This window comes from Amblyraja radiata, chromosome 14 (assembly GCF_010909765.2).
Source record: "Amblyraja radiata isolate CabotCenter1 chromosome 14, sAmbRad1.1.pri, whole genome shotgun sequence".
NCBI classification, from domain to species: Eukaryota; Metazoa; Chordata; class Chondrichthyes; order Rajiformes; family Rajidae; genus Amblyraja; species Amblyraja radiata.
This window is the reverse complement of record NC_045969.1, coordinates 8,571,676-8,706,813: the sequence shown is the minus strand read 5'-3', so window position 1 is coordinate 8,706,813 and position 135,138 is coordinate 8,571,676. Positions and strand designations below refer to the sequence as shown.

The following is a 135,138-nucleotide window of genomic DNA, read 5'->3' as shown; positions in this document are numbered from 1 at the left end:
AATTTTTTGTTTATTTCAACAAATTCTGATTTTTAAAAAAACACGTGGAAGCAAGTTCCCATCTTTTTAAAGAGAAATGGCACCTTTGCACTATTATCTATATCAAAATGCGTTTACATGAAATGATGACTAATTTTATCAGTCATTTGGGTTACCTTCTGTTAAGCTAAAAATGTTCACTTTCAGTCATGACTCGTGGAGAAAGGGCTTTGGAAGCGAAATCACCTCAAGCATGCAAAGGAGTTGAATTAATATTAGTAGTTACAGAGGAGTGAATTAATATTTGTAGTTACAGAGGAGTTAAATTAATATTTGGAGTTACAGCTGTTAACCTCAAGTCCTTCAGCAACTTGGTATCTCAGCGATTCATTTTACAGATTTCTCTGTGGTTACTCTGCAATGAAACGTTGCAACATTATTAAGAAGAAATTGCATCAGAAAAATATAAAATCATATTAAAGAATTAGAGTTTCTTTGATTACTTATAGGTGTATTTGGTTTAAGTTACACTGGAATTGCTTGAAAATAAGTTAAATGCTAAAGAGGTGCATTTTGTGAAAGGGCACTCAATCCCTTCAATGTCCCAGCTGCACTGTCACTGTAGTGTAACAGCACAGATAAAATCATTCAACTTTTAATTGCTGTTTGAAGTCTATAAATTGCTCATATAATCTAACTTTGACTGTGCAAAAATAGCAGCATAGAAACATAGAAAAATAGGTGCAGGAGTAGGTCATACGGCACTTCGAGCCAGCACCCCCATTCAATTTGATCATGGGTGATCATCTAAAATCAGTACCCCATTCATGCTTTTCCCCCATATCCCTTGATTCCTTTAGTCCTAAGAGCTAAACATAACTCCCTCTTGAAAACATCCAGTGAATTGGCCTCCAGTGGCTTTTGTGGCAGAGAATTCCACAGATTCATAACTCTTGGTGAAAATGTTTGTCATCATCTTAGTCCTAAATGTCCTACCCCTTATTCTTAAACTGTGACCCCTGGTTCTGGACTCCCACAACATCGGGAACATTTTTCCTGCATCTAGACTGTCCAATTCTTTAAGAATTTTATATGTTTCTGTAAGATCTCCTCTCATACTTCTAAAATCCAGTGAATACAAGTCCAGTCGATCTATTCTTTCATCATATGTCAGTCCCGCCATCATGGGAAATAACCTGTTGAAGCGTTCCCCCTCAATAACAATAATGTCCTTCCTCAAATTAGGAGACCAAAATTGCACACAATACTCCAGGTGCGGCCTCACCAGAGCCCTGTACAACTGCAGTAGGACTTTACTCCCAAACTCAAATCCTTTCACAATGAAGATCAACATGCCATTAGCTTTCTTCACTGCCTGCTGTACCTGCATGCTTATGCAATAATTTTTATTTTGAAATTAATACATTAGTATTTTCATTTTAATATAATTTGGAAATTGCTTCTTTCTTGAAAAGCTGTTCCGAAAGATAATTCATCATAAATATTTATGATGAGAAAAATATATTATGAAAATAAAATTGCTACAGGACATGGCATTTCGAAACGTACAAATCCATAGATTTATTAATAGAATTCTTCTTTGGAACACTGCTTATTTTTTAATCATTTCATGCCTTATCATTTATCTCTGCACTGTGGACAGCTTGATTGTAATCTTGTACAGCCATTTATTTGACTGGATAGCGTGCAGCCGAAAGCTTTCACTGTACCTCGGTACCTCGGTACACTAAACTAAACTTTGTACATTCGTAAAGGAAAAGGCTCGAGTTATTTTGTTTGTGTTTATTGGTTAACTTTCAGCACTGCAGGAAAAAGCCGATAATCTGATTTGAGCAAAGAAATATCTAGAAAACAGTCACGCCATTACACAGAGCTATTTCCCCAATTTTATCCTGGAACTTATTTCCTCTTGGAATTCCCAGTCAATAGGAATTCACTTGTTGTGATGCCAAACCTGTGTGTATCCACAGGCATCATCTTACAACACAAGCTGAGGCAGACCATAATTTCCTGTTCATGTCAATGATTTGAGTCAGAGAAAATTAAGTGAAAACACATATACATATATTAGAGTACTAACCTGTCTTCTCCAAATTTAAGTGTTCCTTTGGAACCAGATATCCCAAGCCACAGGAATCATCACCATCGTCACCGGTAGATTTATGAACAGCTAAAAATTATGTAAGTTTGGTGGCGTCATCGTTTTTTGTCCCAAAAAACTATTCTTTTGCATTTGTTTCTTTCCCTTGCATATGGGCATGTTGTGGGTAAATGAGAGGGCATAGAGAAGAGTATCCCAGTCACTGCATCCTCTCATGGCCTTTAAATATATGCTGTATAAAGTTACACATTGTGGTATTGATTGAGGTCAATCTTTTATGACACATTTTGTAAAACTGGCACAGGAATCTGAAATGCTGTGAAAATATTGGTTATTCAAAATTTATTTTTATTAAACGAGTTAACATATTACCCGTAAAAAAATATCGTTCAAGAGGATAAATTAAGAAGGTACAAGGCCTACGTCAGTTCATCCTTCAACACTTTAATGCTGAAGAAACTCATCCCTAAACCTCTGGACTTTGGTCTTGAGGCCATTTATGAGATTTTGTGATTATGAGATTATGTCTGATTTATGTTTATGTGTGTTACCTGAATCTAGTGCTTTCAATGCTGCTGCAAGCAAGATTTTGGCCCTTCATTCCTATTTCACCATTCAATTAGTTCCCTTGTCAAAGGAAAAACTCAATTTTATTCCATCGCAACTGGTTCTGGACCTTCTGACCAACCTCATTTGGTGGTTATGACACTTCCTCCCTGACCCTCAACACCATTGTCCAAGGGTCCTGACCTGAAACGTCACGTATCCATGTTCTCCAGAGATGCTGTCTGACCCGCTGAGTTGGTTCAGCACTTTGTGCCTTTGGTACAACCCTTCAGGGTTGTTTGAGCAATCAACTGCTCAACTGCTGTGTACACCAGCAGTAAAGCACATCAGCGCCACTACTTCCTGAGAAGATTACGGAGAGTCGGTTTTTCAAGGAGGACTCTCTCTAACTTCTACAGGTGCACAGTAGAGATCATGCTGACCGGTTGCATTGTGGCTTGGTTCAGCAACTTGAGCGCCCTGGAGAGGAAAAGACTACAAAAAGTAGTAAACACTGCCCAGTCCATCATCGGCTCTGACCTTCCTTCTATCGAGGGGATCTATCGCAGTCGCTGCCTCAAAAAGGCTGGCAGTATCATCAAGACCCACACCATCCTGGCTACACACTCATCTCCCTGCTACCTTCAGGTAGAAGGTACAGGAGCCTGAAGACTGCAACGACCAGGTTCAGGAATAGCTACTTCCCCACAGCCATCAGGCTATTAAACTTGGCTCGGACAAAACTCTGAACATTAATAGCCCATTATTTGTTATTCGCACTTTATCAGTTTATTTATTCATGTGTGTATATATTTATATAATGGTATATGGACACACTGATCTGTTTTGTAGTCAATGCCTACTATGTTCTGTTGTGCTGAAGCAAAGCAAGAATTTAATTGTCCTATCAGGAACACATGACAATAAACTCACTTGAACTTGAACACCCTTGACCATGTGGCCAAGTGCAAAGCCAACTCAATCTTGACGTTCACCATTGAGACCACTGCTATTGGCCAGATCAACAACAAGATGAGACGATGTACAGGAAGGTTTGAGAGCCTTGTGTCATGGTGTCAGGATAACAACCTACCCCTTAACGTTAGCAAGACAAAAGAATGGGTTGTTGACCGCAGGAAGCAAAGGGAAGAACAAGATCCTGTCCATCACAACAGAGCTGCTGTGGAGATAGTCAACCGCTTCAAGTTCCTGGGCATTCATATCACCAGCAACCTAACCTGGTCCTTTCACTCTGCTGCAGGAATCAAGAAAGCGCATTGGAGTATTTACTTTTATAGGTGTCGAACAAGATTCGGCATGCCGACGAAGATTCTCCTGAACTTCTACAGAAGCGTGGGATGCATAGCATTCTGGAATGGCAACTGCTCTGCTGATCGCCTAAACCCGCAGAAAACTTGGACTTCCATGGGAATGGATGGATTAGAGTGGGGGGATATATTGGCCTTTACACAACATCACCTCAGAATTACAAACAAAGATGTATTACAAACTGTTGAACAGAAACTGCATATTCATTCCAAGCATCTGTCAGCTGATAAATACTTCCATTTCTCACACATCTCAATAAGTGATTGGCCTTCCCCAGCATTTTCCATTTGAACAACTTGCTTCAATGAAAAATAAAGCAGTTTGCATCGCAAAAACCTTACCACAGATTGTTTAACCTTTGTATGGCAAATGGAAGATCATTTTCCTGTATGGTTCATGTTCTCTGTTCTTCTGGCTGTACTCAGTATCTAGCACAGTTGGAATGGCCATCTCAGACTAGACAGCAGAGTCTGTCTTACACCTGCCCTGCCACACAATCCCTGGCTATCACATCCACCACAACTATTCCTCACCCTGGTGATGTAACATGATTCCTGTTTTCCTGTTTCTTGGGGCAGTTGGCAGGACTGCTGGCACCTTTGTGAAACCTGTGTTTAATTTTAAAATGTAATCGATTTAGAAATTGCATATTCTATTTAAAGTGGCCATATTTTTGTGGGCCCCGTAAAAAAAAAAAATTTGTGTTCATTTTATGATAATTCACATTGTCTGTAATAGATTGTTTGAAAGATACAGCATGGAAACAGGCTCTTTGGCCAAATAACATCGACCAAATAAATCCCCATTCATAACAGTGCTAAGTTATTCCAACCACACCTTACAGAGGGGCCAATTTGCAGAGGCCAATTAACCTATAAACCCACACGTCTTTGGAGTGTGGGAGGAAACCGGAGCACCCGGAGGAAACCCACGCGGTCACAGGGAGAAAGTGCAAACTGCACACTGACAGCACTCTAGGTCAGAATTGAACCAGGATCTCTGGCTCTATGAGGCAGCAGCTCTACTAGATGTGTCATTTCTTATTCATGCAATGGCAGGATTGCAACTTAAAGAACAGACTAATTTGAATTGTGTGCAATAATTCACATTAAAGCCTTATGCTAGTCTATTTCATTCTGTCCATCACAGTCACTGTTTAGGAGTGTGACTTTGAAAAGCGATTGAAGTGCTTACTTTTATTACAATGTGCCGGATATTGTCAGATGGTTAGAAAATTAACGGAGGGTTCATTTGGAACCGTGTGTTGGGATTCCAGACTGATATGTAGCTGTTGTCTGAATTTTATTTGTCTCTGGAGAAATTTGCAGCCAACGATATTACTGACTCAACAGTCAAAAGTCTCTGTTCACCCAAATGTCAGAGAACAGCTGGGCATCTGAACAGAACAGGCAATAGTGGAACTTGACAAGTGCTAAGCAGCAACCTCACAGCATTACTTTAACAGGGTCTTAGTTGAGAATAGTGAAAATTCAATGCAGCTTTAGCTAAAGGGTTGGAAGTGTTAAATGGGGTTTCAAAGTTTTGACACTGCACGTATGTTAACAAGACAAAAATAATTGATAATCGCACAGAAGAAGTCATTGAATGTTAATTAAAAACGGAAGTTCCCTGTTGTGCTTCATATAAACAAACAAATAGTGTCTTTATTGTGGAAACAAAGATCTGCTGATGCTGGTTTATACCAAAGATAGACACAAAGTTCTGGAGTAACCCAACGAGTCAGGCTACATCTCTGGAGACAAAGGATGGGTGACGTTTCGTGTCGGGACCCTTCTTCAGACCCGAAACGTCACCCATTCTTTTTGTACGGAGATGCTGCCGGACCCTCTGAGTAACTCGAGTACTTCTTGTCTATCTATTGTCTCTATCGTTGTTGGTCTTTGATCATCTTATGAATAGGCAACGATTAAATGAGGATAATTTCTAGATTAGGGGTAATGACAAGTGAAGGAAGTGTTTTAGGTCAGGATATGGAAGCATCTGTGACTATCTTTGAAAGATATAGGAATATTGGAGACCATTCACTGATCCATCATCTTCAAGTGAAAGTGACAGTTTACAGTGTGACAAACTGAAGAATCGTAGGAAATCAGGCAAAAGGTATATTTTGTGAATGGTGCTTAAAATAACTAACTGGCGGAAGACAATGCTCCATTCAACTCCTCAAGCTTATTCTCTCCAGTTAGCTTGGTCGTGGTTGATTTGCAGCTCAAATTTATTCACCAGCATTTTTCTGTTGAAGAATTCCAGACAGAATCCCAGACTCTGTCTACTTGCCCTGTCTTTAATATTACTGCTAATCTCAGCTCTTGTGGATTGGAAGCTAATTCAGCAAGTTTCCTGTTCCAACAGCAGGATGCTCAGTAAGTTGCCTTTCTCACGTAGAGTTCTGAGAGTTCTGATCGCTACTTCGAGGCGGTTAGGGTATTTTTCATTCAATTGCACCTGCTCTGAAGATCAATTTCTTTCCTTTTCTTTTTCTATTCATTCGTGAAATGTGGGTTTCAGTTTCAGTTTAGTTTATTGCCACGTGTACTGAGGTACAGTGAAAAGCTTTTTGTTGCATGCTATCCAGTCAGCAGAAAGACAATACATGGTTTCAATCGAGCCGTTTACAGTGTGTATAGATACATGATAAGGGAATAACGTTTAGTGCAAGGTAAAGCCAGCAAAGTCTGATCAAGAATAGTCCGAGGGTCACCAAAGAGGTAGACAGAGGTTCAGTACTGTTCTCTGGTTGCGGTAGCGTGATGGCTTCATTGAGGAGACCACTAGATATTAACTATCCCTATTTACCCAAAACTGAGGCGAGAAAAAACGTTTTCACCCAGAGAGTTGTGAATTTATGGAATTCTCTGCCACAGAGGGCAGTGGAGGCCAAGTCACTGGATGGATTTAAGAGAGAGTTAGATAGAGCTCTAGGGGCTAGTGGAGTCAAGGGATATGGGGAGAAGGCAGGCACGGGTTTTTGATAGGGGATGATCAGCCAAGATCACAAGGGCCGAATGGCCTCCTTCTGCACCTATTTTCTATGTTTCTATGTTTCTATGTGTGGCTTCTTTGGTCTTTTTTTGATTGATTGAAAGATATACAGAATGGAAACAGGCTCTTCGGCCTACCGAGTCCCTGCCGACCATCAATCACCCGTTCATATTAGTTCTATGTTATCCCACTCCCTATAGACCAGGGGCCTTTATAGAGGCCAATTAACCTCCAAGTCCACACGTCTTTGCAATGTGGGAGGAAACCGGAGCACCCAGAGGGAACCCACACAGTGAAATTGTAGCCTGTTGCAATTTGGATTTACTTTTGGAAAAAATGTGGATTTCCTCAATATAAGATGGAAACATTTATGTTATTCTTGAGAGGTATTTGTATGACGTTGTAACCTTTATATTCCTTGGGAAATAACCTCCATGCCAGATCTTTGCCCTCACGGTGCACTCCACGTTCATGGCCTTTAAGTTGCTCTGCCCTTCCACGTTTCCTTGACTTGTGAACATGTTCGAGCCCTCCCCTCCCTTTCTGCTTCGAAACAATCATACGGTCTTGATCAAACCCCATCTGGAATATTGGGAACAGCTTTGGCCTCTTTCATCAGGAACGATATGTTATCCTTGGAATGGGTACAGTGCAGATTCACCAGCATGAGGCCAGAGCTAAATGGGTTAAATATGATCTCCTTGCACGAGGGGATTACACTTAAGTGTTTTCTTCTAAGTAGTAAAGAAATTTAAACCCTAGGTTCCCTAGTTAAAAACTGATCATTCAAAGCTTGGACCACACAGCCAAAAATCTATCGCATAAATCAGTACTATATTTAAAAAGTCTCTTCTCCCCATAGCCATAATCTCATTAATTATTTTTCATAGCAAGAAAGCACATGACCCTCAGAGAAGGGGAAACAACATATTTATTTATCATTAATTTGTTGACAATGGTTGCTATCACTTTGAGTTTCAGTATCGTTGTTGTGAGCTTAATTCACTGAATGTGTGAAGCAAGCATATTCTTATAATTGCACTTTTAAAAAAAATTGGACTTAATTCATCAATCTGCTCTTTCTCCCCCAAATTCTACAATGTCTGAAATGTCTGAAATACTCCTGGATGATCGCCAAATAATACTATTATCTTGGGAGGTTTTTAACAACGCTTTGTTTAAAGCTTTTAAAAGCAGACTCTATTTCTGCTGATGGACTTGAATGGAAATGGATAACATTTGACTAATATTCTGGTCTAAGGATATCAGGCTCAGTAATGGGGCAGAACTGTATTGTCACAGGATGTACCTGGACCATTAAAAAATCTTAAAGTGCCTTATTAAAGGACAGTGCCCAAAAATTCAAACACATGATAATGGGGTAATGTATTGGCCTGGAGAGAAAATTGGTTTGGCAGACAAACAGAGATAGGAATAAACAGACCAAGAGTTCAAGAGAGTTCAAGTTCAAGAGACATTTATTGTCACATGCACCAATTGATGCAGTGAGATTTGAATTACCATATAGCCATACGAATAAAAAGATCACAATATACGATAGAATTTAACATGAACATCCCCCACAGCGGAATCAACGTTTCCCACTGTGAGGGAAGGCAATAAAGTTCAGTCCTCTTCCTCTTGTTCACCCATGGTTGGGGCCTTTAAGACCTCCGCATTTGCCGCAACGGTGGCCCGATGTTTCAGGCCCTCTCGCCGGGACGATCGGAGCTCAAGCGTCAGAACGGAGAACACTCTCAGCAGCTTGGAGTTTCCGAAATTCGGCCATTTCCTACCGGAGACCGCGGCTCCCGATGTCCACGGGCGGAGGTTCAACGCTGGCGTCCCCGGCAAGGATCCCAGGCTCTGCGATGTTAAAGTCAACGCTGCCCGTGGCTGGAAGAGCCGCAAACCACAGCTCCACGATGTAATCAGCTGGCCCAACACTCTGGAGCTCCACATGGCGATCCCCGATAAGGCATCGCCCACTCCGCGATGGAATTCCGTGCTGCGCCACCGCTGTAGCTCGGGTCGCTCTCCGGCAGGAAAGGCCGTGCCAATCCAGATGGTAGGGGGGGGGGGCGAAGATGCGGCTTGGAGAAAGATGCATCCTCGACCAGGCAGTGACTGAGAAAAGTGGTATCCCCCTTCCACCCCCAGCCCCCACATAAAAAAGATTGAAAGACCTTTCCCGGATCTCAATGGTCATTAGAGAGGATGTGCTATTCCGAACATATAAAACAATGACTTGGATGAAGGAACAACATATAATATTTAAAAATATCCTGACGATAATACATTGAATGAAATTGTGAATTGTGAGGAGAATACAAAGAGGCAAAGAGGTAATGTGCATTGAGTGAGAAAGCCAATTGTGGTGGATGCAGTGTAATGTGGATTAAGTACAGTTATCCATTAGTGGGATAATAAGCCCCTTTATCTTCCTCCCACTCCTGGATGTTGCTATTCTTTTCCATTTCAATTTCTTGTTTTGCAAATAATGGTTATCTTGACAACATAGGTCTGCACCTTATCACAGACGTTCTCTGTTCTTGTCATCCTATAGTTTAGTTGAGTTGAATTGTGTTGAGTTTAGTTTAGTTTCCAGATACAGTATGGGCCACTGTGTCTACTTTTCTTTCCGCTGACTGGTTAGCGCACGGCAAAAGCTTTTCACTGTACCTCAGTACATGTGACAATAAACTAAATTAAACTAATCACCTACCTGTTCACACTAGTTATCTTACTACACACTAGGGACAATTTACAGAGGCCAATTTACAGGCATACAAACCCGCACGTCTTTGGTATGTGGGAGGAAACCAGAGCACCTGGAGGAAACCCATGGGGTGACAGAGAAAATGTGCAAACTCCATACAAACAGCACCTAAGGTCAGGATCGAACTGGGTCTCTGGTACTACCAGTGCGCCACTTCCCTGCTGCTTAAAGCACTCTTGTTACCCCACTTTTCCAGTTCTGATTATGGGTCCTTGAACTGAAACATCAAAACTGGCTCCCTCTCTCTACTGATGAGAGTATTTCTGATATCTGTTTATTGTTATGGATTTCTAGCATCCATAGCTTGTTAATCCCTGTGGAGTCTGGTTAGTAAATGATCATGGTATGTGGCATTCCATTCCATTCTCTCCGTTTCTCCACCATTATTATATCAGGTTTGATGTTGAGACTTTACACTCCAGTGCTCACAACAGGTCTTCATTTCTCCTTTGCTGTGACTCCCCTCTGCCATTGTTGACAGGGCTCTCATCTATGTCTCCTCCCACCCCTCCTCCTAATAAGAATAAACATAGGCACCCCTCACCTCTCTACAGATATCATAGAACCACTTCTTGGTTTCAATTTTTTTTTCTCTGTGCTGTTTTTAAGTGCTTGTTTTAGAGGTTTTAGAGGCCTTGTCTTCATATGTCGACTGCCGAACTTCGCAAAAGCCACTTTCATACCTTTTGGTGACTTGATGGAAGTCACTATCCCCACCCATTTTAACCTGGTTTGACTTTCCAAAACCTAACACCTCACACTTATTTGAATTAAACTCCATAAGCCGTTCCTTGGCCCATTTCCCTAGCTGATGAAGATCTGGCTGTATTTGTTGATAACCATCTTAATTCTCTGCAATACCACCTATTTTACCACCTATTTTACCACATATTTTAATAGACACAAAAAGAAATGGTCTCGACCCGAAACTGGACCTATTTCTTTTCTCCAGAAACGCTGCCTGACCTGCTGAGTTACTCCAGATTTTTATGTCTATCCAAGATGTAATGTTAAAGATGTGTTTCTGAATTAGCTGTGCTTCTAGTCAAGCTGTTCCTCAAAAGTACAACACCATTCCGACTATGGGTGCTGCCTGTACGGAGTTTGTACGTTCTCCCCTTGACCTGCGTGAATTTTCTCCGAGATCTTCGGTTTTCTCCCGCACTCCAAAGACGTACAGATTTGTAGGTTAATTGGAATGGGTTTGTGTACTTGGTATATGTGTAAATTGTCCCTGGTGTGTGTAGGCTTGCGTTAATGTGCAGGGATCGCTGGTCAATGTAGACTTGGTCGGCCGAAGGGCCTGTTTCCGCGTGGTATCTCTAAACTGATTACTTAAGAGGAGTTTTGAATGTATTATTTTGCAAGCACGTTAAGTGGAAAGTGAAAATCACTGGATTTTAACTAAACTAATTTAAGGGCGGCCCAGCAGTAGAGATGCTGCCTTACAGCGCCAGAGACCCGGGTTCAATCCTGACTATGGGTGCTGTCTGTATGGAGTTTGTACTACTGTGACCTGAATGGTGACCAGATGGGAGTTGAACCCGCAATCCCTGGCTTAGGAGACCAGCGCTTTGTCCATCAGGCCACTGGGGCTTCTTGGGATACTTTAGCTAGTCTACCATGTTCACAATAAAGAAAAATTCAATTTAGTCCGTTACTGGTCCAAAAGTCTAGCCATCAGCCAAGTGATGAAAGGTGTCAAAATGCATTTACTCACCTGCCCAACAGTCTTACTTCAATGCTAGAGGGAGAGTGATATTCCAAAGCTGTGTAATGAGTGATGGCCATTGACACAAATGCAACTATTGAGTGAGCAAACAGGAGCACAGCTAAAATTGAAGCCAATGGGAACATTCCATTGTAGACGGCAATCCACAATCCCATTGTTTCTATAGAGCTGCACAGTGCATGGCGGTGGAGTTGCTGCCTTACAGCACCAGAGACCCGGTTTTGATCCTGACTAATGAGCCTGTCCCACTTACGCGACTTTTTCGGCGACTGCCGGCACCATAAGGGTGCTGCCTGTACCTTCTCCTTGTGTTTGTACATTCGCCTTGTGACCGCGTGGGTTTCCTCCGGGTGCTCCGGTTTCCTCTCACGCTCCAAAAACGTATCGGTTTGTAGGTTAATTGGCTTTGGTGAATAATTGTAAAATTGCCCCTAGTCCCCTAGTGCGTAGGATTGTGTTAGTGAACACGGTCATTGCTGGTCGGCGTGGACTCATTAGACCGATGTTTCGCGCTGTATCTCTAAAGAGTAAAGGTATAGAAGCAAGGGCCTGCCAATGCTGGTTGCAAGGTGTGAGATAAGGATAGAAGAGGGGCGAATTGTGAAGCCAGAGAAAGGAATGTAGATGAAGGGGGAGGGGAAAAATAATTGCAATTCCACGGAAGAGAGGGGGAAAAACACAGGGGTGGGGGTGAGGGGGAGGAGGATTTGATTAGCTACCCAAAATTGGAGAATCCAACGTTCATCTGCTGATTGTAATCTATCCAAGTGGAATATGAGGTGCAGTTCCTTCAATTTGCATGTGTTGCCTTCCTCTGGTAATGGAGGAGGTGGAGGACAGAAAGGTCAGCATGGGAATGGGAAGAAGCAGACTGGAGATCCAATAGGCCTTTCTAAGAAAAATGACCAAAATTGAAAACAATACTGAACACAGATAGAGCATACAAACTTCATACAGACAACATCCATGATCAGGTTTGAACCTGGACCTCTGGTGCTGTAAGGCAGCAACTCTACCGGCTTGTACTCTACTCGGCTTGTACTCGCTAGAATTTAGAAGATTGAGGGGGGATCTTATAGAAACTTACAAAATTCTTAAGGGGTTGGACAGGCTAGATGCTGGAAGATTGTTCCCAATGTTGGGGAAGTCCAGAACAAGGGGTCACAGTTTAAGGATAAGGGGGAAGTCTTTTAGGACCGAAATGAGAAGAACATCTTTCACACAGAGAATGGTGAATCTCTGGAATTCTCTGCCACAGAAGGTAGTTGAGGCCAGTTCATTAGCTATATTTAAGAGGGAGTTAGATGTGGCCCTTGTGGCTAAGGGGATCAGGGGGTATGGAGAGAAGGCAGGTACGGGATACTGAGTTGGATGATCAGCCATGATCATATTGAATGGCGGTGCAGGCTCGAAGGGCCGAATGGCCTACTCCTGCACCTATTTTCTATGTTTCTATGCTGCTTTTAATCTGATTCATTCAGAAGTTGCACAGTTGTTTTCCCTCTTTGTGACTTGCCGCCTTCCCGAAGAGGACAAAGTGTTGTGGGAATGATTGGGCTGAGTTGCGAAAGTCCACAAAAAATTAAACCCGAAGTGATGTAATGTAGAATGACCACTGCCAGTGAGATGAAAATCCAGATCAAATCCAGATGTGGAAAATAATAATCTGATTCTCAAGAATGAACACCTCCACATAATTGTTTTGGTCTTTCTACTCCACAATCAGGAACATGTATTTAATATTTATGTACTGGATAAAAAATGTTGTAAAATCATTAGCTAAATTCCTGAGCTGAACAGCCTGTGTGCGTTGACATTAGTTAGGCTGAAGGTTGACAACTGCATTTAATTACGAGTCAGCTGTGACTCTATGGGCATTAGTCTCACCTCGGTGTCAAAAGGATATGGGTTCAAGTATCTCTCCAGAGCTTTCATACAAAAATCCAGACTAACACTCTGGGACAGCACCGAGAATGTTCCACATCATCAGAGGTGCTGTCTCGCAGGAGAGATGCCAGACTGGGATTCCACCTGATCTCTAAAGTGGTCCTAGAAGATTGGTTGGCAATATTAAGAAGAGGATCAGAGAGGTTAGGCCCACTGCCGGGCAAATATTCACCCCTTGGTAAATGTTACCAGAGCTGACTGTGTAGCCATTTCCATGTTGTGTTTTGTGGCATCTTGCTGTGTGTGTGCGTGTTGATTGCCATGTCTGTTGCACTATAGGAGTGACCACACTCATGTAATAGTGGCTCTTGACCCATTACAATAGCATTTCATTGGCTTTAAAGCACTGGGGACATTCCGAAATGCAAGCTTTTATTTAAACCTAGTCTCTCTCACAAGTAACCGCTCATTATATAATTTTTTAATAGTGCAAGAACCTACCTTCTTTTGCTGTCACTGACATTTAATTGGTGGAATTCTCTTGACAATTGTGAGGGCTTTTTATTGTTCGATTCACAGGCTGAAGCAACTCTTGTCGTTGATATTTGAGGGAGAATTGTGACAAGTACATCTGGTGGCACATGGCTAATCATTTTTTCGGATTTGGTCAATTGGAAACATAAGTGGGGAATTGTTCTGGTAAGAGGTTAGTTAGCAAGGGAATGATCTGAATTTACGTACTGATCAAACATATTTTCTGCAAGTGCTTACCATATATGGCTCCATTTATGACTGAATCTGATTCATTGTTCAAACAATTGTCTTGGCAAAGGCTTCATGGCTTTCCCTTAGGCTTGCAGAAGCAGTGATGTGTTCTTTAAACGTTCCCAACTGTGACACTGACTGACACGCTAACCATGTATAAACTCCAAAGCAATAAATGACCTTGTTTTCGGTAATTGCAATCATTTAATACATAGTATTATTCCTTCAGAATCTGTAATAAAACCTTACGATGCAGACATTTTCTGTTTGGCATTGTTAGTGTTTTTTTTATATACGTCAATAAGATAATATCTATTAGTGAGGGAAAGCTTATCTTCAATAATGCAAGAAAGAATGCAAAACTCCGAACTGTCCCATTTGTCCACATTTGAAATATTGCACAAGTGATAATGTTTTGTGTGTTTGTCTTCTTACAATGCATTAATTTAGGGGTTAACTCTTAGAGACAAAGAAACACATTAGCATTGAGGCATCAAAGAAGCTTTGGAATATGGTTTGCCAGTACCACTGCAAACCAGGACTCACTGTTGTACCTGCAGATGTAACGGTAGTTGTTGTTTAGTTACTTTGTAACAAATTCATCTTCCACATGTCACATAGATTCCTTGTCACCTCCCATTAGTTATTATAACAGATGTCCCTATGTAATGTGGAAGGACAGGCTCCTGGTGCATGTCTGGTGAAGAGTTCAAAGCAGGACTTGGGTTCTGGTAACCAGGAGAATTCTTGCCATCAGCAACGTACCCTCGATTATCCATGATGTAGCCTGTAAGTGCGCAGGGTGACCTTTGAAAGGTGTGTTTAGCAAAGAATTGTCCATAGCTTAAGGTTTCAAGCTGGGTTTGCCCTGATGTCCCCACACCCAACGACTCTAGCTGCTGTGGCCTCCCTTCATTCACTTTTCTATTGTATCGTCCACTGTTAATGTCACCCAGGTTGTGTTTCTGGTGGTTGAAATGATCATACGGCACCTCTTTCACACAAATCCTCCTGCCTTGTTCGTACACTGTTGGGCTCGGTAAAAGTTGTTGGCTTATCCTTGTCATTGGCTTGGCCGCATCACAGTCTGACTTAGCTAACAACGAATTGCTTAAAGAGGGTGAAAAACACTTTACGTCATTGCATAATTTCTCCTGAGAATTGTGTCTGAACAGTACTTTACACTCCTCCTTGATAACGTGCTGTGGGGGCTGCAGCGATTCCATTTTGGTTTGTTTCACAGGGTTGCTGTAAGGTTTGTCCTTGTACTTAGTATTCGGTCTTGATGTCGCACAACTTGGAAAGGTGGCATAGCTGACCGCTTCACAATGTCTACTGTTGGGCAATACACCTGAGAGAAAGAGAAGGCATTAAGACAGGGTTAGACAGGATAAACAGGGAGCACAACAGCTGCCAAATAAGCACCAAGTTTCCAACTGGTGTTTCTAATTATCCCAATTTAATTTAGTTTAGTTATTAGTTTAGAGATACAGCGCAGAGACAGGCCCTTCGGCCCACCGAGCCCATGACAACCAACGATCCCCCGTACACTTAAGGGCCTGTCCCACGAGCATGCGACTCCATGCGGCAAGCTCGACCTAACGTGGTCGCTTGAGCCGTACGGCCTCGCGGGGCCTGTCCCACTTCGATCGCCGGAGCCGTATGGAGTTATGCGGAGCTAGTCCTGACATCGCGCGGGGCTCCGAAAAACTGACCGTGTTCAAAAATTCCGCGCGGCAACGGCTTGCTGGCCCGCAGCCGCCTCGACGCCGTACGCACCGTCTCGACGGGCGTGCGCAGCGTCTCGACGCAGTACACAGCATCTTGACGCCGTACGTCACGCGCGAACTTCCCGCGGAATTCACTCGAACTTCACGTCACTCACTCGACCTCCGCGCGGCCCCTGCTTCCGGTTTGGTCGTGCTTGCCGCATGCAGGTCGCATGCTCGTGGGACAGGCCCTTAACACTTTCCTACTCACACACTGGGGACAATTTACAATTATTAACAAAACCAATTTGTAAAAATCTGGATCTTTGGAGTGTGGGAGGAAACCGGAGCACCCGGAGAAAACCCATTCAGGTCACAGGAGTACAAACTCCATATAGACAGCTCCCATAGTCAGGATCGAATCCGGATATCTGACGCTGTAAAGCCCCTGTCCCACTTAGGAAACCTGAATGGAAACCTCTGGAGATTTTGCGCCCCACCCAAGGTTTCCGTGCGGTTCCCAGAGGTTCCCGGAGGTTTTTGTAAGTCTCCCGACCTGCTTCCACTACTTGCAACCTCCGGCAACCACCTGCAACCTCCGGGAACCGCACGGAAACCTTGGGTGGGGCGCAAAGTCCCCAGAGGTTTCCATTCAGGTTTCCTAAGTGGGACAGGGGCATAAAGCAGCATCTCCACTGCTGAGCCACCCTTAAATTAGTTTTGTTAAAATCCAGTGACTTTCACTATCTACTTAAAGTGCATTCAAAATAATACATTTAAAACTCATCTTAAGTAATCAGTTTAGAGATTACAGCGCGGAAACAGGCCCTTCGGCCGACCTAGTCTGCATTGACTAGCGATCCCCGCACATTAACACAAACCTACACACACCAGGGACAATTTCCACTTATACCAAGTACACAAACCCAAGCCAATTAACCTACAAACCTGTACGTCTTTGGAGTGGAGGAGAAAACCGAAGATCTCGGAGAAAACTCACGCAGGTCAAAGGGAGAATGTACAAACTCCGTACAGGCAGCACCCATTGTCGGGATCGAACCCGGGTCCCTAGCGCTGGAAGCACTGTAAGGCAGCAACTCTTCTGCTGCGCAACTGTGCTGCCCCAAATATAATAATTGATATATTTTATTTTAAAATAGCACCCAAAGCCTATTTAATGTTAAAATAGGATCAGTTACTTATGCTGTCTCGGGCATTTTGGAAGTATGTGACTGGAATCTCTGTGTAAATCAGCACATGAAACCAGCCATTAAATTCAAGTCATAGAGTCATGCAGTACGGAAACAGGCTCTTTGGCTCAACTCATCGATCTTCTTGGTTACTTGTTCAAAAGTAAAATCTAATTCATTGGACATGATCGCCCACACATAAAATGACTCTAATGGGCCTGCCTCACTTAAGCGACTTATTAGGCGACTACAGGAGACTATGCGGTCGCCACATGGTCACCGGGTGTCGCCTGTATTGTCGTGGGTAGTCTCCTCAGTTGCCCAAAGAGTCGTAGTATCTTTCTGGTCGCCGAAAATCTTTCAACATGTTGAAAATGTTTCAACAACAGTGGCGACCTTGGGTTTGAAGCCAAATGAGCGTAGCTTGACGTAGGTGCTGTCATAGGTTGTCGTCAGGTTAATGTAGGCAGTCGCCTGGATGTCGTCGGTTGTCAACAGGTGATGTAGGTTGTCGCCGGTGCTGACTTCAGTGAATTTCAATGTCGTATTCGCCAGCAGTCGCGTAAAAAATCGCTTACGTGGGACAGGCCCATTAGTCCAGTCGCCGGTTTTTCGGCGACCTGCTACGACTATGACAGTTGACGTCAATCGCTGAAAAAATCGCCTAAGTGGGACAGGCCCTTATCTATCCTAGTCAACCCCTGTTTTTCCAAAAGCGTGTATACCTTATCCCTCAAAATCCTCTCCAGTAACTTTTCTATCACAAATTTTAGACTTACTGGTCTATAGCTTCCAGGTTTTCTCTTTGCAGTCCTTCTTAAATAGAGGCACAACATTAGTTACCGTCCAGTCTTCCAGCATCTCACCCATGTCTATCAATGATTCATATATCTCAGCCAGAGCTCCTGCAATTCCTCCTCTAGTCCCAAATTGTCCAGTGGGGAGATTTATATACCTTCATACATCTTATTATATTCAACGCCTTCTCGACTGTATTATACGGATTGTGTTGAGGAACAATTAAATTTTCCATGTTACCCAGTCTTCATGTCTTTCACAGCGGTAAAAACAGGAGAAATATTCATTGAGAATTTTGCCTATCTCCAGTGGTTCCACACATGGATGACTACTTTGAAACATAGAAACATAAAAAATAGGTGCAGGAGTAGGTCATTCGGCCCTTCGAGCCTGCACCGCCATTCAGTATCCTGTACCTGCCTTCTCTCCATACCCCTGATCCCTTTAGCCACAAGGGCCACATCTAACTCCCTCTTAAATATAGCCAATGAACTGGCCTCAACTACATTCTGTGGCAGAGAATTCCAGAGATTCTCCACTCTCTGTGTAAAAAATATTTTTCTCATCTCAGTCCGAAAAGATTTCTCCTTTATCCTTAAACTGTGACCCCTTGTTCTGGACTTTCCCAACATCGGAAACAATCTTCCTGCATCTAGCCTGTCTAACCCCTTATGAATTTTGCAAGTTTCTATAAGATACCCCCTCAATCTTCTAAATTCTAGCGAGTTTCTGAGGAGCCATTTTCTCACCCTAGTTACTCCTTTTCCCCGAATATATGTATAAAATCTCTTTGGATTATCCTTAATCTCATTTTGTGCCCTCCTGATATTCTTCTTAAAGGGCCTGTCCCACTTGGCCGCCATTTGCGCGCCATTTACCCGAGCTCGTCGTCGCGTTGAGACGCACGGGTAGCGTGTGGGCTGCGTGGAACGGTCGCGTGGAAAAGCGCGGAGGGGTATGGAGTTGCGCGCGGTATCGTGCAGTGCTCCAGGATTTTGTAGGGCACAAAATCTTGCCACGCTTCTGGCGTGACGTATCGAGTGCGCATGCGGGCGTATTGCGGTCGCACGCAGGCGTCCTGACCTCGTACGTGTAGCACGTGGTGACGCATGATTACATCACCGTGCGTAACCTATGGCCGCCGCGCGCCGCCCATACGCAGTCGGCCACAATGAGAAAATAATTACGCCGTAAGTATCAATGCTTTCAGAGTAATGCCTTCAGTGAAACATCTTAATAAGTATTTTTGAAACATCCTTAGTTAAGGATGTCTCAAAAGTTAACGGTATAGTAGATTATTTAATGTTTTTGAGCATTTTGGGTAAGAGGTTATAAGAGGTTATAATGAGGATCTCTGAAACATTGCATGTGGCATTAAAGGTACTGAAGGAAATACTCCTGATAGCTTGAAAAATATTTCCCTTTCAACCAATACCACTAACAATGGATCATAAATATATCGACATATGGAGATAGATAGAGGTATAGGTCATAGACATAATTCTCTGTTTGTGCTATCATAATTGGCATTATATAGTTGTTGCATTTGCTCACGTCACAGAGAGAACCTTTTCGATAACCAATTATGATGGCACAAACAGAGAATTATATCTATAATCCATTTTTAGTGCTATTAGATGAAAGAGAAATATTTTTCAAGCTATCAGGAATATTTCTTTCAGCACTTTGAATGCCACATGCAATTTTTCAGAGGTCCTTAATTTAACCTCTAACCTAAAATGCTCAAAAACATGAGACAACCTACTATGCCGCGAACATAAAAATGTTTATTTTATTTTACTATTATGAAATTACCTTCAAATTGATTATGTTTGGTTCATAACAATTCATGTCACCTCATTATAAAACGAGGATTTAATTTTATATCATAACTAAGTAGAAAGGATATCAAGACTATCTTTTAATCGTATGGACTTTCGCGAGTCGAGTGAACAACAATGTGTATAACACCACAACTTACACTGATAATTCTGTGCAGAGCAATACTGGGAGTCGCTGACATGGTGGTCCTGCGGACTTTTTGAGGCATTCAGATTCTGAGATGACGTTGAGCCCGTCAAATGCCAGCAGTGGTCGTTAGTTGCTTGAAACGCACCAACGTAGAATCTCGTGGTTTCACACGACGACCCTTGACTCTGAACAGTCTTGCTGGGCGCCATCTGTTTTTTGCTGCCAAGAGCCTGCGGTTCCAGTGGAAAGTTTCCATAGGTGTAGGGGAAAGGGGGGCCGTAGGAAGAGGCATAAAGGAGTTCACTGTTCAGCGTGTGGGAGGGGTCTTCCTGGGCCGATTCAACATTGAGCGAGGGACTGCCGCCCCAGCTATCAGCACGGTCACAGTTGGCTTTCTCCACTTGGAATGAATTATATTGCTGAAAATACAGGAATAAAACGGAATAAAAGGTCACATGTAACAGAGGGAGTGCATTCTAAGAAAGAACTTGATTTCATTGTGCAACTAGTCATACGGCATGGAAACAGGCCCCTCGGCCCAACTTGCCCACGCCAAAAGCGTTTCACTGCACCTTTCACTTGTGACAATAAACTAAACTTACTGTAACTCAACTCAGCCAAACAAGATGCCCCATCTACTCTAGTCCCACCTACCTGTGTTTGGTTCATATCCTTCTAAACATAGAAACATAGAAAATAGGTGCAGGAGGAGCTAACACCGCCATTCATTGTGATCATGGCTGATCGTCCCCTATCAATAACCCATGCCTGCCTTCTCCCCATATCCCTTGACTCCACTAGCCCCTAGAGCTCTATCTAATTCTCTCTTAAATCCATCCAGTGACTTGGCCTCCACTGCCCTCTGTGGCAGGGAATTCCATAAATCCACAACTCTCTGGGTGAAAAAGTTTTTTCTCACCTCAGTCTTAAATGACCTCCCCTTTATTCTAAGACTGTGGCCCCTGGTTCTGGACTCGCCCAACATTAGGAACATTTTTCCTGCATCTAGCTTGTCCAGTCCTTTTAACATTTTATATGTTTCTAACATATGTTTCTAAACATATGTTTCTAAACCTTTCCTATCCATGTACCAGTCCAAATGTCTTTTAAATGTTGCGATAATACCTGGCTCAAATACCTCCGCTGACAACATATACCCACCACCCTTTGTGTAAAAAAAAATTGCCTCTCAGGTTCGTATTAAATCTTTCAACTCTCACCCTGAACCTATGTCCTCTGATTCTTGACTCCCCAACTCTGGGCATTTACCCTATCTACTCCCATCATAATCTTATACAGCTCTATAAGATCACCCATCACCCTCCTGCGCTCTAAGGAATAAAGTCCTAGCCTGCTCAACCTCTCCATATAGCACAGGCTTTTGGGTCCTTGCAAAATCATCATCAATCTTCTCTGCACCCTTTCCAGCTGAACACATCTTTCCTTTAACAGGGAGACGAATCTTTCTCGAACGATTTCATAATCATCTACAAAAATATATCTTTGATTTTTTCAGACATGCATTGAGTTTAGTTTATTGTCACGTGTACAGGGATACAGTGAAAATCTTTTGCTGCATTGGCATTGACATTGATTACATTTTCTAAGGAAAGGAGGTAATTGAGGCAGATATTTTCGCAATGTTTAAGAACCATTTTGACAGGTACATGGATAGGACAGGTTTAGAGGGATATGGGCCAAATGCAGGCAGTTGGGACTAGTGTAGATGGGGCATGTTAGTTGGGGTGGGCACGTTGGGCTGAAGGGCCTGTTTCCACGCCGTACAACTCTGTAACTCTATGGCACTGCTCCTTCAGGCAGGCAGTGCACTCCTGATCACTATTATTTCTTTTTTTTAAATCTAGGGAGGTCCCAGGTTCGATTCTTGGTTCAGGTACCATGGTGAAATGAGTAGTTCTGCTAGTGGTCTCCTGTACCGGGGAGAAAGCAAGACCTACTTAGGTGTATATTGCATATTAATCAAATTAACAATACTATCTGAGTCCCTTGGAAGAGAAGGAGTTTTGGCTCGAATGTAATCTTCCATAGAAGGAAAAGCCTACCAACTCGTCCAGGGTTGACTGTAGCTGGGACAATATATCCTGCACTTTGTTCTCGTTGTCCTATTACACTTATAGAGGTGTACAAAATCATGAGAGAAATATTTCAGAGAGATGCACAGAGTTTCTTGCCCAGAGGAGGGGAATCGAGAACCAGAGGACATACATTAGGTTTAAGGTAAGGGGGGAAAGATGTAATGGGAATCTGAGGGGCACCTTTTTCACGCAAAGGGTGTTGGGTGTATGGAACGAGCTGCCAGAGGAGGTAGTTGAGGCAGGTACTATCACAACTTTTTAGAAACATTTGGACAGGTACATGGATAGGACAGATTTAGATGGGTATGGGCTAAACGCAAGCAGGTTGGACTAATGTAGATGGGACATGTTGGTCAGTGTGGGCAAGTTAGGCCGAAGGTCCTGTTTCCATGCTGTATCACTATCTGACGTTATGTCTCTATGACAACATGTATGGTATAATTAGACCGGGTAACACGCTAAACAAAGTTCTTCACTGTATCTCAATACACGTGACAATTTAAACCAATACCAAGAGGATAATATAACGGACATAAAGTGCTGGAGTAACCCAGCAGGTCAGGCAGCATCTCTGGAGAACATGGGTACGTGACGTTTCGGGTCGGGTCCCTTCTTCAAGAAGATTTTAGGCACTGGAATGAGGCAGAGCAGAACACTTTTTGTCGGAGATGGCAAATATAAGTCGGAATGGGATACTTTTAAAACTAGTGGTAAACAGTTGAAACATTAAAGTCATCAGTCTTGAAAGAGCAATTCAAAAAAAGCCAGGTCAACTCCTTAAAACTTGCTTCTCAAACCATTAAATTGTTTTAAATTACACTAAGTGGCAGTCCAAACTATGGCTGTGAACTGCAAACAGTCTTGTATTAAGGGATGAATATACAGTGGCTCCCTTATATAAATCCCTGAAATTATTACTGTGCTGAAAAGCAATGAGAGTTTAAAAATAAACACACTGTCAAAAGCTGGCAGATGTCATTTCCATCTCCAGCTTCATGTAAACGTTTGAAGCGATAATAAAGAATTCAGTATTTTCTGATGTAAATGCTTAACGACATTGGAAGGCAGGACTTTGCACTCTGCTAGGGTAAACCAGTCCTTTTGCTGTACTATGTCTGAAGAAGGTTCGAGCTTCCTATTTTATACTGCTCTAGCTCTTGCCCTTTACTACAGTCTGAGTGAGAAGCAGACATTGCAGGCCAAGTGCTTCCCCGTAAAGAGTGAACAAAAATCACACGAGCCATCCTGGATGTCACTTCTTTAGTTTAGTTTAGTTTAGTTTATTGTCACGTGTATCGTGGTGCAGTGAAAAGCTTGTGTTGCCTGTTAACCAGTTAGCAGAAATACAACACATGATTACAATCGAGCCCTTCCACAGTGTACAGATACATGATAAAGGGGATAATGTGAATAATATTTAGTGCAAGATAATTCCAGTAAAGTCTGAATAATGATAGTCCGAGGGTCTCCAATGAGGACCCATTCCTATTGCTTTAATCGAGGACCTTGGTTAGGTGGCACGGTGGCGCAGCAGTAGAGTTGCTGCCTTACAGCGCCAGAGACCCGGGTTCGATCCCGACTACGCATGCTTGTCTGAACGGAGTTTGTACGTTCTTCTCGTGACCCGCGTGGATTTTCTCTGGTTTCCTCCCACGCTCCAAGGACGCGTAGGTTTGTCGGTTAATTGGCTTGGTAAAATTGTAAATGGTCCCTAATGTGTGTAGGATAGTGTTAATGTGCAGGGGTCGCTGGTCGGAGGGGAATCGGTGGGCCGAAGGGCCTGTTTCTGCGCTGTATCTCTAAGCTAAACTAAACTAAACTAAACTAAACTAGTGACTGGTTAGCATGCAACAAAAAGCTTTTCACAGCACCTCGTTAATTGTGACAATAAAGTAAACTACAACTAAACTAAACCAAACTTGTTTTCAAGAGAGAGTTAGATATAGCTCTTTGGAATCAAGGGATATGGGGAGAAAGCAGGAATGGAGTACTGATTTTGGATGATCAGCCATGATCATATTGAATGGCAGTGCTGGCTCGAAGGGCCGAATGGCCTACTCCTGCACCTATTTTCTATCTTTCTATGCGGAGGAGCCAACAAATGGCTTATCTGCTTTATTTCCATTCCTTTCTTCCCTTGCACCATATATATAGCATTCCATTGAGGCAATGTGGAAGGAAGTGAACGCAATGCTTCCTGTATAGAGAAAAGAGCAGCTGTCCTCTGCTTTACATTTGCTAGCAACATAAGGAGCAAACCTTAGCCCCAGTCCACACACACTGTGCTACCTAGACAAGGCCATGGGGATGATCAAGTGAGGATGTTATTCCATAGTGGGTACCTGTGGATAAGGAGATGTCTTTAGCTTCGACTTCAACTTGCAGATTTTGGGTCTGAGTTGTTTTTGGCTTTCATGTGAGGTAGACAGTAGCATCTTATAGGGAAAGGAGGACTTGACGGCGGTGGTTTGATCCAGTGATAATTGCAGTTCCTTGTATTCAACGTCCCTGCAAGACAAGATTCAAATGACATTGCAATGTGAGTTCAACGCGAGATTGTTTGAAAAGAGCTAAGAGCGGCCATGATGGGAGACTGACAGGGGATTAATGCAAATTTATTAACCAGCTCTCTGAAAATAGCTCACAGAGGAAATTAAATTTGCAAGTGTACAAACAGTCGTATTTACAGTAATTAACTGATGCCGGCTTCATATCCGTTCAATATTCCAATCTGTCTCTGTGTCAGGCACCAGTTGATGATCTTGTCCTGGCCATTTCCTTTTGGCCAGGGCTGCCTGTCATCCATCTGGAATGTGCCTGGAGTTTGCTGTCGATTTCAACAGCCCCTGACAAAGCCTGGTTTCTTATATTTATAAAAAAAAATTAAGCTGAAAATGTATTAAGCACTGACATGCGGCAGGACTTGGCTGCTGAGGAAGTGGCTTGCAATTTTCATCTCGGAGTCGGCCATATATGCCTTGTGGACTGTGCAACCATATAGCATTTGTAATCAGCCAACCATGCACATTTTTGGACTTATTTTGGTCAAAATGTAGTTTAATATCCATCTATTATCCCCGTTATTCGCGGCCTGTTGACATGACGAGGTTGTATTGTTTTGAATCTTGCAGTTTCGTTGAAAGCAAGTTCATTTACGGCAATCGGGAATAACAGCTAATCACAAGCTTAATTTGTGTTTATTGTTTTATTTTGATATTTATTATTACATGTATGACTGCAAAAATTTCGTTCAGACCGAAAGGTCTGAATGACAATAAAGGATAATTCAATTCAATTCAATTCAATTCAATTCAATTCAATTGCAAGAGTAAATTTGAAGTAAAGTATTTGAAGTGAAGTAAAGTATTTTAATATTCCAATATCAATCTTTTACCGGTGTAACTAACAAAAGGCTGAGCTATCCAGTCTTGAGTTCTACTATATATCGACGTGAGTTGATTGAATGGCTGAGACTTTTCCTGGAGAAATAACGGAACCTTTATCCTTGGAAGTCAAGAAATAAAAGGTGGGTGAGAGAGCGCGGGGATTTGGGAATACAGATACATAAATCACAAAGGAATGGAGACCATTTCCAGCGGAGTGGCACCAAAACAGGGAGGTCATGTTAAATTTATCTTGCTTAAATCAAATTGGGAATACAGTGCATCATTCTAGTCTTCAAGTGATATTGAAATACTGGAGAAAGTGCACCAGATATTTATGATGATGTTTAAAGTATTGAGCTATCAGGAAAGATTGAGTTGATTAGCACCGTTTTCCCCAGGAGGTTTTTAAATAATAAACTCTTTCAGCTGGAGGATGACCCTATAAGAGGCATTAAAGAAAGTAGAGCATACATTGTAGGCAGGAATGAGCAGGAAACTTGATACATCTAAGGAAATGTGAATAGTGGGATATGTGAGACTAAATGGCAGCTCGCTGACAGTTACTGCCCTGCTAGTATCACAATACCTCTAGTATACCTCTAGTATTTGGGGCAGCATGGTGGCCTAGCGGTAGAGTTGCTGCCTTGCAGCGCCAGGGACACGGATTCGATCCTGACTATGGTTGTTTGTCTGTACGGAGTATGTACGTTCTCCCCGTGACTTTTCTCCAGGTGCTCCGGTTTCCTCCCACACTCCAAAGATGTACAGGTTTGCAGGCTAAATTGTAAATTGTCCCTAGTGTGTGTAGGATAGTGTTAGTGTGTGGGGATCGCCGGTCGGTGTGGACTCGATGGGCTGAAGGGCCTGTATCTCGAAACTAAACTAAACTACACCCACCACTGAACATAAAAGGCACCAATTCTAAGATTGTAATTGTGAGGTGGAAACATACTTCTATACTGAGCCTCCCACACAGTACAGCTGCTTTCCAACATCCAGAAGCAGGGCTGCCTGAATCTGTTCTTATCTCATTGAACTGCTCTGCTCCTGTCTTCCTCCTCATGCCAAGTGTCTTGTCATCTCTACCAGGACCCTGCTAATACACTCTTCCGTTTCTGCAGGAAGGAACTGCAGATGCTGGTTTGTACTGAAGATAGACGCAAAGTACTGGGGTAACTCAGCGGGTCAGGCAGCATCCCTGGAGAAAAACGACGGGTGACATTTCGGGTCAGAACCGAGTCTGAAGAAGGGTTCATCCTTTTTCTCCCGGAGATGCTGCCTGATCTGCTGAGTTACACCAGCACTAGTGTCTATCTTTGACACTCTGTTTCCCCCTAACCATCTCTTTTTCATCATTCCCCTACACTAGAAAGCCCTCCAGCCCTCTCTTCAACTGAACCCCATTCAGTCCCTACCTGTCAAATCTTTTGACTGATTGTAACTATTTCGCATTGAGCAATTTCTCCTGTAACTCCACTTATATCTTCCAAGGAGAATCAAACTGATCTTGGATGTGACTGGCTTTTTGACAGAGATGTGGTATATTCTTTCTTCTGTTCCAATGTCAATGTAATGTCACTGACAATTATTATTTATTGTATCATTTGTTGTGTAGTTGTGCTAATGTGCCTGTATAGCTGCAGCAAGTAAGAATTTCATTATCTGACACGTCATCTATCAATTTTCTCCAGAGATGCTGCCTGACACGTTGAGTTACTTCAGAGTTTTGTGTCTATTTTGGGAATGTTAGTGTTCCATTTCCAGGGAAATATGGCAATGAAACACTCTTAACTCTTGATGTTTACTCCAATTACTCTTTACCAGGTCCCACATAAGACTTTCTCCTTCGCTTCCTTGATTTCTCCATTTCTAAAGATAGGTAGTGACTGTACCCATGATAAGTCACCAAGGGTCAACTTGATATCAATGCCCCTCTCTAATTCATGTAAAGATTTCTCCATTGCAAGTCCCAAGTTTACCATCCAGCCACTTCTGTATAAATAATACTTTTCTTTATCCCCGACAGAGATGGCCCTTCCACAGTGGTTGACTGGGTTGTATCTATCCATTTCAGATCCAAGTCATAACCTTAAAGTATTTTGGGATGTCCTGAAGTCATAGAATCATAAAGCATGGAAAACTCACGAAAAGTGCAATAAATGTATAATTCTTTGCATCCTTTCATAACATTTCTGACAATGGAGTGAATGCAAATTAAATTAGGAGAAGGATGGATAGGGAACATATATGAAGGAAATCTCAGAGGGCCAAAATTTGGGTGTTGGTTATAAATTGCCGAGCGCCACTGCTAAAAATGCAGAAAGAAGTCACAGACATCCTGAGGTAACGTTAAATAAATGTTTCACCATCAATAAAGAGTGTTTTATTGTTACGTGTCCCAAAACAGAACAATGAAATTTTTACTTGCAGCAGCACAACAGATATGTAAACATAGTGGTCGGAATGCGTAGGAAGGAACTGCAGATACTGGTTTAAACCGAAGGTAGACACCAAAAGCTGGAGTAACTCAACGGGACAGGCAGCAGCTCAGGCGATAAGGACTGGGTGAAGTTTCAGGACATAGTACCCTGTAAATCCCATCATAAATAAATAAAGTTCAGCGTATATATAGATAGATAGGCAAAACAAATAGACAAATAAAAGAGGAAAAATTATTGTATCTGCTTCAAAAATTGCTTATCGCAGAGAACTATACATCTTGTTTCCTTGGTATAAAAGATGTTACTTTCCAATCTTCCTGCCCATTCATTATTTCTGTGCCTTCATGTTAATGGAGGAATCTCGCCAATCAAATGAAACAATTTGCCCCCATTTATTGCCGAATAATCCATAATTATGAATAACTTTATTAGCATATTTAAATATCCAGGACTCGTTTTAATCTTCCATCACTTATTGATGCAATGTCCCAGAGAATACTGCCTTCTTTAATATTCTTTCATGAAAGCTTTGATTAAAATAGCATATTATATTCAGCAATGGTCCATATGTACAGGTGAAGGAATGATGGAAAATTTTGAAGCCAGATTGGGAGAAAGAAGATATGAAAATATAACAAACACAAACACAAACAGTGAATATAATACAGCAACACGCAGGCTGATGGATAAGTGTCCTATCCAAATGTAGACACAAAATGCTGGAGTAATTCAACGTGACAGGCAGCATCTCTGGATAGAAGGAATAGGCGATGTTGCGGGTCGAGACCCTTCTTCAGACTGAGAGTCAGGGGAAAGAGAGACACAGAGATAATGAAGGGTAAAGAGTGAAAACGAGTGATCAAAGGGGACGATGCTCCAGGTGTTTTCACACCTTACCCTTCCATATCTCTGTGTCTCCCAATCACCTCAACTCTCAGTCTGAAGAAAGGTCTTGACCCGAAACATCACCCATTCCTTCTATCCAGAGATGCTTCCTGTCCCGCTGAGTTACTCCAGCATTTTGCGTCTATCTTCGGTGTAAACCAACATCTGCAGAGTCTGAAGAAGGGTTTCGGCCCGAAACGTCTAATATTTCCTTCGCTCCATAGATGCTGCTGCACCCGCTGAGTTTCCCCAGCAATTTTGTGTATCTGCAGTTCCTTCCCACACAAGTGTCCTATCCAGTCCGAGACAGATTAGAAAGATAGCGTGAACTGTACAAAAAAACATTACAATGGTGAACAATAAGTGCTTCATTGTTTATTAAGTGTTTTGGGATATCCTGAGGTTATCTAAATGCAAATCTCAGTTTTGGTAACATTAGCAGCACTTCCGACACCTTACTGCTTGATGTTAACAGCCTGCCTCTCATTTCATGGTCATTGGGTTGAAACCGTGTCCTGACAATCTACACTTCTCCTTCATCTACATCGGATAAACTCTCATTGATCTTAGCTCTTCAGTTTAACACAAAGTATTAAAGGGACAGACCATGTTAACTGCAGCTTCACCGCAGCAGCAGAGCAGTACATCGTGCATAAAGTTCCTTTTGTTATAAAACGGAGTATCCTCTGACTTAACTGGGAAAGGCCACAGGAGATCCACTGGTATTTTACATCACTGAACACTTTCACTGCTGGATAAGGTTTACTTTGTCAGCTTCTGTCTGATGCATGAATCTTACTTATATCCCTGCTGCCCAGCTTAAATGCAACAATATTGCTATTCATGATTAAGTTTTGAATTTAATTTTTTTTTCCTGTGCATTCATAAAAGTTGAACATTAGAAATATATATTCCCATCTGTAACTCTTGACAGCTGCACGAACCTTCCTATGGGTTTATGATGACTAAACGGGCCAGTCTTTGTGTCATGAGCCCATTCTATGGGCTGGGAAGCAATTAAATGGGAGTGCAGGCCAGCGCGGAAACAAAGCTCTATTACTGTGTACTTGGCGGCACTGTGGCGCAACGGTAGAGTTGCTGCCTTGCAGTGCTTGCAGTGCCGGAGACCCGGTTTCAATCCTGACTACAGGTGCTGTCTTTACGGAGTTTGCACGTTCTCCCCATGACTGCCTGGGTTTTCTCCGAGATCTTCGGTTTCCTCCTACACTCCATCGACGTACAGGTTTGTAGTTAATTGGCTTGGGTTTGTTTACTTGGTATATGTGTCAATTGTCCCTAGTGTGTGTAGGCTTGTGTTAATGTGTGGGGATCGCTGGTCAGTACAGACTCGATGGGCTGAAGGGTCTGTTTCCACGCAGTATCTCTAAACTAAAACTAAAAGACACACGAGAATTACACATGGAGTGTCACATCGGTTCGGGAGGGTAAGGAACACTTGTGCCCTTTGCTTCTGAGTGTGCAACAGTCACACTCACTGCACACTACTATGCTACACTCTGGATTCCACCATGAACTCGTGACTGTTGCAGTTGCCACATCAGCTCAGTGATACTTTCCATGTTTGCTAAAATATCTCTGTTCTATTTTTATTCCATATGGTCCCAGAATTTTTTATTGGCATTTCCAGAGATTGTAATTCCTTTGCTTTCGATCATTTATATCGGAAATTTATCACCGTAATACCTCCATTTCCCGTGTGGTACAGATGTAACTTGGCTGAGATCGCTGATTGAGCTTTGAGCCTCCACTCGAATTTGCTGCACTTGGGAGTCACTGCCAATCAGTGTGAGTCAAACCAGGATCCTTGACTATGAAAGGCCAGTGTTCCAATGCATTATTTTGTTCAATTCGATCACTTATCCTGCATTTCATCATCAACAACTTATGAAGAATTACCACTTATGTGAAACCTGCCTCTCAAAATAGAAAGACACAAACCTTAGTGTTTCTTCAATTTCATTTCGAGGAAACTAGCTGCAAAGACCGAAGGACACAAAGTGCTGGAGTAACTCAGCGGATCTGGCAGCACCTCTGGAGAACATGGATAGGTGACTTTTCAAGTCGAAACCCCACACCTTATGTCCTTCAGTGTATTAACCAACATTTGCAAATCTTTGTTCCGACTAGTTGCATTGATTTGTTAAATACATAAAGTGCTATTTTGATTACTTTCTATCCAAGGACAATATCACCTTTCTTACATTAACCTTTCATTTTGTCCACTGCGCCTTTCAATTTTTAGCAGTGAGGAGGAAAGACTGCAAGTTTCAGGGGACAGTTATTGTCCTATTGGAAGTGTCATTGGCTGGGTACATCGGAGTAATTCAAATTTCTCCTTCAAAAATGATACTTTTTTTGCCAATAGACCATTAAAACAACAGGGGAGCAGTTGACCTGAACATTGACCTGTCCACGTAAACATCTCTCATTTTTTTCCCCCCATTAATATGCTTACACCATATGTTAGATTATAGCTCTTAGGGCTAACGGAATCAAGGGATATGGGGAGAACGCAGGAATGGGGTACTGATTTTGGATGATCAGTCATGATCATATTGAATGGCGGTGCTGGCTCAAAGGGTCGAATGGCCGACTCCTGCACCTATTGTCTATGTTTCTATGTTTCTATCACTGTCACACCTTAATTCCTTAAAATGCCTTGCTAACGATCATTGCTACGATCTCCTTCTCCAAGTTGGCTTTAGTTACCCTCTTGTTTAATATTTGTTTACGTCTACCTTTCCCCAATTTGCCACCAATTCCATTCTTTCCCTTAACGAGGGATGTTGGTGAGATATCATTAGCAGAATGACCGTCCATAGAAACATAGACACATAGAAAATAGGTGCAGGAGGAGGCCATTCGGCCCTTCGAGCCAGCACCATCATTCATTGTGATCATGGCTGATCGTCCCCTATCAATAATCCGTGCCTGCCTTCTCCCCATATCCCTTGACTCCACTAGCCCCTAGAGCTCTATCTATCTCTCTCTTAAATCCATCCAGTTACTTGGCCTCCACTGCCCTCTGTGGCAGAGAATTCCATAAATTCACAACTGTCTGGGTGAAAAAGTTTTTTCTCACCTCAGTTTTGGGTAAATAGGGATAGTTAATATCTAGTGGTCTCCTCAATGAAGCCATCACGCTACCGCAACCAGAGAACAGTACTGAACCTGTCTACCTCTTTGGTGACCCAAAGTTTTTTCTCATCTCAGTCTTAAATGACCTCCCCTTTATTCTAAGACTGTGGCCCCTGGTTCTGGACTCGCCCAACATTGGGAACATTTTTCCTGCATCTAGCTTGTCCAGTTCTTTTATAATTTAATATGTTTCTATAAGATACCCCCTCATCCTTCTAAACTCCAGTGAATACAAGCTTAGTCTTTTCAATCTTTCCTCATACGACAGTCCCGCCATCCCAGGGATCAATTTCGTGAACCTACGCTGCACTGCCTCAATCACAAGAATAGAATAGCCTTTTATTGTCATCCAGACCGAAGTCTGAACGAAATTTAAGCAGTCATACATACAATACAATACAATAAAAAACAACAATAAACACATATTAACATCCACCACAGTGAGTCCACCCAACATCTCCTCACTGTGATGGAGGCAAAAGTCTTAGGGCTGCAGTCTCTTCCCTCCTCTTCTCCTTCTGCGCTGAGGCGATACCCCCCGGGCGATGTTAAAACCTGTCCTGCGGCTCAAACACCGCGGCCCGGGGTAGTCGAAGCTGCCGCTCACCAGACCTGCTGACGCAGCCGCTGGCCCGCGGCCGAACCCCCGGTCTCAGGCCACCGCCACCAGAACTGCCGTCCCAGCCCCCGGAGCATCGTTCCAGCCCCGAGCCGGATCGCCCTCACGTGAGTACTGCCACCGTCTCAGCCTCGCGCCAGGCCGCCGCTCCTCCCTCGCGCCAGGCCGCCCCGACTGGGCGCCGCTCCTCCCTCGGGCTGGGCGCCCGACCGGGCCGCTCTCCTGGCTGGGCCGCCCCGACCGGGCACCGCTCTCCCTCGGGCTGGGCCGCCCCGACCGGGCACCGCTCCTCCCTCGGGCTGGGAACGCCGTACCTCCCCGAGCTCGGCTACTCCGACGGGAGCACCGTTCCTTCCTCGGGCCGGCCGTCACAGCCCCTCACGAAAGCCCTGTTCCAGCCCCGAGCCGGGCCGTCCTCACGGGAGCGAGCTCAGTGCGAGTCCTGGCGGGCTCTGCCTCCTGAGCCTCGAGGTCGCCAGCTCCGCCATTAGGCCTCAGCGCAGACGGAGGCAGAGAAGGGGAATACGACAAAAAAGTCGCATTCCCCCGCAGGGAGAGACAGCAAGCCCCGTTTCAACCCCCCCCCCCCCCAAAAACACAAACTAAAAACCAAAACTAGACTAACCAAAACGAAAATAAACAACCCAAAAAACACAAAACAAACAGGACTGCCGGAGAGCCGCTGCAGCCAGAGCCGCGCCGCCACTCAAAATGTCCTTCCTCAAATTAGGAGACCAAAACTGTACACAATACTCTGGTCTCACCAGAGCCCTATACAACTGCAGAAGAAGTCCAAAAGAACACATTAGATGGGCCAATTAGCCTTTTACACCTCTAGGTTTGCTTGCATTCTTACACATTCTTGGATGTTAATTCTTTCAAACGTTGTTGTAGGTCTGTGGCCAGGAGCACACAGTACGTGATTACTTACGTGAGAACATAATTGACGCTCACAATGCAGTGGGGTCTGGAGGAGCGGCTGTTGTGCACAATGGTGGCGTAGCTCTGAACCCACACCCAGCCTCCATGTTTGGACAACAGGCGGTAGTACTTTGTCGTCACTTGTCCTTTGACCAGCACTTACAGAATAAATCAAAAAGAAAATGTTTTTTTTTTAAATCACCAGATTTATCACATCAGATGACGATTAAAACACATTGCAAACTTCAGTGAGAATTTCGTGCACTTTAAAAATGTAACTGGGGAAGATGATTTCGGACTATTTTGGTGACATAGCGTGGAAACAGGCCCTTCGGCCCGTTGAGTCCATGCCGACCATCAATCACCCGTACACTGGTTCTATGTTACCCACTTTCGCATCCTACACACTAGCGTCAATCTACAGAAGCAAATTAATCTACAAGCCTTCGTATCTTTGGAATGTGGGAGGAAACTGGAGCACCTGGAGAAATCCCACGTGGTCACAGGGAGAACATGCAAACACCGCACGAACAGCACCCACAGGCAGAATTGAACTTGGGTCTCTGGTGTTGTGAGGCAGCAACTCTACCACTGTGCCACTGTGCTGCCCTGGAAGGTGGGAGCTGCCTTTAGTAGTTTTGGAGATGTGATCATAGTGATCTCTCTCTATTTGGAGCCATTGGATCACACCACGTGAAATGGACATTTTGGCCCACCAAGTCCAGCACTGGATCCCTATCAACACCAGATCCAATTTCCAGCACTTGGCAAGGTGTTCACCCTTATAAAGGTGGTTGGCCACACTGAACACTTGCATGTGTTTAGGCAGTTGGTTGTTCCTGACCCAGAATGATCACTTGAAAGTATTGACCTACTTGCCATCAACTTAGAAATATGATGGGAAGCTTTGACTTTTATCACTGTATAATAATTGATTTGCGCAAATTGTTCTGGAGTGAGTATTATTTCAAGAGTTAAGGGCCTGTCCCACTGTATGAGGTAATTCAAGAGTTCTCCCGAGTTTTCCCCTGATTCGAACTCGGAGAATGTCCGTAGCGGGTCCGTAGGAGTTCGTGGATGTCTAGTAGCGGCTCGTACGAGTAAAAAGTAACATTTTTTGTCATCACGAGTATTTTTTTACTCGTGGACATTTTTCACAGTGTTGAAAAAACGTCACGAGTTTACCGGATTTCCCGAGTACCTACCGTTACTCGTACGAGCCGCTACGGGACATTCACAAACTCCTACGGATCCGCAACGGACATTCTCCGAGTTTGAATCAGGGGAAACCTCGGGAGAACTCTTGATTTACCTCGTGCAGTGGGACAGGCCCTTGAGGCTTACTACTTACAGAGATGATGGGCATATCTTAAATGGAAAACGTCACATCCATGCACGTGATGGTACAAAGTCTTCTCTATCAGGTCCTGGGGCTCGAATCCAGTTAATTCTGCAACTCTGCAATGTAAAAACAATAAGATCATTTAAACAGCGCAAATGACAATGCAGTTCAGATAAAGCTAAGGACATGGGACCCTGGCCTCATACATATGAAAGTACAGTAAAGGGAAGAAAGGTAATATTAGCAAAAGTATTGGTTTGCAGTAGTTAGAATATTGTATTCAGCTTCAGCTGTTCCGAATGTATAGGAAGGAACTGCAGATGCTGCTAGTCGTAGACAGGCACAAATAGCTGGAGTAACTCAGCCGGTCATGCGGCATCTCTGGAAAAAAGGAATAGTTGAATTTTCGGGTCGTGACCCTTCTTCAAACTGAGAGCCGGGGAAAAGGGATACGAGATAGAGAAGGTGCATAGGACAAATGAATGAAAGATATGAAAAAAGCAACAATGATCAAGGAATGGTGGAGCCCACAATGGTCCATTGTTGGCTGTAGGGTAAGTGATAACGAGTTATACAGACAATAAAACCTGACAGGGCTGACAGTGAAACTAGTATGGTGACTAGGGTGGGGGAGGGACGGAGAAAGAGGGAATCCCCTTGGGTCTATCTTCCAGCTGTTCAGAAGGTGGTCTTAACCATGGAGAAGTTGTAAAAAGCATTGTCAAGACCAGTGGGGAAGAGAGGCTGAGATAATGGTGAGGGACTCCAGAATAGCTTTGTTAGGTTGCATTGATCAGTGCAGATGGTCACAAGGTAAATAGTGACAAATTGTTTCCATCGGTCAGTGGGTAACTGAAAGATTTAAATTTTAGATCATCATTAATAGAATGAAAGAGAAGTTAGGATGTATTTGCATAGAGGGTTGGTAGAACATATAGTGAGACAAATATTGATGCTATAATTTTGGGGAGGTGGATAAATAAACTGATTTATGGAAAAAAACAGACACTGGACTGATGGCATTTCTGACAAATTGATGCAGACCTTCCTTTCAATGCTGCATTGGATAAGAAATACTCAAAATGCTGCAGGTACTGCTCTACTCAACAGCCAAAAATCTGTAGCCTCCCTTTGATCTGGTATTTTGTTGGTTCACATGCTTGATCAATGGTGTTTTATCATTAATGTTTTATTATTATTAATGTTTAGTGTTTTCTGAGTCATTCGTAACTGTCACTGTATGTCATGTTGTTACTTGTGGGCGGAGCAACAAGGCAAATTCCTTGTATGTGAATACTTGGCCAATAAACTTACTTACTTACTTACTTACTTACTGTCAGTAAACATAGTACGCTACTTGTGGGTATACAAACATTGTGATAAAGCCATTCTTATTAGCAGGAAAGGCCTCATTTACTGGGATTAGTTAAAGCTGAGGTTTCAAGAGTCAAGAGTGTTTAGACAGGTACATTGATAGGACAGGTTTAGAGGGATATGGACAAAACGCAGGCAGGTGGGACTAGTGTAGATGGGACATGTTGGCCGGTGTGGGCAAGTTGGACCGAAGGGCCTGTTTCCACGCTGTAACACTCTATGACTCTATGTTTAATTGGCATATGTACCGGAAATGGAACAATGAAACTCTTACTTGCAGCAGCATAACAGATCTGTAAACCCGGTACTCATAGACAACATAATAAACAAAGAATGTTCGATCAATTAAAAAAAAGCAATCTTAATACAAAAAAAGCTCAAAGTCCCTAATGCAACCAAAACAGTTGGCAGTTCATAGTTTAGCTGGTGTCGGTAGTGTAAATAATAATAGTTGATTTTGCAGATCAGTGACATTGCCGAACATTTCACTGCAGTTATATATCGTGTGTTGCACTGCTGTTGATGCCACTGGGTGAGTTTAACTCCAGAAATATAGTCTTGGGTGAACAACACATCTGCAAAATAATGGGGAGATGAGATTCTTAACAAGTGCTAAGTCACTCTGAAATGTGTGCACAGTGGGTTTGGCAGTGGCAAACCACATGGTGCCATTTCTTTGGAACTATCTGAGTGAATTTCTCCCCCATCAAGTTCATCAAGTGAGAGTTTCATGTAAGTGCCAACTTTCCCTATGCTCTGAAGCTGGGTAAAAAGGTATCATTCAGCAAAAGAAGACAAAGTGCTGGAGTAAGTCAGCGGGTCTGTCATCATCCCTGGAGAACGTGGATGGGGAGGGGGTGATGTTTCGGGTCGAGACCCTTCTTCAGATTCAATAGTCCAACCAGAGTCTACCACACCTCAGGCTCCCAGCAACAAATGGGTTGATCAAGAAAATTACCTGGTTATGATGCTTGGAAGTGTTTTATAACCCTTCTATTCAACTTGGATACCCCCTTATATTAAATCTTATATACTGAAGGTATAGGAATCTTCGGTAATTAGTAATCCATGAGTCAGACCTCAACAACTGAGTAAGCTGGTGATAACTGATCCTTGATATCGCCCCACAAAATGTATCCTTCTAAGTGAAAGGAATGAGATGGTGAAACAGTTAAGTGTGATTGGCATGCTAACATATCACCCTTAGAATATTAAACAATGAAGATTTGAAAAAATGTTTACCGCCCACTTGCCTTTATCAGTTTGAAACTCTTACCTTGAGTCCAGGAATATGAGTTTGAGATCCAGACTGGCTCTGAACATGAACATGTTGCTATGAAGTTTGATTTCAGTAATAGCGCTGGGTGGCAATGAGTGACCCACTGCCACCAGTCCCACAATCTGGTAACATCCATCATAGAGAGACACATCAAATACATACTGGCGGATTTTCAAATATCCACTGCAGTGGATGACCTACAGAGAAGGGGGATTTGATGTTGAACTATGCATGATGAGATTATCTATATTAATCTAATTTAAAAACGGATGCATTTCTTTTAAAAGTCTCAAATTGTGAACACTGTTAAATAGCTCTAAACAGTACACGTTTGTTAATATTTAAGAAAGAACTGCAGATGCTGTTAAATCGAAGGTAGGCACAAAATGCTGGAGTAATTCAGCGGATGAGGCAGCATCTATGGAGAGAATGAATTGGCGATGTTTCGGATCGAGATCGTTCTTCAGACTGATGTCAGAGGAAGGGGCGGGACAAGGAAAGAATGTATTAAGACTGATGTTCCAGGTGTCAATTTCTCTATATTGGCGAGACCAAGCGCAGGCTTGGCGATCGTTTCACTGAACACCTCTGCTCAGTCCGTCTTAACCAAGCTGATCTCCCAGTGGCCCAGCACTTCAACTCCCCCTCCCAATTCCCAATCTGACCTTTCTGTCCTGGGCCTCCTCCATTATCAGAGTAAGGCCCAGCGCAAATTGGAGGAACAGCAGGTAATATTTCACTTGGGTACTTGGCACCCCAATGGGATGAACATTGACTTCTCTAACTTCAGGTAGCCCTTGCTTTCTCTCTCCATCCCCTCCCTCTTCCCAGTTCTCCCACTAATCTTACTGTCTCCGCCTACATTCTTTCCTTGTCCCGCCACCTCCCCTGACATCAGTCTGAAGAAGGGTCTCAACCCGAAACGTTGTCAATTTCTTCTCTCTGTAGATGCTGCCTCACCCGCTGAGTTACTCCAGCATTTTGTGTCTACCTTGCACTTTTGTTAATATTAGATTAGTTTAGTTTAGCGATACAGCAGGGAATCAGACCATTCGGCCCGTCGAGTCCACGCCAACCAGCAATCCCCATACATTAACACTATCCTACACAATAGGGACAATTTCCAATCTTTACTGAAGCCAATTAACCTGCAAACCTGTAACTCTTTGGAGTGTGGGAGGAAACCGGAGCACCCGGAAAAAATCCATACAATCACAGGGAGAATGTGCAAGCTCCTTACAGACAGCACCCGTAATCAGGATTGGGGATCATGACAGAAGCCTCCTCGTGGCGATCCCCGGAAACAGCGACACGATGCACTCTGTGACGTGTCGGGCGACCAATTCTGTCAACATGTTAGACGAGGACAGAAGTCAATAGCGAGCTATACGTCGCCTGACACACGAGCAAACAAACAATCAGGATTGAACCCTGGTCTCTAGCGCTGTAAGGCAGTAACTCTACTGCTGCGACACCATGCCACCCTACATAATGCCCCACAAATATTTTAGTTGAATTCGACAAAGGAAGGCAGGTCAGCTGGGAAAACCCATTCATATGACTCCGCAGTGCAAAATGGAAGAAAGACAATGTGGTGTGTCTGCTATTCATGTCCCACTGATCTATAATGGAGATGGAAGACACCAAGAACACAAGTACCTCTGTATCGCAGTCTTTCTGCTGTTATTAGTGGAAGCACGTTGAGCCATGTCACCCATAAAACATCAAACCATTCATATGGATCAGAATAAAAATTAATGTAAAATTTTTAAAGGGCAAAAATGCATGTAAAAATAATTTAATACATTTTTGTTCTTTTTACTAACCAAGTCAAGACATTGAATCAGAGCTCGGGTATACCTATGAATTAGAATGTGGTTAAAGTCTGTTTGGATAACGGCAGACAGATGATTGAAGGTTGATTGATGAATCCTGAGGTGCTGGCATCAGGGAAACATCAGTGCGAGGACAGGAGTCCATCAAAGATCAATAATGTAACAAGCGGGTGATACATAGACACTTTGGAACTTTCCCATGAGAACAGAACAAAATTCCAACATGTCATCTTGGAAGGCAGGATTGGTTCCATATTTATATAGCGTCTGGGGCCATCTCTCGAAAACCTCTCAAAGTGCATTTGACTTTGAAGGAATTACATGACATGGTTATTAATTGTTATTTGCATGGAACAGTTTCTAGAATCCTGGGAAGGAATAGACTTGTAAGCTGATTGGTTCCCATTCTGTTACTTCTTGTGTCATATTTCAGCTAAGTGTGTTGCAATAATTTCAACCAAATATTTTACCAAGCGATCTTCGCAGAATATTCTGACTTTGTGGACAAATGAAACCCTGTCACTGATTTGCCACTGTCCTACTTCATGCAACCTAAGTCACCACTATCTCCTGTCTCACTCCTCCCCTACTTTCTCCGCACAGCTCTGGGACTATACTTCCACAATAATTTTTCTCATTCATATTTATGTTCTTAAGCTATAGGAGCAGACATTGGCCCTTCCGCCCACCAAGTCTACTCCATCATTCAATCATGGCTGATCTATCTTTCCCTCTCAAATCCCATTCCCCTGCCTTCTCCCCATAACCTTTGATACCCGTACTAATCAAGAATCTATCAATCTCCACCTTGAAAATACCCAATGGCGGCCTCCACAGCTGTCTGTGGCAATGAATTCCACAGATTCACCACCCTCTGACTAAATAAACTCTCCCTTCTCCTTTATCTTCTTTGTGGGGCATTATTTTAGACCATTGAAAACTTGTTATCTCCCAGATTTCCCTTTTCTCTTCGGCTCGTGATGGTTCTGTGACCAGGCCTGCACTAGCTCCGGAATTGCATGCCCTGCTGAAAACTCTTGCTGACTGACTTCTTTTCCCAGATTCCAGTTTCCCGCTATGGTTGGAATGCAGACATTGACAAATTCAATTTCAGAAAAACCTGAAACAAAGCTGGTAAATGAGAATAATCGAAGAATACAAAAACCTCATTGTAATGGGATGTCTCGGCGTATAACACATCCTGTAATATGAAAGTAATTCGAGTTGACAGAGAGTCTCTATTTAGCCATCATTATCCAACTGTACATGTTTCAACTGCCACGTAATCTTACTTATAAGGGAGGCTTTCCAAGCTCCATGTTGATTAATGCACTTCCTCATTCAGAACTGAGTCATGGAGGTGGATAAAGGGAGCAGATGTCTGCTGAGTTAACTGACCCAAGATGTTATTAAGCTACAATTGATATCTGGAGTCCTTACCTAAAAATATTTGGCTGAGTAGGGAACAAACTAGCTAAGCTATCAATTATAAGACCATAAGACATAGGGGCAGAATTCGGCCATTCGGCCCATCGAGCCTGCTCCACCATTCGATTATGGCTGATCTATTTTTTCCCCTCAACCCCATTATCCTGCCTTCTCCCCGTAACTTTAGATGCCCCTACTAATCAGGAATTATTGGATAGTATTGGGAGGCAATCCATCAGTGTTAATGTCATGATTCCAGTGAGTAGCTCGCTCCTCAGATTCAGGCAGGATCAGTATTTGGAAAGGATAGCACAAGGTCTAATGGGCATGCCACCAATAATCCAGCCAGCACACAGAATTCAATAAGGTCTTCAGTCACCTTATATTACACACATTAAACATATTTTGTAGTATTCACTGATGCATCTTACAATATTCCTGTGTATGGTCATAAAGTTGTTGCACTTAGAGTTGTCGTTTTAGAATATTGGGAAACATACAAATCATGGCACCCAACAGTACAATTTTGTTCTGCCTTTGTACTTTCAATACTACAGTAATGCCCCTGTCCCACTTAGGAAACCTGAACGGAAACCTCTGGAGACTTTGCGCCCCACCCAAGGTTTCCGTGAGGTTCCCGGAGGTTTTTGTCAGTCTCCCTACCTGCTTCCACTACCTGCAACCTCCGGCAACCATCTGCAACCTCCGGAAACCGCACGGAAACCTTGGGTGGGGCGCAAAGTCTCCAGAGGTTTCCGTTCAGGCTTCCTAAGTGGGACAGGGGCATTACTGAGCTCTACCAGTGAAAGTTACATGCACAAGCCATCAGCATGGGAATCAGCAGCTGCAGACGAGAACGCCCCACCACCCAGATGATCACTTTTGTGAAGGCCGGAGTGCAGCTGCCAAGAACCACAGCAGTCAGGAATCCGTCAGGAATCCTGGCGACTGCGCAGGACTGGCAGCTTTCTGTAGACCTGGCGAAACAGCTGAAGTTCCCACAGCACTTCGTCACGACCACCCTGAGGCCAGATATCCTCCTGGTCTCAGAGGCGACCAAAAACATCGTCTTGTTGGAACTGACAGTGCCGTGGGAGGACCGTCTGGAGGAGGCCCACGAGAGGAAGATGACCAACTACGAAGAGCTGGTCATAGACTGCCGTAAGCAGGGCTGGAAGGCAAGGTTACTAACCCTAACCCTACTAACCCTAACCCTAACCCTAACCCTAACCCTAACCCTAACCCTAACCCTAACCCTAACCCTAACCCATCGAGGTTGGCTGCAGAGGTTTTGCCGGGCTATCGCTCTCGAGATGGCTCTGGATCAGGAGAGGAGGTCCATGGGGAGGAGCGAATGCCACCTGAACACAAGTCGTGGTATGATCAACCACGGCTGGGTCACCTGGATCAGGGTGTCTGATGTTGAAAGACCCGAAACATCCAATGACCCCAGGTTACATCACTGATGAGGTGTTCAGGAGCATCAAGAGATGTATTTTATCAAATCAATATTCAAGACTACACGCTGTCTATTATGATTTCCAAACCAGTGACAAACAAGAGAGGTGATTATAATTTTTGGTATCAGGTCAAATGTTTGGTATCTCTCCAGTGCCCTCCACTGTTTTCCTCAACAATGAAATTCATGTCAAAGTGTGGAAAAAATATATATAAACTGCAAAAGTTAAACCCAAACAGGATACTCACGTAACTGATGATGGACAGTCTTGTATTTCTGAACACTGCTATCTAATTTTTCTACTGATATATAAATCATAGCAGTGGCCATCAGGAGATGCCTCTGATTTAACCAGGTAATTTAATGATGTGAATTTTTTAAACTACTGGCTCAAATTAATGGCTCATTCAGAAATGATAAAACCATGAGTTATTGTTGATTTTAAGAAATGGAAAAATACTTTCCTGATGGTCACCCGTTTTACAGAAGAAGCATATTCTTGCCAGAAGCTGCCTCGCCAACAGTCTGTCTGTCCTTTCCTTCTTTGTGTTTAAATAGTGTGTGTTAAATGTATGTTTTTAGTGTTCTTTAGCTTGTGGGGGGCGGGGGGTGGGGGGGTTGGGGGAAACTTTTTCAAATCTCTTAACTCGACAGAGATGCGATTTTTTTCCGAATCGTATATCTCCATCCGCACTGCGGCCTAATATCGAGGAGTTGGTGGCCTTTGCTGGAGACCGACTTTTGAGAGCTCCACCGCGGGTGCCTACGGGACTTTAACATCGCGGAGCCCGCGATCCCTTTGCCAGGGATCGACCTTGGATCTCCAACCATGGGTGCTTGCAGACATTAATATCATGGAGCCCGTGGGCTCTAGCCAAAGACCGACATCGGGAACTCCAAGCCGCGGGAGTTTCGATTGCCCCAACGTGGGAGTTTCGATCCCCCCGATGCGGGAGCTGCGGGAAAAATAAAGAGGAAGACGAATGGCCTTTTTTGCCTTCCATCACAGTGAGGAATGTGGGGAATCCACTGTGGTGGATGTTTATGTTATCTTTTATGTATTTGTGTGTCCTGTTGCTTTTGTTTTCGTATGGCTGTATGGTAATCCGCATATCACCGTACCTTATGGTGCATATGACAATAAAAGATCTTTGAAACCTTGGTTGGATATAGCCCATGAGCTACCATCAATCCTGCATCACCACTGTAGTTAGCAGTTTTTTGACTGGAGGGATTTCTCAGACAAGCACAGACTTGTCCACCAGCGTCTTTACTCTTGAGTAGGTTGGTAGCAAAGATTAGCTTAGATAATACCAAGATTCTCTGCTATCCTGAAGAACAAGATATCAAACCTGGGATAGACACAAAATGCTGGAGTAACTCAGCAGGGCGGGCAGCATCTCTGGAGAGAAGGAATGGGTGACGTTTCGGGTCTAGACCCTTCTTCAGACTAAAACCCGGGCGTTTCTGTTTTACATAACTCAGAACCACACCAAGAAATGGGGCGGCACAGTGGCGCAGTGGTAGAGTTGAGCAAATTACAGCGCCAGAGACCCGGGCTCGATCCTGACTACCGGTGATGTCTGTGCGGAGTTTGTACGTTCTTCCTGTGACCAGGTGGGGATTTTTCCGGGTGCTCTAGTTTCCTCCCACATTGCAAAGACATGTTGGCTAATTGGCTTCTGTTAATTGCCCCTTCGATGCGAAGGATGCGAAACATAGAACTAGTGTATGGTCGATCATTGGTCAGTGTGGACTCAGTGGGCCGAAGGGCCTATTTCCACGCTGTATCTCTAAACTAAACTAAACAAAATGCATTTGAACACAGAGAAGAAAATGAGGATATTCATCAGGTTATGTTTCCAGCAGTAAAAAATGATTTGAATAATGAATTAATTGTAATTAATATTGTTATTGATTTGTATTGGGTGACCAAGCATTTAAATGAACTAAGTCCCTAGCTTAGCAATTCTTCCCCAAACTCATAGTCATACACAAATTAAACAGGCCCTTCGGCCCAATGTCCATGCCAATCATCATACCCCATCTAAGATGGATCATTTGCCTGTGTTTGCCCATATTCCCCAAAACCATTCCTTGCCATGTACCTGTCCAAGTGTCGTTTAAATACTGTTATAGTTGCCATAGAGGGAGTACAGAGAAGGTTCACCAGACTGATTCCTGGGATGTCAGGACTTTCATATGAAGAAAGACTGGATAGACTCGGTTTGTACTCGCTAGAATTTAGAAGATTGAGGGCAGATCTTATAGAAACGTACAAAATTCTTAAGGGGTTGGACAGGCTAGATGCAGGAAGATTGTTCCCGATGTTGGGGAAGTCCAGAACAAGGGGTCACAGTTTAAGGATAAGGGGGAAATCTTTTAGGACCGAGATGAGGAAAACATTTTTCACACAGAGAGTGGTGAATCTCTGGAATTCTCTGCCACAGAAGGTAGTTGAGGCCAGTTCATTGGCTATATTTAAGAGGGAGTTAGATGTGGCCCTTGAGGCTAAAGGGATCAGGGGGTATGGAGAGAAGGCAGGTACAGGATACTGAGTTGGATGATCAGCCATGATCATATTGAATGGCGGTGCAGGCTCGAAGGGCCGAATGGCCTACTCCTGCACCTATTTTCTATGTTTCTACCTGCCTCAACTACCTACTCTGGCGACTGGTTCCATATATCCACCACCCTCTGAGTGAAAATGTTACCCCACAGGTTTGTATTAAATCTCCCTGTGCCTCTTTACTCTGCTAAGGCTTCCCTAAAATCCAGCCATGACCAAGAATAACTTAATATGTGACTCAATGTTAAACGTTCTCTGTCAATGAAGCACTCTGTGATACTTCATTAAATGAAAAGATTATAAATTACAAAGTCAACATATTTGTTGTAGCTTAAAAATATTACACGGGTAACGTGGAGTTAATTAAAAGAAAATATATAATTTCTTGTTTTCTTACTGGTGTCCTCGAATAAGAGAGCTATGTTGTTGTCTTAGTCAAGTAAGCAATGGGGGTATCTCCCAAAGGAAGAAGCAAATGATTATGGACTTGACCACAGTAATGTTATATATTACTCATGTGTACCCTTTTCAACTTAGTCTTTACATTTCCTTACCTTGTAACCACCACAAGTCAAACCTGCATTTCTTTTGGCCAGAACACATTTCATGCGCAGAAAGAAGGAACGATCGATTTCGTATTCTGGAAAGAAAGAGCAAACAATATTATCCAAGGAGTTTCTGAAGCTATTAAGTCAAGGCTAGTTATTGTACAAGAGCCACTGGGCTATTGCAACCATAAAGAGTCTATTGTGGTATTTATTATCATTCGTTCTCCAGATGTGGTTAGATTTATGGTGCAGGTTACCCTCAGAAACTGCGGTGGACCATTTTATTCATTAAATATAAAAAATAAAAATATTTTTCATGCACGATATGGAACTATATATGTCAAAGATTACACTTTAGTCTTTAATGCCCCTCTCCCACTTAGGAAACCTGAACGGAAACGTCTGGAGACTTTGCGCCCCACCCAAGGTTTCCGTGCAGTTCCCGGAGGTTGCAGGTGGTTGCCGGAGGTTGCAGGTAGTGGAAGCAGGTAGGGAGACTGACAAAAACCTCCGGGAACCTCCGGGAACCGCACGGAAACCTTGGGTGGGGCCTAAAGTCTCCAGAGGTTTCCGTTCAGGTTTCCAAAGTGGGATAGGGGCATAACATTCAAAACAATCACGCATGTACGTATTTCTTGAACAGGAAAAGAGTCTTTTCGGGGGTTTAGAACGAGAACATGGAAACAGGCCTTTTGGCACACCGAGCCCATGCCGACCATCGATCACCAATTCACACTAGTTCAAAATCATCCCATTTGCCCACTCACTCCCAACATATTGGGGGCACCTTTTTTTTCAGAGGTCAATTAACCTACAACCCGCCACGTCTTTGGGATACAGGAGGAAACCCACATGGTCATAAGGAAAACACGCAACCTCCACACAGACAGCACCCGAGATAAGGATTGAACCCAGGTCGCAGGTATAGTGAGGTAGCAGCTCTACCAACTGTGCCACTGTGCTGTGCAGTATGAAAACAATAAATTATGTACTTATAATTATTCATTATAATTGTTATTTTTTAAATTATATATTTTCTGTTTTTTTAACTCCACATTAGCCACACATTTGGGAATCTAGTTGGCCTGGGTTTCCATTAATGCATGCATATTTAAAAAATTAAAATATAATAACTCAATTGAATAGTATAGGATTGAGGATAGCAGCAATCCTTGTGGGTGTTTAGAGTATAAGTGTGGTGAAGGGTAGGTGAAAGGTGCATGCTGAAGAATTGTATGGGAAGGAACTGAGGCAGAAGGGAATTCTTTACCTTTAGGCCATAATAGTAAACCACAAAAGGAGTTAACTAAGTTGGAAACCTCATACATTGATGACTAATGAGCTGCATCTGGAAGAAGAGGAGAAAACCTAAAGGAAAATTATAAAACTATTTTTGGGAATAGTTTAATTCTTTGAGATATTTGTAATGCATTAAGTTTTATTTATTTGAATTTAGCAAACGGATGGATTAGACTAACATGACCATCAATATAACTTTTTAAAGAAATTTGTCTGTGATATGTTGAAAGGCAATGAAATAGTTATTTAAATATTTTTATTCAAAACCAGAGTAGAGAATTCTAAAACTAGAGGACACAATTTTAAGGTGAGAAGGAAGAAATTTAAACAAGATCTGAGTGGCAATTTTATCACAGCAAGTGCAGTGGTTGTATAGAATGAGCTGCAAAAGGAGGTGACAGGGGAAGATATGATTACAATGTTTCAAAGGCATTTGGACATGGAGTTGGATAGCAATGGAGTGGAGGGATATGTGTCCAATGTGGGCAAATGGGATTAGAATAATCAGGTCGGCATGGACGATTTGAGCGAAAGGGTCAAACTTTTATGCTGCACAACTCTTTGAGACTGAGTCTATTTAAACACTTTATCCCCCCAAAAAATGTTATATTTTCTTTCAAGAGTTCCAAGCTAATTGATTCCATTCCTCACATTTTTAAACCAATTACCAAATTAATCCTTTTCCGAACTAGAAATTGGTAAATTAGTTATTGACATCAGAGTCTTTGAATATCACCCCAAAAAAGACTATCCATTGAAAAATGTGTTAATCTTTATGGTGCCTTTTATTCATTGGCGTTTGTATGTTGTCTGCATCCTAAACAGTACCATTTAAGAAAGAACTGCAGGTGCTGGAAAAATCGTAGACTAAAATGCTGGAGAAACTCAGCGGGTGAGGCAGCATCTATGCAGCGAAGGAATAGGCGACGTTTTGGGTCGAGACCCTTCTTCAGACTGTACTTCAGACTGTTTCTTCTGTAGTTGTATAGGGCTCTGGTGAGACCACATCTGGCATATTGTGTACAGTTTTGGTCTCCTAATTTGAGGAAGAACATCCTTGTGATTGAGGCAGTGCAGCGTAGGTTCACGAGATTGATCCCTGGGATGGCGGGACTGTCATATGAGGAAAGATTGAAAAGACTAGGCTTGTATTCACTGGAGTTTAGAAGGGTGAGGGGGGATCTTATAGAAACATATTAAATTATAAAAGAACTGGACAAGCTAGATGCAGGAAAAATGTTCCCAATGTTGGGCGAGTCCAGAACCAGGGGCCACAGTCTTAGAATAAAGGGGAGGTCATTTAAGACTGAGATGAGAAAAAACTTTTTCACGCAGAGAGTTGCGAATTTATGGAATTCCCTGCCACACAGGGCAGTGGAGGCCAAATCACTGGATGGATTTAAGAGAGAGTTAGATGGAGCTCTAGGGGCTAGTGGCGTCAAGGGATATGGGGAGAAGGCAGGCACGGGCTATTGATAGGGGACGATCAGCCATGATCACAATGAATGGTGGTGCTGGTTTTAAGTGCCGAATGGCCTCCTCCTGCACCTATATTCTATGTTTTTATGTTTCTATGTACTGTTGGGTTTTGGATGCATCAATCTTGTGGTGATTGGACTGTTAGCACAGATTATTTACCTCAGCAAAAAGTACTGTAAAAAAACCATAGTTCTAAAATGCCATCAGCTAAAATAAGCCCAATCTGTATTCCCTAGTTTGTTGTGTAGTTCACTGCATGCCTCAGTGATCATAGACCTGCATCCACCGACACCTACGTGTGCTCCTCACTCTGGCTTTCATTGCAATAACCAAGATCATTGTCTGGTAGCAACATTGATCCCAATGTTTCAGAAGGAAATGCATGCCAAACTGACATTAAACATGCATGTAATATGGATGTTCTGGATGAGTGTGGTTGATTGCAGGGAAGTCTTATTTTTAAAAATAGCCCAATATTCTCTTTCAAATAGACACAAAATGCTGAAGTAACTCAGCGGGCCAAGCAGCATTGCTGGAGGAAAGGAATAAGTGGCACAAGTTCACATTCGGCCCATTGAGTCCACTCCGCAATTCGATCATGGCCGATCTCTGCCTCTTAATCCCATTTTCCTGCCTTCTCCTCAGAACCCTTGACACCCATTCTAATCAAGAATTTGTCGATCTCTGCCTTAAAAATATCCACTGACTTGGCCTCCACGGCCCTCTGTGGCAATGGGTTCCACAGATTAACTAACCTTTGACTAAAGAAGTTCTTCCTCACCTCCTTTCTAAAACCCTTTAATTCTGAAGCTATGACCTCTGGTCCTAGACTATCTCTAAACAAGTGGAAACATCCTTTCCACATCCACTCTATCTATGCCTTTCATTATTCTGTAAGTTTCAATGTCCCCCCTCAACCTTCTAAACTCCAGCGAGTAGAGGCCCAGTGCTGTCAAATGCTCATCATATGCTAACCCACTCATTCCTGGAATAATTCTTGCAAACCTCCTCGAGACCCTCTCCAGAGCCAGCACATCGTTCCTCAGATATGGGGCCAAAATTTGCTCACAGTACTCCAAATGCGGCCTGATCAGCGCCTTGTAGAGCCTCAGCATTACATCTCTTCCGACGTTTCAGTTGGGAACCCTTCCTACAGCTCATTATATTTACTTCGCTGGAAACAGGAGACATCCGTTTTTGTGGACCGTGCTTGTTGCTCTAAATATTTACTTGAGAATCTCCAATTTTGAATGACGTGAGTTCGATCCTAACGTTGGACTGGTGACTTGCACAGTGGACTTGATCTGTACTTTAATAAAATTCCAATCTACCACTGGTTAAAGGCAATACAGGTTGTTGCTTAGTCCAGCATATCCACAAGTTGTTTTGAGGTTTCATTAAAACATTGTATGCGTAAGATTTGGTTTTATGGCAAGCAGTTCTTAGACACTAATATTCACTGCTGTTTGATTTTGGAATTGCAGTGGCCTTTGGTGAGTGATGCATGACCATAGCAAAAGCTTTAAATTAGGTGTGCATGGCCACATTAAAGCACCATTTTTATTGCTATGAAATGGAACAGGTGTCACTGATTGTGCCAGTTTTAAAGGAGGACATGTTGTTAATTTGATTGTTGATTGATTCTAATTGGCACGGAGAAACAGAGAAGAAACAGGTGCTGATGATGGCAGTGCTCTGCAGTCGTACTTGTTAACTGTTTCCTGGCATCTCTCTGTTTAGACTCCAGACCCTAGACCCTAGACTCCCCTCCTACCATCCGGGAGGCGCTACAGGTCTCTCCGTTGCCGGACCAGCAGGTCCAGGAACAGCTTCTTCCCTGTGGCTGTTACATTACTCAACACTGTCCTTCGGTGATTGCCAATCACCCCCCCCCCCCCCCCGGACACTCCTTCCACCAGGAAAAAAATTAATTGCACTACTATGACTGTATGCACGTAAATATATATATTTATTGCTCATATTCTATGTCGCTCTTCTAGGGAGATGCTAACTGCATTTCGTTGTCTCTGTACTGCACACTGCACAATGGCAATAAAATTTGAATCTGAATCTGAATCTGAGATGGAGCCTCGCTATTCATGTTCAACATGACCCAACTCTCCTCTCACATCCCGTCCTTACAACATCCATCTTCACTGTCCCTCTTCCCGCACACACAAATGCGCAGACACACACATGCACGCACGAGCACACACACACACAGAACAAATATAGAACAATACAGCGCTTTAACGGGCCCTTCAGCGCACAATGTTTGTGATGGACATGATGGATGCCAAGCCAAACTCTTACCTGCCTGCAGTCATTGGTCTAGTCATTAGTTTATTGTTGTGTATCGAGGTACAGTGAAAAGGTTTGGTTGCTTGCTAACCAGTCAGTGGAATGACAATACACAATTACAATCGCGCTCTCCACAGTGCACAAGGTACACGATGAAAGGAATAATCCATATCCCTCCATTCCCTGCACATCCAAAAGCCTTTTAAATGCCACCATCATATCTGCATTAACCACCACAAAAAAATTAGCCCTGCACATCACCTTTAAGCTGTGCCCCTCCCACCTTAAGTCTGCCCTCTAGTCTTTGTTATTTCCACTATGGGAGAAAAGGTTCTGAATATCTACCCTATCTATGCCTCCCATAACTTGATATACTTCAGTCAGGTCTCCCCTCGGCATCCAGTGTTCCAGAGCAAACAAAGCAATTCTGTCCAATCTCTCGTTGTAGTTATTACCTACGAATTCACGCACACTTTTAGTCTGAAGAAATTACATGAAAAAGGAAAAACAAGTTTTGGTGATAAACATCCTCAGCCACAAGGCCTGAAGAGGTGTAGAGTAACTGAGTTCATGGAGCATCACGCCTTCAAGTGTAATGTCTGAAAGTAACTTCAGGTTGAACTGCTGCAGCCCAGAGGCCTAATATCGGAGTTTTCTTTAAATGCAATGATCTTACATTCTTTTGTGATCGGGTCAATTTGCATGAATGCACATCAGGTGTGTCCTCTGTGCTGTGAACATGCAGTCCTGTTTTCACAGAGCCAACAATGTCTCCACTATGTCTCCCTCTGCTCCCTAATTCTCCCTGTTACTGCCATGCCCTGCACTTCACCAAATGTCGTTCCTCTTCTTTTCGTGTCCAACTTGTTACAAATATTGACTTTGCTGTCATTTTGTTGATGCGTGTCCAAACCCTCAACAATCTTATATATTTCAATGAGATACCCTCTCATCCTTCTAAACACCAGAGTGTACAAGCCCAGCTGCTCCATTCTCTCGGCATATGACAGTCCCGCCATCCCGGAAATTAACCTTGTAAACCTGCGCTGCACTCCCTCAATAGCAAGAATGTCCTTCCTCAAATTAGGGGACCAAAACTGCACACAATACTCCAGGTGTGGTCTCACTAGGGCTCTGTACAACTGCAGAAGGACCTATTTGCTCCTATATTCGATTCCGCTTGTTATAAAGGCCAATTCGCTTTCTTCACTGCCTGCTGTAAATATGCTAATGGAAGAGAACTCGAATGAAGCGTCTGTCCCATGAGCTGACACTTTACATTTTAGATATTTGTTTAAACTGTGACTGCTGATGACAATGTTACAACCGGGGGACATGAAGATCTGGAGTAAACTCCGCGGGTCTGGCGGCGTCTCTGGAGAACACGGACAGATGACGTTTCGGGTCTGGACCCTTCTTCAGACTTTGTGTCCTTTTATTGTAAAGCAGCACCTGCAGTTCCTTGTTTCTGCAATGTTACAGCCGGCAGCTTTTGCGGCTTTTATTTGAACCGCATTAACAGCCGCTCACTTTTAAGGAGTCGTGTAATTCCCGGCAACTGAGGGACGATAAGGTCAATAAGAGACTGCCAACTTCTAAACTGTTTCAAATCCAGGCAAACACAGGTCAAAATCTGGTGCCTGAAGAAGGGTCTCAACCCGAAATGTCACCCATTCCTTCTCTCCAGAGATGCTGCCTGTCCCTCTGAGTTACTCCAGATTTTTGTGTCTACCTTCGATTGCAATACATGTTCCATCCTTCTGGTTATGACTTTAAACAAACGGGACAATTTTCGCATCTGCTTTATTTTAAATGTGCTTCTTCCACTTTGCACGTCTTAAGATCGCTCGGTTCCATTATTTAAAGGGCATTGGCTTTCTCGCTCCTTAACCACACTTCACGTCAGTAATTCCACGCCTTGGCGGACAAAGAAATGGTCAGTCCATCCCATTCTCAGCAGCGATATTCATCCAACTATCTACCACAGCAAAGATAGACACACAATGCTGGAGTAACTCAGCGGGACAGGCAGCTTCTCTGGAGAGAAAGGAAATGGTGGCATTTCGGGTCGAGACCCTTCTTCAGACTTCATTTTGGGGAAGAAAATATTGCGAGTTTTCTATTGGCCTTTGTGCAAAAATAAGGTCATTTTTCCTCCCTCTCAGACGACCTCGCTCCACATCGGCGAGGAACAAGATAAGTGCCCGTGTAAAACGGTCAGTGCTGGACGTTTCCATCTATAGATTCACTGCCAGGATCAAGCTTCAAGTCAACTACAGAAGGTTTCCCTGCGTCACATCTCCATCAATGTCTCGCTTTCTCCTACACCCCTCCTCTAGTTAATGAGCCCACACAAACCAACCATTGAGTTGACTTGATGTGACTTAACTGGACTTGACTTCCATTGACTCCATCCACACTTCAAGGCCACCAGCATAATCAAATACAAGTCTCACCCCAGTCACTCCCTCTTCTCTCTCCCGTCAGGCAAGAGGTACAGAAGTGTGAAAACACACACCTCCAGATTCAGGAACAGTTTCTTCCCAGCTGTCATCATGCAATTGAACCATCCAGCAACAACTAGAGAGCGGTCCTGAGCTACTATCTGCATCAATGAAAACCCTTGGACTATCTTTGATCGGACTTTACTGGACTTTATGTTACACTTAATGTTAGCTAGAATTACTCGCTAGAATTTAGAAGATTGAGGGGGGATCTTATAGAAATGTACAAAATTCTTAAGGGGTTGGACAGGCTAGATAGAGGAAGATTGTTCCCGATGTTGGGGAAGTCCAGAACAAGGGGATCACAGTTTAAGGATAAGGGGGAAATATTTTAGGACCGAGATGAGAAAAACATTTTTCACACAGAGAGTAGCGAATCTCTGGAATTCTCTGCCACAGAAGGTAGTTGAGGCCAGTTCATTGGCTATATTTAAGAGGGAGTTAGATGTGGCCCTTGTGGCTAAAGGGATCAGGGGGTATGGAGAGAAGGCAGGTACAGGATACTGAGTTGGATGATCAGCCATGATCATATTGAATGGCGGTGCAGGCTCGAAGGGCGGAATGGCCTACTCCTGCACCTATTTTCTATGTTTCTATGTTTCTATGTTATTCCCTCTATCCGGTATCTGCACACTGTGAATTGTAATCATGTGTAGTCTTTCCGCTGACCGGCAACAAACTAGCTGTTTACTGTATCTTGGTGTACGTGACAATAAACCAAACTAAACAAGAATTGGATAAAAAGCAACAATATAGTTGAGGCGGGCAGTGGGGGAGTTTTGCGGAAATGTGACGTGCATCTTTCAGAACACAGTGAAGTTTGGAGTCAATTAGTCAACTTAACCACGAAAAGTGGATCGGACACTCGTATTTCATAAAACATTGTTGAACACCATTCCAGCTCACCACTACTTTAAGGAAGAGAAGACCATGTTCCCTTAGCCTGGATAGGAATTGAACCAGCACCCAAGAACTCAAAGAATGCCCCTCTAAGCTAAAAAGCACGATATGGATATACCAGATAGATTCTGCCTCGCCTTGTGCTGAATTTTGTAACCATGCAGCTCTTATTTTAAATAACATATCCTATTTCTCAGTTTGGTCAATGTAGCACAACTGCGAAAGAAAAGATTTGCAATAACGACCCTATTTTGAACAGTAGCCTAGTAACTGAACTAGTAATCTGGGGACTTTGGATGTAAATGTGGAGATATATCTGAATCTTAATGCAACATCTGGTAAATATGAATTCAGTTAATTAAATAATCCTAAACTGAAAAAAAAATACCAGTCATGCACTGGTGGTTTGTTGTAAAGCCCATCTGGTTCATTAATGTCTTGAGAGAAGGAACTCTTCTATCATAGAACATAGAACAGTACAGTAGAAACAAGGAACTGCAGATGCTGGTTTACAAACAAAAATACACAAAGTGCTGGAGTAACTCAATGTGTCAAGGCAATAAACCAGTCTGAAAAAGGGTCTTGATCCGAAATGTCACCTACCCATGCCTGACCTGCCGAGTTACCCCTGCACTTTATGTAGTTTTATGTTGTGGAACAGTACAGCACATGAACAGGCCCTTCGACCCTCAATGTCTGTACTGAACAAAACATCTCATTACTATGTTTGACCTGTATGTGACTCCGGCCCCACAGATTTGTAGTTAATTGGAGAGGATGTTTCCACTCGTGGAAGGGTCTAGGACCAGAGGCCATAGGGTCACAATAAAAGGATGTACCTTTAGAAAGGAGATGAGGAGGAATTTTTAGTCAGAGGGCAGCGAATCTGTGGAATTCCTTGCTGTGGAGGGCAATTCAATGGATATTTTTAAGGCAGAGATTGACACATTCTTAATTAGTATAGGTGTCAGGGGTTATGGGGAGAAGGCAGGAGAATGGTTGAAATCCGGAGTAGACTTGATGGGCCAAATGGCCTCATTCTGCTTCGATAATCTATGAATTTATGAAATTATGAAGTTATTTTGTGTGTTGCTCAACACGATTTTCCTCAGATTAATCATCGATGGACATTAAATATTGCAACGGTTGCATCCAATGAGGGAATAAGAATGAATTATAAAGTATCAGGATCAGGATCTTTCACAGACAGGTGCCAAAACCTGCCATGGGCAAAAAATTGAGGTAAATATTGTTATATCTGCAAAACACATTGAATGTTTGATACACACAAAAATCCAACGGACAAAGGTGATCCAGAGATCATTGAAGGAATTATTTTGACTGGAAAACTGCTTTGAATGTTATCATAAACCCTTTAACTAATGCCTGAATCAACCTTTGCTTGCTGTTGCAGTCATAGGGCTGCAAAACAGATTATGTAGATGTCTTGATGGACAAAAAATGCTGGAGTAACTCAGCAGGTCAGGCAGCAACTCCAGAGAAAAGGAATAGGTGACGTTTTGGGTTTCGACCCGAAACACCACCCATTCTTTTTCTTCAAAATATGCTGCTGACCCGTTGAGTTACTCCAGCATTTTGTATCTATCTTCGGCGTACAACAGCATCTGCAGTTTGCAGCGTATGCTTGCAGCGTCTGAAGAATGGTCTTGACCCCAAAACGTCACCCATTCCTTCTCTCCACAGATGCTGCCTGTCCTGCTGAGTTACTCTAGCTTTTTGTGTCTATCTGCAGTTCCTTCCTACACAAGGTAGATGTCTTTGTGAATTGCATTGGATGTCTGCCTCCATCACTCAAATCCCGAGAGGGATTTTAAGTCACAACTTTCCGACTCACAGTCAAGAATTCTACTGAATGAGCCAAGTTGATTAATGTTAACATGTAAGACATCTGGAAGGAAATAATTAATCTTTTTAAACATTCATTAACGTTTCTCACCCGCACACACAGAGTGGTGAGTGCCTGGAACATGCTGTCTGGGATGATGGTGGAGGCAGATATGATTGTGGCATTTAAGAGGCTTTTGGATATACAACGAATGGAGGGATATGGATCATGTGCAGGCAAAGAAGATTAAAGAAGATTGGCATAATGTTCGGAGCAGAAATTGTGAGCCGCAGGGCCTGTTCCTGTACTGCACTGCTCTATGTTTAAGAAGGAACTGCAGATGCTGGAAAATCTAAGGTAGACAAAAATGCTGGAGAAACTCAGTGGGTGCAGCAGCATCTATGGAGCGAAGGAAATAGGCAACGTTTCGGGCTGAAACGTTGCCTATTTCCTTCGCTCCATAAATGCTGCTGCACCCGCTGAGTTTCTCCAGCATTTTTGTGTACCTGCACTGTTCTATGTTCTATGCTGTGAAAGGAAGCTGACTGAGTTTCAAGATAATGGTTGATGTTCAATAAGTGCGAGTTCTGGAAAGTTTAAATGAAATGATAACACGGAAATGCAGAGCGTTAATTTCTGGCAGTAACTTTGGTAACAGTTTCTTTGATTTCTCCCTTATGGCATTTTAAAAATAATTTTGATATTTGACGAGTTATGTTAGTGACTAAAAGCCATACCTTACACCTAAGGGTTGAACCCTACCCTGTATGGGCCATTAGTTTTCATAAGATGTTGTTTGCGGAGAAATAGTACCTTGCAGTAGGTGAGGTTGGAGAGGTTGGTGAGCTGTGAGGACTGCAGTCATCTCATCGTGATCGGAGGGATGAATATACTCATAAATACTGTTCCCAGTTAGCTCCACCTGGTAAAATAAAACACATTCAGAGCATTGTGAAGTATACAAACATATCATCTCAGTTTTAAAGATATAGCATGGAAACAGGCCCTCCCTCCCTCCAAGTACATGCCAACAATCGATTACCTGTACACTAGTTCTATGTTCTCCTAATTTTGTATCAAATACACTAGATACAATTTAGATACAACTAGAAGCCAATTAACTCATAAATCATAGGTACACAAAAATGCTGGAGAAACTCAGCGGGTGCAGCAGCATCTATGGAGCGAAGGAAATAGGCAACGTTTCAGGCCGAAACCCTTCTTCAGACTGATGGGGGCTGGCGGGGAGAAGAAAGGAAAAAGGAGGAGGAGGAACCCGAGGGCTGAGGGATGGGAGGAGACAGCCCGAGGGCTGAGGAAGGGGAGGAGACAGCAAGGGCTAACAAAATTGGGAGAATTCAATGTTCATGCCTGCAGGATGCAGAATCCCCAAGCGAAATATGAGGTGCTGTTCCTCCAATTTCCAGTGTTGCTCGCTCTGGCCATGGAGGAGACCCAGGACAGAGAGGTTGGATGGGGAATGGGAGGGGGAGTTGAAGTGCTGAGCCACCGGGAGGTCAGGTTGGTTATTGCGGACCGAGTGGAGGTGTTCGGCGAAGCGATCGCCCAGCCTCCGCTTGGTCTCATCGATGTAAATCATGCCTTTGGGATGTGGGAAGAGACCGGAGCACCCAGAGAAAACCCACGTGGTCATAGAGAGAATGTGCAAACTCCACACAGACAATGTCCGTAGTCAGGATCGAACCTTGGCCTCTTCTCGTGTGAGGCAGTGACTGTTCTAAATGTGCTACCGCAGCATCTGATGGTTGGTTGGAAGTTGAAAACATTGTGTAACTATAATATGGATGTTCCTTCACAGTTGTGGTTGAGGCAGATCGTAATATAAAGGGAATTGAACATTTCCCTGCCAAATCTTGGTGAACACCTTGATGGGCAAGATACATTTAGGTCAACCTAAGGCCAGGTAACATGGCCAAATTTAACCACTCCATCTCCAGCCTTTTAATTTATAAATGATTGTGGCAAGAATCACAGATGATATGATGGGTGGCACCGTGGCACAGTTTCTTTTGGATGAAGTGTCAAATAGGTCTCCATTGGAGATAAAAATCACAGATACAATTTCAAAGAAGTTGCCATAGAGGGAGTACAGAGAAGCTTCACCAGACTGTTTCCTGGGATGTCAGGACTTTCATATGAATAAAGACTGGATAGACTCGGCTTGTACTCGCTAGAATTGAGAAGATTGAGGGGGGATCTTATAGAAACGTACAAAATTCTTAAGGGGTTGGACAGGCTAGATGCAGGAAGATTGTTACCGATGTTGGGGAAGTCCAGAACAAGGGGTCACAGTTTAAGGATAAGGGGGAAATCTTTTAGGACTGAGATGAGAAAAAAAAATTCACACAGAGAGTGGTGAATCTGTGGAATTCTCTGCCACAGAAGGTAGTTGAGGCCAGTTCATTGGCTATATTTAAGAGGGAGTTAGATGTGGCCCTTGTGGCTAAAGGTATCAGGGGGTATGGAGAGAAGGCAGGTATAGGATACTGAGTTGGATGATAAGCCATGATCAAATTGAATGGCGGGGCAGGCTCGAAGGGCCGAATGGCCTACTCCTGCACCTATTTTCTATGTTTCTATGTTTCCAAGAAACTATGAATTATCTCCAGTTGTGGTTAATATTTAGCCTTCAGTCAACATTTCTAACATGGATTATTGTGTTATCACCCAGTTGCTTTTTTTGTGAGAACTGGTTTTGCACAAATAGGCTCCCATCTTTCCTATATTACAACAGTGAATGCATTTGAGAGAAGCAATTCCTAGCTGTAGGGTCGTTCTTCTGAAAGTGTTATTAAAAGTACTATATAAAGTAGGTATGTTGCAAAGCCTACCTGAAGTGTCGTTGAAAATCTGCCGCTGTGGGTGTGCGCGATTTTGGCGCCATTTAGAGGGGGGCGGGTTTAAAACGCGATTTTCTCTAGGCTGTTCAAATCGAAGATGTTCAGCCTAGTTAATTATTAACGAAAAATCGCTGGAAGACCCCGTCGCAAAAGCTATTATTAGTTTTAAAGGCCTCGTATAATAGTTATAGTAGTTTAAAAATCAATCTCTAAACCCGCGACCGCCAGCAACCGCAGGGTCTCATAAAGCAAACCACAGAAGGTATGCTGTATATTTTTACATTAAAAAGGGCTTCTAAAGATCCCTTTATACAAAGTTTAATATTGCGAGTAGCTCATTTTGGGCCCATTATATCCCGCAGTATTTTTCTGGGCATTTGGGGCACAAATCTACCGCAATGGGAACGTACTAAACCAGCGCGTTCCACAGGGACCCACTGGAAAGCTGATTTAAATGGGCATTTATTTACAGCAATTGAACACTGAATTCCTTCCATTTGGCCTATAAATTAATGTAAATGAGATTTAAAAATCATGTTTTATTGTGAATTATTTGTGAATATTATTTGGACATTTAGGCTATTTAAAAATGTTAATCATTTATTAAGAAATGGATAGATGTTTAGATCTAGTAATTGAAGTCTGAAATTAGCTACAATTAGGTAACTAACTAATTATATGCTTTAATTTCAAGTCATCCAAGTAAGATTATTTTATATTTGTTTCAGAATGCTTCAATCTATGATAACTGAAAATTTCATTCAGTTCTCTTAATTTTTAAGAAAGTTATGGGCTTTTGACTGTTCACGATCACAGCTTTTTTGTTATGTCCATAGAAAATCAATAGGGAACAAGATGCTCATTTCCGAGTATGAAAATGGCCATAACTTTTTAAATACTTGAGATATGAAAGTGAATTAGGTGTCAAATTAAACTTATTTTTATGCTTTATCTGATGGGGTAAATTACAGACTTGATTTTTAAAATCTCAAAATTTTGTAACATTGCTATATAAAGCACTTATGTACTTTCGCCCTTTGTTTTTTGAATGGAGAAACAAGTCTAGTTCGCAAATCCTTAAAGAACACTAACTATTCTCTGCCAGTCAAAAGCTAAAATTTTCTTTCAAGTAGAAATGCATTACCATGTTTGACATTATACTAAGTTCAACAGGTGGCCGAGAACCAACTTGGCACGATACAACAAATTACTTGCAGCAGAAAGGTGCACCCTTGGGTATAGATTCTCAACTTTGCTTTAAAATTTTGCATTTAGGCTCTTTCCTCAAGTTTGATCAGCCATTTCAATTTAAAACATATGATTCAATCTGGGTTGTGGATATCATGAGCAACTTTGCAAGTTAAATTTATTTTTGGAACATAACTCGTATCTTAAATTCCACTTCCAGTTGAATTAAATGTTTAAAGAATAATGTATACAGAAATGGCAGCAAATTTCCAATCTTGATTTCACATGAAACTCGCATTTATAGTTTATTGTGCATTTATATCGTTTAAAGTTGAATTTAAAGCTGCACCCTAGTGTAGAAACTTAAGTTTATCATTACAGGAGGTTATTTTGCAGATAACATTATTTGTGCAGTAAAATACACTATGTCTCTTTTCAAATTCAATCACATAAATTTCCTTCATTGACTGAGTAAAAAGTCTTTACCCGAGGCCTGGAGTCTTTTCCCCGTGAACAGTAGGATGCAGTTTAGTTTTAGGTTTACTTTAGAGACATAGCATGTAAACAGGCCCTTCAGCCCAACAAGTCCATGCTGACCATCGATCCCACATTCACACTAGTTCCATGTTATCCCACTTTCTCATCCATTCACAACAATTTGGGGGCAATTTACAGAGGCCAATGAATGGACAAGTCTGCTTGTCTTTGGGATGTGGGAGGAAACCAGAGCACCTGGAGAAAACCCATGTGGTCATTGGGGAAATGTGCAAATTCTGCATGGAGAGCACCCAAGCTCAGGATTGAACTGGGTCTCTGGTGCTGTGAGGCAGCAGTTCTACCTGCTGTATCACTGTTTCGAATGTAGTTTCGAGACACAGCATGGAAACAGACTCTTTGGCCCATCGGATCCATGTTTCCATCACTCTTTTACACTAGTTCTATGTTGTTCCACTTTCTCACTCTCATCACACTAGAGAGGCAGTTGTAGGCATGGCTTTCTGCTACTTATGCAGTGAATAACTTGTATCCTAGCATCCATTTATCTGCCTTTCCTTCACTGTTCCTTGACACTTTTATCTAAATATTAACAATTTGAAAGCCTACAGCTGTTTTAGTAAATTTGGAAAGAGCACCAGTTGTCGGCTATTGTTGCTGTAAATAATGCTTTACATGCTGCTTTACCATTTTTGCAGCACTCTAAATGGGTGCTAACCAAGACCCCATGAAACTGTGAAAAGAATGAAAATTTTGGAAATACTCCGCAGTTGTTGACCTGTCATCAGCAACCCAAAGAATCTTCATCAACGTGTTCCATTTATATTTCAGATAAAATAATGTATTTCAGATAAAATGGCACAGAATTGTTTTGCCCCGGGTAGGGGAATGGTTGAGCAGGCTAGGACTCTATTCTGTGGAATGCAGGATGATGAGGGGGTGATCTTATAGAGGTCTACACAATCGTGAGGGGAATGGATCGGGTAAACACAGTCTCCTGCCCGGAGTTGCTGAATGAACAGCAAGAGGACATATGTTTAAGCAGAAGGGGGGAAAGATTTAATAGAAACATGAGGGGTAACTTTTTGTCACAAAGGGTGGTGGGTGTATGGAATGAGCTGCCACAGGAGGTCATTGAGGCAGGCTCACAATGATTGAAAAGCATTTTGACAGATACATGGATAGAATAAGATAGGTCTAGAGGGTTAGGAATCAAGCAAGGGACTAGTGTAGATGGGCCAGGTTGGCCGGTGTGGGCTAGTTAGGCTGAGGGCCTGTTCCCATGCTGTATGTCTGTCTCTATTTACTGTATCTACAGTTTTTTTGCTTTTTTATGAAATTCCTGTTGCATTCTGAAGAAAGGTCGTTGGCCTGAAATATGGACGGCTTTTCTCCTTTCACAGTTACCGGCTGATCTGCTGTGTGACCAACAATTTCTGTGTGTGTGTGTGTTTTCCCTCCAAGTTTCAGAATTCCAGCATCTGCCGTTGCTTGCTTTTCTGAAATATAGTTGGAGTTTGTTGATAGTTCATGGGATCATGGAGCTGAAAACATTGCCATTATTACCCCCCCCCCCCCCCCCCCCCCCCCCACTTCCCCGCCCGCAGATGTTGGCTGGTCATACGGCCAAAACAGCATGGAAACACATTCTGGTGAATATTTGCAGCATTTTCCGCATTTTTCTCTAAAAAATGCCCGTCACTGGTGACGAGATACACAAAAATGTTGGAGAAACTCAGCCGGTGCAGCAGCATCTATGGAGCGAAGCCCGAAACGTTGCTCATTTCCTTCGCTCCATAGATGCTGCTGCACCCGCTGAGTTTCTCCAGCATTTTTGTGTACCTTCGATTTTCCATCTGCAGTTCCTTCTTAAACACTGGTGACGAGATAGTCAGTTTAGTTTATTGCCACGTGTAGCAAGGTACAGTGAAAAGCTTTTGTTGCGTGCTACCCAGTCAGCAGAAAGGCAACACAAGATTACAATCGAGCCATTTACAGTGTATAGATTCATGATAAGGGAATAACGTTTAGTGCAAGGTAAAGCCAGCAAAGTCCGATCAAGGATAGTCCGAGCAAGGGTCACCAAAGAGGTAGATATTAGTTCAGCACCGCTCTCTGGTTGTGGTGGGTGATTCAGCTGCCCGATAACAGCTGTGAAGAAACTGTCCCAGGATCTGGTAGTTAATAGTAATGATCTAGTTGGTGTAAAATAAGGTTGTTGGAAATCATATCTTTTGTTTTAAACCTTGAAACCTAGCAACTAGATGGAAGCAATGTTTAGAATAAAAGAACATTGCATTCCACCAGAAGGGATTGATACTCGAGTGGAAATGTTGCATGTATAACCATCTGGCTTGAGATGGTGAGATTTCTTCCAGACACAGAGGCTGAGAAAGGGTTCGGCTTGGAACTAACCCGCAGATCACATTAGCATGTGAAAAGTAAAAAGGCACTTTGATCCTTCATTTCAAAATCTGAGGGTCAAAATAAAGATTGGACAGGTCGCGGCTTAACACCTAGTGTACAAATTATTTTGTTCAATGGGTCAACCGATCAGATTAGGAATCCCTTTTAAAAAAAACATTAAAATAAAATGAAGCGATGAAAACTGAAGTAAAAATACATGGAAATAAGATGCAGCGTGCAATCGTGGGATTCGAGTAATCTCTCGACTTGCCATGTCTGTAAAATATCGGGCGAGTTTAGGAATATAAACGGCAGCAGAAACGAGTGCCGAGGGAAACGTACATCTGGTGAAAAGCTGCGCATTCTTGAGCGAATTCTCCATCAATGCACCATCAATGTCGGACAAAGTTGGGAGACTGGGGGTCACATTTCGTTCTATTAAATTTAAAAAAAAATAGGACTTGCGTATTTGTATCAGTGTTATAATTTACAACGGGCAAGTAATTTCGTCCGTCTATATCCTCCTGCAGCCCAAGCACCAGCGGTTCAATTAATTAATAATGTCCACACAAAAGTAAAAGAACTAATTTGTTCGGCCCTGTGTTCATTTAATTTTGTCAAAAAATATAGAGGAGTTAAAATGCCAGAAAATGTGGAGTTACCAATTGAAAGAGGGACTGAAGATTGAGAGGGGACATTCTTAAAACAGAAAGCTTTTCCAAATATTAGCTCCCCCATTCTTACAATGGATCATCTCCACAATCGGTTATCTGTATTTATTTACATAGAAACATAGAAAGTAGGTGCAGGAGTAGGCCATTCGGCCCCGAGCCTGCACCGCCATTCAATATGATCATGGCTGATCATCCAACTCAGTATTCTGTCCCTGCCGTCTATCCATACCCCTGATCCCTTTAGCCACAAGGGCCACATCTAACTCCCTCTTAAATATAGCCCTCTTAAATATAGCAAATTATGCCTACTATATTCTGTTGTGCTGAAGCAAAGCAAGAATTTCATTGTCCTATCTGGGACACATGACAATAAATTCTCTTGAATCGTGAATCTTGCTTTATTTCTGCGGCAACCCGCTAATATCTCTGTGTAACATTTTCCTACCCATTATCCAATTGGGGATATTTGCAGGCATGCTTGTCCTATAAGGCTTTTCTTTTTCTTTTTTTTCCTGCTTTTGCTGTTCATATATCACATATTATTTAGCTGCTGTTTTGTTTTGTTTTGATGGGGATGCAATTAACAAATAGATTAACTCGAGCGGTTTGCAAAAAACAGCAGTCCCGAAACGCATGCCATGTCCTAATAGACGGTTCCTTACCTGGGACAATCCCAAATGGACGGAGGCGGTTTCTGAAATGTACATGATTTTGCCATCGGAAGCCACTACGAAAACAAAGCCATCTAGAGTCTGAAAGGCGCAGAAAGTAAGAGAGAAATCGCTGTCAGTCAGCGTATTGTACATTAACAGCATGTCTTACCGCACTGGCCACGGCGCAATACAATTATATTAGTCCAATGCAAAAATAGTTCAGTGCGGAGATCAATAATTATATCTCAAATACGAAATTGTCCGTACTAAATGATTTGAGATGTGGAAACATAAAGAAGGCACAGTGGAAATAATTTCTATCCATTGCATTCCCGTCACCTGTATTTCTGTAGGAAGGAAATGCAGATGCTGGTTTACATCCAAGATAGACACAAAAAGCTGGAGTAACTCAGCGGGTCAGGCGGCATCTCTGGAGAAAAGGAATAGGTGACGATTCGGGTCGAGACACTTCTTTAGACTGAGTCAGGGGAGAGGGAACCGAGAGATGTGAAAAGGTACATCGAGCAAATTAGTGAAAGTTATGCAAAAAGGCAGACCAGAGCCAACAACGGTGACCAAGGAAAGGTGGAGCCCACAATGGTCCATTGTTGGCTGCGGGGAAGGTGATAACGATTGATACAAACCGTGAACTACCGTATTTCTGGCCTGTTGCGCTGCCTACTGGTCTGTCCGCTTACACGTATTTACAGAGCAAGCAGACTGGTGGACTGTACCGCAGTGCAGGAAGGAACAGCAGATGCTGGTTTACACCGAAGATAGACACAAAATGCTGGAGTAAACTCAGCGGGACAGGCAGCATCTCTGGAGAGGAGGGATGGGTGATGTTTCGGTTCGAGACCCTTCTTCTGAACAATCTCCAGAGATGCTGCCTGTCCCGCTGAGTTACTCCAGCATTTTGTGTCTATAGACTGTACCACAGGCCTGAAGTACGGGTGGCGTGAAATGCAAAAAAACACTTTCCTTAAGTTCCGTTACCTGGAGTAAGTGGGATCCTAATTCTCTTGCCATATTGTCGAGGGGACTTACACGACTAGTCTGTCCCCAAGCGTCTCCCAGACCTGTTAGAGAAACAATATGGTTTCATTAGCAGTTTCCAAACGATTTCAGTTGTTAACTCTAGATGCTGAAAACGACCAGACAGAAACATCATGTTTGATGGATTGATGGCGGTTCGTCAGTTAATTTACCAGTAGACCCTACACATTCAACGGGGGGGAAAACTTTGGGGAATTTTCACTCATTTTATTATTTATAGGGCAGTGCGGTGGCGTAGCGGTGGTGTTGCTGCCTCACAGCGCCAGAGACCTGGGTTCGATCCTGACTACGGGTGCTTGTCTGTACGGAGTTTGTACGATCTCCCCATGACCTGCGTGGGTTTTCTCCGAGATTTTCGGTTTCCTCCCACACTCCAAAGACTTACAGGTTCGTAGGTTAATTGGTATAAATGTAAAATTATACCTTGTGTGTGCAGGGTGATGTTAATATCCGGGGTAGGCTGGTCGTTGGGACTTGATGGGCCGAAGGACATGTTTCCGCGCTGTTTCTCAAAACTAACAACTACATTTGCCGACACGCCGTGGTTAGTTTCGTTCACCGTATTTCGCTAGAAAATATTTTCTTTTCTCTTTGTTTAACATAGATTCGCAATGCTGCTACTGAATCTGCTATGGTCATATATATTCAGTTCAGTCTGAAGAAGGGTTTCGGCCCGAAACGTTACCCATCTCCTTCGCTCCATAGATGCTGCTGCACCCGCTGAGTTTCTCCAGCATTTTTGTGTACCTATGGTCACATATATGATCGGTTCTAAGGTACTTTCTTGTCACGTGTACGAGGTACAGTGGAATTCATGTTTGCTTTCCCGTTCAGTACAAGTATCACGAAGATACCTCTTAGATAAGGATCTCAGATAGAGTACAAGTGTACAACAAGCGGTAGTATATTGAGGCAGTGTACAGAGTGAGTTTCAGCGGCGTTTTATGCTCTCTATAAATGAATATTTCTCATGCACGTTATTTATATTGATCCAGCAGCATCTGTAAATTGAATTGATATAGGCAATGTTTCATGTAGCCACCTTTCTTCAGTCGCCTCTCCACACCCTTCCCAAATGCTGCCCGACCAGCTGAGTTCCTCCAGCACTTTGTGTTTTGCTCGAGATTCCACCACCTCCAGTTCCTTGTGTCTCGGTATTTTATTGATGTTAGTTTTAACACGTATGTCTCGTATGGTTGCGTATCTTATTGGACATATAAGGCTGTAATGTGTTCATGGACGTGTGTATATTAGTTTAGTTTAGTTTACTTTAGTTTAGAGATACAGTGCGTAAACAGTCCCGTTGGCCCACGGAGTCCTCGCCGACCAGCGAGCGCCTGTCCCACTTAGGCGACTTTTTGGGCGAGTGCAGGAGACTCTGCGCTCGCCACATGTTCGCTGGTGGTCTCTGGTGAGTCTCCTTCATGGTCGCGGCCACAGTATGGTCAACATGTTGAAAAATTTTCTGCGACCATGCAGAAAATCGATAATCCTGTAGTCGTAGGTGCAGTTGTAGTGGGGTCGCCATGTAGTTATAGGTAGTCGAGGTAGTCTTAGGTAGTTCTAGTTAATCGCCTTTGCTGACCGATCATTTTCATTGGCTCATTGGGGGGAAAAAACGTCAGCACGAGTTTTCAGATCCAAGGATAACGGACCGGTAATGTTAAATGTCCGCCAAACTTCACAGCTGTGTAGCCCTGGCTTATTAAAAGTTGCCTGGCTCTTAAAAGTGCCCCCACTCCTTCCCTACTCCTTCTCCTCTCTTCTCGACCCCTTCTCCACTCCTTCTCCTCCCTTCTCACCCCCTTCTCTCCTCCCCCCTCTTTTAAAGGACTTACCATACACTGTGCTAACGGTCTTTTAACCTTCCTGTTCATCGCGGTGTGTGTCTGTATCATCTTGGCTTTGTACCGTGTGAATTTCAGACAGCGCTCCCCCGCTTGCCATGTGTCCCCCCCCCCCCCCCCCCCCCCCCACACTTGCGATGTGTGGGTTTGTGTGTGTGTGTGTGTGTTCCACTCTGACAGTCGCCGTTCCAGCTCCCGTTTTTTCAGGCGAGTACCGGCAACTTGACAGTCGCCGGCAGTACGCTGAAAAGTCGCCTAAGTGGGATCATACACTCGGACAATTTACAATTATACCAAGCCAATTAACCTTTGGAGAGTGGGAGGAAACCGCAATTCTCGGAGAAAACCCACGCAGGTCACGGGGAGAACGTACAAACTCCGTATAGACAGCACCCGTTGTCAGGATCGAACACGAGTCTCTGTCGCTGTAAGGCAGCAACTCTACCGCTGAGCCACATTGTGCTGTGTGGTGTAGATGTGATTCACCTCTGTATTTTTTGGTGTTCACGGAGTGCATCTGCGTTTAAAAGGCGAGCGCCTATTGTGAATTCCATCAACCGAACTGTGTCATTAGATCCATTGTCAGAGGGGGAACGCGTGGATCGGAATGCATGTGAAGCGGGATATGTGCTCCATGCTATATTTCATTTAAACTTCAGCTCGAAACCACATTTTTGGTCCATTCCCACTCCGTACAAAAAATAAATCGACCATTCGAACAGCCCCATCAAACACATCTCTTAGGCCAAAGATAAACACAACATGCTGGAGTAACTCAGCGGGTCTCAGCGGCAGCATCACTGGAGTAAGGGAATAGGTGATGTTGCGGGTCGAGACCCTTCTTCAGACTGAGAGTCAGGGGAGAGGGAAACAGGAGGTATGAAAAGATACAAAACAAATGAGAACCTAAATTAACTCATCCCCTCGGCGATCTCTCTCTATCCAGCGGTCCCGACGGTTCACGGAGGAATCTGGGCATCAACTGAAAAACATCGGCTGAGATTGTGTTATGTTTTGGAAAAGGGGGGAGGGGGGGGGGGGGGGCTGGTGCTGTGCTCTCTCTCTTCTATGTTGCTAGACCGCACTAGCTCTCAAACATCGCGGCGCTGCCAGCTGTTAATTTCTGCAGTCACGGACTGGTAGCCCGCATTGCCACAATCCAAATAGCATGGATGTGGCTTTGTAGCCAACTATTCTGCTACAATAACGGTGTTTCATGTTGACTTCGTGTGCGAGATTCTCTATATTACTTCCGAAGAAGTAATTCGGTCTGAAGCAGGGTCGCCTGTCCATCTCCCCCCACAGATGCTGCCTGGCCCGCCGAGTTCCTCCCAACACTTTGTGTTTTGCTCCAGATTCCAGCTTCTGCCGCCTCTGACTCTAGAATTACAGTCATAGAGTTATGCCCCTGTCCCGCTTAGGAAACCTGACCGAAAACCTCTGGAGACTTTGCACCCCATCCAAGGTTTCCGTGCGGTTCCCAGAGGTTTTTGTCAGTCTCCCTACCTGCTTCCACTCCCTGCAACCTCCGGCAACCACCTGCAACCTCCGGGAACCGCACGGAAACCTTGGGTGGGGCGCAAAGTCTCCAGAGGTTTCCGTTCAGGTTTCCTAAGTGGGACAGGGGCATTATTATACAGCGTGCAATCCGGCTCCTCGGCTCAACTTGCCCACGCCGACCAACATGCCCCATCTACACTAGTCTCACCTGCCAGCGTTTGATCCATATCCCTCTAAACCTACCCTATCCATGCACCCGTCTAAATGTTCCTTAAACGTTGCGATAGTGCCTGCCTCAACCCCCTCCTCCAGCAGTTTGTTCCACAAAACCACAACCCTATGTGTAGGTATGTTGCAAAGCCTACCTGAAGCGTCGTTGAAGATCTGCTGCTGAGGATGTGCGCGATTTTGGCGCCGTTTAGAGGGGGCGGGTTTAAAACGCGATTTTCTCTAAGCTGTTCCAATCGAAAATGTTCAGCCTAGTTAATTATTAACGAAAAATCGCTGGAAGACCCCGTCGCAAAAGCTATTATTAGTTTTAAAGGCCTTGAATAATAGTTATAGTAGTTTAAAAATCAATCTTTAAACCCGCGACAGCCAGCAACCGCAGGGTCTCATAAAGCAAACCACAGAAGTTAGGTTGTATATTTTTACATTAAAAAGGGCTTTTAAAGAACCCTTTATACAAAGTTTAATATTGCGAGTAGCTCAATTTGGCCCCATTATATCCCGCAGTATTTTTCTCGGCATTTGGGGCACAAATCTACCGCAATGTGAACATTCTAAACCAGCGCGTTCCACAGGGACCCACTGGAAAGCTGATTTAAAATGGACTTTAATTTGCAGCAATTAAACACTAAATTCCTTCCATTTGGCCTATAAATTAATGTAAATGAGATTTAAAAATCATGTTTTATTGTGAATTATTTGTGAATATTATTTGGACATTTAGGCTATTTAAAAATGTTAATCATTTATTAAGAAATGGATAGATGTTTAGATCTAGTAATTGAAGTCTGAAATTAGCTACAATTAGGTAACTAACTAATTATATGCTTTAATTTCAGGTCATCCAAGTAAGATTATTTTATATTTGTTTCAGAATGCTTCAATCTATGATAACTGAAAATTTCATTCAGTTCTCTTAATTTTTAAGAAAGTTATGGGCTTTTGACTGTTCACGATCACAGCTTTTTTGTTATGTCCATAGAAAATCAATAGGGAACAAGATGCTCATTTCCCAGTATGAAAATGGCCATAACTTTTTAAATACTTGAGATATGAAAGTGAATTAGGTGTCAAATTAAACTTATTTTTATGCTTTATCTGATGGGATAAATTACAGACTTGATTTTTAAAATCTCAAAATGTTGTAACATTGCTACTATGTGTAAAAATGTTACCACTCGAGTCCCTATTCAATCTACTCCCCCTCCCCCCACCCCCCTCCCCCCTCCCCCCTCCCCCCTCCCCCCTCACCTTAAACTAATGTCCTCTATGCTACATCGATTTTCGAAGCGAGAGAAAATGGTAGTTAGATTCCATTGAATTGCGGATGCTTCTACATAACTACATGGCTGATGCACGATAATAGATTCTATTCGCATCTGTTATCTACCCCCACAAATTTTAGATATTGGGAGTGAGGATTCCCAAATCTCAATGTTGATTTCTCCCACCAACGCCCGCCCGCATAGTGCACCCTCAATACTCCTGAACTCGCCCAAGGTTTTTTTCCACCTCTCCAACACCCACGCCCCTCTCCCGCCGAAGATAGACACAAAAAGCTGGAGTAACTCAGCGGGACAGGCAGCATCTCCGGAGAGGAAGAACGGGCTGATCAGAAGGGTCTCGACCCGAAACGTCTCCCATTCCTTCTCTCCATTGAGGTGCTGCCTGTCCCGCTGAGTTACTCCAGCTTTTTGTGTCTATCTTCGGTTTAAACCAGCAGCTGGAGTTCCTTTCTACACATCTCCTCTACCACTAAGACGAACAAGGGCCGTGCGGGCACGAGAAACACTAGCGCCTGCAAGTTGCCGCAGAAATCCCTCGCAGCTGCGAGCTGGACACCTTGGCGCTGAGCTAAAAGCCCCGCAACCCTGCACACGGGAACAACATAGGAGTTCAAGGATAATTGAAGGACGCGGCTCTCCATCAACTTCTCGGAGGAAACGAAAAAGGGGGCACGGTTGTTGGGCAGCGGTAGAGTTGCTACCTTTACAGCGCCAGAGACCCGGGATTAATCATGATTACAGGTGCTTGTCTGTACGAAGTTTGTGCGTCCTCCCCGTGACCCGCGTGGGTTTTCTCCGGGATCTCCGCTTTCCTCCAATACTCCGATACTTGTAGATTAATTTGCTTCGAGGCGACGGGCTGTTTCTGCGCTGACTCTCTAAACTAAACTAAAACCCACGCGGTCACAGGGAGATCGTATCTGTAATCAGGATCGAAACCGGGGCTCAGTCGCTGTTAGGCAGCAACTCTACCGCGGCACCACTGTGCTGCCCCTGATATCGGCCTGATACTGACAGACGAAGTTTCGGGTCGGGACCCTGCATCATACCGATCGGAGTAAGGAGGTGAAAGCTGGAAACGGGAGGTGGGAGCGGGACAAAACCTGTCGACTTACTCTGCCGTTTAATGTCTACCTTAAGTGATAGGTGACTACAAGTGAGAGAGGGTGAGTGGCAGATATCATGTACCCCACCACTTTGCAAATCAATCCGCTCCCCTCACCTCTATCCACCTATAATTTGCAGTGTTTCCCCAACCCCACCTCTACTTTTCAGTCTCTACCCCCCCCCCCCCCCCCGATTGGAGGGGGGCTCCAATCAGTCTGAAGAAGAATCCCGACCCGTAGCGTTGTCAGTCCATTCCCACCACAGATGCTGCCTGACCCGCCTGAGTTCTTCCGGTACTTTGTGATTCGCGTTTTCATTGTTTCCGATTGTGGTTTTAAATATCCAAGTAACGTTTATCTTCTGACACAAACATCAGATAATCGTTTGACCCGCGTGTTTACAGTCTCCCAGTGACTATACATAAGGCAGGCACCGTTTAGTATTGGTGTGGTCTCTATGTGTGAAAGTTTATTTTAATGCAGCTTATCAGATTCCGGTTGAATCGTTCAAAACCAATGAAGATGGGCGGCACGGTGGCGCAGCGGTAGAGCTACTACCTCACAGCACCACAGAACCGGGTTCGATCCCGGCTACGGGTGCTGTCTCTGTACGGAGCTTATACGTTCTCCCCGTGGCCTGCGTGGGTTTTTCTCCGAGATCTTCGGTTTCCTCCCACACTCCAAAGACGCACAGGTTTGACTTGGTATACATGTAAAATTGTCCCTAGTATCTGTTGGGTAGTGTTAATGGGGGGTTGCTGGTCGGTACGGACTCGGTGGGCCGAAAGCCATGTTTCCGCTCCGTATCTCTATAAACGAAACTAATGAACATGGGATGTGATGTCCCTGATTGTCAACTCTAAAACAGCACAACCCCACAACCTCTAGATAGACACAAAATGATGGAGTAACTCGGCGGAGGTAGACAAAAATGCGGGAGAAACTCAGCGGGTGCAGCAGCATCTATGGAGCTAAGGACATAGGCAACGTTTCGGGCCGAGACCCTTCTTCAGACCCTTCTTCAGAGTAACTCAGCGGGATAGGCAGCATCTCCGGAGAGAAGGGATGGGTGCCGTTTCGGGTCGAGACCCCCCAAGAACAAGGAGGAAACTTTAGACAACAGAGAGAGAGAGATAAAGAACAAAGCGCCCATAGATGTTTCTATATTATGATCGCACTCTGAAGACCAATAATGTTATTGGATTGCGGAGGTGCTGCAGACTACTCTAACCTGAATAATTTAATGGGAAGGTGATTTGTTTGCCTCAGATCATAAGATCTGCTGTGACCATTATGTTGATCCCATTTGTATCTCTTTTCACGTTACTTGACGCAAACCCATCGGTCTTGCACGAGTGTTCTTGATTCCGGTTCTTGTTTGTTGTTTAATGACTCCTGCCTTCCAACCCCTCGCTTGATTCCCCAACCACAGCCTCTCCCACTAAGTACTCATGCAAAACCGGCGACATGCGGTTTTCTTGGCTCTCTAATTTATTTCCAATGTCAGTTGGAAGTTAAACCTCTTCTGTCACCGCAGACGCTGCCTGGCCTGCTAAACATTGTCAGAACCCTTTGGATTTCATTCGGATTTCCTTCACCGGGGCTATTTTGCACGCTTGTTCTCCCGGCCTAATTAACCAACATCGCCGAAGAAGAAACGTGTAGCAAGGAGCTGCAGATGCTGGTTTACACCGAAGACAGACACAAAGTGCTGGAGTAACTCAGCGGGTCAAGCAGCATCTCTGGAGAGAAAGAATATGTGATGATCTGGGTGGGAACATTTCTTCAGTCTGAAGAAGGGTTCCTACGCGCGACGTCACCCATTCCTTTTCACCAGAGATGCTGCCTGACGCGTTGATTCATTACAGCGGTTTTTTTGGTATCTATCTACAGTCGAAGAAGAGCCGGCAGTCCTATCTTCTGCGCTCTTTCCAAATAACATAGCATCGGCCTACTTGCACTAATGTGTAGGAAGGAACTGGAAATGCTGGTTTACACTGAAGATGGACCCAGAGATGCTACCTGTCCCGCTGAGTTACTCAAAACAAACAGATCAATTTTTCAAGACATGGACACCCTTTACCGAATTCGTATAGGGATAGTATGGTGCAACACAAACTTGGATTTAAATCCAACTATGGGTTGGGCGAGGTGGGGCGGGGGGGGGGGGGGGGGGGGCACGAGGCAGGTATATCTCCACTTTTAAATCCAACTATGGGTTGGGCGAGGCTGAGGGGTGACCGTAATGAAGTATATACAATCACGAGGCGGTAAATATAGTAAACACTTGCAATCTTTTGCCCAGGGTAGAGCGATCTAAGAGCAATCTTGTTTTAGTAATCTAAGACTAGATGACATAGGCTTAAGGAGAGGGTTTGGGGGGGGGGGGAGGGGGCGATATAAAAGGACCACAGGGGCAACCTTTTCGCTCAGAATGTGGTCTTTATCTAGAACGAACTACCAGAGGAAGCTCAATAAACGAGTTCAACAGACATTTGGACAGATATCTGGATAGAAAGGGTTTAGGATGAAACTGCAGATGCTGGTTTAAATCTGAAGAAGGGTCTCAACCCGAAACGTCACCCATCCCTTGGGACTAGCCAAGAGGGACAAATTGATCGGCGATGACTTGTGATCCATCTCTATATATAGAAACTTCTAAAAATAACCATATGTAGAAAAGAAAGTATCTTATTCGTCTTTTTAGCCACATAATTAACCTGTCTTGCTACTTTTTACGGATTGGAGGGCTTAAGCTGAAATAGAGTTTGCTACGAAACGCAAATTAAAAAAAAAAAAAAATGCTTCTCCTGAATGCAATTTAGGAATCCGTGCCCTGTCTACCTTTTCAAACAAATTACATTCCAATTCATCTTTTTTTTTGGTTTCACCAAAGTCGGCAACTCCCTGCTTTTGCACCCCCATTTTTCTATCTCCTCAATAAAACAGGAACCTTGCATTCCAATTCAACGATGATATAATGCTCCTACATTTCTGCCTACAATTTAAATGATTAATTATATGTTCTTATTTTTATTTCATGGGCTGAAATGTATGTAACTGCTGCCCTGCGTTCTGTTTAAACGGGATGTAGTACATCATTTACAGGTGTTTTACAGCTCATCTGGTTTCATCTTAACATTTAGGGAATACAAACTTGTGATCTGAGTTATTGCAAAACAGTGTCGGAAAACGATACAATTTATTCGATAACCAAACTGATGTTATAATGTAGTATGAAAAAAACCCAAACACAAAACATTATTCCCTCCGCTGGTGTCGGAAGTGAGAATGTTGCAGGTTCGGGAAATTAATTCATATGATTCCTATCATCTATGATCCAGAAAAATTCCCTGCCATTGGCAATAGAGCATCCAATACTTCCTGCAAACTGAAAATGAATCATTGATTTTAGAAACACTTCAGATCTAGAAGGGTATAACCTTTAGGTCTGCCCAGCCCCTTCCCACCATCGAAGGGATTTACTGGAGTCGCTGCCTCAAAATCTGAGACCCACACACCCTGACCACACACTCATTTCACCCTTGCCATCGGGAAGATGGTACAGGAGCCTGAAAACTGTAACGCCCGGGTTTAGCAACTGCTTCTTCCCTACAGCCATTCGGTTATTAAACGTTACAACCTCAAATAAGCTCTGAACCAAAAAAAAGACTATTATTGTTATTATAGCACTATTATTATTTGTTTGTTATTGTGTGTACGTATGTGTGCGTGCGTATATATATATATATATATATAATTGTGGTCTCCATGTTTGTATACACATATTGTTGACCCATCCTACCAACAACTTGAGAGCGGTCGTGAACTACTATCTACCTCATTGGAGACCCTCGGACAATCTTTGATCGGACTTTCCTAACTTTATCTTGCTCTAAGCTTTGTAATCATGTATTGTCTTTCCGCTTACTTGCTAGCACGCAACAAAAGCTTTTCACTGTACCCTCGGTACACGTGATAATAAATGAAACTAAATTCAAATGTCTCAGTAGTAGCCCTGCCATTATTCTCTGCTCCAAACTCCACCAACATATTTTCCGCTGATTGAAGCCCTCAGAACTGAATATACCACACCAGACCTAATGAGATCGCAGGTCAGCGGTAATATAATGTTCATCACATGAAACACAAATAATGGCATCATAACATCTTCTCATTTTGATACAATTTTACATTCACTAGCCTATTACAATGTTCTTTTCACCCACCCGTCACTCAGTGTCATCAACGCATTTAAACAAATTGTTCTCTATTCCTTTATATAATTTATGAATATCAGCACGTCACAGAGTGCCATCTGGTGCCAAGTAGCATATACTAACTGGCCCAATATCTACTTAATGAATCCTCTCATCCTCTATCTGAGTCAATATGTTGCCTATATAGGACATGGAACCGGAGGCTACCAATTTTTTTGGCTCCTATATAGAGTCATAGAGTCACAGTCCAACAGCGTGGAAACAGGCCCTTCACCCCACACTTGCCCACACCAGCCAACATATCCCATCTATACTAATCCCATCTGTCTAAATGTTTCTCAAATATATATCTATCATTTAGATATAAATATATATAAATATATATATATATAAATATAAATATTTATACCATTACACACGCACACACACACACACACACACAACATGCAAACACACGCATATACATACACACACACACAACACTATATATATGCCTACAGTGCCCTCCATAATGTTTGGGACAAAGATCCATCATTTATTTATTTGCCTCTGTGCTCCACAATTTGAGATTTGCAATAGAAAAAAATCACATGTGGTTAAAGTGCACATTGTCAGATTTTATTAAAGGGTATTTTTTATACATTTTAGTTTCACCATGTAGAAATTACAGCCATGTTTATACACAGTCCCCCCATTTCAGGGCACCATAATGTTTGGGACACATGGCTTCACAGGCGTCTGTAACTGCTCAGGTGTTTAATTGCCGGTATTAGAGAGCTCTCAGCACCTAATCTTTCCTCCAGCCTTTCCATCACCTTTGGAAACTTTTATTGCTGTTTATCAACATGAGGACCAAAGTTGTGCCAATGAAAGTCAAAGAAGCCATTACGAGACTGAGAAACAAGAATAAAACTGTTAGAGACATCAGCCAAACCTTAGGCTTACTGAAATCAACTATTTGGAACATCATTAAGGAGAAAGAGAGCACTGGTGAGTTTACTAATCGCAAAGGGACTGACAGGCTAAGGAAGACCTCCACAGCTGATGATGGAAGAATTTTCTCTATAATGAAGAAAAAGGCCCAAACATTTGTCCGACAGATGAGGAACACTCTTCAGGAGTCAGGTGTGGATTTGTCATTGGCCACTGTCCGCAGAAGACCATGAACAGAAATACAGAGGCTACACTACAAGACGCAAACCACCGGTTATCTGCAAAAATAGGATGGTCAGGTTACAGTTCGCCATGAAGTACTTAAAAGAACAACCACAGTTCTGGAAAAAGGTCTTGTGGACAGATGAGATGAAGATTAACTTATATCAGAGTGATGGCAAGAGCAAAGTATGGAGGACAGAAGGAACTGCCCAAGATCCAAAGCATACCACCTCATGTGTGAAACCTGGGCATGTATGGCTGTTGAAGGTACTGACTCACTTATCTTCATTGATGATACAATTGCTGATGGTAGCAGCATAATGAATTCTGAAGTGTATAGATACATCCTATCTGCTCAAGTTCAAACAAATGCCTCAAAACTCATTGGTCGGCAGTTCATTCTTCAGTAAGACAATGATTCCAAACATACTGCTAAAGCAACAAAGGGGTTTTTCAAAGCTAAAAAATAGTCAATTCTTGAGTGGCCAAGTCAATCACCTGATCTGAATCCAATTGAGCATGCCTTTTATATGCTGAAGAGAAAACTTAAGGGGTCTAGCCCCCAAAACAAGCATAAGCTAAATATGACTGCAATACAGGCCTGGCAGAGCATCACCAGAGAAGACACCCAGCAACTGGTGATGTCCATGAACCGCAGACTTCAAGCAGTCATTGCATGCAAAGGATATGCAACAAAATACTAAACATGGCTAGGCAAAAAGCTGGAGAAACTCAGCGGGTGAGGCAGCATCTATGGAGCGAAGGAAATAGGCAACGTTTCGGGTCAAAACCCTTCTTCAGACGTTTCGACCCGAAACATTGCCTGTTTCCTTCACTCCATAGATGCTGCCTCACCCGCTGAGTTTCTCCAGCTTTTTGCGAACCTTGGATTTTCCAGCATCTGCAGTTCCTTAAACAACTAAACATGGCTACTCTCATTTACAAACCATTGCTGTCCCAAACATTATGGTGCCATGAAATGGGGGGGACTATGTATAAACATGGCTGTAATTTCTACATGGTGAAACCAAAATATATAAAAATGGCCTTTATTATATTCTGACAATGTGCACTAATGATTTTCTTCTATTACAGATCTCAAATTGTGGAGTACAGAGGCAAATAAATAAATGATGGGTCTTTGTCCCAAACATTATGGAGGGCACAGTATATATATATAGAATCAATACATCCATTCCACACTGGAGACATGTTTTTAATTCAGATTTGCTGTAAAGCACAACTGAAAGTTCATAAAATGACCCATATTTGCAATTTATTATCAGAACAGGGCTCTGTGTTTATTAGAGTGAGTTTCAGGATTGAGAATTTTCTCCCATGTAAAGTGCAAAAGTCTTACCCATATCCGCCTCGTTGCTCAATACACTTTCCTTTTGTCTTCATAAAGGAGGTGTGTATTTGCCTTAGAGTCGGTAGAGCATTGATTCAATATATTGATTCCTTGTAAGAGTTTTTCCTTGCAAGCACAAATTAAGTAACACCAATCTTTTTTCGTTAGAATTTAGAAGAATGAGAGGCTGCCTCATCGACAAATAAAATATTCAGATAGGGAATTATAGGGTAGATTTTGTAAGGATTCTTCCTTTGGCTGGGCATCTAAATGTAGCAGGCACAGTGCCCAGGATAAGGGAGTTAATCATTTAAGATTGAGATGAGGAATAAGATTATATCTTTGGTATTAGAGATTGGTGGATCATCAAGTATTGACTTTATTCAAAGTTGATATTAACACAATAGAGCAGATGGATCAAGGAGTACAGATACACAGTTCCCTGAAAGTGGCATCACAGGTTGATAGGGTGATGAAGAAGCATTTTGGTACAGTGGTCTTCATCAGTCTGGGTATTGGTTGCCGAGGTTGGGACATTATGTTACAGTTGTACAAGACATTGGCGAGGTGGCACTTAGAGTATTGTGTTCAGTTTTGGTCACTCTGTTATAGGAAGGATGTCATTAAGCTGGAAAGAGTGCGGAGAAGATATACAAGAATGTTGCCAGGACTCGAGAGCCCTGGCCTATATGGTGAGATTGAGCAAGCTATGACTTTATTCCTTGGAGTGCAGGAGGCTGTGGAGGTGATATTATAGAGGTGTATAATCTTGAGGGGAACTGATAATGTGAATGCAGTCTTTTTAACCAAGGCAGGGGAATCAAGACTCGGATGAAAGTTTGTTTAAGCTGAGAGAGGAAATATTTAATCGGAATCCGAGAGGCAACTTTTTCATTCAGAGGCAGTGAGTGTATGAAAAGAGCTGCCAGAGGAGGTAGTTGAGGCAAGTCCAATAGCAACATTTAATACACTTGCACAATAACATGGATTAGAGGTAAATGGAACTGGTTTAGATGTTAGTTAATGAGGTAGCATGTTCTTTGCACCACTGATGAGGGATTTATGTGTGGTCTTAATGTATGGACTTCAATGCCATTCCGAATGCTCCTTCTACACTTTCTGCAGTCAAGGGTCTGAGTTTCCATGAGTCAGTGGGGATGTTGCACTTGCACTTCTTCAAGGAAGCTTTGAAGACACCGCTGAATCTTTGTTCTGTCTGTCTGGTTATCTCTAATGATAGAGCTCAGGAACGAGTGTCTGTTTAGGGAATCTCATATCAAGCATGTACAGTAAATGACATAGTTGACCCAACATAGCCAAATGACACTACCCATGTTCTCAATGCTGGGAACTATGATCGAGGGAGGAGGACATTTGTTTTTTCTGTCATTTAATTGCGAGGACTATGCAGAGGCAGCATGGGTGGTATTTTTCCAGTTTGTTAAGGTGCCTGCTGTCCAGGACTCAGAAGCGTCTCATAGATACACAGACAATAGGGGCAGGAGTAGGCCATTCGGCCCTTTGAGCCAGCACCGCCATTCAATGTGATCATGGCTGATCATCCACAATCAGTACCCCGTTCCTGCCTTCTCCCCATATCCCCTGACTCAGCTATCTTCAAGAGCCCTATCTAGCTCTCTCTTGAAAGTATCCAGAGAACTGGCCTTCACTGCCTTCTGAGGCAGTGAATTCCACAGACTCACAATTCTCTGTGTGAAATTCCACCGACTCACAATTCTCTGTGTTTCCTCATCTCCGTTCTAAATGGCTTACACCTTATTCTTAAACTGTAGCCCCTGGTTCTGGACTGCTCCAACATCAGGAACACGTTTCCTGCATCTAGCGTGTCCAATCCCTTAATAATCTTATATGTTTCTATAAGATATCCTCTCATCCTTCTAAATTCCAGTGAATACAAGCCCAGTCACTTCATTCTTTCATCATATGACAGTCCCACCATCCCGGGAATTAACCTCGTGAACCTACGCTGCAATCCCTCAATAGCAAGAATGTCCTTCCTCATATTAGGGGACCAAAACTGCACACAATACTCCAGGTGTGGTCTCACCAGGGCCGTGTACAACTGCAGAAGGACCTCTTTGCTCCTATACTAAACTCCTCTCGTTATGAAGGCCAACATGCCATTAGCTTTCTTCACTGCCTGCTCTAACTGCATGCTTACTTTCAGTGACTGATGTCATCAGGAGGCAGTAGAGGCTCCCCAGTAGAACATGAACTTTATGTCAGGTCTGAAATCCAGTATTCAAGGGATGTGCTAATAAATTGAAGGTGGGAGTGGATCCCATCAGCACGACCTGCCTTCGTCATGAGGTCAGTCTGGAAAAATGGGAAGTGGTATCCATTGTCCATCAACTCAGCTTTTGCATTGCGATGTATAGAGGGGGCAGATTGGTAGGGGACATTGTTCTTGTAGATGGTGAGCATATGGCCCATCTTGACTACACCTCCTCCTACCTTGCCTCTTGCAAGGATGCCATCCCTGTTCTCAGTTTCTCCATCTCTGCTGCATCTGCCCAGGCTTTCCAATTTAGGACATCCGAGATCTCCTTGTTCTTCAGTAAATGTGGTTTCACCCCTGCTGTTGTAGATGGAGCCCTCACCCATGTCCACTGTTTCCCACAGTTCTGCTCTCACTCCCCCTCCTTTCAGATGGAACAAGGGTAGTTACCCTGGTCCTTACCTTTCACTACACTAGACTCCGCATCCAACTTATCCTGATCTTACCACACCAATCACATTTCCACCCCTCCCCCTTACACTTTTTGCAGTGACCACTCTCTCCACAACTCCGTGGTTCACTCATCACTCCACCCAACACCCCTTCCCCAAGCTCTTTATCCTACAACCGCATGAAATATAACATCTGTCCCTACACCACCTCTCTTGAATCCATTCGGGACTCCAACAACCCTTCCAGGCGAGACAGAGGCTCACTTGCATCTTTTCCAATCTTCCTGAGTGGCCTCCTCCCCATCGGCGAGAACAAGCACAGACTAGGTGTGCACACAATTGTGCTCCGTCCACCAAGGACTGCTGGAGCTCCCGGATGCTCGCCACTTTAACACCTTCCCATCCCCATCCTGACCATTCTGTCCTGGCCCTCTGCCATTGCCAGAATGAGGATACAAGCAAACTGCAAGAACAGCACCTCATATACTGCTTGGGTAGCTTACAATCCAACGGCATTGAATCCCCCAATTTCAGATAAACACCCCCATCTCCCACCCCCTTCTCATCATCCCACCCCCAACATGCACGTCTTTTTGCCAACTACCCAACTACCCTGTTTGTGCTTCTCCTCCTTCCACTCATCTTTCCCTACCCCGAGCCCCCACTTCCCTGCTATAATCCCCCTTCTTTCCACTCCCACATCCACCTTCACCCCCATCCCTCCCCCAGCTTTACAATTCACTCATCGTTCCTTATCTGATACGTTTCTGTCTCCAGTTTACCTCTAGCCTCTGTCATTAACTCCATCCATCTACCCTCACACTTGTTTCATCCTATCACTTGCCAGGCTTTGCTTCACCTCTGCCCTTCATCAGCCCCCCCACCCCCTCCCCCAACTCCATCAGAATGAAAAAGGGTCCCGTCTGTCCATTCCCTCCACCGATGCTGTCTGACCCGTTGAGTTCCTCCAGCACTTTTAGTTCTGCTCAATGTTTCAGCACGTGAAGTCTATTTTGTCTCCCTATTTTGCGCATCGTTTGCGGTTTGGCGGATTAGTCAACATTGTTGTAGAGCTCGGTTTATGAGTGTGTGTACATGCAAATGAAAACGTATACTACAGTGCACCAACCTAATATGCAGTCACTAATGAAGTTCCTTTGAGAAAAAAAAGCATTCTATTCACTGTACTGCTCTCACTTGAAGTACGTGATTAAACGCTACATTGTGACAATGTCACAGAAACCTGCCAATGTCACCAGACATGATGTGTAAAAGAAGGCACTGGTTTAATCCGAAGAAAGATACAGAAAACATAGCAATCTCTGGAGCGAAGGAACGGGTGACGTTTCGGGTCGAGACCCTTCTTCACCAGACATGATATTGGGCTTCACATACAATCATAACTCATCAGGAGTAGAATGAGGCCGTTCGGCCCATCGAATCTACTCCGCCAATCAGTCATGGCTGATCTATCTTTCCCTCTCAACCCCATTCTCCTGCCTTCTACCCTTAACCCTTGACTCCCTAATTACTAATCAATAATCTGTCAATCTCCGCCTTAAAAATACCCAATGGCTTGGCCTCCACAGCCGTCTGTACATGACGCGTCGTTAGAATTCTAACCATTTGAGAAACCGAGTTTAAAATCATGGAGACACAAGAAACTGCAGATGCTGGAATATTGAGCAAAACACAAAGTGTTGGAGGAACACAGCGGGTCAGGCAACATCTTTGATGGCAATGGACCGGCGACGTTTCTGATCGGGACCGTTGTTCTCGAATCGCGTTAATCAGTTTGAAGCGATGTCTTGGACCCAACTTGTTAATGTTCTTTTTCCAATAGTACAATGTTTTCTTCCAAGTTTCTGCCAGGAGACTGGTGGAATATACTAAACTAATCTGGATATGTGCAGCTTCAATGGCACCCAAGAAGCTTAATATTATCCAGGACATTGTGGACACAAGGAACTGCAGATGCTGGCGTACAAAAAAAGGACACAAAGTGCTGGTGTAACTCAGCGGGTCAGGCAGCATCTGTGGAGAATATGGACATGTGACGTTTCGGGTCGAGACTCTTCTTCAGACTCCTTGAGTCTAATTCTTAAATATCTATCTCCCTGCTACAGTGCACACTTATTGAACAGACTTGTGAGGCTGTTTAAAGTTTCGCTGGAAACGCAGTTCTCTCGTGATGTGTTGTTTTTTTAAATGAAGTTTTAGAGTGAATTATATCTTTCCTGACAAACTTTTTAGATAATTAATATCTCATTAATAGTAATATCTCAACGTTCTTCAACTGCAAACGCGCCAACCGCTGGGGTTACAAGTCGATAGACAATAGGTGCATGAGTAGGCCATTCGGCCCTTCGAGCCAGCACCGCCATTCAATGTGATCATGGCTGATCACAAGTCCTTCCATTCTCCCGGACGTGACTGAAGGGTAGGCCGCCGTGTTAATGTGATGCAAGAATGTTAGAACTACTTGTGAATCTTTGTCTTTTTTTAATGAAATTGTTGATGTGTGGGCGGCGCGACTCACGTCACAGCGGCCTCTGCAGTCCGTCTGTCTTTTTTTATTTTTTGTCTTGTTTAAATGTAGTTATAGTGGGTTTTTATAAACTGAGTATTTGTGTGGGGGGTGGGGGGAACTTTTAAATCTTTCCCCTGCACGGAGAACCCGACCTTTTCTCTGTCGGGTCTCCGTTGTCGTTGGGGCCTAGCACCGTGGAGCGGCCTCCAACCGGAACGACCTGGGGCTCCAGTCGCGGAGCTGCGAACTTACTCACCATCGTGGAGCTGGCCGAGTTCGGAGCTGGAGGAGCTGTGTTGGCGCGCTGCTGGGGCCCGACCCAGGAGTTTCGGGGGCTCCAACCGCAGGTCTGATGGACGGTGACACCGGGAGCCCGCGGGTCCCTGCTGGGAGACCGCTTTTCGGGGCTTCCGCAACGGCAACTTTTCCCGCCCGAGTTGCGGGGTTGAGGAGTACCTGGAGCAGGGCCTTACATCGCCGGGGGCTCCAACACCAACACCCGGAGCGCGGCCTTGCATCACCCGGCGCGGCTTTAACGGCCGTGGGACACTTACCATCGCCTGCCGGGGGCTTTGACTCTGACATCGGGAGGAGAATGAGGAGTGCAGGGGAGAGATACGACTTTGCCTTCCATCACAGTGAGGAGGAGATTCACTGTGATGGATGTTTGTGTAAATTGTGTTGTGTCTTGGTTCTTTTTTCTTGTGTATGACTGCAGAAACCAAATTTCGTTTGAACCTCAAGAGGTTCAAATGATAACAAATAAATGGTATTGTATTGTATAGGAAAATTCAATGAGAACAAATTTTCACTCCACTGCCGCCTAACAGTTGCCACAGGAAATTAGCATCTCAGTACTGCCTGACCCGATGAGTTACCCCAGCCCTTTGAGTCTATTTTCGACATTTAACAAGCCTCGTGTGGGGAGCCTGACTATGACTGTCAAATTTCAAGTAGTTTCGTGCGGATTAATTGCCGCAACAACTATAACAAAAACACCAGCGGACACAAAGTGGTCACTCAGCATTTTGTGTCTTTTTCTTGTAGACTGGCGTCTGCAGATCCTTGTATCTCAGCATCCAAAGCGGGTCATTTTGTTCAGTAAACCAAGATTTCACGGAATCTAAATGAGAAAGGACACCCGTTTACTAAAAAAACGACACAAAAATCTGTACTAACTCAGTAGTTCAGGAAGCATCTCGGGAGAAGAGGAATAGGTGACGTTTCGGGTGAGACCCTTCTCCAGGCTGAGAGACAGGGGAGAGGGATACTAGAGGCCTAAAAAGGCGCAGAACAAATCGGAGCCGCTGGCCAACGTTGATTCATAAGATCACCGAAAATCGCAGTCTAAAACGTTGTATGGGACTTTCTATCAGGTTATATTATCCAGGGGAAATGTATATTGTATTTGTTTGTTAAACTGGCGGGCAGTGGCACGCCGGACCTGCGGTAAACCTGAGGAAAAGGACGGTATTAACACATGCTGCTGGGTTGTTAACTTCAAGATCAAACAGTGAACAGTTCCCAGTCTCGTTTTGTGGAATTAGAGCCCCTTAGTCAGCGCGGCAATCTATCAACTTCGGCTTCTGGTCGTAAATTGAAAAGCACCAAACAATGCATCTCTGCTGCGGGAATTGGAAGGTTGCCATCGGAATGAATGAGTTGAAACGCTTGCTCGGTGATTTATACACAGGCATCGCCACGAAGTAATCTATTAATCTCTATGTTACTTTATGGAGCTGTAGGTTTGCCTTTATGCCACCTAGTCCAGAAATGGTACAAAATATCGTAGATTTACCATTCCAAAGTTTAAATAAAGATCGGATCACAATACACAATGGATTTAAAGATTTGCAACTTAATACATGCGCTGTATACGATGTGAAAAATAGCCCACCATTATAGCAGGGCATTTTTGAAAGACATTTGACACTGCTGGATATTTGCTATCAATTTGCCATCTCTCCCTCTCTCTTGCACATGGTGTAAGAGTTTAATTTAGTCTATTACTGGCACGTGTACCGAGATACAGCGAAAATCTTTTGTTTGCGCGCTATCCAGTCAACAAAAAAAACTACGCGAATACAATCAAACCCTCCACTGTGCGAAGCTAATGGTTACAGCATTTAGTGCGAATATATAAGATTGAAGTGCGATAATGTCCGATTACAGAACATTGAAAGGTCTACAATGAGATAGATGAGGGGTCAGGACCGCACTGTAGCTGCTGTGGGGAGTTCGGTTGCCTGATAACAGCTGGGAAGAAATTGTTCTTGCATCTGAAAGTATGTGTTTTAAAACGCCCGTATCTCCTGTCTGAGGAGAGGGTAGAAGAGGGAATGACCGGGGTGAGAGAGGCTCTTAATAATGCTGGCGGCCTTGGAGAGGGAGAGAGAAAGAGAGAGGGGGTGGGGGGGTGGGGGGGGGGGGGGGAGGGGGGGGGGGGGGGGGGGTAGTGTCAAATGTCTTTCAAAAATGCCCTGCTTTAAGGGTGGCCTATTTTTCGCATGTATTAAGCTGCAAATCTTTAAATCCATTATGTATTGGGATCCGATCTTTATTTAAGAACAGCACAGGAACGACCCTTCGGCCCACAATGTTTCCACCCAACGCGACGTCAAGCTAACTGATCTCATCTCCTTGTCCAACAATCGTCTGACACGAGCGAACGAACGAACGATCTCCCTGTACATGATATGTATTCCCCACGCTTCCATTAGAGAGAACACGGATATGTTGAAAAGTAAATAAAACGGGATAACAGGAAAGATCAGAAACGTTAAGATTTTAAAGATGAATGTTGAAACAATGCCTCTAGTAAGAGGTTCTACTGATGCGCAACCGCAGAAGTTAACTACTCTGTAGGAAAAGTGGTAACATTGTAGCTATTGGCGGTATTACTATTTTCTCTCCGGATTTCTACATCTGCAGCCTTCAAGATTCAAGATTCAAGAGAGTTTATTGTCATGTGTTCCAGACAGGACAATGAAATTCTTGCTTTGCTTCAGCACAATAGAATATGGTAGGTGTGAATACAGAACAGATCAGTGTGTCCATATATCATTATATAAATATATACACACGTGAATGAATAAACAGATAAAGTTCAAATAAACAGATAATGGGCTATTAATGTTCAAAGTTATGTTTGAGTTGAGTTTAATAGGCTGATGGCTGCGGGGAAGTAGCTATTCCTGAACCTGGACGTTGCAGTCTTCAGGCTCCTGTACCTTCTACTTGAAGGTAGCGGCGAGATGAGTGTGTGGCCAGGATGGTGTGGGTCCTTGATGATGTTGGCAGCCTTTTTGAGGCAGCGACTGCGATAGACCCCCTCGATGGAAGGGAGGTCAGAGCCGATGATGAACTGGGCAGTGTTTACTACTTTTTGTAGTCTTTGCCGCTCCTGGGCGCTCAAGTTGCCGAACCAAGCCACAATGTAACCGGCCAGCATGCTCTCTACTGTGCACCTGTAGAAGTTCGAGAGACTCCTCCTGGACATACCGACTCTCTGTAATCTTCTCAGGAAGTAGAGTCTTTTGTGTCTCTATTCCAATACGATGAATGTTAAAGGTATGGAATTTCCAATCTCCATAGGAAATTGGAAATAAATGCATGATTGTCATTGTAAAAACGCAGAAAATTAGTTTATTTAGGCATCGCCAAGGTTGGTTCGCCACAGACGGCTCATGTGGTCTCCGCAATAGTGAAGAGAAACTGGGGCCGTTTGATTATTTATCCCGCTCAGGCTTCAGTGTTGAATAGATTCCTTCCGCATTTTAAAGATTCAAGAGAACCAAATACTTTGTACTTATATATATTGAGTAGGCCCGCCCTGAAATAGATATTTTGTGAACTCGGCCGCATTGAGTATGATACTCAGCTGGGGAAGTGGGGTCTCCAAGGCAAGGTGCGTGGCTCGGTATGAGTGATATCCTCGTTACAGAAACAAAGAACTGCAGATGTTACCGCTTCTTCAGAGGCCCGCGCCCCGAAACGTCGCCCATCCTTTTTCTCCAGAGATGCTGCCTGAACCGCTGAGATACTCCAGCACGTTGTGTCTATCGGTGTCGGAAGGAACTGCAGATGCTGGTTTAAGCCGAAGATAGACACAAAATGCTGGAGTAACTCAGCGGGACAGGCAGCATCTCTGGAGAGAAGGAATGGCTGACGTTTCGAAACGTTTCGACGTCTCGACCTGAAAAGGTATCTGTGATATCTTCTTTCAGTAAGTTACCTTCCCGTGCATTGGCATCAGTGCAATACGAAACCCAGTTTCAAAGAGGCTGTGCAAAATGAAGAGACGAAGATTACCAGCTAGGTTAGGGGGGAAGTTGGAGGGGCTCGCTGCCCCCCTTCATTATACAAAAATGGACCATTGCAGAAGAGGAACCGCTTTCCTCAGATGCCTTCGCAGAAACAACTCGCTTCACCAGATGGAACATGGCCAATTTTAAAGCAACTTCGTCATTTTGTTTTAGTTCTAAGTGTATCTTGCAGTACATTCTTGGACACTGCAATTTCACCTCATCTGTTTTAGCCTATATCCTCTTTCGACATGGATCGCCAATTTCAGTGCAATGTAAAGAAATTGAATGGACAACCCATAACTTTCGATGACATATCACATACTGCATTGGTTTTCGGTTATGTAACTAATAATCTCATTAAAATATCATTTTTTAAACTGAAAGAGTCGTTAACATTATCGTCTGTTTGCCATTTGAAAAGAATTGGCTGTATTTATGGGGAATATCTCTCTGGAGGTTTACATTATCTCCTTCGATTTTGACGGAGTCGCAGATAGGGAACTATAAATACGTCCGTTAGAATGGACATTTGCTGGGCGAAAATTAATGTCAACTACTCTGCCTGACGAATCCTTCATTATCATAGCCCAAAACCACATGAACGTGGAATATGAAGAAAACCTAAACACTCGGCTAAGATTGCGACGATCTCGTGGATGTGTGCAACTCTGTCACCTTCCCCTGGCTAACAATGATCTATCTGTCTGAAGAAGGGTTTCGGCCCGAAACGTCGCCTATTTCCTTCGCTCCATAGATGCTGCTGCACCCGCTGAGTTTCCCCAGCAATTTTGTGTACCTTCGATATTCCAGCATCTGCAGTTCCCTTTTGAACACAATGATCTATTCTACATTGTAACTTGAGCCACGTCCCCTTTGATGTTTCGTTTTCACATCTTACATTATTTATCTCTGTGTCTCCTTCTTCCCTAACTCGCAGTCTGAAGAAGGGTCTCGACCCGAAACATCACCCATTCCTTCTATCCAGAGATGCTGCCTGTCCCAGCTGAGTTACTCCAGCAATCTGTGTCTATCTCCTGTGCGCGCACATTTGGCCCAGGAGTGTTTAAGAAGGAACTGCAGATGCTGGAAAATCGAAGGTACACAAAAATGCTGGAGAAACTCAGCGGGTGCAGCAGCATCTATGGAGCGAAGGTATTTCCTTCACTCCATAGATGCTGCTGCACCCGCTGAGTTTCTCCAGCATTTTTGTGTACCTTTGGCCCAGGAGTAGCGGGTTGGCTGAAATATTTCGTGGACTGAATTCGGCGCTTGTAATTATTATTTAATAAGATTGTAAAAAGGAAGTCTGGACAAAATATCTCAGCTTCTTTCACAACAGTCTGCTGTTAATCCCTACCCCCTCTTACTCATTTCAAACGCCAGTGTAGCTACTGCCGTGGTAAACAAGTTCCTGTCATGATCTTGACATATTCCAATTGGTAACAAATCCCTTTGTCTTTCCATCGATAATGAAGTCCAATATATCCAATCTAGTTATATTTAACATTCATTAGTCCTCCTGACATTTTTGCAAGCAGTAGAATAGATTAGAGTTAACCGCGACACAATAAACTGTACTAAAACTTCAGACTTTAGACTTTAGAGTTACAGCGCGGAAACAGGCCCACCGAGTCCGCACCGACCTGCCATCACCCCATACTCTAACACTATCTTCTATACGAGGGACAATTTGACAACTTGCCGAAGCCCATTAACCTACAACGTTTTGGGGCAAAAAGACACATTTTGGACAAGAACGTGCGATAATCGTTTATTCGCTTATATATGAACAAAATACAAAAAATAATGAATGTCAGCGCGCAGAATATCCTAATAATTGCGTTGCATCTTTTATTTTTGCAGCCGTTTTGGGCAAATAAACGTGAAAGTTTGGCATAGCTGTTAGCGATGGTTAGTTCACCGGAGCATTGAAACACTGCGGAGATGGCGTAGTATGAATGGGCTGCTGTATTTCGCTTCCTCTCTTTCACTTTCCAAGGTCAAAAGGCAAAATTGCTGTTTTTCTCTCGGTGTTTTCTTTTAATAATGGCCTTTTTCGCAGGCTTCTCCCCGAAGACCGGTGCTCGGTGGTCTGTGTCTATACGGGCCTGACGCACACACTCGAGTAAAGGGAAGTCCAAATTAATCTGTCACTTATTTTCATCGACTATGACAATGTAATTCCAGGAAACACAAGGGAGCAAAAGATTTCTGAGAAAAAAAAATGGTAACGACCACATAATACACGCGTTGTTCAATTTGATCGCTGGAATGAGAAAGGCGGCTCTTTCTCATAGGTTAAGAAATGTGCCACTTGGTTTTACATCTTGTTGCATTGTATCTGCAATTTAAACATCTGCTCTATTTGAGCCGCTGTGTTCGGGGCAAGTGGATCAAAGGGCGTGGCGTGGTCACACAGATATGATAAGGGACCACGGAGTCTCATTCTAGTAACTCGTGTCTGAGTCTCATTGCCTGTAACTCGTTTTCACTTAGGCCACAGCTAACAATGTCCAGTTTCCTTTATCGCCGTTACTTGTTTGCATATCCTTCCTTCGCTTGTTCATTTGTTCTATATCTCTCCATATCACCGTCCATATCTCATGTTTCCCCTTCCCCCGACTCTCAGTCTGAAGAAGGGTCTCTTTTCTCCAGAGATGCTGCCTGACCCGCTGAGTTACTCCAGCTTTTGTGTGTCTATATCTGAGGGACCACTGGTGCCTCCAGCGGGTTCACACAGAGCCGCTGGAAACAGAAGCGAAGTCTTTCTGGACTTCCTCGTTGATTTTGTTAAACATTGACACAGCCGGAACCAGCAGCTGAGTGGAGCGGAGAGAGTTGTATTTATTCGGTGTTAGTTGGGATCACCTCGTCCGTCCCCCACCCCGAGTCTTCTCCGAACCATGGCAATACATTTCAACGCCACTTAAGCCACCGACATCCTTTGGCCCAGGGCTATTAATGACCCATCTCCAGAGAGTTGAATGTAGCTTTCGCGTTCTTTGGTAAGCATTAACCAGCATCCACATATGTCTGGGGAAAATGGCACTCTTAATAAAAGTTTCCCCAACCCTGATAATTTATTGAAATCTCCGATGTTAGTTTGGTTTAGTTTAGAGATACAGCGTGGAAACTGGCACTTCGGCCCACAAGCACTATTCTACACACTGCGGACAATTTACAATCTTTACAGAAGCCAATTAACCTACAACCCTGAACGTTTCTGCAGTGCGGGAGGATATCGGAGCAACCCCCGGCGAAAATCCACGCGGTCACGGGGCGAACGTACAAACTCCGTACAAACAGCACCCGTAGTCAGGATTGAACCCGTGTCTCTGGCGAGGTAAGGCAGCAACTCTACCGCCGCGCCACCGTGCCTCCCGCGTAGCTAACCAAGTAACCCCCCCCCCTATCATATGCTGCACCTGAATGCGCACTATTTCTCTTACAATCCTGCCCCCCTTCCCCCTTTCCCTGTCCCATCCGCCTTCATCCCTGCGTCTGGCTTCACATTTTATGCCACTTTCCTCGTTAGTTTCTTGTCCCACAGCCTTTTGTCCTTGCACCTCTGGCCTTGTCCAACCATCTGCCAATCTACCCCCACGCCGGACCTGTATCCACCTATAAATTGTGCAGGAGGGAACTGCAGATGCTGGTTTAAACCAAAGATAGACACAAAAAGCTGGAGTAACACAGCGGGACAGGCAGCATCTCGGAGAGAAGTAACTTATTTCCCCATTAGGAAAGAGTAATTACTGAAGAATTGGAAGCTCGAAGTTTATTACATCAAATATATCTCTAATGAGAGATGCTTGTATTCTCTAAGATAGATTTCTCCATTACAAATCCGGTGCAGCTAAATCCCTTTGAGCGATAAGCACGCGTCCACCATTAACCAACACTGAGACAAAAGAGACTGCAGATGCTGGAATCTGAGCAAATAAACAAAAACAAACTGCTGGAGGAACTCACAGATGCGATGAACAGCAGGTGCTGTATTACAAGAAAAGTTACAAAGTGGTGGAGTAGCTCAAGGGGTAAGGTGGCACGTCTGGAGAACATGGATTAATTACTTTTTGGATCGGGACCCTTCTTCAGACTCTGAATTAGAAGTGGCCCGACATGAAACGTCTCCTGTCCATGTTCTCCAGAGATGCTGCCTGACCCTCTAAGTTAATCCAGCACTTTGCGTCTTTTTGTTTGTTTGTTTGCTGGAGTACCTCTGTGGGTCATGCAACAACCAGACTGATTTCTGGGATGGCAGGACTTTCATATGAAAGACTGGATAGACTCCGCTTGTACTCGCTAGAATTTAGAAGATTGAGGGGGGGTCTTATAGAAACTTACAAAATTCTTAAGGGGTTGGACAGGCTAGATGCAAGAAGATTGTTCCCGATGTTGGGGAAGTCCAGAACAAGGGGTCGCAGTTTAAGGATAAGGGGGAAGTCTTTTAGGACCGAGATGAGAATAAAAAATTCACACAGAGAGTGGTAAATCTATGGAATTCTCTGCCACAGAAAGTAGTTGAGGCCAGTTCATTGGCTATATTTAAGAGGGAGTTAGATGTGGCCCTTGTGGCTAGAGGGATCAGGGGGTATGGAGAGAAGGCAGGTACAGGATACTGAGTTGGATGATCAGCCATGATCATATTGAATGGCGGTGCAGGCTCGAAGGGCCGAATGGCCTACTCCTGCACCTATTTTCTATGTTTCTATGTTTCTATCTCTGGAGAGAATGAGGAAGCCTGAAGTCCTCAGTCTAAAGAAGATCCCGATCTGAAACTACGCCCATCCATTCCCTCCACAGTTGATGACTGACCCGCCATGTTGCTCCAGCGCTTGTATCTCGCTGCACCATTAAGCACAGTATTTTGCCACAAACCAAGTCAGAAACAAAGTTGGGGGGCGGAAGCGGAGGGGGGGGGGGGGGGGGGGGGGGGGGGGGTGAACGATCGTTTGTTCTTAGATAGAAAATGGTTAAACGATTCAAACAGCACCAGGACAACGATAGTTACCCTTTCTGAGACCATGGACCACACATTGCAGAATGGCCTCCTAAGGCATAGATACGACTTTGGCTTTAAAAAAACGTATCTGATTGATGTTTTAATGAATCTAGCGGGACGAAGTCGCGTGTATGTTCTCCTGAATTCATCTGTTTCAATGTAAACCTATCCAACCACTTTCAATTCGTCTTGAACCTAACTCGCACAATTAACTATAAAAACAACGTTTGCAGATTTATCATCTAAATTAGTGGGATTCCATCCTGTATTTATTACAGTTTTGCGCTGGTTTCGAATGCGCGGTCCTGAGGTTGATTAATCGCCCCCAGTTTCAGTGCCGTAGGAAGAAAAAACAAGCATTTAAAATACTTTGGTTTAGGGTATAAAGTGCTTTGGCGTTCATTTCCATGCCTTGCACGATCACCCTATAGATAAAAAGGCAGGCCACGGTTATGTTGACGTGGCCTGGTCCGGTTTGATTCATTTAATCATTTTTCTACCAAAGTGAAACTAAACATAGTCGATTTATGATACCACTCGGCCAACGACGTAACAACCGCCACAGCAAGAACGCCGCATGTTCCATTCTATATTTACTGATTTTTTAAGGTTCCAATATTCCAAGAGCGTATTTCAGAGTTGATTAATTTATTTTAGTTATGATGAATTGCTGATAAATAAATATTCGCTTCACAATGTACCTGTGTGTATGGGGAAAACCTGTCTCCCTTGTACATTTTATATTATGACATTAAAAAGGTTAAAATCCATGGCGTTTGTCGGCCCGTTATTGTCGTGATATCAAGGGGACCCTTCAAGGTTTGGGTAATGTCAGCTGAGACGACACAACAAGACCCCACAAAAGGTAAGAACCCGTAATAACAATGAAAACAAACTTTTGTAGTATTTATCATTTAGATTTAACATATCATTCGTGGGATTATATTAGCTCAGATTAGGTCAGATTAGGTTGAATTGGTGTTCATTAATTTAGCATTGTTGGTGGAGGATTAGACATTGTCCAATGCACCTGCTATTCTTCAAGTAACGTCAAGTCATCTTATTTCGCCATCCACGATAAAAAAAAACGTGATCAAAACACAAAGCGTTGGAGCAACTCGACGGGTCAGGCAGCATCTGTGGATGGAATGAATAGGCCACGAATCCAGTTGGAAAGAGTTATTCCAGCACTTTGTGTCCTGCTCAAGATTCCAGCATCTGTAATTCCTTATGCCTCCATAGTAAACTGGACCTCTGTTCCAAGGTTTCTCCGAGATACAGTCGCCGCGACAAAGCAGCGCTCCCTCGGCGATGCTTTGGCATTTCAGCACGAAACTATTCTTGGAATGAAATATGAAACCTCAGCTTTCTGACTCGGATGGGACAGTGCACCCACTTACCTACGTTAGTATTAAAGATAAATACAGTTCAAATGTTGATCTTATGTTTATGATTTGTGTCACTAGTTCTACTTGTGCCATTAGTACATCCCACGTTGCTCCTGTTCAGCACCAAGTGAAGTATAACTCGCCATCCTGGTGCCCTTACAAATATTTGGCCCCATAGTTTTAGGACTATTAGGACGCATTAGTGGTTTAGATGCTGGAGTTTGCTAGCGATTCAATCATTTGGTATTCCGTTTATATAACTTGGCCTCAGTTTGACTAGAATCTTGATAATCCTACCTCGAGCTCCCCCCCAACAATTAAAAGCATAAATATTAACTATTTTAAGTTATGGTTGTGCAGTTGTAATGATAGCCCGAGGCTGCTGATAAATCAGGTTTGACACTGCACATGATTTACAGTCAGACTTACCACGGTGTAAAGTGAGCCGATGCTAGACTTAATACAAACAGGAGACTATTATGTAGAAATAAAGAACTGAAAATGATGATTTATACCAAAGATGGAGACAAAATGCTGGAGTACCTCAGCGGGTCAGGCAGCATCTCTGGAGAAAAAGAATAGGGGACATTTACAGTCTAAAGAAGGGTTCCGACCCGAAATGTCGCCGCTCCTTTTTCTTCAGAGATGCAGCCTGACCCACTGAGGTACTCATAGAAACATAGAAAATAGGTGCAGGAGTAGGCCATTTGGCCCTTCGAGCCTGCACCGCCATTCAATATGATCATGGCTGATCATCCAACTCAGTATCCCATACCTGCCTTCTCTCCATACCCACTGATCCCTTTAGCCACAAGGGTCACATCTAACTCCCTCTTAAATATAGCCAATTAACTGGCCTCAACTACCTTCTGTGGCAGATAATTCCAGAGATTCATCACTCTCTGTGTAAAAAAATGATTTTCTCATCTCGGTCCTAAAAGACTTCCCTCTTTTCCTTAAACTGTGACCCCTTGTTCTGGACTTCCCCCAACATCGGGAATAATCTTTCTGCATCTAGCCTGTCCAACCCCTTAAGAATTGTGTAAGTTTCTATAAGATCCCCCCTCAATCTTCTAAATTCTAGCGAGTACAAGCCGAGTCTATCCAGTCTTTCTTCATATGAAAGTCCTGCCATCTCAGGAATCAGTCTGGTGAACCTTCTCTGTACTCCCTCTATGGCAAGAATGTCTTTCCTCAGATTAGGCAGCACTTACCCCAGCACTTTTGTGTCCATTTTGGGAGATTAACATTTACAAAACGTTACAAAGTGAATATATTTAAGCAGCAAGATGGGATAGCTTTGTAAAACGGGCTACTAATTGATATGTGTAGGAAGGAACTGAAGATGCTGGTTTAAACCGAAGATAGACACAAAATGCTGGAGTAACGGGTCAAGCGGCCGTGGAAGATTGCTTAGCATCATTTGTAGAATAGCGGGTCAGAGATGCTCTCTGGAGAAAAGGAATAGGAATATGTGACGTTTCAGCTAACATCTCCGGAGAAAAGGAATAGGTGACGTTTTCTTTTTCTCAATAGAAGCTGTCGTGCCAGTTGCCAGCCCCATTTATATCAACGGGTCGATGGTTGAAAGGGTCAAGAACTTCAGATTCCTGGGCGTGCACATCTCTGAAGATCTTTCCTGGTCCGAGAACACTAACGCAATTATCAAAAAAGCTCATCAGCGCCTCTACTTCCTGAGAAGATTACGGAGAGTCGGATTGTCAAGGAAGACTCTCTCTAACTTCTACAGGTGCACAGTCGAGAGCATGCTGACCGGTTGCATCGTGGCTTGGTACGGCAATTTGAGCGCCTTGGAGAGGAAAAGACTACAAAAAGTAGTAAACACTGCCCAGTCCATCATCGGCTCTGACCTTCCTTCCATCGAGGGGATTTATCGCAGTCGCTGCCTCAAAAAGGCTGGCAGTATCATCAAAGACCCACACCATCCTGGCCACACACTCATCTCCCTGCTACCTTCAGGTAGAAGGTACAGGAGCCTGAAGACTGCAACAACCAGGTTCAGGAATAGCTACTTCCCCTCAGCCATCAGGCTATTAAACCTGGCTCGGCCAAAACTCTGATTATTAGCAACCACTTTCTGTTATTTGCACTACCAGTTTATTTATTCATGTGTGTATATATATTATATCATGGTATATGGACACATTTATCTGTTTTGTAGTAAATGCCTACTATTTTCTGTGTGCTTAAGCAAAGCAAGAATTTCATTGTCCTATACAGGGACACATGACAATAAACTCACTTGAACTTGAACTTGATATTACAGGTAAACCAAATGGCACAAGCCACTTTGCATCTAAATATAAAATAATCGTAACCCTTTTTAGATATTAACATTTACACGTGGGTTTGGCGCAATTACAGCGTTCTCAAAAAAAAAATCACACGTGCAATTGTAGCTCAGTGGCGAAGTAAGCCTCGACTGAGGAGAGGTGTTGTAATTCAGAGGAGACAGAATGGAGATAGACATGGAATGACTCAGCGGGGCAGGCAGCATCTCTGGATAGATGGAATTGGTGACGTTTCGGGTCGCGACCCTTCTTCAAACTGAAACTTTAGACTTCAGACCTCAGTCTGAAGAAGGGTCTCGACTCGAAACGTCACCCGTTCCTTCTATCCAGCTATCCTGCCTGTCCCACTGAATTACTCCAGCATTTTGTGTCCATCTTGGATGTAAACCACCATCTGCAGTTCCTTCCTAGACAGAATGGAGGTGCGATGCACAGTTCAGGCGGCCGTGGAAATTGCTTGGCATTATTTGGAGAAGATTGGGGAGCTCTCCCCCTGTCGGAGCCAATATATCCGACCAACCCCATCAGTGCCCCAAACTCCCCCCCCCCCCCCCATCCGTATCCTCCAACCACCCATCTAATATTACTAAATACTTCGTGTCACATTGTTATTAATTCAATTACAATAAAGAATACATAATACCAAATAGGTGCAGGAGTAGGCCATTCGGCCCTTCGAGCCAACACCGCCATTCACTGTGATGATGGCTGATCATCCACAATCAGTACCCAGTTCCTGCCTTCTTCCCATATCCCTTGACTCCACTATCTTTAAGAGTTCTATCTAACTCTCTCTTGAAAGCATCCAGAGAATTGGCCTCCACTGCCTTCTGAGGCAGAGAATTCCACAGATTCATAACTCTCTGGCTGAAAAGGTTTCTCCTCTTCTCCGTTCTAAATGGCCGACCCCTTATTCTTAAATTGTGGCCCTTGGTTCCGGACTCCCCCAACATTGGGAACATGCTTCCTGTCTCTAGCGTGTCCAATCCCTTAATACTCCTATATGCTTCAATAAGATCCCCTCTCATCCTTCTAAATTCCAGTGTATCAAGCCCAGTCGCTCCATTCTATCAACATATGACAATTTAATTAACCCCGTGAACCTACGCTGCACTCCCCCAATAGCAAGAATGTCCTTCCTCAAATTTGGAGACCAAAACTGGACACAATACTCCAGGTGTGGTCCCACTAGGGTCCTGTACAACTGCAGAAGGACCTCTTTGCTCCTTTACTCAACTCCTCTTGTTATGAAGGCCAACATAGAAACATAGAAACATAGAAACATAGAAAATAGGTGCAGGAGTAGGCCATTCGGCCCTTCGAGCCTGCACCGCCATTCAATATGATCATGGCTGATCATCCAACTCAGTATCCTGTACCTGCCTTCTCTCCATACCCCCTGATCCCTTTAGCCACAAGGGCCACATCTAACTCCCTCTTAAATATAGCCAATGAACTGGCCTTCACTACCTTCTGTGGCAGAGAATTCCAGAGATTCACCACTCTCTGTGTGAAACATGCCATTAGCTGATTCAAATGAAGACAAATACGACCAATAGTCCTTACTCTCTTGGTTGCGGTACACGTGAAATCTTTGGAATCATCTCCAAAGTGACACTCTGATCTTTGCAATGGCCATCCAAGGGCAATCAAATATTAATATGTGACCCTTAATTCCCATGGATTTCTTATAGATACATACATCGGGTTGTTATTTTTATAGGGCCGAAATTCTGCTTTGACCTGACTTGAGAATGCACGGATATAAATTATTTATCTACAAACGAATCCATTGAATATACCAATAGTTAACTTAACATCCAGTCAATGGTTGAGTGGGAGAGTGTAGCTTCCTTTTCAGAAACACAACAACCTCACCGCTATCTACTCCACCATCCACTCACCCGCTCAGACCCAGGTTCTACAGTAAGGCCTGGATTGGCGTATTTGACACCGTCTTCCTCCCACGTTCATTGCAACCATGCTCGGGTGTTTTGTAACAGAGTGGCGAATGTACGCCATGGAAAGCAACCTAAAGGCACCAAAGAGTTGCTGCAGTGGACTGTAATCATGTAGTCTCTCACGTGGATCATCCTACATATTAAACTAAGAATGAGTTACATGCACAGCGATTCTTTAGGTACATTATTGACAGCCCTTGCCTTACTGAGGAGACTATTACCAAGTGGTCATTTCTTGAATCCAACAATCTTCATATGGAAGAGAGACACAAAACGCTGGACTAACCCAGCGGGACAGGCAGCATCTCTGAAGAGAAGGAATGGGTGGCGTTTCGGGTCGGGGGAATGGAAACGGGAAATATAGGCGGTGATGTGGAGAGATATAGAACAAATGAATGAAAGATATGCAAAAAAAAGTAACGATGATAAAAGTAACAGGCCATTGTTAGCTGTTTGTATGATACTTTTATGCATATCCTTCATTTATTTATTCTTGATCTCTCTACATCATCGTCTATATCTCTCGTTTCCCTTTCCCCCGACTCTCAGTCTGAAGAAGGGTCTCGTCCCAAAACGTCACCCATTCTTTCTCCCCAGAGATGCTGCCTGTCCCGCTGAGTTACTCCATCATTTTGTGTCTATGTTCGGTTTAAACCAGCACCTGCTGTTTCTTCCTACACAATCTTCAAACGGATTTGGGATAATACAGTTCTGTATATATTTTCCTATGTTTATACCTTGGGACTGAGACAATTATTCTGCACTATATTCCCATTGAAGTTCGCAGCATTCACCGTTTTATTGTTCAGGTTTCAGTGCAGCAAAAACATATTTTTCAAATAAACTATGTTTAAAATCCGATCCAGCGTTGGAATGAATGAGGTGTTCATTTAATTAGCATTTCCTTCTGCCGGCGAGAAATATCAGGGAGTTAGTTCACTTTCCGCGTACCCAGAGTTAGCCGAAGAGCAAAATACTTGCAAACTGCATTCTCCAAGCTTTCATGTTATGGCTCGGAGTATAGTTCAGTTTAAAATAGATGGATCTGGTTTAATTAACTTTATAGTTTTAAACAGGGTGGTATAAACCTTGTATTGTGGCGAATTTTGATAATCTAAAATCTCAAAGACGCGCGGCAGGTTGCTTAATTGGCATCTAAAATTGTCCTTTGTGCGTAGAGAATGGAAGCGAAAGTGGGATTAACATAGAACTAGTGTGTACGGGCTACGTGAACTCGGTGGGCCGAAGGGCCTGTTTCCATGTTATAATTAAAGCTGAATTAAAGCAGTGAGCCTCGACATTACAACAAATATATCTGTCGCTGCTCTTTAGCGCTCCGCGGTAATAAAAGCACAACCAAAGTCGTCGACCGATCTTCACGAAGCATAATCAGCGGATATATATATTAGAGTAGAATCTGTCTCCGGATATAGCTGCGTTCATGCTTTGAACTTAAAGCGTCTTCTATCCCCTTTGTACTACAAACTAATTTATGCATAAATCTACTTGAAATCGGTTTAATTAAGGTACATTTTCTTTCACAAGTACCTTGACTACGTTTAATTAATGGCGAATTTCACATGGATGTAGTAATCAGTGTTGCCATTCGAACGCCATAAACCGCAATCATCGATTCGAGAAGATGAAATAGTCCAAAACACAAAGTGCGAATGACCCTTTCTCTCTGTTCTCCCTCTGTGACTCCAACACCTATGGGTCCCTGTGTCTCAATTAAATAGTCCAACGACTGTGTGTACAACAAATGACTATATCAATACCACATCTCTACTCTGACGGACTATTGTCTACAAAGGCTCCCGCCACCTAATTCATTCATGATCCCATTCCATGAACCAAAATTCCAAACCAACCCCAGGATATTTTCTGCAATGCAATAAGGGCAGATATGATATCAATTTGCAAACAACTGATACAGTTTTGTTCTCTACAATTCTGCGCTGATAATCTATATATATTTGTAATCGTTTTACACTTAGGGACGGGTCGACATTTCTGTGCCGCGTTCACACTGCAATTCGCGGCACTCGCCATTACATTATCTTTCTTCACAATTACGAAAGGACAGATTTTTCCAGCTCGAAAAACAAACCGACCTACTCCAAAGGGAGAAGGTTCCCTACAAACGACGAGTTGTGAAAATCTGCAATATCGAGGCAACTTCTAATTCAATCAAACTTGAAGGCCTGCTCTTCAATATTGTATTAATATCTACATTATTTAAAAAAATACGCTGCGTACACCTGCTCGATACAAAGCCATTATGAAGTTAAGCCGGTTTCTCTCCGCTCCCGGTCCGACCACTACCTGCATCCCCTTCTCGACAATAAATTCATTCTAAATAAACCATTACTGTCAACGTAAAGATGATCTGAATGGTGCTAGGTTTAAATATGAGGAGCGGGTGCGTCTAAATCCAAATGGGGAGTGTGTGCATATACTCTGCCGACTAGACAACGCTGCTTCCAGCCTGGAGGCCGAGGAGAGATTTAAGATGCAACAGTTTATATCTTAATCCACCAGGAAAATGATGGTGCATATATTGTGTGAGTGTGTGTGCAATTGCATACACATATGAGCCACGTATTTGGCAGTGCTTAATTCTAAGCAACACGCATGCATGCCAACATGATGTTGAATTTGAGTCTCATATACACAATAAAAGCAGATATCCATTCAAGGAGCATCGAGAACAATGTCTGCTTTTACACGCCGTTTAATATTTAACTCAAATAAATCAACTAGCATATTTTAACAGACGTCTGTATTGTATATAATAATTCACGCCATCTAGAAAAGTTTAATGAGTGCATTAAAATATGCCGGGCCATTATAATAATAATGTGGCGAGTCTAATTATTTGTAATGGCAATTACAAAATGGGCCCAGAGTAATGGTTCGCTCGCTGCTATTCTGGTGTGTTGTAGGTGCCACGATCTCCATTGTATATTTGAAGTGACGGCTGGGTTATTACTATTGTTTGGTCCACTGCATCTGCAGCAGGTAAGCCTTTATTTCACACTGCACCAAGACAGGCCGCATATATCATGGTCGCGGGACGTTGTCAGTTTATTTAGTTATTCATCGAACATTAACCAGGATTTAATGAAATTTTTAAAGAGCAGAATTTTATTGCACTGTCAACGTACACAATGACTTGGAAACAAATTGCCACCCGATTCTATCTACGATTAACCGCATATGACCTCTGGTTCCTATGGAATAAACTATGTGGGGGTATTAAAATAAGAACATGGCGATTTTAATTATTCAGTTCCAATTGCATAGAGACGAGCGGCCGTGTATACAACGGAACAACGGAAAGATACAACGGAAAGGACATTTTTTTGCCTTCCCATCTTAAATTTAGTTTAAATATTAGGTTTACACCATGGCCATTGCAAACAATAATAGTAGTGCATTAAATTTAACGAAAAGATTGAAGCATATCTTGAGGTTTTGTTACTGGACAATATTAAGAATCCCCGGACCGCTTCCTTTTGAGCGGTTACCATTTATAACTAATTCACAATTCGGTATTGAAAGCTCTTATGAAATAATTATCCACTCGTCTTATCGGCAAAAGATTACTCTTTCCTAATGTGGAAATAAGTGTTTTGTTGAGAAGCGTGTACCCTTATTGTAGGTGCACCTGTATGTAACTCGTGAGCAAGTGTCTTTGCAATCGTTGCTGGCCTATAAATCTATTGTGGGGTTGGAGAGGAAAGCGGTGGTCGCCTCGTGGAGCAATGCCGGAATTGTATTTTAAACAAGGGTATATCTGAATTACCTACACATATTAAAAAAAGAATGCATCTCAGAATATGCTACACTGAATCATCAAAGCAACATCTCAATCCATCTCCAAACCTACGATTGATCTTAATTTGAGCTCCCTTCAAATTGCAATTTTTCTATTAAATCTTTCTATTAAAGCCTTCATGATTATTTCCGGAGGCAAATAAAAATAAAAACCAGTTTCTGAAAACGCTTTCAATCATTGCGGATGTATTGTGGTGAAGACATGCGTGGATATATTATTAATTACCGACCAAAAATAGTTCACATAACGCTAAAGAAACCAAATGAGCCATGTTTTGGCCGAACAGATGATATCGTAGAAACATGTAACACGTCTACATAGGATAGTCACCTATCCCTTTAAAAACTAAATGCGATAGTCACCCAACCCTTTAAACACTACAAGCGATAGAAACCTAACTCGGGTTGCTGCTCAGAGTTCAATCGAAGCATTCACAAAGCAAAGAAGGTCGGATATCAAGAACATAATTCAAGATCCGGTTAATTAAGCACTAAGATTAATGGTGCAGCATCGCGGCCTACATTTCAACAAGGATCCGTGCCAAGAATGCTTGAATGTTCAAATATTTGTTTTCTATTAAATCATTTAGAATATTTCTCAAGTAACGCTATTGAAATATATTAAATGTGAATGGGTTATAAAATCAAGCAATGCGGAGAAACAAACGCCTGAAATGCGAATCTATAATTACAAAAAGTATCCATAATTTAGGGAATGATATGAATGTAATATGGTTATCTTCAAGACTTGACCCCTAATAGATATATTTATTGGTCCAATCTGACCTTAATTCATATTATCCACTCGTCTTATCGGCAAAAGATTACTCTTTCCAACCTTATTTCACGTTGATATCAGTTGGAAACATTATACCCTTTAATCTAGTTCTGGTCTGAAGATTAAAAAAAGTCTACAGAACTGATTCGCTACAATACTGAGTATTGTGTTCAGCATTCTATATCTTCTCATTTGCTCTATCTAATACACTTTGACTGCCTATTGTAATACTGTGCAGTATATCTGATATCTAATATATTCAGATAGCATGCAAAACAAAGTTTGTTCACTGTACCTCGGTACACGTGACAATAATAAATCTAAACCTCCCCCCAAAAAAGCACAATTTGTCTATGGTATTGAAATTTAAGAGGAGTTAACCTTAGAAATGAGGAAGTTATTTTTTTTTTTTAATATAGGGGCCTGGCACTTTGAGATAGCAAAAGCGACCTGGGGTTTGAATTGTTTCAGCAGTTCTCTGGGCTGGAGCTTACCTTCAGGAAACACAGCTCTCATCTTGAGGTAGCTGGTAGCCAGTCTGATGATGGATGCTTTGTCCAGCTGAGAGGTGATGGCCGAAGGTAGAGGCAGTAGTTTCGCCAGCTCGTAAAATTCCCCATTTTCCTTTTCCCTTCTCGTCTTCGCGGCATTTTTAGATTTTTCCTTCATTTCGTCAATTGCGCCGGAGTGTTACTGACATAATGAAAACAATCTTCCGCGGGCCTCGGAAACATTCGTTCCCTTTTTGTTGTCCTTAAGTTCCGAGCGATTCTGTTCGCTCACGCAGCGCAGTGGTCAGAAATATCATCGGAGGCGTTTTTGAAAATGCTTCGATTAATGGTGATCCCCCCCCCCCCCCCCCCCCCCTTGCTCTGTACACCTCGCAGCCGCGTTGGGTCGGAGAGCCGTGTCTTTCAATGGGCGATTCTCCCCGGCCACTGCAACCAGCCTCCGATTTGGGGGGGGGGGGGGGGGGGGGGGGGCTGGTCCCACTGAGGATTATATGCACTCCGCGCCCCGCACCCCTAACCCCAGCCCTTTATCCCGGAGACCCTCAGCTCTGTCCGAACCCTGGCTTTCCCAGTACAAAAAGTACCCGAGTCTCGCTGTCTCCCCCCCCCACCTCTGTTTCTCCTCAGTTTGGCCTCCGGCTAAGAATCTATTCGCCACCTGCTCCGACCCCACGTTTCACAAGAAGGGACGCGGATGCAGTCCGAGGTAAGATCACCCCTATCAGCTCATTGAGCGAATGTGGCCGGATCGGCTGGAGGTTGTCAGTCTACAGTGCACGGGTTCCTGAATCCTACTGCTGCTAATGTGGCCGCTGTATCTTCAGGGGTGTGTGTGTGTGTATGGTGTGGGGGGGGGGGGGGGCTAGGAGCTGGGTGGGTAGGCGCTGAGGGGGGGGGGGGGGTGGATGGTTAGGAGCTGGGTGGGGGGGTGCGGGGGGGGGGGGGGGGGGGTAGGAGCTGGGGGGTGCGGGGGGGGGGGGGGGGGTAGCAGCTGGGGGGGGCTAGTAGCTGGGTGCGGGAGGGGGTTAGGAGCTGGGAGGGGGGGGTGGGTAGGAGCTGGGGGGGGGGTTAGGAGCTGGGAGGGGGGGGTAGGAGCTGGAGGGGGGGGGGGTTAGGAGCTGGGAGGGGGGGTGGGTAGGAGCTGGGGGGGGGGGGGGGGGGGTTAGGAGCTGGGAGGGGGGGGGGGGGGTAGGAGCTGGAGGGGGGGGGGGGGGTGCCAATTGCGATGCTCAACTGGCGGAATGTCAGATCGTCAGTTTCCTTTTCAGTTGCGCTTCGAGTCGACCCAGGGTGTTGGGAGCTCCGGACAGGAAAGCGATGTCGTCCAGAGCAGGTTGGCAAGGAGTCTCCACTGCCTGGGGTCGTTACCTACTCGTTCAGAGGTTGCTTAACTTCCCGTAGATCTTCTACCAGCACCGTGCATTTTGCTAACACTGACCGGGTCTATTGTCATGTGAAACTCGCAGAGAATAATCGACCCATCTCAGTCCTCTGTCTCACTCGCACGAGTGCAGATCAGACCCCTCGCGTCAGCTCCTGGTTACACTCTTGCTTTCAATTCAGGTTATTGATAAGCAAACACTGGAAGGGCCGTTTTGTTTTCGAGTGCTGTTGCTCCAGTGTCCAACATAACTACGTGCGTGCGGGGAGGGGAGAGGGGAGGGGAGGGGAGGAGGGGGGACGGGTGAAGGCTGTTTGAACCAGCGCCAGAATCGCTGGGTGTCCCCAAAGCCTATTTCCTTCTGGGACTTCCTCCCACGCTCACACTGTCTCACTCCCCCGGGCGCGACCACCTTTGATCAACTATATGACTTCACTTTCACGAGTTTATTCTCCTCCTCGCTCCCTCCTCTCCACCCCCAAATTCAAACCCAACTCCTTGAGCGCTTCCCTCGCTTGTCCTGTCACCGGCGAAGCCAGCCACGCGTCTGTCGTTAATTTACTTATCTGCTGATTGGCCCATTCGTGGTTCCACATCCACAGTGTCTGCTTCATTTACAGTGTATCACATTCACAGATTCACCCGTGTCCAGCTCATTCAACCCACTGACTGCCTCGCTCGCTGTCTCACCATCTCACTGCCTCATTGTCTTACTGTCACTCACTCACTCACTCACTCACTCACTCACTCACTCACTCACTCACTCACTCACTCACTCACTCACTCACTCACTCACTCACTCACTCACTCACTCACTCACTCACTCACTCACTCACTCACTCACTCACTCACACTCACACTCACTCACTCACTCACTCACTCACTCACTCACTCACTCACTCACTCACTCACTCACTCACTCACTCACTCACTCACTCACTCACTCACTCACTCACTCACTCACTCACTCACTCACTCACTCACTCACTCACTCACTAACACACTCACTCACTCACTCACTCACTCACTCACTCACTCACTCACTCACTCACTCACTCACTCACTCACTCACTCACTCATTCACTGTCTTACTGCCTCGCAAGTTCAAGGACCCTCACGTACTATTCTCACTCTCGCTCACTGTCCCCTTCATGTACTGCCTTAAGAGCTCAATCTCCCTCTTACTCGCCTTTTCGGCCACTCGGTTTCGCTCTCCCAGTCTCACTTTCTGCCTCACTGACTCCCTACCTTCCTATCGCAACGCCTCATTCACCGCCCCATTCATTCACAGTCCCGCCCACACACCGACTAACGCGGCCTCTTTCACACTTTTACACACATTGGCATCTTTACTCTGAGCTCTTGTCTCATTATTTCATCTCGTGACTACCACTCACACACATTCCCCCATTCGCTATGGGACTTCTCCGTTCGCCCATCTGGAGTGCAATAGATACCCAAAGACATAGACTAGCCTACATCTAATCAGATCGAGAGAGACAGCGCAGTGTGTGATGCCGCATATTCCCTAAAGAGTAGAATGACTGGAATATTCAAGTTTGGAAAGTCAGCACCGTGACGTCAATGCCGTGTTATACACATTTTCTGTCCACCTTGACTGTTATTGGAATATTTGCCCCAGTATCATATTGACATGCTTACAGCGGAATCCATCTTTTGGACATAATAGGGAAATACCGCGCGTTCGGCCTCAATATTTCTGGGTCCTGGCTGCTGCGGCGATTGAGCGGGTGGGGTAGGAGGGAGATCCGGAGGTTGCAGGTGGTTTCCGGAGGTTGCAGGTAGTGGAAGCAGGTAGGAGACTGATAAAAACCTCCGGGAACCGCACGGAAACCTTGGGTGGGGCGCAAAGTCTCCAGAGGTTTCTGTTCAGGTCTCCTAAGTGGGACAGGGGCATTAGAACACACTGGGACTAAGATCCCTTAACGAAACCCCCAAATTTAACATTTAGTCCCTTGATCAACGTTGTTATATCCTGATATCAGGAGACTGATATCATGCACATTAGTTAGCATTAGTAAGCCACAATTCACAACTTGATGAAACGAGATAACGTTGCTGTTCATTAATATTTGTCACTAATGCTGGTCATTGATATATTTATGTGATATTGTGGTAACTATGTGGGGCTACATAGTCGATACTATTACATTGTACTTCTAGTCGTATTGTGGTTATATACGCTTACTTGTTACATACACACAATTGACGTGCTATTGGATTGACATGTTCTAGTTTGAGGCCGACATCTTAATACTGTTCAATTAGGCCAGGGTTATTACAATGCAATATTGCGATACGATTATGTAATTATATGACTGGTAAGAATTATATTGTGGAATATCTCTGACATATTAATTACACTTGTTTGATTGGCGGCTTGTGTGACGACATATGACATATTGTGGAACTGCATGATATATTGCCGTTTTATGATTGACATGATATTAAACATACGCGTAATTAATCATACTTTAGTCATGCGACTGGATATTTGTGTGATTATATGACAAACACAGTTACGTTTTCGGTATATAATTGTATCCTTATACTATGGTTAGTGGGTTGAAGTAATATGTTGTTGCATCATACACATGTTTTAATTATTATATCATATTTTATTAAAATTACCAACATACCATGGTTTAAGGGAATGTAAGTAAAAGTTTGCAATGCAGAAAATAGTTATCATTTGGAGATCCCTCTCAGCGAGGATTGTGGAATGAGGATCAGTCTGTGTGTTTTCGTTAGGGATTTTTGGTGCGGGGAAAGGATGGGGAAATTGTGTTGATGGAATTGGTCCGTTCCCAAAACAATTCAGTTGTAACAATTCATTAGGTCTACGACGGTATGCTTGGTATTATTCCATCTAAATGACTAACTTCAAAGTAGTTACATGACCGAATATTGTGTTTATGTATGACCGATATTGTCATATTTTTTTATCAGTGATTATAATTTTATTTATTAAATGTTGATTAACATGATTTACTTATTTTGTGAACAATATGATTGAGCTATAATATGTGATTGGGGACGGAAGATGACAGTTCAAGTTGGCAAGGCCATTGAGAATATGAGATCTTTGGCCTTACACGTGGACAGTGCCAAAAACAAGGATCCTGGTTGGATCCCAGCTGAAGTATTGCATTCAATTTTGGATTGCCCAGTTTATAAAATAGTTTAAAGTTTTTGAGAGCACAAATGAATATTTGGTACACGGCGATCAGCGATGCTGGTATAAGTTAGACAATGGGACTAGAGGGCTCCCAATCCGAAAAAAAACCCTGTCCCTTCCCTCCACAGAGGCTGCCCGACCCACTGAGTTACTCCAGTACATTGTGTTTCGCTTATGATTCCAGTATCTGTCGCTCTCTGTAGCTCAATATAATAAGCAAGATGGGCAAAGGGCCAGCATTGGAGAAATAGAAAGATCGCAAAAAGCTGCAGAAAAAAAGAATAGACTAGGTCCTGGATAAATATAAAGGTAAAATTAAAATGGACACAAAATTGTGAATGTACATGGATGAATGTGTCAATGCATGGGGATCCTAGGAGCAAATGTGGCAGACAGGTTAGTGACAGAAGAAAGAGAATCAATGTTGTTGACTAGGGAACGTGGCGAAATGGGGATGATTTATGTCATTGTCTGGAATATGCTGTCTGAAAGGATGGGGGGTTGATAAAGGTGGAAACAAAGAACGGCAGGTGCTGGTTTACCGAGGAAAGGCACAAAACGCTGGACTAACTCATCGGGTCAAGCAGCATCCCTGGAGAACATTGGCTAGGTGACGTTTCGGTTGGGGACACTTGAGGATTAGAGAGTTGTGAATTGTGAAGCAAGAGGATTAAAATAAGGTCACTGAGTAGGCACGAAGTGAACACATGGTTGGGTGAAAGGGTAAAGAAATGCAAGTTTTTTGTTGTAGCTTTTATGGAAGCAAGGAAGGTGGGTTGGGTGCTTGGTTACATCGTGGTATGATCTGTTATTGTAATCTTGGGATGCGCCATATCGCTGGTTGTCTATTCATTAACATTTCTGTCATGTGCTTGGCATTATTATATTCCAAGTAATTCTTGCAGTTGCACCATTACAATCACCCTTCCCGTACTTTCAACTCAGGGCCACTGACTCTAAAATACCCAGCCCCCCTGCCCATGCCTTTCAAATGGCCCAGTGTCAAATATTGGGGCGTTCTGTTGTCTTATTAATGGCAACCAAGGGTTAGAGAGGCAATAGACAATGGCAGAACAATTGAAAGGATCGATATGGGTAATTTTGAAATATAAGCAACATGGTTTTTTTCAAGAATCATATTCAGGAAACATTGTCATATGCACAAGCACCGTGAGGTACCGCTAGAATGAAGATCTCGCTCGCACTGGGACTGAGACCAACACACAGAAACACACATTAGACGTACACATGCATCAAATTCGCAGGAATGTAAAATAACAAATAATGTGCTAAATAAATGTTACCAACTTTGAGATCAGAACAAGGGTCAGAACGGGTCTAAACAGGGGAGGGGCAGTTAAATGGGTTGCAAACTGAAGGAGTTAAGGATACTTGTTATAACAGACCGTAGATGGGGGAAGTGGTGTTCTAGAATGAAAGCTGAGACTACCGCTGCTTAACATTGATATCACTTATTACATGTGAGCATTAGAAGTACCATTTCTACAGATCCAAGCTACTGAGAATTGATCAATTATAATTACTGCTGAGATGAGCGTGGCCAACCGGAAGAAACCGCCACTACATTTGCACAAACATACACTAGTTTTGATATATGAGGGGAACTGGTGCGTTCAATCGAAAGAACAAGGATTGCACATAGGAAATATGTAGCGAAATGGGTTAAAGGAGCAGAGGGATCCGAGGGTGGAGTAATAAAAACAAGTAAAGACTGTAATGCAGATTTATAACTCCCTGAAAAGGCAAAGTTGTACTAAATGTATAAAACATTTGCTTTGAGCTGACTTGGAATAGTTCTGCTTTCCATATTATTTAAGAACAAAAAGAATGTCACGGGCACTCTTGGTTAGGTGTAAAAACAATTTAATAGAAAAGTGGCTCTAGAAGAAAGGGGCTGAAGAATAAACTGATTTGAAAGAAGGGACACTAATAAAATGAACTATAATCTTAAAGGAAGAATCTTTATTTAGCGTGGCAGGATTGTGAAAGTTATATCATCGCTGATAGACGCAGGATAGCCTCGGTGGTGTGTGGGGAGGGAGGAGGATAAAGATTATGTTGATTTAGGTTAAACGAAGAAAAAATTAGAGCAGGCTTATATGGAACATAAAGTTCTGCATAGTTTATCGGACTGAACGGCTTCTTCCCGCAAATCAAAAGCAAAATACCGGAGAAATACAAGGAGAAAAGGAACTGAAGATGCTGATTTACACCGAAGATAGGCACTGAATGCTGGAGTAATACAGCCGGACACGCAACATCTCTGGGTAGAAGGAATGGGCCTATCCCTTCTATCCAGAGATGCTGCCTCTCCCTTTGACTTACTCCAGCGTTTAGTGTCTATAAAAGGAGAAAACGTCAGTAGGGGGGCACAGGAGCCTGCAGATGCTGGAAATCCGAGCTAAAAACAAAAGGCTGGAGGATACACAAGAGGTCAGGCAACATCTGTGGCGGGAATGGACCGACTCGGTCAGCCGTCTTGCCACCTCTTGCTGCTCCAAATGTCAATTTAATGATGGTGTCATGGCTTATTATATTGCAAATGTGAACCTTATATTATGAATTAATACGATTAGTTAAATAATAGCGGACGGAGATAATATGATAATATCTTTATCTTAATTCCTTTCATTAACTGATATGTTTATAAGGTTAGTTTTGATATGTTATTGTGGTTTTCATTGGAAACCTCTTAATTATTTAGAATTATTTTGCTCAACACCATTTTCAAATGCCAGGCAACATCCCTGGAGAAACGTTACCTATCCCTTTTCTCCAGATATGCTGCCCGACCCGCTGAGGTGCTCCAGCACTCTGTGTATAATCTTCGATATAAACCAGCATCTGCATATTTTGTCTGAATTTCAAACATGCGCATCCCTGGAGAACATGGATAAATGGCGTGTAGGAAGGAATTGCAGACGCTGCCTGACCCACTGAGTTACTCCAGTATTTTGTGTTGAACTTCGGTATAAACCAGCATCTGCAGTTCCTTCCTACACAATCCCAGCAGAACATGGGTTGGTGACGTTTCGGGTCGGGACCCTTCCTCGGACCCAACCGTCACCAACCAATGTCCTCCAGAGATGTTGCCTGGCCCGCTAAGCTACCCCAGCATATTTTGTCTTTTGTTTTTGTAAACCAGCATCTACAGTTGCTTGTTTCGACCATATTCAAATAAATGGTCGAGGTGAATTCTGAATGACCGGCGATAGGTGTAAACACAGCATCAGCGCTATGCAGCAATGCAAAGGCGAGCAATTTGCAGCCCGATGCAGTTCCTTTGGGCATGAGGAACAGATCCCATCCTCTGGGGCAGACTATTTTAAAATCTTGCAGTAATTCATTCCAGCAACACATCTGCACGACCCAGCATTACGCAACCTTCTACTTATGCCGTGGCATAATAAGACCCAATTTTGTTTTCTAAGAAAATGCACTGAATATTAGAAAATTAAGTTTGCAATGTTTCCATATCAAAGGGAGACTGCGCATGCCAAACCTAATATGTTAGAATGAAATCAGTATTTCGATTCAGTAATGTTGCAAAGGAAAGCGAGCAGTGTAACGTTTGAACTGCGTTCCTTAATTAGTATAAATACTGATAAATAATATAAAAAGAAAACGTGAGAATTCAGAAATGAACAGAAAGTGTCACACAACCTTTTAATGTTACCAGGCGGGCGGTCGGAATTGGTGCTACGACCTATTTGGCAGCGCACCGTTCCCTTTTTCCACGTTCTGCCCTGATTTAGCACACCAAAGCGCATTAGAACCGAGATTTATTGGACTGGAAAGTATATCAAACATTGGCGTTTCATTAACATTGGCGATAAAATCCAAGCAGTTTTTATACTATACCTCGAGACAAAAGCATGTGCTCTATTTGCACTTATTCAACCCTAATCAGAAAGAAACGCGATAGGCCAAAATGTGCATACATTGACTCCCAAGTATGCTTTCTGAAACTGCATGTCTAATATATGACCAATATATCTCATATCTTGTCCGCTATTTGAATAAACGCACTTTCGTTCACATGCGTACTGTCTTAAACATGTGGGGTAGTATTACTACTGGCTTTTGTTCCCAGTTTCAATATCACACAGGGGGCAGGAAAATAAACAATAAGGCTCCAACTGCTTTGTCTGTCGCTTTCATATATATTTTTTGGAGATAGACACAAAATGCTGGGGTAACTCAACGGGACAGGCACTATCTCTGGAGAGAAGGAACGGGTGACATTTCGGGACGGAATAAATTCCTGTTTTATTCAACTGGAGATAACAGTGTAATTACAAATCACATTGACAATTGTCCTGTTTTATAACACACGCAGATCCTGAACGTGTCATTAAAAATGGAAAACGTTGGGAACACTTTGCGGGTCAGGCAGCATCGGTGAGGAAGAAACCAGGACAACCGTTAGAATTCAAGGAGATTTCATCAGATGGCTTTTGACCCGCTGACTCTCAAGCATTTGTTTGTTTTGGATTTCCTGCATCTGTAGCTTATGTACTGCGGCATATTAATAGATGCCTTCCATAGGCACCATAATAAGTAAACGTGATGGCATATGTTGCTTGTGTAATGTGATTTACTGGATGCTACTTTAAAAAAAAAATCTATTATTTCTTCATATCTATGAAATACTTTGATATCCACATCGACAGTAGACATTTGCTGCCCTCTTCCCATTAAGAAAGAAATGCAAGGCTACTTCTTAACTTGACTAATGAGGAAATAAAATAACATTTTCCTGGGAAAAGATCAATTTGGAAGGGCCGATTCCGACGCGATGGGCCGAGTAGCCTCGCGCTATATTCTGCCTCCTTGACAAATCCCATTCTCCACAGATTTCTACAATTGCAGTTTTACCTGATTTAAGAAAAAGGTCCATGGTATATTCATATATGGGGCCTCTTTCCAAAAGGGAAATTCCTGTTGAATTAATGCGGCCTCTAGGGTAATACCCAATGCACCGCTCTGTTGCAAAGAATCACTGGCCGCGTTATAAAAAGTACCTTCTCTGTTGCGGCCATTCCGTCAGTCAGACGCATTTCAATTGATAAATACTTCATGGCGGGCACTGTCTTATGCAATTAATAATTACCCTTGGCACAGTTGTAAAAGCTAATTGTGAGTTAGCACAATTTTCAGCAATACACAATATTACCGCAGATTACAGTCTCTTGCGATATAATAATTTATACAGGAAAACCCCACCCCGTATTATTAACTTATAAATGTATTATTTGTCACTTAAGGACCATGTGTTCCCATGCTCTGCGAGACTTAACCGGAGCGCAGAAATTAAATTCAATAGACACCGCAGTTTTATATACCAGTGCTAATTTCAAGTAACCCTTGCATCCCCTCTCTCTCCTTCCCTCCCCCACCCAAATTGCATTAGCCTCAAAGTCCTCTTGTTGAGTCTCATTAGCTGCAACTAGGTTTCACCCAGATACAGCTAACGATGGCCTGTTTCCTTTTTTGCATATATTTCATTCATTTGCTCTCTATATCACTACATCACCGTCTATACCGCTCGTTTCCCTTTCCCCCGACTCATAATCTGAAGAGGGGACTCGAACCGAAACGTCACCTATTCTCCAGAGATGCTGTCTGACCCTCTGAGTTACTCCAGCTTTTTGTGTCTATCTTCGGTTCAAACCAGCATCTGCAGTTCCTTCCTACACACAACCTCTTTATTTCATGCATTATGCTATTCCACAAGGTGCACAGGTTTACGGATAGTTTCCCAGACCCGTTGTTATAACTGAAATGCCATCCGGATACTTCGCAGTTGGAAGGCGAGGGCAACTGAAGAGATTGACCCATGCCAGAGGACTTGGGGAAAAAATATACGAGACAGCGAATGTACCAGAACATAAACGGACGTAGGGATTAAAATACGAAAGGGTTAATTAGATAGGGCTGGGAAGCTTTTTTAGTGTCCTTTCTGCTTGCATTGCTGCATCTTTACCGTGACAAGATAACGGGTTCAGTGAGAACTGGATATAAAACATGTTTTGTTACAATCCTGTAGTAGCGGCAAGTAATTATACGAATGGGGTCGGCGGTTCGTTTCCTGAGAGGTAAGACTGTGTATAAAAAACACGTTAAACCCACTTTGATTTTTTTTTTTTTACATTTTCGAATTCCGAAAGTTCTAAAGAAACATTTTGAATTTAAAAAAAAGTTATCGATTTGATGCAATATTGAAATCAGCACTTTAGAAAGAAAAAAATCTGGGTTAACAGTAAATAAAAGGCGATTCTTTGTTTTAAGCGGGCTCAATAGTCTAACCCATAGCACCGCTCGGATTAAGTTGAACGGAATGCTTGAGAAGTTTAACTTTGTTTTAGTGAACTATTTCGAACTTCCCACGAGTGCGTGCCGCTGGAATATATACAGGGAGCGAGTGGCCGAGTTATACCTGGGCCCTCTACAGCTGTGAAGGGCTCTTGTGGACTAATCAGGTAAATTATTTATTTTGTTTCACTAGCTGCGATACTTAAGCTATCACTTTCTTACAACCTGCCACCTCTGATGGATTAATGCAAGGAGCCGATATGGAAAGGAAAAAAATCCCCTTCACCAGATGCTCGTCTATGTGGCGTGTGAGCCGGTAAATTCTGAAACGCTTTCACTCCACTTCTTCTCAGCCTTTCTGCGCTCGCACCCGATCCCACCCGGAGTTTGAAGCTGATTTGATTCGGGATACACGCTATTCAAATTAGCTGAACATTCCCAGTTTACAGCAAATCATCTTTGGCCAAATACTTGTTTTAGTTTGTGCATTTCGCTAGTGAGACACTCTGGCCACAATCTTCACTTTCGGACGTCCCAATTCGAAATAAAAAGACTTATTGCTTTCCCAGGTTGTGATTTTGAAATAATCATGTGGCCATTATATACTGTATTATCACGATCCGTGTAGTAACCTCTTCATAGTCTAGGAGTTACTCCAGGAGTTCGCCTTTCGCTGGTTATGTTCCGTTATTCGATCGTTGATATAGATAAATGCTTGAATAATTACAAGTGCATCAAATGGCCACACGATCATTTCAAAACCACACTGCAGATTGGATATAATTGTCGCCACTTACAGTATATATATATATATATAGGAAGGAACTCCATATAAAAAATATATATGTACACACACACACACACACACAAAATACAGTATATATTCTACATAATACAGCATAATATATAATACACAGTATAATACACAATATTCCTATACAATATGGTACATACATCATATATAATACAGTATATATCCTACTTTATATAAGCATAATATACAGTATAATACATAAAATAATTTATAATATTCCTATATAATGCGGCACACACACACACACACACACACACACACACACACACACACACACACACACACACACACACACACACACACACACACACACACACACACACACACACACACACACACACACACACACACACACACACACTATGTATACAGCACCCATCTGTTAAACGGGCGTTATAGCCGGACCAGCATGAAAAAGCGCGAGGAAAACGTTTCGTGTGTAAAAATAAGTATCCCGTTAGCTTTTAGAAATGGTCTGCATTAATGGGGATAACTTCACTCAGATTTTGAAGTCCCACCGCTGCGAGATACAGAGGTACAATATGTGTGCGTGTGTGAGAGTATGTATGATCTGGGCCTTTCAACAATGCTGCTGCGGTACATGGATCACACTCTCCTGTGGAGCAGTTTATGTATCCACGCAGCGGGCTTTCCACTGAATGCTGAACGTTGACATGCAGGCATGCAGCATACAGTCGAACCTAAAGCAGAGCTCACACAATGCCTGGATAGACATCCACTAATGTGAGATATACCCCCACCCCCAATATGATTACACGCACTAAATGTCAGGTATTAGCTGACGTCGAAATTACTTGTTTGGTTTGTGGAGAAAGATATGATGTTCTCTTTTAATTCCATCTGTTAAATATCGCTGGACCAACACGAAAAAGTGCGAGGAAAACATTTCAGTGCAGAAACGAGTATTCAGTTAGCTTTTAGAAATGGTTTGCATTAATAGGATAACTCCACTGTGATTGTCGAAGTCCCACCGCTGCGAGATACAGAGATTTTGTTAGCATTTTCACCATTATTTAAGGAAATTAAGGCATCACGATACAAATTGGGCTGAAGGCACAGATGCTGTAATTTGACACTGCAAATTAGTTCGTTTCTCATATACCTCTGCTTGTTTATCCTGTCTCTGCCGATATTAGCTTAGCTTAGAGATACAGCGCAGAAACAGGCCCTTCGGCCCACCGAGTCCGCGCCGACCAACAATCACCCTGTACACAAGTTTTATCCCACACACTGGGGACAGTTTACAGAGGCCAATTAACCGACAAACCTGCACGTCTTTTGGAGTGTGGGAGGAAACCGGAGCACCCGGAGGAAGCCCACACGGTCACAGGGAAAACATGCAAACTCCGTTCAGACTAGCACCCGTAGTCAGGATCGAACCCACGTCTCCTGCGCGGTATGGCAACAACTCTTCCGCTGCGCCATTGAGCTGCCCACCAAAATATTAAAACCAAATTATTCTGGCAGCTGTAAATGCACAATGATTGGGCTACTGGTGGAAATGAATGGTACATCGGGGATTTCGGAAGAACAGTTCTGCTTATCATAGTAATTAATTAATACAGCACCAAAAAAAGGACCTTCGGCCCAAATCGTCCATACTGACCAAGATGCCCCATCAACCTAGACCCATTGACTGTGTTGGGCCATACCCCTCTATACATATACTTGTTGCCCTCAGCTTCCTATTAAATCTTACTGCTCTCAGATGAAACCCATGTCAGTCTGAAGAAAAGTCTTGACCCAAAATGTCACCTGTCCATGTTCTCCAGAGATGCTGCCTGATCCAGTCCAGCACTTTATGTCCTTCCATGCCCTCTGGGTCTTGATTCCCCTACCCTTGGAAAAGGACTGTGCACATTCACTCTGCTTATTCCCCTGGTCATTTTATGTACCTTATAAAATCACCCCTCAGCCTCCTGCACCCCAAGGAATAAAGTCCTAACCTGTCCAATCTCTCTCTATGGCTCTATAGCTCAAACCTTCCAATCCTGGCAACATTCTCAAATATATTCTCCGCATTCTTTCCAGCAAAATGACATCTTTCTTATAGCAGGGTGACCAAAACTGAACACAGTACTCCGGGTGCAGCCAATGTATTTTACAATTGTAATATAACATCCCACTTCTAGACTGTCTTCTGGACAAGATGGTATACCTGGTTGTGTTTTTATAACCTGTTTAGACCAACTGGCTAGAGTTTTTGCAGTTATTTTCAACCTCTAATTATTGCAGTCTGAGGTTCCCGAAGATAGACACAAAAAGCTAGAGTAACTCAGCGGGACAGGCGGCATCTCTGGAGAGAAGGAATGGGTGACGTTTCAGGTTGAGACCTTTCTTCAGACCCTTCTGAGGAAACCACCTGCTTTAAAAGGGGTTCAATCATAATGGTGCCCAAGAAGAGTTTAGTGGCGTGCCTCAGTGACTACCGACTGGTGGCACTAATGTCCATGGTGATTAAATGCTTTGAGAAGTTGGTTGAGGTGCATACCACCATCTACCTCAACAAGAATCTGGACCTGCTACAAATTGCCGATCACCGCATCAGGTTAACACAGGATGCAATCTCACCGGTCCTCCGCTCTGCACTGGGCCACTTGGACAATAAAAACACATACGTCAAGCTGTTGAACATAGACTTCAGCTTGGCGTTCAACACCATCATCCACTCCAAGCTGGTTACCAAACTCACGGAACCGGGCCACTGTGCATCCCACTGCAACTGGATCCTTGACTACCTCAACAGACCACAATCTGTATGAATTGGCGGCAACACTTCTTCCCCGAAAAACCATCAGCACGGGAGCACTCCATCACCGACTCTAGCATAACTACCTGCAAAGTGTAGTTTGGTTTAGTTTAGAGATACTAGTTTAGAGTGCAGTTAAGCTCCCGTCCCACTTAGGAAACCTGAACAGAAACCTCTGGGGACTTTGCGCCCCACCCAAGGTTTCCGTGTGGTTCCCGGAGGTTCCAGGTGGTTGCCGGAGGTTGCAGGTAGTGGAAGCAGGTAGACTGACAAAAACCTCCGGGAACCTCCGGGAACCGCACGGATACCTTGGGTGGGGCGCAAAGTCTCCAGAGGTTTCCGTTCAGGTTTCCTAAGTGGGACAGGGGCATTACTCACTGAGTCTACTCCAAGAGCCTCCCACCAAATGTAGGATTCTATCACTAAGGTGAACAAGGACAGCAGGTCCTCTTTGTAGCTTACCCCTTCATAAATCATTTCATCTGATTTGGAAATATATTTCTGTCGCCTAATTGTCAATGGATCTAAATTCTAGAACACCTAACCCAATAGCACTATGGAAATTAGTTTAGTTTAGTTTAGAGATACAGCGTTGAAACAGGCCCTTCAGTCTACTGAACCCACACCGACCAGCAATCACTCATACACTAGTTCTATCCTACATGCCAGGGACAATTAACTGAAGCCAATTAACTTATAAACCTGCAAGTCTTTGGAATGTGGGAAGAACGCGGAGCGGGGGGAACGTACAAACTCAGTACAAACAGCACCCACGGTCAGGATCGAACCCGGGTCTCTGGCGCTGTAAGGCAGCAACTCTACCGCTGGGCCAGAAGTATAAATGTTGTACAGGATGTTGGGGATATGAGGCAAGATATATTTAAAACTGAGACAATATCATAGAATCATGGAACTAACAGCACAGAAACAAACCTTTTCGACCCACATTGTCCATGACAACTTTGATGCCTATTTATGCTAGTTCCATTTGCCTTATTTAGGTCCATTTCCTTCTTTGCACTCTTTATATAAGTACTTGTCTAAATGCATTTTAAAGCTTGTAATTGTATCTGCCTCCAGCACTTCCTCTGGCAGCTCATTCCAGCTCTTTGCAACTGCGAAGGTGAGTGCAGCTGAAATGTGAAGCATGGGGACATACAGGTTCTTGGAGGCAGAAGAAAAACAGAAAGGTTTATTTTGGATTGCTTTGGTAACGAGCTGGCACATGCATGTTCGTCTAAATAGCTTCCTTCTGAGTTAAGAGTTCCTGTAGTTCTGCGGTTCGATGGCGACTTACTGTGGCAACACCTAAGGTTATTAGAGAAGAGAAGCAACTTTACCTCCAGCATTTCCTTTATTCTGTGAAATCAAACTCCTCATTTTCACGGGTGCATGTATTAGTGACAGATTCTTACAAACAGATGAACACAGACACATAGCTGAGAGTAGTCTTTACACAGTGTGGAATTGTAATGTCTGGTTAGCTTACTGACTGATTTGCACTGTGCTTTTTCAGGCACCAACTTACAATTCAGGATTAATTTAAGAGAAAATTATTAAAATAAACTCCCCTTATTGAACCTCAAACACCTGCCAAAATGGAACATTTTATTGCATTTCGTAGCATTAAAACGTTTAACGTTTGTTTTCTCTGCAGAATGGAAGAGGTTTTTTTGCATTGTGTGCTTTTGAAAAAAAAACCTCATGTTGAAATTGGCCAACGTTTAAAACAAATAGGGCAGCTGCCCAATCCACATTGCCCCTCTCTACCTCACTACAATTTAAAGATACGTGAGTGAAAGTCAATGGCAAGTGTTTTGCACAACATACTTCTTCATGTTTCCAGGTAAAAGTTGGATTAACGTTTTGACTCTGAATGTATGGACAAGGCTGCAGGATATGTGTGAAAGATTCCACCATCAAAGAGCGGAAGATGAAAATAGACAACATGGAGATTGAATACGAGGCCATCCTCCATGTAAGTATCACTGCCGGCTTACAGGATATGACAGAGCGGTCTGAAGAAGGGTTTCGGCCCCAAAAGGTTGCCTATCTCCTTCGCTCCATAGATGCTACTGCACCCGCGAGTTTCTCCAGCATTTTTGTGTACCTATGACAGAGCGGATATGTATTGACTGGGGAGATTGTGCTAATAGAAACATAGAAAATAGGTGCAGGAGTAGGCCATTCGGATCTTCGAGCCAGCACCGCCATTCAATATGATCATGGCTGATCATCCAACTCAGTATCCTGTACCTGCTTTCTCTCCATACCCCCTGATCCCTTTAGCTACAAGGGCCACATCTAACTCTCTCTTAAATATAGCCAATGAACTGGCCTCAACTACATTCTGTGGCAGAGAATTCCAGAGATTCACCACTCTCTGTGTAAAAAATGTTTTTCTTATCTCAGTCCTAAAAGATTTCCACTTTATCCTTAAACTGTGACCCCTTGTTCTGGACTTCCCCATCATCGGGAACAATCTTCCTGCATTTAGCCTGTCCAACCCCTTAAGAATTTTGTACTGGGGATAGTCATGCTGAGCTGTAAGTATATTGTCACTGTACCTGGTACATGTGACAATAAAGAAACCATTGAAAAGGTTGCGATTGTAAGTGTGGAAATGAACTGCAGATGCTGGTTTATACCAGAAGTGGACACAAAGTGCTGGCATAACTCATCGGGTCAGGCGACATCTCTGGAGAATAGGATGGGTGAATATAGCTAGATTTAAACAGTGCAACAGATGTTAACAAAACCTCTTATTCATTTTGACCATTAAATAACATTATATAAACATTAGAAAAACCTTAAAAACATTAAAACATTAGATAAACATTAAGAAAATGCCTCACATGTGGAATTTTATTTACCAGCTGTACAAAAGATATTATGTTTGAAACAAAATGACGTTCAGGATTTATATCAGCGAATGATCTGCACACTCACCCCCATTAACTCCATCTACACTTCTCGCTACCTGAGGAAAGCAGCCAGCCAGCCCTGGCTAAGTCCTTTCCCACCCTGGTCATCCTTCTTATCCCTGCCCCCATTGGGAGAAAGAAACTTGAATGAGTGCACCACCAGACCGAGGAACAGCTTCTTCTCCTCTGTTATCGGGCATCTGAACGGCTCCTTCCATCAGCAAGTGTACGGTCCTGATTTTCCAAACAGTCTCATTGCGGACATTGGACTTTGTCCCTGGAACTGTCAAGCTACAGTTCTGAGATCTACATTCTGCACTCTGTACCTTTCTCTTCACTCTCTCTACTGTTATTGAGTTTGACTTGATTGTATTCATGTATAGTATTATATGATTTGATCAGATAGCATGTAAAAACACAGCTTTTCACTGTACCTTGGTACATGTGAAGATAATAAACCTAAACCTAAAACAATATAATACAAACAGAATCATCTGCCTTTAATTCTCGTTTCGCATACCGCTGTTGACTTGACCAATTTACCTTTCTGGTAAAGGAAGGTTTATAGTGCTGCTATCATTGTATCTATTCTGCTGCACATAAGCTTGGCAGCCTCAATGCATATATGATCAAATTCTATGGGACTTAATTCAAAACTTCCTCTCAGCCAGGAGCAGCAATTCGTTCATTTTAGAACAAGGAATTTGGTTTGCTGTGAAACGTGAACACTGCAAGTCAAGGAATTATTGCCAGATTCTGAGTCAATCCCGTTTTAACAGAAAAGTGCTCCACTAGATTTAAAATAATATTTTTGTAATGTGTAAGGTGATATTGAACAAAGTTCCATGGTTCCAGTTGTGATTCAGTATATTGAGAAAAATATATCTGCAGTTTCTGGGATTCAGTTATTTCCCTGGTGAACCCAAGAAATTAAAACCTGTTGAACTGCCCTTCGGCTAGACAGAAAAGCTCCATTGTTGGGTGCTTCCAACCAACAACCTGAGAACTAACAAGCCATTTAAAGCAACATATCTTTCTACAAGAATTGGCATCTCCACCGTTTATGCTTTGGAGCAGCATACTAATAACTATAGCTTACACAATCCTGGATTAAAACCTGACAGAACTGCCACATCCAGTTGCAGTCCGTAGTGAACCATTAAATGATTAACACGACTGAGAGGCTCCAATAGCAACTCTAGGGTGCAGCACATAATGCAAAAGTTAAAAGGTCTTCAGTTAGAAGTGTGGTCCTTCACCGTTTCCAAAATCTAGGTTAGAATATAGCCTTGATCCAAGCAAGAACAAAAGAACCAGATCTCAGAGATAAGGTGAAAGTGTCTACCATAGACATTAAGACTGCATTTGACCAGCGATCACCACATACACACTAGGGACAATGTTTTAACTAAGTAAAGCCAATGAACCGACAAATCTGTGTGGCTTTGGAGCGAGGGGGGGGGGGGGGGGGGTGGGAGGGAGACCTGAGCACCTGGAGAAAACCCATGCAGTCACAGTGAGAAACTCTGTACAGACAAAAGACCACCAGGGGAGCCGAGGCGATGGCTGCCCTGCCGGCAGTCTGTTCATTTTTTCTTTCTTTTTGTTATTTTTTAGTGCGTTAAAGGTTTGTCTTAATGTTCTTCAGTTTGTTTTATGTGGGGGAGAGGGGATCGGGGGAAACTTTTTTTCAAGCTCTTACCTTCCCGGAGATGTGATTAATTTTCGGATCTGCGGCCTAACATCGATGGAGCTGGAAGCCTCCTCGGACTGTCGTGAGCTCCACCGCGGGGCGTGGTCTTAACATCGGAGCTGATCCCTTGCCTGGGAACGTACAAACTCTGTACAGACAGCACCCATAGTCAGGATTGGACCTAGGTCTCTGATGCTGTAAGGCAGCAACTCTGCCACCGCTGTGCCACTGTGCTGCCCTTTCATTAAAACAATGTTAATTATATGTTCAATTTCCAAGGCTTGATTGCAATGCGGAGTTGCCAGGAGTGCTCTGATCTTCTTGAGGTACATGTCGGAAACCAGGAATATTGCTTTATTCAAAAATAACCATGAAGGATCTTTCACTTGCCCAGGATAGTATCCAACATCGGCCAATAAAAATATGAAAAATGTGACATTTTTTTAAATGAAAATTTTCTCTGGTATTTCCTCCGAATGTAATGAGATTCATTCACAGAACCCTGGATTGCACAACTGAAAGGTGAAGTGTTCCCGTAATGATCGTGGAAGACTTTTGGGGTATAAAAGGTTTCAGAGGATTTTGGCAAGTAAGTTGCAGAGAGTATTACAAGGCTCTCTGTCAGACAGGACAAAGAGAGACTGTCTACACTTTTCCTTATTCTTGAATGCGAAAATTATTAAAGGAATGAATGATTGAATCAATCTTTACATGTAATTCTGAAATTCATTAAAATTAAATAAAATAAGGTTTGAAAAGAAGAAAAATATCCTATTTTAATGTTCATTCTCAGGAGGAAGCTACAATAAATATTGCTGACTGAATGGATTTCTGCAAGGTTTGACTAACTGAATGTAATCTAGGTCAACATACAGTTCATTATGTCTGGAGCTGTGGCAGAAATAAACTTCAAATTTTAGGTCAGGGCTTTCTTATTTGCTCACGGTATTACAAACAGAGGGAGTTTATTAGATGGCCACGGATGCTGCAGAATGACCTGCTCCTGAGCTTGAAATACTGTTACTATGGCGACTTCTCATTGAAATTTACCGAATAGTGAAAGTTCTGGATAGAGTGGATGTGGAGAGGATGTTTCCACTAGTGGGAGCGTCTTGGACCAGAGGTCATAGCCTCAGAATTAAAGGATGTTCCTTTAGGAAGGAGATGAGTAGGAATTTCTTTAGTCAGAGGGTGGTGAATCTGTGGAATTCATTGCCACAGAAGCCTGTGGAGGCCAAGTCAAATGATATTTTTAAGGCAGAGATGGATAGATTCTTGATTAGTACGGGTGTCAGGGGTTATGGGGTAAAGGCAGGAAAAGGTGGTTAGGAGGGAGAAACATAGAAACATAGAAAATAGGTGCAGGAGTCGGCCATTCGGCCCTTCGAGCTTGCACCGCCATTCAATATGATCATGGCTGATCATCCAACTCAGTATCCTGTACCTGCCTTCTCTCCATACCCCCTGATCCCTTTAGCCACAAGGGCCACATCTAACTCCCTCTTAAATATAGCCAATGAACTGGCCTCAACTACCTTCTGTGGCAGAGAGTTCCAGAGATTCACCACTCCCTGAGAGATAGATCAGCCATGATTGAATGGCAGAGTAGACGATGGGCCGAATGGCCTAATTCTGCTCCAATGACTGATGAACTTATGAACTTCTCAAGCTGCAGCTTGGCATCATTGGATTATAGCCAGGCAGAATGTGGGTGAATGGCTGGAATCACAAGAGTCCACAGCTGATAGTTGATTTACTGGCAATTGATCCATAAATGAGAATGGTCTCATCTGCTGGACTCCAATGTCTGCCCTGGAGTGCACTATTAAATATACAACAGTCTCTCCTCCCAAAAATGGAATATGTTCTTGGAACTCACATTACCATCTGGATGGCTAAACGAAGATCATGCAATTTCCTGTCACGCTCATTGTTTAATAGGTTTAGTTTTATAGTGCACGTGATCTCGGTGAAGAATATTAGTAGTAGTTTTAGAGTTAGACTTTGGACTTTAGAGATACAGTGTGGAAACAGGCCCTTCAGTTTACCGATTCAGCAATCACCCTGTACACTAACACTATCCTAGACACTCGGGACAATTTACAATTTTTACTTTTTTAAGAAGGAACTGCAGATGCTGGAAAATCAAAGGTACACAAAAATGCTGGGGAAACTCAGCGGGTGCAGCAGCATCTATGGAGCGAAGGAAATAGGCAACGTTTCGGCCTGAAACGTTGCCTATTTCCTTCGCTCCATAGATGCTGCTGCACCCGCTGAGTTTCTCCAGCATTTTTGTGTACTTACAATTTTTACTGCTCAATTAACCTACAAACATGTACGTCTTTGGAATGTGTGAGGAAACCAGAGCACCCAGAGGAAACCCACATGGTCACGGGGAGAACGTACGAACACCGTACAGACAGCATCCGTAGTCGGGATCTATGTAGTTCTATAATGAACCATTACTGTTGCAACATTTGTTCATAAAATTCACACTTGAATCATTCATTGTTAAATTATTTCGTAAGAGGAAACTTTCATTCGAAAATTTAGGTTAGTTTGTATAAGGTTTTAAGATAATTAAAGAGTTAAATCCACATCTTAAATTGTGAAAATGGCTTTATAGAGAATTGAGATTACATTCTCAAAACGGCAGGCAGTATGATCACAATAAGAATGGTTTATCAGTTGTGTTGGAATCAGAAAACCTTCATCACTTTTACAATTGTTATTAATAATTTTAATAACTTTTCATTATCTATAATTCCTTTTTGACTGGGCAGTCAATTATAAGAAACATAGGCAGGGTAGATAGTCCATTCTATTTCCAATGGTAGCAGCATTGAAAACAAGAGGGCAAAGATTGAAGTGAGAGGAAGGAGAGGTGTTGGACAGGACAGAGCGTGGTTGATATCTGGAACTTGCTACCAGAAGACCTAATGATGTCAAATACAATAACTATGTTTGAGAGTCATTTAGGCTGGCACTTAAATAGTCAAGGAATAGATGCTCATGGAGCTAATGCAGGCAAATAGGATTGGTAGAGATTGGTAAAAAAATCATCTCGGACATGGTGTGCTGAAGGATTTGCTTCTCTGCTACATAACAGCACGATTCTATGGCCTCTTTGCAGTTATGCTAAATCCTATTTGCAGTTACGCTAAATTTACACAGTGACTCTGTCTTCTGTAGAAATTATACAGCCGCCAAATTTAACACGGGTAGGAATGGCAGAGATGCTAATATGGTCACAACAAACTCTTCAAAAGCTGGAGTGTAGGAAGGAACTGCAGTTGCTGGTTTATACTGAAGTAGACACACCAGCCATCCTACCCATTCCACTGTTCGCATCCTTGTATCCCTCTTGTTATCACACCTTCCCCAGCCAACAATGAGCCATTTGTTCTGACCTTTTCTCTGCTCCAGTTTATCCCCCCCCCCCCCCACCCCCACCCTACCCACAACTCTACTTTCCACCTGAAGAAAAGTTCCGAACCAAAACGTCACCTAACCTTTTTCTTTTTCTCCAGAGATGCTGCCTGACCCGCTGAGTTACTCCGGCATTTGGTGTCTATCTTCAAATGCTGGTGCAGCTCTAAACAGATTGGCTACTTGGTAAAGGAAAACAGGGAACTCCTTATGTACAAAGAAAGAGATCATAGAGGTGAAAGTCTGAAGTCTGCAGACGTGGGAAATCTGAAATAAAATCAGAAAGTGATGGAAATTCCCGGCTGTTTAATGTTCTCAGCGTTTTCTACCTTAAATGTAGAGACAACATCTTCGTGTCAGCTTCATGCACTATAGCTATAAATTCCCACAGTCATATGGAGACTGCCTATGTAAACATGCCCTTGTAATTACACTCTCCCGCCAGTGGCTGCACTGGCGTCTATGCATCTTCTAGCCTTTGACTTTTCATCCGGAGAACTTATTTACTCCAGCCAAATCCACATTTTGTCTTTTCACATCACGATCAATTTTTATCCCGAGTTCAGAAAGAAACACAAATGTGGAATGGTATTTTTGATCGTGAGATAGCGAGACGTTATTGTGGTAATAAAGAGCTTCTGCAACTCTTCCCCAACATCTGGTTCTTAATTTACCTCAGAGTCTATTGAGATCACTTCCTCACAAGGAATGTTTGAACATGACCTTGAAAGGTCAGACGCTGTTAGCAACTAACCTTTCGAACTGTGGTTACAGACAGACCCCTCTCCACTGACACAAGTGATTAGCTTGTGTTAAATTAAAATTAATTTTACAATTCATTCAATTATCGTTTACTTGTCTGAGTATCTTTTTACAAAAAAGGTAGTAACGTCATTGGGCCACACCTACTCAAGGGGATAGGGATGAATGAGGTCATACACATTGTGTGTATGCAGGTAAATTGCTAACAAAATCCTCATAATATTCCAGTGGTGCCATTTTCCAGAACATTGATTATTGTTTTTCAAGTTACCGCAAAGCTTATCTCTTATCTTCGGTCACTCCAGCAATGTTTTAGTTTAGTGCAGAGATACAGCGTGGAAACAGGCCCATCAGCCCACCAGGTCTGCACCAACCAGCGATCCCAGCACGTTAACACTATCCTACACATACTTGGGACAATTTTGCATTTATACCAAGCCAATCAATCTCCAAACCTGTACGTCATTGGAGTCGAAGATCTCGGGGAAAACCTACGCAGGTCATGGGGAGAACATATAAACTCTGTACATACAAGCACCCGTAGTCAGGATCGAACCTGGGTCTCTTGTGCTGTAAGGCAGCAACTCACCGTGGCATCCTTTCATCCAAATTATAACTGATGGTAAAGTTTTGTGGCTTTGACAATAGCTAAATCTACCTTCCTCCTCCCAAGATGTGCTTTGAAATTAAAATATTAACATTCTTATTGATAATATATTCAACCTCCTGTGGTGACCAGCGTGTACAGAAGACCTCCACAGTCCCCATGGACACCGCGTGTTCCTTTTCTAGGGACACGCGAGTTCGGACGTAACCCCGGAAAAGGGGCAGGCAGGCAACCGATAAGAATGTTAATGTTTTAATTTGATAATTTTGTTTAAGTGTAAAGAGGGAACACGTGGTGTCCATGGGGACTTTGGAGGCTTTCCATGAATACTGGTCGCCGTTGAAGGTCGAGTATTTTGTTGATAAACGGAACACTCGACCTTCAACGGCCATTCGTGGGTCCAGTTGACGTTGACGTTATTAATTTGACGATCATTTGTTTGTAAACTGTCAGCATAGGCAGTCTTTGATTGTGTTAATACTCTATGTTTATTTTTATTTTTTGAATAAAAGTAGTTTCATAATTAAAAAAAAAAAAAAAATAAGATGTGCTTTGAATAAAATAATTACTCTGCAAAATAAGCAGCTTGTCTCAAATTGAATTGAAGCCAATTAACTTGTATTAAATGTAAAGCAGAAAACATCAGTCTTAATATTCCAAATAAAACATGGAAAAGCTTAAAATCTAGAGATGCTTAGCAGTTCAGGCAGCAAAATGTCATAGTCATAGTGATACAGCGTGGAAACAGGCCCTTTAGCCCAACTTGCCCACACCGACCACCTGCCTGCGTTTGTCCCATATCCCTCTAAGTCTATCCCATCCACATACCTGTCTAAATGTTTCTTAAACATTGCGATTGTACCTGCCTCAACTACATCCTTCTGCAGCTCATTCCATACACTCATCATGCTTTGTGTAAAAAAATTGCCCCTCAGATTCCTATTAAATCTTTCCCCCATCACCTTAAACCTATGTCATCAGGTTCTTGATTCCCCTACTCTGGGCCAAAGACTATGCGCATTTACCCGATCGCTTCATAGAGTCATACAGTGTGGAAACAGGCCCTTCGGCCTAACTCACCCACACTGGCCAACAATGTCCCAGCTACTCCAGTCCCACTTGCCTATGCTTGGTCCATAACCCTCCAAACCTGTCCTATCCATGTAGCTGTCCAACTGTTTCTTAAACAATGGGATAGTCCCAGCCTCAACTACCTTTGCTGGCAGCTTGTTCCATATACCCACCACCCTCTGTGTGAAAAAGTTACCCCTTGGATTCCTATTGAATATTTTCCCCTTCACCTTGAACCTGTTCTCTGGTCCTCGATTCCCCTACACTGGGTAAAAGACTGTGCATCTACCCGATCTATTCCTCTCATTACGTTGCACATGCGAGGAGAGACAAAAGTTAATGATTCAGTTTAAAGGCCTCAGGTCATGCAGATCTGATGAACAGTCGTTGACATAGGCGCTGGTTTTGTTTTTCACTCTGAAGATGCTACCTGACATTTCTGGATTTTTCCGTTTATATTTTTACATGTTTAAACGAGGTCAGTAGTTCATCAGATTTACACCTTCCCAAGGACCAAGGGGTTTTACGCAACAGCCTGTTGAAAGAGGATCATCCAATTGATTGTGTGTCTTCTGCTGAACCAGCAAGAATCAAGTGTGATCAGAGACAGCTGATATTCATCGTCTTCAGTTTAGTTTAGAGATACGGCGCGGAAACAGGCCCTTCGGCCCACTGGGTCCGTGCCGACCGGCGATCCCCGCACATTAACACTGTTCTCCACTGGGGACAATTTACATAAGTATACCAAGCCAATTAACCTACAAACCTGTACGTCTTTGGAGTGTGGCAGGAGACCGATGTACTTGTGGAAAACTCACGCAAATCATGGGGAGAACGTACAAACCCCGTACAGACAATCACCCACAGCCAGAGTCGAACCCGGGTATCTGGCGCTGTAAGCACTGTAAGGCTGCAACTCCTCTGCTGCGCCATCATGCCGCCCAACCCTTAACTCATCAGATGAATGAATTATTAATGAACAGTGCAACATCTGAACCAGGAAATGATTTCAGAATAATAACTTAAATTTCAAATCAGACGCAACGAAATCAGTAAAGAGACAGAAAGAACGGTGGAATAAACAGACAGAAGAAAAGGAGTGAATTTTTTTAAATTGTATTCATGTTATAATACCCATCAGCAATTATTAAAATGGAAGAGAGTGTAACATCCGAACATGAAACTTCTATCTGTGGAGAGATTAGCTCAGAACCAGTTCCATGCCCATAACCGAGGTGTTGCCTCCAGCGCCTTCAAGGTCGGCTATAGTAGGCAACCCGCCCAGAAACAGAGGCGGTCGGGCGAGGAGAGGGACGTCGGGTCACGGGCCTGCAGCAGCCAGGGACTTACCTGGGCTTACCTGTTTCGGGGGCGCTCCAGTACCTCTAACATGAGGGCCGGACTTTGGACTTTGGATTTTTCTTTGTAAATGGTGTCAAGATACGGCGACTGTGCATTTGTGGGTTGTTCACAAGAAATTTCATTGTACTGCGCATATGTTGCAATAAAGAACTATTTACGATAAACCAATTGATCAGTTTGAAGAAGGATCCCGACCTAAAATGCTGTCTATTCATTTCCCTTCCACAGATACTGCCCGACCCACTGAGTTCCTCCTGCACTTTGTTTTTTGCTCCAGGATCCAGCATCTGCAGTTCCGTGTGTTTCCATTCCAGTACTAATGTGTACCGCTAGCTAGCACAGTGGAACAGGTTGGTTCAGTGGCACAGCTAATAGTGTTGCTACCTCATAGCTCCAGTTACAAGTTCAATCCTGACATCTGGTGCTGTATGTGTGGGGTTTGCAAATTCTCACAGTGATAATGTGACTTTCCTCCAGCGTTCTTGTTTACTTCCCACATGCCTACGCACAGATAGATTGGTTGGATGACACAAAAATCTTGAGTAACTCAGCAGGTTAGGCAGCATCTCTGAAGAAAAGGAAGAGGTGACGTTTCGGGTCGAGACCCTTCTTCAGACTGAGAGTCAACGGAAAGGGAAATGAGTGATATAGATGGTGATATAGAGAGATTTAGAACAAATGAATGATTTACAAAATTGTAACAATGAAAATGGAAACAGGCCATTATTAGCTGAGATCTAGGTGAAAACGAGTTACAGACAATGAGACTCAACAAGAGGACTTTGAAGCTAATACAGCGATTTGGGTGGGTGAGGGATGGAGAGAGAGGGGATGCAAGGGTTGAAGTTAGATAAATCAGTACTCATACCACTGGGGTGTAATATTGGTTGGTTAATTGGTCACTATAAATTTTGTGGTAAATGTGAAGGGAATTGGTGGATATGGAGGCAGAATTGGTTACATGAAAAATTATTGGGGGAATGGGATTGCATTGTGAGGGCAAATGCTCGATGGGTCAAAATGATCTCCTACCCTTTGGGAAGGATGTATGAAATGTGAAAGATATGAAGTCTGGTGTTGAAAGCTTGCATGAAGCTAAACTGGTGTCAAAGGTGCCTTTCCCTGTGGCCGGCTTACAGAACCAACCTTAGTAGCTCCGATTTCTGCAGATGGGGCGGCACGGTGGTGACTAAAGGCGCTGCCTGTACGGAGTTTGTACGTTCTCCTTGTGACCGTGTTGAGTTTTCTCCGGGTGCTCCAGTTTCTTCCCACACTCCAAAGATGTACAGGTTTGTAGGCTAATGCTGCATCAGCATTAATGCTGATAAAAAACCATCAGCCAGCAAAGTTGTGCGCAGCAAGGAACTGCAGATGCTGGTTTAAACCGAAGATAGACACAAAAAGCTGGAGTAACTCAGCGGGTCAGACAGCATCTCTGGAGAAAAGGAATAGGTGACGTTTCAGGTCGAGACCCTTTGGATTGCTTCTCTCTCCACATATCCTAGCTGACTGCAGAAGTATTTCCAGTGCTTCTTGTGTCAGCTTTTCTGTTTTGCAGAGCAATGCACCGTTTTGCGGTTGGACCCATGTTACTGAATGCTCGAAAATATCTTTAACATTCTTCCCCAGTGCTTGTGGGTCTTCTTATTGATTTTTAATGAAGCCATGTCTTCAGCTTGTTCCCTGCAGAATTCCCTGCAGTTTTAAGAATGGCCCAGTGTTGAAGCACCCTATTCTTGCGGTTTCCTCATAGCAGATCAGTTACAAAGACTTATACACTGGACTCCTCTCCTTGGACAGAATGTGGGGTTCCATTACTTATATACACTTTAACGTTGAAAGTTCAGGATATATCCTTGGGAGTCAAATACATAAATGTTCTCAAGTGTTCCAAAAAAACACCAACAATTCTGTACTGTGCAGCCATCCATTACACTTCTTGTCATCAGCCATCCTGAAACACTGCAATGTTATTTTAACTCAAGATTTAAAACTCATTTTGCTTCAATGTTTCAGCCACTGCACTGCTGATTCTATTGAGTTTTCTATTAAACTGTGGCAGCTCCTCAGACTACTGAGAAGCATAATTTTTAGACTAGCTTAGGGATACAGCTGCTCCTCAACCCACGATGGGGTTACGTTCCGATAATCCCATCGTAAATCGAAAATATCGTAAGTCGAAAACGCATTTAATACAATTTGATCACGTGACCGGAAGCGAGCTGCGGCTCGTTGCCGTGGCCCAGTGTTTGCGCCATCGTAGAGTCGAATATCGTAAGTCGAAGCATCGTAAATCTGTATAGTGCGGAAACAGGCCTTTTGGCCCACCAGGTCCGTGCTGACTAGCGATCCCCACGCACTAATACTATCCTACACGCACTAGGGACAATGTACAATTTTACCAAAACCAATTAGCCCACAAACCTGTACGTCTTTGGAGTGTGGGAGGAAACTGGAGCACCCGAAGAAAACCCACGTGGTCACAGGGAGAACGTACAAACTCCGTACAGATTGTACCGTGGTCGGGATCGAACCCGGGTCTCTGGCGCTGTCAGGTAACAGCTCTACCGCTGTGCCAGTGTGCCGCCCTAAAATGGTATTTAAACTTTTTTTTAGAACCATTTTGCAACAGTGATTCAGCCACTGCACTGCTGATCTATTAAGTTTCTCATCAAACTGTGACTAATTGCATCTCCTGAGACCTCTGAGAAGCATAATGCCAAAGCCATGCTGACGATGGATGGAAGGGAGGAGTGGGAGGAAGGCATTGGGGGTCCACAACAATGCACAATGCACTCAGGGTAGAGCTACTGGTTGGCACAGACATGGTGGGCTGCAGGGCCTGTTTCTATACTGTTCGATGCTTGATAATCAATTGTATGTTACTACGGTGGACAATAGTGCTTGTGCCAAATAAAATCACAGAGCCGTGTTCATAAGTTCATAAGTTCATTAGTTCTAGGAGCAGAATTAGACCATTCAGCCCATCAAGCCTACTCTGCCATTCAATCATGGCAGAATTATCTTTCCCTCTGAACCCCATTCTCCGGCCTTCTCCCCATAACCTCTGTTACCCTTAATTCGGTTAGGAGCCCAGTTTAGCCAAAGGTGTCAAAGGTATTTTATTGTCTCATGTATCAATAAAAGACCTGGAATTGAGTCAAAGAGTCAAAGAGTCTTTCAGTCACACAGCACGGAAACAGGCCCTTCAGTCCAACTCGTCGATTCCAACCAAGATGCCACATCTAAGCTAATCCCATTTGCCTGCATTTGGCCCATATCCTTCAAACCTTTCCTATCCATGTACCTGTCCTACATTATTTTATAGGTCCTGCCACAACTACTTCTGGTAGCTCATCCCATATACCCACCACACTTTGTGTAAAAAAAGATGGCCTTCAGGTTTCCATTCAATTTTCCTCCTCTCACCTTGAAACTATGCCCTCTGGTTTTAGATTCCCCTACCCGTGGAAAATAGACTCTGTGGATTGATCTGCGGCTTTGCAGGTCACAACTCTTCAAATAGTCATTAGGAACCTTCTAAATGTGGTGCAATGGTCATCACTCCTACACCGAAGGTAAACACAAAAAGCAGGAGTAGCTCGGCAGGACAGGCATCATCTCTGGAGAGAAGGAATGGGTGACATTTTGGGTCGAGACTTTTCTTCAGACGGGTCCTTCTGACCTGTTCCTTTTCTCCGGAGATGCTGCCCGTCCCGCTGAGTTACTCCGGCATTTTTGTCCATCTTCGGTTTAAACCAGCATCTGCAGTTCCTTCCTACTACATCACTCCAGCACCTGACTGGGTGAAAAAAGATGCCACGTGTCCCTTCCGATCCTCCTACAAATTACTACAGGTCCACCATTGATTTTTCGGCAACTGGTGGTCCGGCATCCCCTTTAATTCCGACACCCCCACCGAGTCATTTTACTCAGTATCATGAAAATCCAGTTTGGTCAATCCAACACTTTTACCCAACACCTCGGATCCCAATCCTCTCCAAGTTACCTTACTTTAGTTTAGTTTAGTTTAAGTTAGTTTATTGTCATGTGTACCGAGGTGCAGTGAAAAGCTTATGTTGCGTGCTATTCAGTCAGTGACAAGACCAAACATGGTTACAATCCACAGTGTACAGTGTAAGAAATGCTGCTGTCGGAGTAGAGGTTTAAAACAGTAGAGCGATTGTAACGTGTGCTTGGGCACCATGATGGTTCACCTGTGTCTCATCTCCATTCGTGCACCTTCAAAGCATATCTCATAAGACGTTCCCTTACAACAAACTGTATTGATCTCAGTTTTAAATACTCCAGTCTTTGTGTGGGAATGAGTTCCAGACTTCCTCCGCGAGAGAGGGAGAGGGAGAGACCGCTTCCTGATTTTGGTCCTAAATAACCTAGCTTGGATCTCAAAGTTCCACCAGAGGAAATAGTTTCACTGCTTCTACCCTACCCATTCCATGAATTATTTTAACAACCTCAAACAGATCACCCAGCAACCTTCCACACTCCAAGTTTGTACAATCTGTCTTCGTAATTTAAAACCTAATATCAATCTGGTGGCTCTGGACTACAACCAGTCGAAAGCCAATATATCTTTTGTTGACACCGATGTTTTGAAACTGTCCTATTAAGATCAGGTTGGATATTCATACTGTTCAAAAGGGAACTGCAGATGTCTGAAGAAGGGTTTCGGCCCGAAATGTCGCCTATTTCCTTCGCTCCATAGATGCTGCTGCACCCGCTGAGTTTCCCCAGCAATTTTGTGTACCTTGGATATTCATACTGTTTGGTGTTCTCTAATCAGGGTACAAATCGGAAAGCAACTTTGCTGCATGGATATAAAAAAAGACACCGATTCCAAAATGCTTTGCTTTGGAATATCCGCAATAAAGACCAATGAAGTGGGCGATTGTTTTAAAAGTCAACCACCACTCAGCTCACATCTGGAAAACAGGTCAACGGTCTGTTAGTGTTCACTATACTTGCAGTTACTGCTTTAAAAAAATAATTTAATGTACTATCTTAGTATAGAGCGGCTAATGTATTTTTCTCTCTCTTTCAATACCAAAATGAATTATGCTGCATGCTTCCTCTGTCAAGGTTTTCTTTAAATCTCTATAATATTTTGTGCCACATATCTGTCACACTTTATTATTTTAAGGCTGGTAGGAAATGCTGTCCATCTGCATGGTATTCCCTCGGGATGCCAGAGCAAACTCCTGAATCTTTCCGTATGATATAGGCCTGGGGCACTCATAGCCGTGAGTCCCTGTGGTTTTCGCAGCATGGGAAAGCAAACACTAGGCCTTGTCTGATGAAGGGTCACTCCTATCAGGCACTTTTGGAAGAGCTGTGTAAAGAAAGAAGCATAAAACCAGGGAAGTCGAAGGTGTGATGAATTACTGGCTGCTACTGACCCTAATTAATCAACGGACATGTAACAATATTGCAATCATATTAGGACCCTGCACATGTGGTTAGATCAGCAAAACCACCATTGTTACCAGCAGACAGACACAAAATGCTGGAATAACTCAGCGGGACGGGCAGCAGCTCTGGAGAGAAGGAATGGCTGATGTTTCGGGCCGAGACCCTTCTTCATACTGAGAGTCAAGGGGAGAGGGAGACACAGAGATATGAAAGGGTAAGGTGTGAAAACGAGAGATAAAAAAGGATGAGGATGGTGGGTTTAAACTAAATAGCCAGGGGGGGAGGGGTCGACAAATTGGAAGTATATCGATGGAGTTAAAGGGAAAGAGAGTACAGGAAAAGTTACGAAAGACACCCGAATTAATGGGATGGAAAGTTCAAGAAGGGGTAAGAGAGTAAGGTCAGGTGAAATAGGAACCGGTGTGAGAGGGGAGGTTAATACCGAATTAAAAGGGTTATATATGAATGCGCGAAGTATAAGAAATAAAGTGGATGAGCTTGAGTCTCAGTTAGAGATTGGTAGGCATGAT

The 135,138-nt window shown here is 43.3% G+C and overlaps 1 protein-coding gene and 1 long non-coding RNA gene across 3 annotated transcripts; one reads left to right on the top strand and one right to left on the bottom strand.

The window, feature by feature from the left end:
- Positions 1-13,664: 13,664 nt before the first annotated feature.
- On the bottom strand, positions 13,665-103,191 carry sim2 (SIM bHLH transcription factor 2). Its single transcript, XM_033032442.1, has 11 exons — positions 102,813-103,191; positions 64,754-64,836; positions 63,767-63,856; positions 56,294-56,402; positions 45,158-45,243; positions 37,310-37,509; positions 34,669-34,775; positions 33,328-33,475; positions 24,249-24,414; positions 19,821-20,229; positions 13,665-15,493 (listed from the first exon to the last, which is right to left on the bottom strand). The coding sequence occupies exons 1-11, from the start codon at positions 102,985-102,987 to the stop codon at positions 14,772-14,774; spliced, it is 2,295 nt and encodes a 764-aa protein (XP_032888333.1). The 5' UTR covers positions 102,988-103,191; the 3' UTR covers positions 13,665-14,771.
- A 2-nt stretch (positions 103,192-103,193) lies between these two features.
- Positions 103,194-112,199, top strand: LOC116980331. 2 transcript variants are annotated; one of them, XR_004413938.1, is made up of 3 exons: positions 103,194-103,536; positions 104,099-104,163; positions 111,771-112,199. It is a non-coding gene; the product is annotated as an uncharacterized LOC116980331 (long non-coding RNA). The 2 variants fall into 2 exon arrangements; XR_004413937.1 differs by lacking the exon at positions 103,194-103,536 and having other exon boundaries at positions 104,024-104,163.
- The last annotated feature ends 22,939 nt before the right edge of the window (positions 112,200-135,138 follow it).

Coding starts and splice junctions, on each gene's coding strand:
- sim2 (XM_033032442.1), bottom strand. CDS start 102,987: ATGAAGGAAAAATCTAAAAATGCCGCGAAGACGAGAAGGGAAAAGGAA. Junction 64,837..102,812: donor GAGAGCTGTGTTTCCTGAAG/GTAAGCTCCAGC, acceptor TTTCTCTAACAG/GTCTGGGAGACGCTTGGGGA. Junction 34,776..37,309: donor CTCATATTCCTGGACTCAAG/GTAAGAGTTTCA, acceptor TTTACATTGCAG/AGTTGCAGAATTAACTGGAT.